Source organism: Cynocephalus volans, chromosome 2, assembly GCF_027409185.1.
Source record: "Cynocephalus volans isolate mCynVol1 chromosome 2, mCynVol1.pri, whole genome shotgun sequence".
Lineage (NCBI taxonomy): Eukaryota > Metazoa > Chordata > Mammalia > Dermoptera > Cynocephalidae > Cynocephalus > Cynocephalus volans.
The window spans coordinates 189,066,154-189,177,500 of record NC_084461.1 but is presented as its reverse complement, the minus strand read 5'-3'; the positions used below and the strand labels follow the sequence as shown (position 1 = coordinate 189,177,500).

The window sequence follows — 111,347 nt, the reverse complement described above, 5'->3', positions numbered from 1 at the left end:
ATTGCTGCTGCACCCCCTGAGGTCCGAGGATGACAATGACGATAATAATATGAGCAGAGTCACTGTTGTGTGGCTTCTATGTACTAAGCACCCCCCACACCAGGCACTGCTAAATGCTTTGTGTGTATTAAATTCAATCCCCATGATACCCTCAGAAGCAGGGGCGACACCTCTCCTTATTTAAAAACATAAAAGCTGAGGCTCAGAGTGGTCAAGTCACTTCCTCAAAGTCACACAGCTGGTAAATGTGTGATTAGAATTCACACTTGGGCGGCAGTCCAATTCCAGCACCAGTTCAAACCTGCTATCCGGCCTCTTTCCCATGGTGTCTTGGGTGTTGTCCCCCGGCACACTGCGTGCTCTGTGAAGGCAAGCACAGGGTGCTTCCAACCTCCGTATTCCCAGAGTCTGGCACAAGCCATGCCTGTACTTGTTTGTTGAATGGACACATGTATCCCCGTCAGAAAACCACCCCCTCTGTGAGATTCTCAACATTGCCTCAGCCTTAAGTGAGGCAGTGACTCAGCAAAGCAACCTGACCACGTTATCGTGGCCACAGCTGTGTCCTTCCCAGACCGGCCATCACCACATGCAGACAATGCCTGAAGTTGGCTTCATCACACCCAGGTGGAACTGTTTGAAGATCACATTCATTATGCTATTTAGTGTTCCTTCTCAGAAGTCATGCAATGAAGCCTTCTGAGATTTCAGGGTGTTGGGAAAATATAGGAAAATGGTCAGGGCCCCTCAGATGTTCAGAATCTTGCTGAGCATTTGATGTAAATATGCACGTGTACTCAGGTGTTCCTTGGTTATCATCTAATGTAATTGTGCATGTGCACTCAAGTGTCCTGGGTTATGGACTTAAGTATAAAGGATGAGTGGCTCTGATCCACAGTGCCCTCCACTCCCGGGATGCCCCTGGGGGAGGGGGCATGGGGAAGCTACTACTGCAGCTGGAGGCTGTTGCTGCCAGTGTCCCCGGGACTCTCTAAGAGGCCGCCACTGTGCTGCTGCTGCTGCTGAAGACTGAACTTGCATCACCTGCCAACAGCTCCCAGGATCTTTCCCAATTACCTAGCATGGACCTGCATGTGAGGGGTCTAGGAACCCAGCCTTGAGTGTGAGGGGTCTGGGGACCCAGCCTGGCATGTGAGGGGTCTGGGGACCCAGCCTGGCATGTGAGGGGTCTGGGGACCCAGTCTGTACAATGGGCTTGAAGGGTCTAAGCCCTAGCTCTGACAATATAAATGGAAACTTAGTATAACTAAAATAACGAAACATTTTGGCTTTAGTTATGATTTGCCTTACTCTACACAGGGACAGGAAAAAGTTTACCACCTTAGAGGGAATTTTATCCCTGCTTTCAAGGAGATTATGTTTAAGGAATCACCTAATTGGTCTTTGTCTCTCCAGTGTCTGGCATGGGACAGCATCATTAACACCCCTCACTCATTCATTCACTTATCTGGCACTTACTCTGGGCTAAACACATCACAAGCTTTATCTCAGCCTCACTCCAATCCAGTGAGGTAGGTATGGTTATTAGCCCCATTTTACAGATGGGGAAACAGAGGCCACAGGAGGCTAAGTGATTTGCCCAAGGTTGCACAGCTAGTAAGTGCTACTTTGTAAGTTTGACTTCAAAGCCCATTATCTCCCCACTACACTGTCTATACTATCTCTACCGCATAGACATTGCCATCATCATTTTATAGAAAATGGAGAGCACCTCAAAGACATTCTGTAAATCACCCCATGTCATCTTGGAAAGGCCAGGATTGGAACGCATGTCTTTCTGAAGGCTGCAGTCTTCAACCGCAGTGGCAGTGCTAGTCGAGGAGCCTGACATGACCTTGACTTTGGGCAGGCAGTTGGCTCTGGGCTTTATGAAGTCTAGCCAGTCCCGGCCTCCTTATTCTACGTGGGATGCTGGCCCCTCCCCACAGCAGCTAGAGTGGCGACCAAATCACAAAGCACTCAAGCCTGCTGCTACAGGTTAAATGTGTTCCCCAAAAGTTCACGTACTGGAAACCTAACTTCCACTGTAACAGTGTTAAGAGGATGGGAAATCCCATCATGGTATTTGAAAGGTAGGACCTTTAAGAGGTGATTAGATTGTGAGGACTGTACCCTCATGAATGGATTAATCCAGTAATAGTTTAATGGGTGGCTGTGGGCATGGTTCAGATGGCTTCATAAGGAGAGTGAGTGAGGACGTTAGCTCTCTTGCTCAGCCCATTCTCACCATGTGACATCCTATGTTGCTGTGGAGAGTCACCACCAAAAAGAAGGCCCTCATCAGATACGTTCCCTGAACTTCGGACTTCCAGTCTCCGAAACAAAATAAACTTCATTTCTTTATTAATTAGCCAGTTTCAGGTATTCTGTTATAAGCAACAGAAATAGACTAATATACCAGCTCCCTCACTCCTGGCACATACGGGGCCCCTTACTTGAGCTATTCAGAGACAAGTCCTGGCGTACAGACCCTGCATGATACCCAGGAGCTCATCTTGAATGCATCACCCTTTGAGGACAGTGAGAGCTTGAGCCAAACAAGCCACAAGCTGGAGGGCACAGGGACACCTTACCTCAGTGGAACCTGTGAATGCCACTTTGTCCACATCCTCATGTGAGGCGATGGCAGCCCCGGCCGTGGGGCCGAATCCAGGAATAATATTGACCACGCCTGGGGGAAAGCCAGCCTGTGGACAAATAGCAGGGACACTGGGAGTCAGCCTCCTACTCCAAGGGCCTGGGCAGGAGGAAACACATCTGTTCCCAGAGAGGCTATGACAGTTTGCTAAGATACATGAGCAGGAGCCAGGTTTATGTGGTACTGCACAGGAATTCTAATGGTACGGACAAGGGGTCTGTTCCCTTGGGTGCCCTGTGGCAGCTGACCACTCCCCCCACACTGCCACCACATTCACTCAGAACAATGGTTTCCATTCTTCAAAGGGCACCTTGCAATGAAGCCCAATGTAGAGAATAGGTAAGAGGGATAAGAACAGGTAAGCCTCTCTGGTTCAAGTACGGTGATGGTGGGGCTCTACAAACCCTTTTTGGGTCTCCTTTTCAGAACTCCTTCAGAGCAAGCCTAGATAAGGGCACTTAGAGATCAAAATGGAAACAAGCCATGCACCTCCTTGATCAAGTTGGCCACATAGAGGGCAGTGAGTGGCGTCTGCTCAGCTACCTTCATCACAACCACATTTCCAGTTGCCAAGGCTGGGCCTAGTTTCCACGCTTGCATCAGGAGTGGGAAGTTCCACTGCAATAAACAACAGCAACCTCTGAAATCCAAGCTACACCGAACAGCAGGAAGAGCCACACTGGAGAACAGAAGCAGCACCAAGTTCTCTGAACCCTGTGTGTCCCCCCAGCTTGATCGTAGGTTTAAGACAGATGCACGAGACAGGTGGCAGATGGTAATGACACGACTCACATTTACCAGTGCTTTATGTACCAGGCACTGTGCCAAACCCTAACCATTACCTTCCGAAGACAGGCACTATGTTCATTTCCACTGTTCAGATGAGTAAACTGAGGCTTAGGGGGATGAGCAATTTGCTCAAGGTCACAGAGCCACAGGGCTCAAACTCAAACTGAGGCTGGCTTTGTTAACGCCCATGTTCTCAGGCACCTCCCAACACCACCCGTAAAACCTCCACCTTTGCCATGAGTCTGGCTGAGACTGCCAAGTCTCAGCCCTCCGGATGACCCTTCGGAGAGGCTAGCACTCACCGGAATGATCTGCCCACACACCCCCACGGGTTCATGGCGGGTGTAGCTGAAGAAGTCCCCATCGATGGGAATGGTTTTCCCATGATACTTATCGGCCCAGCCGGCATAATACCTTTAAAAAAAAGAAAATTCCAAGCTTTAATCAGTGATTGTTAGGAACCCCAGAAACAATGGCAGAAAGACAAGACAAACTGATCCAGTTGGGTCTTTCTGATAACTACCTTTGCTTTTGGCTTATTCCCAGAAAGACCTAAATGAATGCTAGGGTGACAATAATCGACCCTCGGTCACTAACCTCTAAGCATCAGAATCACCTGGGGTTCTTCTTAGAAATCACCAAATTCCAGGGGCCCACCTACAACCTATTCAATCTGGCTCTCTGGGAATGATGTCCAGAAATTATCATTATTATTATTATTATTTTTTTTTTTATGACCGGTAAGGGGATCTTAACCTTGACTTGGTGTTGTCAGCACCACGTTCTCCCAAGTGAGCCATAGGCTGGCCCCGAAATTAGTCTTTTTAATAAACACCCAGATTTACTAAAATATGACTGTTGTACCAGGCCAGTACCACAGTCTAGCATCTGAGAGCCATGGACTGAATCTGGTAGGAAAGTGTGGCCTCATCAAATGGCTAGCACTTTCTGGGTGCAGAGCACTGTACTTAGACAGTACAGAGAGACAGCAATCACCAACTGGGCACCTCCCACCTGGGAAGCTCATTATTTAGACCATAAGGGACACCAGTGACAGAAAGCACAGCAAATTCAAGCTGGGGAGGAAACCAGCAGTGTGCATGTGGTATGTAATGGTTATGTTTTTCAGGGAAGGAGGAAAATGAAAGATGGGGGAAAAGATAAAGCATAGGGCAAAAGAGACATTTCTGAAATGAGTGGTGTCTAGCACGATTAGCCTGAGACTGCAGTTGATCTGGGTTTGAACACAGGTTTGTGACCCTGGAGAGAGAAATACCTAGGTAGTTAATCTCTGCAAGTCCAGGCATGGCTGCTTCCTTCCTCCCAGATCTATGTAAATATGGTCTACGTAGCTCGGTTGGTTACAACGTGGCGTTTTTTTTTTTTTTTTTTTTTGGGGGGGTTTGTTTTTCTTTAATAGGATCTGAACCCATGGCCTTGCTGTTATCAGCACCGCACTCTCCTGAGTGAGCCACGGGCCGGCCCAACAGCACGGTGTTATAACAACATGGTCAAGGGCTCAGATCCCAGACTGGCCAGCCACCAAAAAAAAAACACAAAAAAACAAAAAAAACTCCACGGTTTATATTACATGAGTTTTGCAGGCTTAGAAACACTATTTGATCAGTGCAAAATTATAATACTAAAACCCAGGAAGACATGTGGCTCTGCCTGAGATTCACGAAGCTGCCCTCTCTGGTACATCCTTGCACAGAGGGTTGCTCAATCTCGGAACTACTGACACTTGGGGCTGGAAAATTCTTTGCTGTGGGGGCTCTATCCTGTGTGTAGGATGTTTAGCAGCATACCTGACCTTTATCCATTCGATGCCAGCAGCACCCCTCCCTTGCAGTCATTGACAACCAAAAATGTCTCTGGACATTGCTCACTGTACCCTGGGAGACGTGCTCACCCTTGTTGAGCATCCTTGTTATGAAGGATAACTACTATTTTGTTGTTCAAAATAGTAGTTATCCTGGCACTTTCCTGGCACTGCTTCCGCCCCACCCTCTCTGTCCACATGTCACAGGACAGCAGCCAATATTTGCACAACGGTCTGTCTACCCTAACCACAGCTGATCAGACTCAAGACCAGCCGATCAGGGTCCCTCCCACAGGAATGTGGCATTAGGACTAGAAGATGGCATCTTAGTTTGGGTGGAATCACGAGTACAGAAACAAGCCCAGGCAGGAGAGGGAGCCAGGTCCCAACACAGAGTGGCTCCGAAGGAGGCCATGTATGGCCAAAAGAATGAAGCAAGGGAGCAGGATGAGTGAGATTCGATGGCCTTCTAGATTTGAGACCACTGACTTTGTATTGCATAAACTGGGCTGAATGAGTTTCTGTTAACTACAACCCAAAAAGCTCTAACAAAGCTCTAATTCCATGGTCATTAATCATTAGTATGATTAAACTAAGCGCAAAGCTAGCAAAAAGAGGGAAAGAATAAAGATTAGAGTAAAAACAGATGATGTGGCAAATGGAAAAACAATAGAATCAACAAAACCAAAACTTTGGTTCTTTGAAAACATTCACAAAACTGACAAACCTTTAGCTAGACTAAAACTGAGAGAAGACTCAAATAACTAAAATCAGAAATGAAAGTGGAGACATTACTACAGGCCCTACAGAGATAAAAATGACTACAGAAGAATACTATGAACAGTTGTATACCAACAAGTTAGAAAGCCTAGATAAAACAGACAAGTTCCAAGTAACATAGAAATGACCAAAAGTGACTCAAGAAGAAAGAGAAAATGTTTACAGCTAAGTTACGATTTTTGATACTGAGGGATTTTCCCCACGAAATGAAGTCTAAATGGAGCAGGTTTCTCCCACTCCTGTGATCCTTTTGCATTTTTGAAATTTGATTTCTACCTCCTGACCACAATGCTCCCTCCCCGTTGACACCTCCAGAACAAAGAAGGACAGGAAACCCAAGCCCGTACCGGAGACATTTGAGGACCATGTCCAAATCCACCAGGTAGGAGATGACGTATGGCTTGCCATTGTCCAGAGTCTCCAAGGCCTGAGCAAAGAGAATAAGGTTAGCAGAGACATGCTGTTGCAGGAGTGAAATGAAGCAAGTGGGCTGAAGGACAACATTTGACGCCTGGGCTGGGAAGGGCTGGTGGAAAACAAGGGCGAGAGTCCCCTTTGTGCCACTGAATGTCAGGGGCTTTTCTGGGCCACTGTCCTGGGTTCTCCACAGGCAGGGAGAAGAAGGGGCATGGGAGAGATGAGGCATCAATTTCTCACTCAATCACTTCACAAACACATTGTGTGAGCTTCTGCTTTCTGCCAGAACTAGATGCTGGGAATACAGAGACAACAAGGAGTTTACAGAGCAAAGAGACAGTGAATAATGACACAAATCATTAATCACACATGTGATGAGTACTAGAAAGTAGGAGGCCAGACTGCCCAACCCAGTCTGAGGAATACCAACCCGAGACCAGCCCTTTAGGCTAAAACCTTAAGCATGAGTAGGAGGCAACTAGGCCAAAAAGACATTACAAATGGCGATGGAGCTCAGAGCACCCCGGGCAGAGGGAGCAGCATGTGTCAAGGCCCTGATGCTCTAAGAAACTTGGTCAAAAATATGAGGAAAGGCTGGTAGCTGGGCTGCATGTCTGAGGGGCACAGTCCAGCATGACTTGGACGGAGCCAGACAAGGCAGGGTCTCACAGACTATGTTGAGGACGTTATCTTACAGTTACGGGATGCCAGGCAAGGCTTTAAGGCATAGTACCATGGGATAATTTGCCTTCTCGAAGGTTCACTTTATTTTATTTTATTTTTTTTGACCGGTAAGGGGATCGCAACCCTCGGCATGGTGTGGTCCGCACCGCACTCAGCCAGTGAGCGCCCCGGCCATCCCTATATAGGATCTAAACCCATGGCCTCGGCGCTACCAGCGTCGCACTCTCCTGAGTGAGCCACAGGGCTGGCCTTCAAAGGTTCACTTTAGCTGCTGTGTGATGAATGTATTGGGGGAGGGGAGGAGATTGCCTCCTGTTTTCTTCTGCCTCTCACGTATGGAGAGAAGGCCCACTATGCAGAGGGCCCTGGGGAGACCCCTTCCTGGGGGTCTCTCTCCAAGGAAGGCCTCCCCATCATAGCTTTTCTCCCTACACTCTCCAGTCTCCTCCTTTCTTAGCCAAACCCACTGCATCAAAGGAGACAGAGAGAGGGCTGACCAGTTAGTTCAGTTGGTTAGAGCGCAGCCTTTTAACATCAAGCTCACAGGTTTGGATCCCCACAACAGCCAGCCACCAAAAATCAAAACAAAACAAAACAAAGGAGACAGGAAAGCTCGTCTGGCTGATGCAGGGGCATCCCCCAAAGGTGTCTTTCCTATGTCATTCTGATCATTTACATTGTCACATCGTAGCCCCTGTCTGTTCATAGGATGCTATGAGCCCATTCCCCACGTGGGATGCAAGGGGAGAAGGCTGAGGACTCACTGCCAGGTAGGTCCGGTCCCGCTCAATCAGGTCGGCCAGGCGGTGCAGCAGGCGGCCCCTCTCAGACGCATCCATGCGGCGCCAGGGTGAGCCCAGCTGGAAGGCAGCCCGGGCAGCCTTCACTGCCCTGTCCACATCTTGCTGGAAGAGACCCACAGAGGCAACTCAGGCCTTTGCAGCAACAACCGCCTCCAGATACCACCTGCCCTGTTGCCAAGCACACCCCCGGGGCATCAGCACATGCCTGCATGGAAACTTGTCCCCAAACAGCCCTTCCTCGCCCCACATGGCTCCATCTAATAAGCTCAGTGACAGGGCTAAATAACAGCCTTCTCTCTCCTTCCCAGGAGTCACAGTGGGAATGAGGAACTTTACAGTTTCTTTTCTGGTATATTCATTTCAAAACCCTCCAAAGAGTTTTGGAGGGAGAGGCACACAGGAGTCAATGCTTAGAATTTGAGCACTTTTTACTGCTTCGTAAGCAGCAAGCCCAGCAAAATGGATCATGCCTTCTAAGACAACTAGCAATCTCCAACAAATGCAGGTTTAACCAACTTCCCTCTCCTTGGAGAAGCGGTAAAATCAACACAGCTAGTAGCATTTTTCATAGAGGGATATGAATCAGGAATCAGGGAACAGGGTTTTCATTTATATTGAACACATTTACCATTGGACTGTCTGATGAACCAAAAAGATTCACATTTGCTTTTAGCAAAGGAGGCAAGGCCTTACGTATGAGTGTAAAGGACTGTATTAAAGCAGAGGGCAGGAAGCATTCTTGAGTTATTTTTAATGTCTTTTATATTTAAAAAAATAAAATACTTTTACCAAGAATCTAATTTAAAAATTCTTAAGATATTATTGATTTTTTTCAGTTCCTACCAGCATATGTAATTCAAACCAACAATAGAGCTAGATCTTAGGAAGCCCAAATTCTAACTAATAAGATTTCCATCTAGCTGTGCATCTCCTTTCTCTGATCTTCAACTTCCAGGTCTGGAAAGGACAGAACGGATTAGATGGTCCCTGAATTCACAAGTCTATAAACGCACACTATATGAATTTTCCAACCCAGATACCTTTGTTTTCAGAGAAGAGCTCCTTTTGATTCATTTACTCAAAAGTTTTTTTGTTTTTTGTTTTTTTTTAAAAGATGACCGGTAAGGGGATCTTAACCCTTGACTTGGTGTTGTCAGCACCACGCTTAGCCAGTGAGCAACCGGCCATCCCTATATGGGATCCGAACCCGTGGCCTTGGTGTTATCAGCACCACACTCTCCCGAGTGAGCCACGGGCCGGCCCCCTACTCAAAAGTTTTAATTAGCATGTTTCAGTTATGAAAGTAATACACATATATGGTAAAGTTTCAACAGTACAAAAATACATAAAAAAACAAAAACATTCCTGTCCAAAGGCAAGTCACCAGTTCTCACCTTGTCTCCTTCAGCTACCTGACAGATGACCTCTCCTGTGGACGGATTGACTGTGGGGAATGTTTTCTTGCTGGCGGCATCATGCCATTCATTGTCTATGAAAATCTACAATAAGAAGGAAAAAGTTCTCAGAACCAGCTTTCAACTGAACACTGACCACCTGCAATGTAAGAAAAAAAAAATCAGAACAAATATGGATATATATGAATTAGCTTCAGAGAGGTATAGCCTGGAGGTTAAAAGCACAGGCCTTGGAGAAAATCTAAGCTGGAATGCCCTCTGCCAAGTGACCTTGAGTAAGTCATTTGACCTTTCAGAGCCTTGGTTTCTTTGAAAAATGAGGAGAATGTTCCTACCTGTTCCAGTTATTGACTGCTGTAACAAATCACCCTAAAACTCAGTGGCTTGAAATGATTTATTATCTGTCACAGTTGTGTCCCCTGATTGGGCTCAGCTGGGCAGGGCTCACGTGGGCTCACTCATGTGGTGACAGTCCAAGGGCAGCTGGGCTGGATCATCTGAACTCCATGGTGCTGGATGTGCAAGATGTGTGCTTGTCACTCACTTGTCTGGCACCAAGCAGCTGCTTGGGCTTCCTGACTACATGGCGGGCTCAGCCCACTCACACGGCAGCTGGTTTCCCCAGAAAAAGAGTGTTCCAAGAGACCCAGGTGCAAGCTGAAAGGCTTCCTAAGATCTAGCTTCAGGAATCATGTGGCCTCATTTCTGCCACCAAATTCTGTTGGTCAAAGTGAGTCAGAGGCCCAGTCCAGATTCACAGGTAGGAGAGACAGCTTCCCCTCTCCTCGGGAGGAGCAGCAAAGAATGTGCAACCACCTTTACCTACTACACTTTCACCCAAGGTTGTCATGAGAATGGAATTAGATTATTCTTTCACCCATTCAGCAAATATTTAGTGAATCCCTGTGATGGGCCAGGCACTATTCCAGGGCTGAGGACATAGTGGAGACAAAAAAACAACAAAGATGTTGCTCTCAGGGTGCTGTCATTGTCACGGGCACAGAAAACCAGAGACACAATCAAATATACAAGATCACCTCAGAGTGTAGTGATAAGTGCGAAAAAGAAAAATGGGATCCAGAGAAAGTGACTAAGGGAGGGGGTATGCAGAATGTTAGCCAGGATGGCTGGGGGGTCCTCCCCGAGGATCAGACGCATGACTTGAGTCCTGACTGATGAAAAGGAACCACTCACAGGAAGAGAGAGAGGACAAGCAGTCCAGGCAGTGGGAACAGCAAGTGCAAAGGCCCAGGGGCAGGAACAAGTCTGATGGATCTGAGAAAGAACAAAGGTGGCCAGAGTTACTGGTGAACTAGGAAGTGAAAGGGACGGAATAAGAGAGGAAGGTGGGTCCCGTGAAGCCCTCAGTTCAGCACCTGGCTCATAATTAAAACTAGGCCATCGCTGTTGTTGCCAGTGTATTAACAGCGACCAAGCCATGTCTAGGGAAAGATCTCATTCTTCATCAGGCCACAGCAGGGAGGTGGAAGCCTCTTCATTTGCTCAGAGAGAGAGTCCTTATCAAAGCTGCTTGATAAAGTGCCAAAGTTTGCTCTCTGTTCCCCAAAAGCCAGGCGATGGTCTCAGGGGAGCACAGAGAAGATCTCCCAGTAAGCTGTTCCCTTCAGGCTCAGGGAGGCGCCCACAGTGGTCACTTCCCCAGGGCTCAGGGAAAGGCCACAGGTGAGGTGAAGGCAAGGATGTCCAGCTCTCTGCCTGCCTTCCTCAAGGGGTCTCTTTGGCCCCAGCATCCCAGCATGGCTTAGCACCTCAGGCCTGAGTCTACGATCCCACACAAGACCAAACCACCATGCAAAGCCTGGAGCTTGTTTCATACCAGGGCCCAAGATCTGAGGATCAGCAGGACCCAGGGAGCGGTAGCCAGGGTTAGTGGTCAAGAGCCAAGGTTTGGGACAAGAATCTAGATGAATCTGGACTCTCCTGCTTCCAGTTTTGTCACACAGGACAAGGCCTTTACCTCTCTGCGCCTTTGTTTCCTCACCGACAGAGTGGGACTCATTATAGTAGCCCTTCATAAAGTGGCATGTGAGAGTTCAGAGAGTTTGTGCCTCACCTAAGCATGCAGCAAGTGCCCGGTGCTGTGATAATGATAGGGCGACTGGGCACCCCAGGAAGGAGCCAGTCAGGTAAGGACCTAGTGGGGTCACTTTTCCAGGCTGAAACTTGATATTTCTGCACAATCCATATACCACCATCACGGCAGAATCTGCAGCTGTGCATACACAGTAAAGACTCTCGGCATTAGGCAGGAGAACGTGGGTAAACATTAACCAGATTTTTGAAAATATATTTGTGTGGTTTCCTGATAACCAGGTGATCATTAATCTTTAGGGAAATGAATTAGAGCACAGCCTTATAACACCAAGGTCATGGGTTCGGATCCCCGTACAGGCCAGATGCAAAAGAAAAAAGAAAAAAAAAAAAAATCTTTAGGGAAATAACATTCTTGTTTCTTCCGGCAGGAGGGCTGCCCGGGCGTGGTAAAAAGAGCCCAGGCACAGAGCCGGAGTTCAATTTCAACTCTGCCATGCCTGGGTGGAAGGCCCTGGATACATGCTCCTCCTCTCTGAGAATCAGCCTCCTCTCTATTTAATGTGGAGGAGGGGCAAGCTCCTGGGGCCTCTCTAACTAACATGAGGAGGAGGGACAGGCACACGCAGGCGGGCAGCCTGCGACTGTGTGCTGAGCTCTGCTGCTGTCTTCACCTGCAGTGCGGGCTCGGGGTTCACAGCCTCACACCCCACCACATTGGTGTTGGAGTGAGCAGGACTGAAGCCATGTTGGGACCTAAAGCTGCCTGGGCTGCACAGGTGGGGGAGGATATTAAAAAGGACAGTTTTTTCCTCTCCACTCTTGCTTCACATCCCCTGACTTTCTTATCTCACTCGCTAAGTAGGAAAACAAGGCTGTGAAGCTAATTAGTACTTTGCAAAGCTAACAGTTCTTTCTTTGAGACTTGTAGAGTTTTGAGAAATAATCAAGGCCAAACGACTGGCAGCTGACCTTGGGCACTAGCCAAGTACACTGGCGCAAATCAAAATCTTGCAGAATCCTGAGATAACAGCGAAGATGAGAACAGAAACCGGATGAGGCCTTGGCGAGACCTTGTACCTGACACATAGACACGGACCCCTCGTAACTCCCATCTCCTGCTCTCCTGCTTTTCACCTCCCACATTCCATTCCCTCAACCCATCCTTTAAAAACCCCTCAGTAAATGTAAATCTTTGAGATGGGGTAGCCTGCCATCTCCTTCAGGTGAATACATCTGCTTTTCTAACACCAACCATTTGACTTCTGAGCTTTTTTTCTTTCCTTTTCAAAAGGGAGGGCAGCCTGACCTGAGTCCAGTAAAATTGGCAGCTACATGCTTGAGGCAGCGAGGGAGGCTGGCTGGAGTGGGTGGGGTGAGCTGGGCTGGTCTTGTACTGTCCCCTCCAACCTCTCATCCCCCCCACCCCCAGGAGGACATCCACCTGGTCTCCTGAATGTCATGGAAACAGCTAACATTTACTAGCTTCTCACTATGAGGCAGCCCCTGCAGCAAGAGTTCTCTGCACTTGAACTGTTCCCATTCAAATCTCATGGCAAACCTAGAAGATGAACTCCATGTTCTCCACTTCACAGAGAAGGACAATGAGGCACAGAAGAGATCAAGCCACTTGCTCAAGGTCACATGGTAGCGAGGGCAGAGCCAGGATTTTGATGTGCTCTTTACCCAGTTCTTCCAACTCCAACCTCTGGTCACAGGCCAGTTCTGCTTTCAAGGAGGTTCAAACTCTCCTATTCATGAACTTTCATCTTCATGGTTTACTTACTGCCCCGACACAGGCTGACTTCGCATTTTTAGTACCAAACTCAAAGTCAGACAGATCTGGGTTCAATTCCTGACTCCACCCCTCGCAGATGGTGAGCCTGGGCAAATGCCTTCACTTCCCAGATGCTTTAAGGAATACCTTTGGGGGCTAATATGGGGATTAAATGACAGCAGGTGTGGTTTCCTGAGCTGGGCCCACAGCAGGTGACTACAGTATTGCTCTAAATCCTGGAACTCTCTCAGGTCAAAGATTCTGAGCAGCAATGGACATCACCCTTTTCTGTGTGTTCTGTGCTCAACTGCATAATAAACTAGCCTGTCCTGAAAAAGCTTTCATTGTGATTTTGCAAAGACCAGGAAGTATGCAGGGGAGAAGTGGGCCAGCTGGGTAATCTCCCACAGGCCCCACTCCTTTCTTCCCGGGCAAAGACCAGGCTTCCCCATCTGATTTAGATTAGGTCCCTGGAAGGATCACTTGTTTGCCTTTGGAAACCCTGAATTTGCTGAGTCATGCTTCACTGGAGAATTAGGTGAATCGATTTTCAACAATCTATCCAATCTTCTCCACCGATAAGATAAACCTGGGTTTGCTTAGCAGTAACCTGGAAACTTCTCCGGTTTAGATTTCTCATTTCTCTTCTTCTGGAGCCAGACTCAGTGGTCTCCCCTCCCTGGGCTGAGGAGCTAGGGTAGGAATTTCTGTGACACTGAGTCTCTGCCAAAGTTCTGCTTCAAGTGAGGAGAGTTTCACAGCAACTTCTCTTGAATAAACAAAAGGACAAACTCCAGGACAAATGCTTTATAACCTTCTGGCCCCAAACCCAATGCTTGACTTACATAACATGTCTAATTTAGTCACCCTGGGGGGAGGGGAGTCCTCCAAACCCACGCTTCCTTTTTTCTTCTTTTGTTTTGGTGGCTAGCTGATCAGTACAGGGATCAAACCCTGGACCTTGCTGTTATCAGCACCACACTCTAACCAACCGAGCTAACCGGCCAGCCCCTGCTTCCTCTTTACAGTTTCTAGAGGCAGAGGGACATTAAAAGCTGATATTTTGGATCTGGACTGCTGGCAAGATGCATAAACTTTTTCCATCAAAATTCTCTAATTTCTATACATTTTCATAAGTACTTCTCACTTTGTTTTGTAAAAGTTGCATTCACCCATGCATTACATAAGCTTTAACTGACAGCCATCACCACGCACCAGGGAGGGGTCAGACGGCGCTATTGAGGGGGACCTTAAGGGCAAGATCAAGGAAGAGCTTGGGGACAGGGGGACTGAAAGGTCCCGTGTGGCTGCAGAGTGCAGGTGAGAGGAGAACCGAGGCTCTCAATCCCACTTACTGTGTACCAGGAACCGCACTTGGTGCTGGGGGCATTGGAGGGACCGGGACAGACAGGGCAGCGCCCATTCTAAGTGGGGATAATAATAGTAGACTTCCTATTTCATAACCTGCTTTTCTCAGTAACAGTTTATCTTGGACATTATTCCATAGGAAGATCTGCCTCATTATTTTACAGACAGACCACAGTTTATTTAACCATTTCCTACCAATGCACTTTTAGGACACGTGTTCACTGTTCTGACAATGCTGCTGCAGCAAACATTGTTTTACATGTGTTTTTGCAAACTTGGGGCATATTACTGTGTACAAATTAGATTTCTGAGTTGGAGGATAACACAGATATCTTGTTTTCCAGGCCTGGCAAAATATAAACTGCAAACACAGACTTGGTGGTAGCGGTGGCAGCAGGGGACGGGGAGGAGAACCTGGGGCGGAGTTGCATGAGCAGGACAGCTAGACTCTGGGGGCGGAGGCCTGACCAAGGCAAGAAGAGAAAGATATTCCGGCTACCACCCCCACACCCCATGACAATGGGCAGTCATAATCTGCCCAAAGTCTCCAATAAAAGGTTAAATTATGTTCAGTAGCACCAATTTAAGGAGGCAGAACACATTCTAGAAAAATTTCGGTTCACGCTTTGATGCATGAAAGAACTAGGGAATACCTGGGAAATACACGTCCCTGGAATACCTTATTTTCACAAATACTGAGTGAGTGAGCAAATGCTGTGGTTTTCCAGCCTGGGATGATTCCTGATGGCATTTATAAGCGCCAGTTGGGTAACTGTGTCCAATGGAAAGCAGATGCTATCTTTTGTATACAAGATCCCAAGGCATAAAGCTCAAAGTAAACATGGAATGCCACACTCTTTCACACTTCACACATCATCCAGAACCTTGGGGCTAGTCTGCAGTTAAGGCCAAGAGCAGCCGGTCTCCCCAGACTCACTGGAAACATTCTGGCACTTGACCTCAGCCTTCCTCTCCCCACTTCGGTTCTGCAGTCTTAGATTTGCACCACTTCTAAGATGGGAGGGTTGATTCTACTGTGGACTATTTGCCAGGCAGGCGCAGTTTCAATTTGTCAACGTGCTATGGTTTGGCAACCTCTGCCTTGCTGAGATCGCTTTCCCCTAGACAATTTCACCACCCCCTGTGCCTCCCCACAGTCCCGTTCAGGTAAACTCCCAAATACTTTGCAATAAGACCCTTCTGAGTGGATATATACTGGGTTCTCATTAAATAACCCTTTCCCTTGCTCCTGGAGCATGAAATTGTAAACATAGTTTCATAAATAGTAAGCAATAATGCATTCAATAAATATTTACTGAACAGCGATTCTATGCCAAGTTCAGTGCTAGGTGCCGAGAACACAAATGTGAACAACACAAACACAGCTCCTCCTTCCTGATTTCAAATATTTGATTCAATTGTCCCTTAAATATTTACCTGCTTGTCTGATCAGGAGGTCAGGAGGCAGGATAGCATGTGGCTAGGAGCACATGGTGTGTTAGAGCTGGACAGAACTGATTTGGAAGCCTGGTTTCAAACTTATAACTTAATGTGAACTTGACTTCCCTGAGCCTCAGTTTCCTTACCTGTAAGATGGGACAGAAACTATACCTGCCTTATAGAGTTGCTGGTAGAATGAAAGATGAAAATTTAGGCAAAAGTCCTCAGTATGGGGCCTGATTAAAAAAAAAAAGTGATTGATAATCATGATTATTGGATCAGGGAATACATATGCATGTCCACAACACATACATTCTGCACTCAACTTGACCTCAATACCACAAACATTACACAGTCCCCGCCTTCCACAGGGAATACATTCCAAGACCCCCATGGATGCCTGAAACCACAAATAATATTGAATCCTATACATACTACTTTTTTTGTATACATTCGTACCTAGGATAAAGTTTAATTTATAAATTAGGCACAGTAAGAGATTAACAACAATAGCTAATAAAATAGAACAATTGTAACAATATACTGTAATAAAAGTTATATGAATATGGTCTCTCTCTCTCTCTAAAAATCTCAATTGTACTGTATTCACCCTTCTTGTTGACCAAGGTTAACTGAAACCACAGAAAGCGAAAGAGTGGATAAGGGGGGACCGCTGTATTGTAGCCCAGTCACCTGTAACTGAAGTGTGTCCTACGCACTCTGGGAGGGCAGGAGGTGTTGAACACCACTTGCATTCCCTGATAAAAAACTGTTATTAGAATCAGAATTAACCATGATGGCCTTCAGTGAAACTCCCCAGATTCTCCGGGTTGCCTGTCAAACAAGCAGTTAACTAGTGTGATCAACAGGGTGACAGTTCACTTGACTCATTCAGTACAAAATTACTCCAAACCACTGTATGGCCCAACACGGATTTTGGCTCATTCTGTAAGAATCTCCCAGGAAGACAAGAAAAATCAAGTTCCACTTCATATATACTGTGTTAACAGGGATTTTCTGCAGGGGTGGGGTATCAGAGGACCACTATTTTCTCTCCTTTTTCTTTTAATATTTGTTCACAAGGTATTCAGCTTTAAAGAAATAAAACATTTAAATAAAATCAAAGTCCCCTTTCACCACTACTCAGAAGCATGTTCCCTATCTGGCCCCATCAGCTCAGGTAATCATCACCCTCACAGCGTGCAGTACATTCTTACACATTTCATATGGAGATATGTCTATCCACATTCAATATAAAGTTTTACTTAGTTTAATTTTAATTGGCTTCATATTGTGTAAAGTGCTGGACATTTTTTCCCTCTATGAAACATGTTTTTAAGATTCATTGTTCACACAGATCAAGCTAATTCTTCGTAACTGCTGCATGCATAGAATTATTCCTTCCTGTAACTGTAAAAGAGGTTGTTCATCTATTTCCCTATGAAACCCAAACTGGCTTATTTCCTAAATTTTTGCTAATATAAACTATGTTGCAATGAACATGTGAGCAGTGCATATGTATATTTCCAGTGAGTGTCTACCTTGTAGATTCCTGTAATGCTTTACTTTTCCTACTGAGGATGTATTACTGTTGTAATCAGAAAATTCCACATAGGAAGATCCTTTCATAATTCCCTTTTGGTCAGTTCTCTAGTTCCTGAGTGTTGGGGTCAAGGGGCTAAAAATAAAGATGCAAGTTTAATTCACCCCAAACTCCCACTCAGCTTCACCACAACCTAGTTCACCCCCTCAGGAAACAAACTGCAAATACAAGAGCACCATATTAAATGGAGTTTTATCACTGTTAGATCATAAGCTCAACAGCATCACTGTCATCCCAGTTTTTACTTAAGGCTGTGATAAATATGGAGGCACCAGCAGCCATGAGCCTGGCACTGCTAAGGGCTGTATAAGGATGACCCTGTTTCATCCTCACAGCAACCCTCTGATACAGATGGGATTTTCACCCCATTTTTCAGATGTGGCAGCTGAGGTACAGAGCACCCCCACTTGCACATGCTCCCCTCTTCCCTGTTTTATTTCTCTTCATAGCATGGATCACCTTGTGCCGTACTATGCATTTCACTAATTTATTTGTCTCTCTCCACCTTCCAGGATGCAAGCCTCCCATGGGCAGGGATTCTTGTCTGTTTTGTTCCTTGCAACTGGGGGTGCTTAGGAAAATGCCTATCAAATGAATGAACCTCCCCAAGGTCTCATCAACTAGTGAGTGGCAGGCAGTCTGAGTCCAGAGTGCAAAACAATGTCTCACAATATTCTCTCATTCATTATTACTACCAACAAACATGGATTGTTAATGTTGAAGATGAAATTATTAGCCTGTGGAGTATACATAAAGCAAGTATATGTCACAGGGCCTAGTTTCAGGTTTAGCCTAACTTCTCAAAAGTGCATATAAAATGTTAACCTTACAAAAGACAGGAAATTTTTCCCCAGGCTAGTCTCTGTTGTAAGATAAAGAATTGTAGCACAGCAAGGTTGCTGGCTCAGAGGACAGACAAGTTACTGATTGATATGTAAAGATACTGGGAAATTTCTGTAAGGAGAGAGAATGTTTGCTAAGATCAAGCTTTTGTTGGTGGATTGGATTTAACCTCTTGCAAATTGCATTATGGAATGTCACCTTGCTTGTTTTGCTGAATGTTACCAGCCTATATTGTTAAACTATAACCCCACCTATGTTCTTTTCTTGTAACTTCCTAGTCTGGAGAATAAATGCAAGGGGAGAACTCCAGTTCTTGGTTAATTTCCCAAAAGGAAGGAATGCCTCTCTCTTGAGGGTTCCAGGAGATTAACCTCTTTGGGGCTTCTCACTGCTCAGAAGAGATGGGCTTTGAGTAATCCTTTGAGGCTCCATCACCCAGGGGAAGAGGGGTGACAAATCCATGGGAAGCAAAGCAACATTAGCCATGCTCCAGCCAGGGGGATTACTTTGCTGAAACCACAGTCCCTTGGGTTTTCCTTTGAGTTGTCTTTCCAGATCTTAAACACTCTCCAAGGAAGGGATAAAAAAAGAATGAAAAATGAATATCCATTTCATACACAGAGGTGTATGTCTCTGAAACCTGTCAAGGAAGAGAAATGTTGCTCTTCAGGAAGCCTGGCCACAACAGCTCTCCCTACCAGTCCCTGCTGGGGAAAGGAGAACTCACCCTAAAATCTGCCTAACCCAGCCAAGTTTACCCACCCCGAGGCCCCACCCAAGACAAGGAGAGGCAAGAGGACACCAAGAAGGTGGACCAAACCACCCCACTCAACCCCTTTTGGGTAGAGAAAGAGGTGGAAAGGAGAAGACCTATTGCCTGGACCCCCTTCCAGGAGAGACCCAACAAGTTTGAACAGCAACTTTCTCCCCAGTGCCCTTAACCCTCCAAATACCCTTGAGAGAGAAAACCCAGTGCCTGCAGAAGCAACTACAGACCAACCTAGTAGCTCCTCTTTGGGAAACTGACTCAAGAACAGTTCATTGAACTTCAAGGAACTAATAACCCTCCCTCCCCTCCCCGTCCGGACATGTCCAGGTATATGAGCTAGTTTGTACCCAGAGCCCCTGGTAAGAAGCCTTGGCATTCTTGCCAGCAGGGTTTGCAACAAGACAACACTGGAAACAGCCCAAGGAGCTTTGGGAGTGGCCAGTTCCAGCAAGGTGCTGCCACAGAGTGGAATGCTTGGCAGTTCTTGGGAAGAATTAAATAAGACCTGAATGTACTCAGATAATCCAGACACACTGTTCAATGAGACAGAGAGCTTCAGAACCTAAGTTGGAGCATCTCATTCATTAAAAAAAAAATTCTAGTTCTTTCTCTTTTTCTCACACACACACACGCACACGCACACGCACACGCACATGTTTGTAAATGCAAAGAAAATATATCAAGATCACACAACCACCAGTTAACAGTGCTCTTGCGGAGAGTGCAATGGGGTATCTGGTATCCCAGACTTTTAAGTCAGTACTCTTTGCATTTTTTATAGTGAGCATGTGTTGCTTTTATGATCTCAAAAAATCTGATAAAGAAAAGCAGCCGCAGGGAGAATTTACTCCACTCCCCCAACCTACACCCCCAGGCTAAATCTGGAGAACAGGACCCGTGTTATCTACGAGGCCTGGGTGCACATTTGCAGCCATGATCTGGGCCAGACAAGCAGGTGCACTCTTGAAAGCAGTCAGCTAGGAGCCGGCTCCACAGCATCCTAAATCAGCAGTAATCCCAGAGGACTAGTGGTCTCTTTATTCCCACCCAAAGCTACAACATACCATGGAATGTTCTGATTAGGGATTTACTCCTGGGAGTCCAGATGTGAACTCCAACTTACCCACTGACTTCAGTCTTTAGGCAAGTCACTAAACCTCTTTGTGACTCAGTCTCCTCATCGGTAAAATGGAGATAATTACAGCACCTCCCTCACCGGGCTGTTGAAAGGATCAAATTAAACGACGAAACAAGTAAATGCTTAGAACAATGCCAGGCGCAAAGGCTGTGCAGAGACAAGAGCTGTTATTAACTGTGAAGTTCCCACCAAGCGAACGAGGCGCTGTGCTCACTGTACACGTTATCCTCTGACTCCCTTCCCATTTACAGAAGAAACAAATTCAGAGAAGGGCAGCCAATTTGCACTTGTTGCACAAACAAAACGAACTCTTTCATAACCGATTTCCTTCTCTGAATTCCTGCACTTTACCCGAACTCAAATATCAAAAGAAAAAAATATCCAAAGTCTTGTCTGAGCAAGAAATCGGCCACTGGGAATCAGTTTTATCCTGCAAAGTCCCTCCTTAGTTTGGTCAAAGAGAGCCAGCCAGCTCCATTTGGGAACCCAGCCCTGCAGGCGAAGGTCCCACGCCCTTTTCCCATTCCTGGCCGTGGAAGCAGCGGGAGTGCCGACTGGCCTTGGCTTCTCCCTCGGTGAACTGGTGAATTGCAGCTAAAAACTACCTCTTCCTCCTAGTTTTTCCTTTTGAACTTCCTTGGACGAGGGTATGAGTCAAGGAGTAAGAGACGACCAAAAAAAAAAAAAAAAAGAAAAGAAAAAGAAAAGAAAAGTTCCTGCAAAGAGGGTCTTAGACTGAAACGTGTTCTGGGTGAGAGACGGTGGAGACCCTGCGCAGACACTGCGGCAACTAAGGGGCCCGAAAGCCGAGGACCACGGGCGATGGGAGGGAGTACGAACCCCAAGAGTTGGCGCTGGAGAACCGGATAAGGGGCTCAAATCACAGCGGGATCATGGCACGGGGACTGTAGGGCGGCGAAGGGGTCAAAATGCTCGCAGGACGGGAAGGAGAACGTGTGCGTAAAGATCAACCACAGCAAACTGCTCGAGCCCCAAATGGGTAAACTGAGGTCCTCCACGGCCCCCCATCCTTTCTACCTGGCAGGCTCGGTTCTCCTGCCGAGGGGCCTGCAGAGAGAGACTCGGGCCCGAGGACAAAGCGAGGGACTCACCTGGTTGTAGAAGACCTCGGGCTGCTGGTTGGGGGCCGGGACGGCCTGGGTGGCGGCGGCCGACAGGAGACGGCGGCCCAGGCGGGGCCCGAGGCCGGCAGCGGCGAGCGCGGCGGCGCGCAACATGCTGCAGGGGCGTTGGGGCGTGCGGACCGACCGGAGTGCGCGGCGCGGAACGCGGAGTCACCGCGCTCGCCGCCTGTCCCCGCCCCCCCCCCCCGCCGCGCGGCCGCCAATGGGCAGGCGCAGGGCGGGGCGCGGGGCGGGGGCGCGCCCGTCACCTCCCCAGCCTCCTGCCAGTGCAGCGGCCACCCGCTGTTCTCGGCCGATGCCCCCCACCGCCTGTCCCCGCCCCCCGCGTGGCGCGCCGCGTGTGCGGAAGGGCCCCAGTTCGCTAGTGCACCGCGCATTGGTTGAACCCCTACTGTGTACAGGCCCGAAGCAGAGCGACCCTGACTTCCCGCGCTGACACTGTAGAGGGAGAGACCCACCTTAAACCCAAACACGAGGTCATTTCAGACGATGATGAGCGCCATGAAGGAGATGAATAAGGTGAAGAGATGTTCGGGGCAGGGACTGCTTTTAAATACCGTGGTCAGGAAGTGACGAGTGAGACCTGAATGATGGAAAGAGCTGGTCTTGTACAGGTCTAAGGAAGAGCATTGGGGGGAGGGGGGGTTGTGGACAACAAGTGCAGAGGCCTCGAGGTGGGGACACCCCCCACCCCGCACGTGTCAGGAAAATGGAAAGAAGGGAGCCCCGTGAACAAGGGGGAGAGCGATGGCAGGGGAGGGGACAGCGGAGGGCAGGGCCATGGCCGGGAGGGTCTTCCAGGCAGTGGAGTTTAGTGCAGGATGACCTGCTTGATTTGCTTCTGCCTCTGATGGTTTCTGACTGTGGAGGATGGACAACGAGAGAGCGGGAGCAAAAGGAAAGGTTTCACAAATACTTTTATTCCAGAGACATCCGGGAGCTGGGCATGGGGATGCAGGAAGGAGTGAGAGGACATTGGCTAGGAAGGGGACGGATATCACCTAATGTGCGCATTTCAACGATAAATGTCAGTGGAAGCCCAGAAAGGAGAAGAGCCCAGCGGGAGGAGCTGAGCTGTGCAAAAAGTATGTTTTGACACAGAGAAGCACAGGAAAGGGACACATCTTGGTAACAAGTGTCCGGGGAGCTGATTGTGGCCGGAGCTCCAGGAGCTGAAGCCAGAGAACTTGGCCAAGGCCCACTTATGAAGCAGCAGGCAAACATGGTGATCCAAGGGCTGAAGGAGACCAGGTGTGTGTTTTATGAGTTTTGTTTTGCTTTGCTTTGAAGGGCTAATATGATATCAAAAGGATATTGTAATAGAGCCTCTGTATGAGATATGCCCCCAAATTCCAGGGACTAATAAAGTCCCTGCTCACGTTGCTCCTCACAGGCTGGAACTACTGGAGTTCTCCTCTAGCAGGAACTCAGGGACCCAGGTTCCTTTCTTTGTGTAACTCTAATTTCAACACCAGATTGCAAAGTCACCCCGGGTCTCAGCACCATTTTTCACCAACCAGAGGAGAAAAACGCAGTAAGGATGGTACATGGGAGGTTTCTATGAGCTGAGCCGCTTTTCACTGGCTAGATGTCAGTCACATGACCCCTCCTCCATGCAAAGGCGTCTGGGAAATAAGTGCCCAGGAAGAAGGGGAAATAGGTTTGGAGATCAGCAGCAGAGATCATCTGAAAAGTGAGTCTCCCTCACTTCTCTGTATGCAGCCAACAGTCCCCACTTCCACTTCCCAAAGGCATCTCGCTTTTTTTTACTTGATAATGAGGAGGTAGATCATTTCATCACAGCAAGCAAGGAAAGTGTCCCCATTATGCTTAACAGCTACGTGGTATTTCACTGGCTATGTGCACCATTTTTATTTCATGAATTTCCTGTGGATGGACATTTAGGTTGTTGCCAATCTTTTGCCATTACAAACAATGCAACAAGGTATATCCTTGATTTACTTGAGAAATTAATACAAATGGAACAGCTAAGTCAAAGGATATTAACAATTTAAATAGAGATATTGCCATATTATCCTCCATAGAGGTTTGATTAATTAACGCCCCACCCCTGTCATGTCTGAATTTCCTTACATTCTTACCAGTACAATTATCAGATCTTTTTTAGCTTTGCTATTCTGATAGGTGAAAATAGCATTTCTTTTTCTTTTTTTTTTGGAGGGTTGTCTAGCTGGTACAGGGGTCGAAGCCTTGTCCTTGGTGTTATCAGCACCACACACTAACCCACCGAGCTAACCGGCCAGCCCAAATAGCATTTCACTATCATATTAATTTGCATTTCTCTTCCCCTGAGTGAGCTTGAGCATCTTTGCCTATGTGAAGTTATCTGTTTTTTTCTCTGCTACAAACTAACTGTTCATGTCCCTCGCTCATTTTCCTGTCAGATTTGTTGGCCTCTTTAAAATTGATTTGTAGGTGGTGTGTGTGTGTGTATCTGTGTATCAAGGCAGTTGACATTTTGTCTATCATATGTGGTCCAAATACTTTCTGCCAATCACCAGTTATCTTTTTACTACTAAATGCCTTAAGTAGCTGAGTGTTTCTGAACTATGTTCTGTTTCATTGATCTGTCTATTTGTGTGCCAGTATAACGCTGTTTTGATCACTGAAGCTTTCTCATAAGTCTTAATCTCTCATACTGTCATTACTCTTAATCAGGAATTTTAACCTGGAAGTGATGAGGTTGCATCTGTGCTATTCCCTTTGGGAACAGCATGGAAAGTTGGTTGTAAAAGGGGAGACAGGCTGGAGGCAGAGAGCTGCAGCGAGAGACACTGAGGGCCTGGTTAGAAGCAATGGGGGTGGCTGGGAAAGAGCGTGGAGGTAGAATTGGCAGGTAGCTGTGAGGGGATGAGGGGCGGGAGGATGGTGCTGAGGTTCCTACCATCTGCTGTTCACCAAGACAGAGAAGCCAGGAGAAGCAGTAAATTCAGTTGTGGGAGGGGAGGGAGAAAATGAGTTAGCTTAATGACTTTCGGATATGTCGATACAGTGTGCAGCGATGTGTTTGGCCTGTGGGTGTGCATGGTGTGTCCCAGTGTGGCACACGTGTTGGCTCACAGGTTCATGTATTCCAGTTTGTTCAGCTGTGGTATTCACCGCCCCACCCCCAGCAGCTTTCTCATCCCTGGCCCCCGAGTTTTGGCTCACATCTTCACACACCCAACCTGCCTCTTCTGCTTAAGGACCTCTTACCTATCAAGATTCAGCGCAAATCCCTTCTTCTGGGGAAGTCTTCCATGAAAACACTTGCCTTCCTTAGCTGTTGTCACACAGTCTTCAGTTCAAGGACAACAAAGCACTTCAGACCAAGATCAACTGGATGTGGTGAAATCCTGATATATATGGCTCCATGTGGCTCAGCCTCAATGAAGCATTAACTGAAATCTAACTCTCCACCTAGATTTCTGCCTGACAGGCTGTATGCACTCTTTTCTCTCTTCCACGTTTCTTTCCATCTGTTTCCTCTCTCTTACATACGTCTTTCTTCTGATAAAAGCCTCCTTTTCAGGGCCCGGCCCATGGCTCGCTCGGGAGAGTGTGGTGCTCATAATAGTAAGGCCATGGGTTTGGATCCCATATAGGGATGGCGGGTTAGCTCACTTGGGAGAGTGTGGTGCTGACAACACCAAGTCAAGGGTTAAGATCCCCTTACCGGTCATCTTTAAAAAAAAAAAAAAAAAAAAAAAGCCTCCATTTCTCTGGGCCCAACTTTCTGTCTTGTTCTCCATTGCCCCTTGTCTATGAATTCATTGCCAGGATCGGAGCTAGCAAGAGCAAAGTATCCTTAGAAAGCAGAAGACTGAAGCAGGGGGAGAAACTAAGCAAGCAAAATATGTAACTTCTGTCTAGCATGCTGCAGAGAGAGGGACATGAACACTTTGGCATGAATAAATGTCCTCTCACAGTGCTGAGACCACCCCGAGTCACTTCAATTCCTCTAAGAAGATATTCAAATTCATAGCTTCAAAATATTCTCAAAGATTTCATTGTTAGGACCCAATTATATGTTTTCAGTTTGAAAAAAATCTAAAAAAAAAAAAAAAAAAAAAAAAAATGAAAAAAATCTAGCTTCACCTGCTTTCTTAAAAAGGTGGTAACTGAGGTCTCCTTCAGGGTCACTGAGTGGTGAGATTTTAGATATTTGGTTGTTTAATTCCATTCTGGGACACTGACTCTATCCAATGGCAGAGTTTTTCTTTTGTCTGTTTTTTGTTTGCAAACAATGGAGCTAGGTAGAGAATTCAAAGTGTCATTTAAACGGGAAAACATTCTCTATCACAGGTAGGAGGAAAAATGTGGTCAGCCCTGTGCCCAGCCGCCCTCCTTGTTTGCACACACAGAGACCTGTGACACGAAGCTGGCTCAACATACCCCACATGCAGCCAGGCCCACATGGCCGACATTGCACATGGGGCCTGACCCTCTGAGAGGCAGTTGGGGTTATTCCCGAAATTAGTCATCTTCTGAAATAGAATCATCAGGGGAAATTCATGTCCTTTCTTCAGAGCAGAGCAAACTCTCCTTGGTTGGGTGGGGCTCCATTCTCCTCCTTTTCCAGCACCTCTCAGGAAGCCCCTTAGAGATCCTAAAACATCTATGCCTCAGAGTAGAAAGAGCTCTGGAGCCTTCCGAATTTAGGTTTGAATTCACACTGACTAGCTGTGTCATTATAGGAAAGTCATGTAACCTCTTTGAACCTCAGTCTCCTCATCTCTAAAATGGGCAGGAAAAAAGTATCTGCCAATTGTTATAAAGATTCAAAATAATGTACGAACAGTTCCTGGCACTTAGTATGTATGAAATATCCAGTAGCTCTTATTGTTCCATCCAGGTGGTGTCCCCTCAGCCCTGCTGATGGGGTGAGGGAAGTCTAGCCATTCTCCTCACCCTCCCTTCTCAAAGTGGGGATCCCAGAACAAGCAGCATCACCTGCAGTTGTGTTGGAAAGGCAGACCTACCCAATAACACTCTGCATTTTAACCAGATCCCCAGAGTAATTCCTTTGCACATTAAAGAAGCACAGCAGTCTTAGCTGGTCCAAGCTGGCCCTCGGCCCCGATGAGGCCCCCACAGGCCTGTACCCCAATTTAAGCATAGTTTCCTCCCCTTTAGTTGGCCCTCACCTGTCTCCAGCCCCATATGAATAACTGGCAGGCGCTGCAGGTTTATTATACACCATGCGTCATCTCATTTAATCCTCAATCAACTCTGGGAGAAAGTACTGTTCTCTCCATTTTTCAAATGAGAAAACCAAGGCTAAGAGATGGACGATCACTTCCCAAGGTGGCTCAGCTAGTCTGTAATGAAGCCAGGATTCAAACCCATTTGAATCTGGGCCATTTGAATCCAAACCACAGCTCTGCTGAGGATTCTCTCCTTGGCCACCCCAGCCAGGTTCCTCTGAGCCCTGTCCACAACTAGGCCTCAGCCTTGGCCTGCAAAAGCTGGAGACTCTCAGCATAAATGATTTAGATCACACCACAACCCCACCACTTGAAAAGACTTGAACAAACACTAACATAGTTTCTAACAGCTCAAGGCCACCTCCCTAGGGTGACCCTAGGCCCCCTTAAAGTGCCTGCCTGAGAAAGTTCAGAGCTGCCAAAAGAAGTTACTGTTTTTTCCAGACAACACCTAAGATACGGCCCCTGTCTTCCTGCCTCTGGGAGGGCAGGAGCCTAACTTCAGCAAGCGCCAGTTAGCAAACCAAGATGGGTTTCACATGGACAAAGCCCCCTTCCTGCTTTTTACAAATTTCCACATCCCTGACTCTGTCAAGCCCCCATCCCTGCCACCCACCCCGTTCTCCTTGAAAATGCCCAGTCACCTCCGCACAAATCAAAGTTGAGTTCAATGTATTACTGATTAACACCTGTCCTTACCACTTCCACTAGTGTCTGCCTTTATTTTCGAAAACTCTTAAGCACTGTGTTATCCATCTAATGCTGATGTGATAGAAAATTCCCAGAAGCCATTTCTCTGCTCAGTCAACTTGATTAAAACAAACTCTGTGCCAGACTACTTGTCCAACAGATTATCACTTAGGTTTGGGCCCCAGGTTGCTGGAGTCTGGGACTCTGTCCACTCTGACGCTCACACATATTGGTGATGTCTGTACCCCTGTGGCAGCACGGAGGGCTGGGTGGGTATAAATGCTGATCTGGATGGTCTGGGAGACACTCGGGCAGTGCTGCAGCCCTGGACTCGGTGACTGCAAAGAGGCAAGCACCGCCACAACCTGGCACCCCCTCAGCAGCCCTGGGGAACTCTAAAACCCTGTGTGTTGACCATCCCTAGACAACCACTCCAAGACTGGGAACATGTGGCAGAGAACTCTGGAGCCTGATCTTTTGGCGTCACTCCCAACTGCAGCCTTGAAGGGGGCCCACCCAGGCAAGTTGCCTGGAATTCAGCCTCTGTAGGATTATTCTGGAATTATCTGACAGTATTAGAAATCAGGGTTTGGGATGCACAGGCAGCCTGTGGAAGCCAAGACCACACGTGGCTGTAGGGAGAATGAAGAGGGAGAACTTGGAGCAGGAGGAAGCCCCCTCCCGAGATGGCGTCCTTGGTGGCACCCTGTGAAGTTTTGATAGTCACATGATTGCTGGGGAGGGCTTGACCATGCAGAAACCCAGCCCGAGGCTTGCCAAGAGGGGAGTAGGGGAACATGCGTTCAGGTGCTTTGGGACACATAGTACTGTGAGAAATAAAATGGTAGTATGTATGATTATGTTTAGTTCCCTTTCCCAAGACGGGTCCAGTCATGTAGGGATGGCGATCCACAAATAAAACTGGTCAGGCACAATCATCACCAGACCAAGCTTGTTCACACTTGATCGTGCGCCCACAGCCCACAGCGATTTACATGCTGCAGAAGCACAATGCTGGGGTCGCCATGTTAGTCACCGCGTTTGGCCAACCAGAAAGGCCACCTGTTTGCTGAAGAAGGAGAAAAAAAAGATTAGGACCAGGTTAGATTTCCTTTTTTTATTTTTGGCAGCTGGCCTATATGAGGATCTGAATCCTTCACTTTGGTGTTATCAGTACCACGCTCCCCCAAGTGAGCTCACCAGCCAGCCATAGATTTCCTTTTATTCTTTGGATCTTTTGCTCATATCTTCTTAAGCCCCTGCCTCCCTTCCTTTTTTTATTTTGCAGGTGGTTCATTTGGAGTGCCCTGTAATGTTAGGGAACTTTAAAATGGCTCTAATCCTCCTTTGTCCTGGTGAACTTTGGAGAGTGGAAGGATCTTTTTAAAACAAAGCATGTAGCGTCACACCCTACTCAAACTCACCACTTTGCCACACTGAGAATCAACACCAATAGGCCCCACGTGACACAGCACCTGCCCAGCCTTCCCAGATGCACCTCCTACCCTCTCTCCTGCTCCCTCACCCACTGGGCTGCTCCCCAGGGCCTTGGCATTTGCAGCTCCTTCTTCTAGAAGCAATCTTGCCCTTTCCTCTCGTCATTCAGGTCTTGGCTCAAATGCCTCTTCCAGAATGAGTCCTCCTCTGTGCTCCCAGTCCCCCAAGCCCCAGCAGTGTCTGCCATATCACCTACCATGGTCTTCGGGACACTTACTGCTCTCCCCACTTGAGATACAAACTCCACAGGACAGCAATTTGACCTTTTCTGTTCACCTGCACATTCCCGAAGGCCTAGACAAGTGCCAGGCCCAGAGCTGGGGCTCATCAGTAGTGACAAGCAGAATTATTTAACCGAGTTGGAGACCCTGACTGAGGGGCTGCTGGAGGCCTCATCTCAGCTGTGCGCCATTCTGCAGGCAGCGTGCTGGCCAGCGCATGCAGCAGAGCATGTGAGGGAGACACAGGCTGCCCCACGGCTTCTATTTTCATCTCTGCAGCTGCACTGACCAAGCAAGATTAACCTCAGAGGCCATGAAAGACATTATTAGGGTCATGTGATCTGCCAGGCCACGACCACTTCCTTTTTTAAAAACCTCTCCTCCCAAGAAAAAAAAACAAAAAAACCCTCCTCCTTCCTGAGGCCCAAAGCAGAAGCAAGAACTCTGGTCACTAGAATCCTGCCAGAGTTTGCAAAAGGTTGCCTGCGTGGCTGGCCTTGTGGTGGCAATGAGTTTGGGCTTTTGAATTTTGCTTCCTTGAGCAATGGGCAGCCTCTCAAGTGTGGTGGAGCAGGCTGCCTCCCGAGACCACTGGGCAAGTGAACCTGAGGAGCCCTTTTGCAAGCTCCCTGTCCGTAACCTGCAGAGGTAGGCTCCTGGATGCTGCAGGTGGGCTCTCTCAGGGACAAGTCTGCAAAGCAGCAGGCCAGGGGGATAGGCCCTGCCTCTGTGGTCTGAACTGAAATGGGCTTGAGCCACATTACTGCAAATTATGAGATTAGCAGGCTGACTCCTAATGGCCACCGATGGCTTATCTCCACGAGCCGCCTGGGCTCAGGGGACACCCACTTCTCAAGGAACTCATATCTCAAGAAAGTAAATGTTTCCACCTCCCTCAGAGAATACTGCCCTCCAAACCACAGAGGCTACTGCCCACTGTCTCCCCTCCCACACCATTCTGTGAATGCAGAGCAGAAGGGGGGTGGGAGTTGTAGGGGGCCTCGCACACCACAATGCCATGGTGCCTTTGGTGACGTTTATATGAGTGATGACTAGGGCCTACCAGAAGTCGTGCCATGCATGCCCCAGGCATATAGAACCCTGTGGGGACAGCAGTGTGAGGAGAGAACCGACTCCTGAGATTCACGGGCTGAGGGGAGCCTTCGTTCTCCATTCCTTCTGTATCACAGAAAGAAAGTCCACAAAATCTCTGAGAAGTATTTTTTTATTCTTTTGTATTCCCAAAGCCCTTTTCCAAAACAACATTTAAATTAGTGTTCTGTGTTGACATTCAAAATAAGAAAATCAGATGCAGTGGCTTCAGCGTTTTGGTTTCTTTCCATTGTCCCAGGAGCTCTCTGGCCCTGTTCTCCAGGCTGCAGGGAGCAGCAGGCCCCGTCTCTGCTGCAAGCACAGCACACTGCCTCAGCAGGGCTCCTTAAATGTGTCCAGATTCCCACAGCTAGGGAGAGGGGGACAAGAGGGGCCCAGTGGCACCGAGAGACTGAAGACCAGCTTCAGGGTTCTGTACCGAAACCCGCTCCGCTCCTTTCTTTGCCTGAAACAGAAACTCAAGGCTTCTTGGGAAAATGTCTTCTGTGGGTACCCAAAAAGGTTAAATTCGCCATGATTGTCCTAGGATAGGGCTGCTGTGCAGGGTGCAAGAACACACATCCCAGACCTTCCAAAGTGCATCATTTACAGTTCTGGGTGTGGTTGGCCCAACAGGGACATCCAGCTCTTACAGTCTTGCAGGTCTAAGCGCGATGCTTCAGCTCCATCTTGGCCACTGTTGCCCGGTGCACCTCATCGGGGCCATCAGCAAAGCGCAGTGCTCGGGCCGAGGCAAAGAACTGAGCCAGGGGGTAATCGCTGCTCAGGCCTGCTGCTCCGAAGGCCTGGCAGACACAGGACGGGAAGGAGAGGAGGCCCTGGGTAAGTCTCTGAGAGCCCCAAAATATGAGCCTGCTCATAACAGCTATCTTTCTGGGGATATCCCCTACTGACACCTATGCGGTATGAGAACTAACGTTCCAGGATGCCAGATTCACCAAGCCCACTCTGCAAGGTGGCTTCTGCCACTGGGAAAGCACTACGTTAGGGTCAGCTGTTAGGATTTGAGAAGGAGATGTCCCTGCATGGTTAGGAGGCTGGGCTCTGGTGTTATGAAGACCCAGTTTCATGTAAATTTGAGGTCAGCTACTTGCAAGCTGAGTGACTGACAAGTCACTTCAGTTTTCTGTGCCTCTGTCTCCTCAAATTCAAAATGGGGATAGGATGGGCCCCTCCTTGGGCTGTTCTAAAAAGGAAAGGAAAATGGCTGCACAGGGCATGGGCAACAAGGGGTGGCTGGCAGGGCTGACCGGAGGCTGGGCAGCTGAAGTTGAGGCATTTCGCATCTGGTGTCTGCTAGTAGCCTGCTCTGTACTCACCTGAATAGCACGATCAACCACTCGGCAGGCCATGGTAGGGGCTACCATTTTAATCATGGCAATATCTAAAGCTGCAGCCTGCAAGGAAGAGGAGAAAACGTGGTTATGAAGACCCGAGGGCAGAATGCCTGGAAGAACCATCAGTTCATGGGGAGGAGTAAAAAGCAAAGGCTCAAAACAATGACCTTGAGGTGATGCTGGATGTCAGCTCGGGGAGGCAGCCCCTGCCTGGAGCACGCTGTGTGCCCAGCACCTAGGGGGCGGAGGGCATAGTGTTGGTATCTACAAGGGTGACTCAAGATGTCAGAAAATGTGAAGCAAAGGCCTGGTAAAGGACAGACTCAGAAACATGGATGTCTGCCCAGATGACAGGGGATATCGCCAGCACTCAGAGGAGATGGCGGTGGGGGGGACTGTGCATTTTCAGGATCACCGCCAACTGTCTCCAAGTGACTGGACCAGCCAGGGCTCCAGGAAACCGAGCTACCAGGATCTGCCCTGGGTCAGGGCGTTCAAGTGGGGCACCCGAGCACCTCCACCATATCCAGCACCAACTGTCAAAGAGTTGTGAGACTGGGTCATCCCCGCAGTGCTGAGGCTCCTGGCTAGATGGTGGACACACACAGAAAGCTGCAGAAAGCCAGACACAGCAAGGGTCAACATGGGCATCGTGCCTGGCCATTACCAGCACTTAATACGAGCCTTAATTAATGAATAATGTCACACTTGGAAATAAGCTTCTATTTTGACTAATTCTATATCTGATCCTTTCTTCTTTATTTTTGGCAGTACAGGAATCTGAACCCATGACCTTAGTGTTACAAGGCTGCACACTAACCAGCTGAGCTAATTGGCCAGACCTTAACTCTATATCTGAATTAAGGCCAGTGGCAGGTCCTTTATCACTTGCTTACTCTTTGTTAGCCTGACCCTTGCACCAGAGTGCCCTGCGAGTCCAGGCTGACCAGGGGGCCATGTGGCCCCATCAGACCCACTGTCTTGGACTAAGAAGTTCGCCAGGTCAGTAAAACAGAACGCTCAGTCTTCTTTTATTGTGCATTTTCTATTTTTGAAAAGCTGCCCAAATTGTTCCAAATAGAGTTGAAATAAAGTTTTTAATGTCAAGAGGCCCAGCTCTTTCTCTCTAGCTTGCTGAATGAGAGAAGACTCAAAGTGCTTACCACAATCTTGGACCTCTATCACCTGAGTGGCCCCTCCGAGGTGCCCCTTGGCCTCCTACCTTATTTCCTGCCATGTCCATGAGGTGGGCAGCTCTCAGCACCAGCAGCCGAGCCTGCTCAATCTCCACACGTGACTGGGCAATGTCGGCCAGGACCGTGCCCTGCTCCACCAGGGGTTTCCCGAAGGCCACGCGGGACCTCACCTGTCCATACAGGAGACAAAGGGCTAAGGATGTGCTGGGCTAAGGGTGGCCATGAGAGGCGTGGGGCTGGTGGCCTCCAGAGGTGTGTGGAGGCAGAGATGAAAGGGCAGGAGAAGACAGTGAAGACGGGAGTGTGCAGCTTGTCTGCCAGGTTGCCAGTTTTCTGGCCACTGACAGTTTCCAGGGAGATCTGGATGCTAACAACATTCATGTGAGCCACACCGAGCCACAGTCAACATGGTGGCTGCACAAACCACTTCCGAGAACCCTTTACTTGGGCATTTCAGCCACTGCTGGGCAGCAGTAGCAGTTCTCTTGGATCTGAGCCTGCATCTGTGCAATGCTACTCCTGGGAATTAGGGAGTGGCTGTGGCAGGGCGAGGGCGCCCTCTGCTGACTGTGGCCCAGCATCACGCCCCGTAGCTCCACCGAGTTGCCAGGGTCCCCTTGTGGGCAATCTGATCTGCAACGCATTTTAGTCTTTCTTAAAGCCACCAGCCATCAGAAAAGGTTGTAGGTATTCTTTTTTCTCCCTGTTTTATTTACTTATTTTTCCTAAAAACAATTTTTACACAAATAATATATCTCATGGCACAAAAATTATCAATTTTCAGGCCAAAAAAAAAAAAAAAAAAGAATACCTAGTATCCTACCACCTAGTTGCCTATAGTTTATATTTGATAGATATCCTTCTAGACTTTTTGTATATGTATATATGTATATATATACACACATACATATACACACATATATATACATATCTACTTCAAAAAGTTCATGGAAAAATATAATTAAAAGATAAAATGAATCCATGAACTTTTTGAAGAACCTCATATATGTATGTATATACTTTTTTTTTTTAACAAAATAGTTATATTCTACATATTGCTTTGTAGCCTGCTTTTTTAAATTTAAGCGTATATAGTGAACATCTCTCTACGTTAAGAAATAGATTTCCACGGCGTCATTTTGGATTCTACTGCATGTCCATGCACCATGGTTTATCTGACCCACTGTTAGCCTTGTTGGGTGTTCCCAACACTTTGCTATTAGAATCAGTAGTGTGGGGAGCCTCCTAGTAGCAGATCTTTTACAGATTCCTAATTACTCCCTTGCAACCAAGTCCTGAGTGCAGTTGCAATGTTACTGCTGTGCACTTTCTGGATACTTTGACACACAGTCAAACTGCTCTACCAGAAGGTTGGTCTGAGTTTTAATGCTGTATGGCGTTGAAGTACCATACCCAACTCCATGTTATTTTCAAAGAAATAAAGAGGAGCATTTTATTTTCAAAGAAAAAACTGATCAGTCTCAACTCAAAAGGTTGTAAATCACAGAGGGTCTGCTCAGTAATCAAAACTCATTGACTGCCTCTGTTCTTTATGGTGTCTCTTGTGAACACTTGTTTTGGTTTCAAGGATTTGCCCTCTTTGTGAAAGCAATACAACTGATTTGGATTCCTGTTCCTGACAGGAGCTCTCTTTTACGTAGGTTTCCAACCTTTGAGGAAGTCACAGCAGAAAAAAGTTTTCTGGACATGCTGGGGGAGTTGCATGGTATAGGATGCTGGAACTCAAGAGACAAAAACAAGCAACATGAGTTCTCCCCGGTGTCTGATTTTGAACCATGTGGTAGGAACACAAATCGCTCTTGGCAACCCATGACCCTTTGGACCTTGGAACATCGCCCTCTGCTGCCTAGCCTTTTGCTTTTGGTCACCTCAACAGAGCAGGGCCCATTCTGTTCTGAATTTCAGACTGCAGCAAAGTAGCAGATGCAAAGCCCAGTCAGGGACACAACTTCTGGGCAGGTGCATTGCCTTGCTTCCCCTGCTAGGTCTGCTCGCAGACAGCAGGTAGGATTTGTAGTCTGACGGCAAAGCAGCCAGTGGTTTGGGGCCAGTGCTGGGGGCACGGGGAAGCACTCACACGGGCCTTCAGGAGCGCCAGGGCCCTCTCTGAGGACCCAATTAGCCTCATGCAGTGATGGATTCTGCCAGGACCCAACCTGCCCTGTGCGATCTCAAAGCCTCGGCCAGGGCCCAGGACCATGTTCTCCTTGGGCACACGCACATGCTCAAATCGGACTTCTCCGTGGCCACCTGAAAGACCCAAATGATTACCTTGAGCCACCTGTCAAACCCATTTTCCTTGGATGTGTTTAGTCCTTGCCTCCGTTTCAGTTATCGGCTGGTAATATTCCTGCCCCTTGGTTAGCTTTCTAACTGGGACATGGTTAAAGGGCAGGAAGGAGTCTATTAAAGATGGAAAATGAATCCTGATTTATAATGGCATGAATATCGTGCCATTCCTTTTATATAACATAATGACATTACCTTAAGCTGAAACTCCCTAGTAGTTTGTGACTGATTTAACAATGTAGTGATCTCATGGAATACCAAAAGTAAAAATGTGAACATTGTTATCCAGGAACCCCATGAGAAGACCAAAGTGGGGCTGTGGGCTGGAGGTCAGCTGTCCACATAGGGACCTAGAAGAGAAGGTCTGGGGTACACTTCCTGCCTCCTGCCTCTGCCCTGTGCAGCTTCCTTGTGTCACAGACTCCTGCTTATCTTCTGAGTTTAGAAGAGTAAAAAAAAAAAAAAAAAAAAATGCGTAAATGCCTGTCTGAAATCTGCCTGTGTGGTTGATATTCACATATGGAAATGAAATGCAGGAGCATGTGGCCCTCCAAATGTCATCGTACCCTCAGGTGTGGGATGTGGTGTGACCTGAACTAGAGCAAGGGCTGCCCAAAGCCATTTCCCGGGAGGCCTGACCTGGAGCGTCCTCCAGTCCATATACCGTCAGAGGCCGTATGATTTTTATCCCCGGGGTATCCATGGGAACCAGGAGCACAGACTGCTGCCGGTGCCTCGGGGCATGTGGATCTGTTTTTCCCATAAACACACAGAGTTGGCAGCGAGGATCCAGGATGCCTGCCAGGAAAGGAGAGAGACAGACCCCCGTGATCTGACACCAGGGCCATCACATGTCCTTACACACATGGTCCTGGCCCAGGAGAGGGAAAGCCAGTAGCAGGGAGAGCTTTTAAGACTTCACATAATGAGATGAATATCTGCAGGCTCTTGACCAGAAATAAGAGCAAACTGGTTTTGGTCCCAGTGAGGAATGAATACATCTTAAGAGGAATTTTTTTTAAAAAGCATTGTATAGAGTTGAAAATATATTTAGAGACAAGAGGCTGAAAACTGCCACTTTATCACTGCCAGCTTGTTTTGCTCTGTTCCCACAGGTGATGTAAACAAAATGGCTTTGGGCGTGGACCTCAGCATTAAGCAAATCTTTAACTCTGGGTTCCCTACTTGCCAGCTGGGGGCTAGTACCTTAGGCAAGTGACTTTGATCGCTTCTCTGAGTGCTAGTTTCCACCTCTGCAAAATGGATATGATAATACCTAGCTTCTGGAGAAGTGCAGGGACTCCGTGAGTACTTACAGAGGGCCCTGCAGAGGTGACGTCCCGTCCCGTCCCGTAAACAGCAAGATTATCATTAGCCCCTAGGATGCAACACACCTGACCTAGGAGCAAGGGGAAGCCACCCACGAAGTGACTTCCGCCTTTCTAAAGGGAGCGGCCTGAGGTGGAATGGAGAAGGGGGAGTAAAGAGATTCCCAGAGTCACGTGTGCATGGGGGAGCCTGTCACGTGTGGTCATCTGGCCACGTCTCCACCCCCGTGAAAAAGCCCTGGAGAACAGCGTGCTCCATGCAGCACTCTCTTGCTCTACTAGGGTTTGCCGCCTCTGCTGCAGCACAGAGAGACAGAACTCCTCTGTGTCAATTGGAAAAGAAGCCAGCCCCTCCCAGCATCGAGAGACATGCTTATCAACACAGACTCACTGCTGTGTGCTTGCAAAGTGAATTTCAAACCAAATACCTGTGATCCACCACTTGTGACCATTTATGACATAGAAGCCATCCTCCTCTCTAATGGAAGACTCAATGTTGGTGGCATCGGATGAGGCAACCTGAGTGAGAGCACATTCAGTTAGAGCTGCCAACAGTCTGAGTTCCCTGTGGGGCAGAGACCAGATGGAGCGCAGCAAGTGGGTGCCCAAGTGAGGTACCTGGGGCTCGGTCATAGCAAAACAGGAGCGGGCCTTGCCCTCCAGCAAAGGGAGCAGCCAGCGGGCCTTCTGCTCCTCAGTGCCATACCGCACCAGAAGCTCCATGTTGCCTGTGTCAGGAGCAGAGCAGTTAAATATCTGAAAAAGGAGAAAAAGCACAACAGTGACTCACTCCTGTGTCCATATTTAAAACTTCAAATACCTTGGAAGCAATGGAGCAGGACCCCTTCCAAGAGTCACAGACCCTCTGACAAGCTCACGAAAGTTATTCCTTTCCCCTAAGAAATGCCCAGACACACATTTTGAATACAGAATCTTAGACTCTCTAGGTCTAGTCATGGTTCCCCTCTTTGTTTGAGAGGAGAGTGGAGCCAGGGGCTGGGGCCTCATATGGCTCCCATCTTCTGGAGTGACTCCCACCCCTGAGCTGCTTTCTGGCTCCAGCTCCAGCCACCTGCCTGCAGTTGTCCTCTTTCTGAATCCAGTCTTTCTATTTGTGCAGAAGAGTGACTGGGCCGGACCCATGGCTCACTCGGGAGAGTGCGGCGCTAGGAGCGCTGAGGCCGCAAGTTCGGATCCTATATAGGGATGGCCGGTGCGCTCCCTGGCTGAGCGTGGTGCGGACCACACCGTGCCGAGGGTTGCAATCCCCTTGCTGGTCAAAAAAAAAAAAAAAAGAAGAAGAGTGACTGGCAGAGTGTGGGGGAGATGTTCTTATGGAGGAGTAGGACATTCTCGCTCGCTGAGGAAAACTTTAAAGAAGGTACCTCGGGAGCGTGAAGAGACGTGCCCATGAGTTCACACAGATGTGCATACTCCATGTTGGTCAGTCCTGCTCCGTATTTTCTCTCAGGATCAGACTCCAAGGGTAGAAAAAGGTTCCAAAGTCCTTCAGCCTTGGCTTTCTCCTATCATAGGAAAAATAAGTCCAGAAACCACAATGAATGATTTAACTTTATTTTGACCCGTGGAAAACAATGAAAGGGATTGGAGGGAAGAAGACAGACAGCCAAAGATGCACAATATGCCAAAAACAATGCCACGAGTCCGTGCCATTGGGCTGGATATAAACCTGCAGATCTGTATATGGAACAACATGAGAAGGCCCCAGAGAACAACAAAGTCCTAACAGTGAAGGTGGCAATCAGTCTGTCCCCTGAGGTCTCCATATCCCAGACACCCCCACGTATCTGTATTACACCATTATTGTCATTACTATTGTTATAATCATGCTCAGTGAACACAGCAGACTGAAGGATCCTTTAGACACATGATAGGAACCAGGCCCAATACCTTTGGTGGTGGTCTCATCTGCTTTTATACAGTAAATAAGGAGATCCCCTGAACAAGCTTCATTTATGAGGTAAAACTTTGTTCTTGGGACTAGGAATCCAGATTCCTAAATGTAGGTCCAGGCTGGGTAGCTAGGAAGTCTACCCTGGGGGTTAGGAGCTCAGGCTTTCAGTCAGATTGTCTGGGTCAGACCCAGACCCACAGTGCTTGGCTGGGAGACTGGGCAAGATACTCGATCTCTGTTTCAGCTTCCTCATCTGTGAAATGGGGATGTGACCACCCACTCTATCAGTCAGGGATACTGAGTTGCAGCCACAGAAACAGATGTGATTAACTATAGGAAAAAAGGAATTGAATGGGAAGGTTTTCAGGAGCTTCCAAACTGGACAGGGAGATTAGAGAATGAGACTCAGAAATGGACAAGAACCGGGCAGCCTAAACGATCGCAATAGGACAGGATACTCGGCAGTTCTGTTGGGGCCCTACTGATGTGGAAATGAGTGAGCACCGACTGTTTCCCATCTTGAAACCATTGCTCATTCTTCCAATTCCAGGAAGGGAAAGTATAGCTGGCCTAGTTTGGCTCACATGCCCACTTCTTGGCCAGGGAGGGCTGGGCCAGTACCTTGACTGACAATTCTGCCAAACTATATCCAAAGGTACAGGGAGGGAATGCCCTTAAGTAACTGGGGTGCAGCTACCAAGAGAACAGAAGGGGGACTGGACACTAGACAGTCCAAACCCAACTAATGTCTACCACCCCCACCTCACTGGGTTGTTGTGAAGATTAAATGAGATAGCACATAGAATATTAAGAACCTGTGACAGAAGCTGCCAAGTTGCAATGAATATCAGTGATTATGGATAAAATCATTATCATTGCTGCTTCTCACTGGGAGGACACCAGCTGGCCTGGTCTCAATGTCATGTGCTTCCAAGCTCAGTAAACATACTTGTCTCACTATTTGCATTGAGCTAATTAGCTCAGAGTGCAGTGGCCAAGGATAAGAAGGGAAGATTAACTGGAATGAATAAAGAAGGATGGGAAGGAAGAAGTAGGAAGTGAAGGAGTTCTGAGAAGAGGAAGAATGAGGAAATGAATACAACCATCTGCTTGTAGGAGGGGGGAAAAACAAAACCACAGAATCCGAGCCTGGAGATCTGGATTTGAATCCAGGTGCTGTTATTTCTTTTTTTTGACTGGTAAGGGGATCACAAATCTCGGCACGGTGTGGTCTGCACCATGCTCAGCCAGTGAGCGCACCAGCCATCCCCATGTAGGATGTGAACCCGCGGCCTTGGCACTACCAGTGCCGCCGCACTCTCCTGAGTGAGCCACCGGGCCGGCCCAGGTGCTGTTATTTCTTACTGTGTACCCTGCACAAATCTGTTTCCTTACCTTTAAATTGAGAATAATAATGCTTACTTCCCAGGATTTGTGAAATGCATGGTAAATAGCCAAACACTTCTCATTTATGGGTAATAATCACACTTTGGATAAAAGTTGTGAACTATGATGTCATCACTCTACCCAAAAATCTTAGTTATCATGATTCCACTCAGGCATAACTGAAGTAGAATGTTCACCAAGATGGACTTTTCTTAGGCATTTACATTCGAGTCGGGAGGTGTTTGCTGCATGAGTATTTGCTTCTCCAGTGCTTCTGTGCAGCTGATGCCTGGCTTCTATTAGGTGGGCAGGAATTAAGTGTGCCAGCCAACATGAGAGTGAAGGGGCATTTCTCACATTTTTCTTTTCTTTTTTTAAGATGACCAGTAAGGGGATCTTAACCCCTGACTTGGTGTTGTCAGCACCACGCTCTTCCAAGTGAGCTAACCGGCCATCCCTATAAGGGATCTGAACCTGTGGCCTTGGTGTTATCTGCACCGCACTCTCCCGAGTGAGCCACGGGCCGGCCCTGGCATTTCACACATTAATGATGGGAGTCTACCCTGTTAAACACCTTTTGGATGACAATTTGATAATATTTATTTAACCTCTAAAAGGTCTCATTCTTGGACCACTGTTTTTACTTCAAAGAATTTATCCTGTAGAAACGGTAAATGTGCAAAGAAACACGTAAAAGAACATTCAATGCTCCTTGCTTTCCCAGGATCCAAACTCCCTTCCTATTTCGGGGACTCCCTCACTACTTAAGTTGTGGTGTGGTCAGGGCTGGGTCTCCCACTGTGGAAGCTGAAGAGAGCCAGACGCTCCCCCTTCTCCCTGGCAGTGAAGGTGCTGGCATGGAAAGTGCTACCCTGGGGCCAGCTGAAAATCCCCACCTTAAATCCTGAGTCCTTAGAAAGGGTCCAGGGAAGACATCCGAGCTGGCTGCTCTTGGGACACGCCCCGGCCATGCTCCCTGTGGCCTGCCTTCCCTTCACTTCTAGACTTCTAAAACCAACTCTTCAGTGTCCCTGTCAATGTTATCAGGTACCTAATGTTCTTTGCTGTTTAAGTGACCCTGAGTTAGCTTCAATGGCTTACACCCAGATTGCCAACTGAGACACCCCACAATGTCCTTCAGTCAAGGGTGGGCTAGACATATTATGGTGCACCCTGACTGAAGGACCCCTTGGAAGTCCATCTCCACGTGCTACACGTAAAGGTGATACATCATTAAATTAAAAAAGCAAGCAGGAGATTAGAACACATAGAACAATTCCATTACAACATAGGAATAATAATACATGTTAGTATATAATAGAAAAACAAAGCTTGGAGCATAATACACCAAATTGTTGACAGTGATTACCTCAGAGACAGAGAACGTTGGAGAACTCTTACTCTATATTACATAATTTTGTTGTATCTGAGCTTGTTTAATTTTGCAATAGGTTTGTAACTAAAAAAAAACCTAATAACGCTATTTTTTTAGAAAAGTAGATAATGGTTGCATTTGTTCCTGAAGATATCAAATAACTTAAAAATTAACACAATCCAAGATTAACACTGACAAAGAACGGCACCTTTTTCTGTTTATCGGATAAAGTGGCATCACTGCAAGACAGCACGTAACACACAAATGCAGTTTACGATCGATTTGGCCCTCTAGCTTTGACATTATAGATTCTCTACAGAAAGATTTATTAGTTGATATATCACACTGTTTCAAATGTATATAATTCAAATAGGCATAAATAAGCCCACCTGTCCCGGCTATCTAAGCCACAGACACAGCATTCCTCTGCCTGGGCTGTGCATTCACAACTGCACTACCTTGCCATGACATGTTCAAGCAGCAAGACCAATGAGATGAAAACTAGGAATCGAGAGCTGGCTCTTTCTGATGACAATGGGAAGCCAAGATCATTTGCTTCGGTTCTTCTGTACCTTCACTGCCTGGGAAGAGAACGCAATAGCCCAGGAGGACGTGCGGAGGGTCTACTGTGTTAACAAGGTCTTACCAACCCTCAACATGCTGCTTTACCTTGAGATCTTCTATTAGCGGGGAAGGGCTCCACCTGTCCCCTGAGGCCTGGTGCCTCTGCAGCTCTTGTTCCACGGGGTACACACGCTGCTCCATAAACCGCCTCAGCCGGTGATATAGCTCTCTGGCAGGTGGGGAAAGGCCCTCTGGAGAAATGACCAGAGCTCCCTTTGAGGCATGAGCTGGGAAACCTTCTGGAATGGAGCTGTAACTCCTCGTACCTGTGGGGCTCAGCAGGGACTGTGGAGTGGCCCATGTGTGGTAGGACCTTTTTAACAGTTTTGGGGCTGGCATCTTTTTGAAAACCTGGAACCCTTCTTTGACTGCAAAATCCCATGCCAGGTTGGACATAAATTCAGTCAGATTTCCACTTTGTTCTGCAGTTGCAGAGCTTGCTTGCCCTAAACAGAATCAAAGGAAAATAGTGATTACTCCCAAACAACCCTTCACAATAATGTTAACATATGATATTATTATTGTATCAGCAGCTACTACCATTTGCTGAGCACTTGCTACCTTCTGGACACTGTGCTAAGAGCTATTATTACAGCTCATTGAATTCCCAAAGCAATATAACTGTTTAAATCTGCACTTTGCAGACAAGGAAACTGAGTCCTAGAAAGGGAAGTGACTTGCTCGAGTTGTCAGGTAGTGGGCTGGGAACCAGTAATCAAGCTCAGGCCTGTCTACTCCCTGCTCTTTAGCTCTTCTTTTCCTAAAGAAACTAAATTAAATCAGAAACACCCCAAATGACTTCTCCTGTCACTAGTGGGCTATAAGAAGTCCTGCATTACACAAGCCCTGCTCTGAAACTGGTAATAGCAGTATCACAACTGATTGAATGAATGGCCAGTTTCTAGGCACCATTTTGTCTGGACCAACAATCAACACCTACATTGCAGAGCTCACTCTAGTTTTACACTCACTGTCTATCTTTAATTTTTTAATATGTGCATCAAGACTTTTTTTAAAAAAGGATTTTTTCCCAAATTAAAAAAAAATTAAGGTATAGTGTACCACCTCCTTGTGTACAACTCTGCAAGTTAACAAACCCATAGTCGGGTAACCACCATTGCCATAAAGCTACAGAATATTTCCATCACCCCTAAACTTCACTCGTGTTGCTCTGTACTCAGCCCAGCCGCCGACACCCACTGATCTCTGTTGCTACAGTTTGTCTTTTCTAGGATGTCACATAAATACATATATCATACAGCATGTGGTCTTTTTAGCATGGCTCTTTCTCCCAGAGTACTGCATTTGAGGTCTACCCACACTGTTGTGTGTATGTTGTCTATTTATTTATTTATTTTCAAGTTTTGGTGGCTGGCTGGTAAGGGGATCCGAAGCCCTGACCTTGGTGTTATCAGCACCATGCTCTAACCAAGTGAACTAACCAGCCAGCCCAAGAGCCATTTTCATTCAGCTTTGGTGTTAAAGGTAGTTTACACTATTCCTTACTGCGTCAGGAACCAAATTCTTTGCTACCCAGCACAGAACCTATTGAGGTCCAGTGGGCTGTGCGCCTTCTGGGTGTTGGGTATGGATGTAGGCTCTGAGGGATCAGTTGGGAACCAGACAGCCCCTTCCCTGTGTTGTGGACACACAGTGAGGGCTGATGGGTACAAATGGGCTGCAAATCCCCTCATTACTCAGACTGCATAAGCCACATCATAAGGAAAGATACTCTCCCTAAATTCATTGTTATTCATAATGATTTTCTTTTCCTAACAGAATATGAAGTGAATTCTTAATTGTCTTGTTTAGTTGGATCTCGCTCTCAGAGTGCTGCTTTGTCCCTGATAAAGTCACTTGGATGAGATTGGGTTCATTTAAAGCTATCACTTCCAGTATATTTTCCCAAATGTAGTCTCAGCAGAAGAGACAACATCACTGGCGTTCACCTAAGATCCAGTTATAATCACTTTTTCCTTTCTAGAATTTCAAAAGCCATCTATAAGAATGCAAAACTTCCATACCCACTCCTTAAGGGAGGAAAGTGACACATGGGATGGGCTGGTACAGACTATGAATCTCTGGTCACTCTCCTCCCCAATTTAATGATGATCTGAAGTCTCCTATGAATGACACCACAGAGAAAACACCTTTAAGACAAATACTCCTTCTCTAAACCCCATGTTTCCAGGGCAGTACCAAGTATCTCATCTGTTCAAACCAAAAAATATATAATTTTAACAGCTAATTGTAGAGGACAAATGTAGAAAAATAATATTTGTTTTCATATAGTTGGATTTTCTGCCCCCCCATCTGAATGTTTTTATACTACTCATATTCTTTGACACAACAGATTTCCCTGTTTTTATGTGTGAAAACTAAGCCACTTCCTCAGTATGTCTGGCTGGCCTCCCGGGTGGGAGTGCACAATTCGGATCAGAGGAATAAAAGCCTGAATGGAAAGCATGTCTGTTTTTCTCTGTGGTGGCAAACACATGGGGTGTTTTACCTCCAAGCCAAGAAAAGCCAGAAGTCAAGCCAAGGCTCACAGGATCTTAGAAACATGTCAAAGGGCTTCCTGATAGACACGTTGAGGACAATCCAGTAGGGAGATTCTAAAATGGGTAATTCTTAATGGGCAAAACTATTTGGTTATCCCCAGAGCACTAGAGCAGAGCACAGAGGGAACTCGTGCTCTAGGAAACTCGTGTTCTAGCCTGATAGGAAATGTCGACAATCCATCAAGCTTGTTCATCACCTAAGGACTTAGCAGCCATTCTGTTTAATTAAATGTTTCTGGTTAGCTTTTATCGCAAAGACATAATAAAAATGGGAAATGGTGGCTTACAGATGATGCTTTCCAAAGGACGGAAAAATTTCCAGGAATTCCTGCTTATTGAGACCCCTACTTCTTAGATCAGGTAGGGTTAAACTAGAAATTCTGCAGACACTAATTTTTCTCTGGACACTGTTTAGCTCATGATTTTGTATCTCTAGTCCACCTGGCACAGTGCTGGCACTTAGTAGAGGCTCAGATACTTGTGAATGAATGATCAATTCTCCTGCATCTGCTTCTCTCAGAAGAATTTGGCAACCTGGCTGAGAGCACATGCTGACAGCAAGTCGCTGACGGTGAAGCCAAGAACGCCCCACAGTACTAGCAAACCTGCTGCTCTGTTACTTTCTTCCTACCTTTTGTTTTTAACTTTTAATTTTGGAGAACTCCAAAGATACACAAGAGTAGAGAGGTGAGTATAATGAACCTGCAGTTGTCTGACACCGTCAGCAGTTATCAATGCCTGGCTAATCCTACTTCATCCCCACTCCTGCTGCCCTGGATTTCTCTGAAGTAAATCCTAAACATCAGATCATTTCATCTATGAATATTGCTTTTATCTCTAAAGACAAAAACTTTAAAAAATCCACAATACCATTATCTCACTGAAAAATAGTTAACTATAACTCCTTAATATGATCGGCTATCCAGTCCGAATTCAGTTTTCAGTATATTATAAAAATATTTTTAAATATAACGTTGTTGGGCCGAGCCCGTGGCGCCGTCGGTAGAGTGCGGCGCTGGGAGCACAGCAACGCTCCCGCCACGGGTTCGGATCCTATATAGGAATGACCGGTGTACTCACTGGCTGAGTGCCCGTCACGAAAACGACACACACACACAAAAATAATAAAATAAAATTAAATAAATAAATAAATAAATATAATGTTGTTAAAATAATTTGTTATTTGTTATAAAAATAACAACATTTTTATAATTTGTTGTAAAAATAATTTGTTATTTGGACCTTACCCAAATAAGGTCCAAACACTGTAACTGGCTGATATGTTTAAGTCTTTCTTAATCTACAGGCTCCTTTTTCTCTCCTTTTTCCCCCTTAAAATGTATTTATTGAAGAAACTGAGTTGTCTGGAAAACCGTAAAGTTTTCCAGAATCTGAATTTTGTGAGTGGCTGTGCCTAGTGGTTCTTTGAAAGTGTTTCCTGTGAACTGCTACAGTTAGCACTAGAGGCTTCGGCAGATGCTGAGAAGGAAAGAAAATAATTTTAGATTCTTCTATATGACCAAATTTTTATCATGTGCATGTATGCTTTTACTGAAAAAAAAAATTTTTTTGTGCATTATTTTAATCATTAAAAACCAAGTTTAAATATTTTAAACAATATATATATGACAAATGCTTGAATTAACTGAATCTTATAGAATTCTGGCCAAATCAGTCCCTCCAAAGCCTCGGAGGCATGCCAGGGCTTCCAGGTGGAGGAGCCATCTTGACTGTGTGTGACTCATACAGTCAGGTGGCCATCCCATTACCTGTGAGTGATCGCTTGTAGACTCCCTGTAGGATCGCAGCCATGCGGAAAAAGGAGAAAGCCATATAGAAGTTCCAGTTCTCAATGGGAGGGATGCCCATGTGAAGACAGTACATCCTGAAATACTCCTCTGCAGTCGGGATTCCCAGATGAGTCAAATCGCAATCACCAAAACCTGAGGGGAAAGACAGAGCCATTCCTCGGCAGTCAACAACTACCTCCCCTGTGGCTGGCAAGTATTTTAAATGTGAAAATCACTATGTCTCTTGGAAACTAGTTTCACAACTAGTTCAAGGGTTACTCATTATTTCAATGGCTTTTTCTCCCTCAGATGGCTGGGGATCCAGGCTTGAAGCTATTATTCACAAATTGGCTCTTAAAGGTTTCAGACTAAATTGGCAGTAAAGGAAGGAATGAGGCCTCCAATTCCATTTGGACCACAGTTCAGGGTGGATATGTATTTGATAAAAAAACAGTCGTTTGATAAAAAAACAGCATTGAAAGAGAGATCCCACCAAATTATAAAAAACATAATTACAACAAAAAATTTCACTGATTTGCTTCATTTGTGACATTTGCATGATTTGGAAGCATGTAATATATTCCATTCCTAAGAATTGATCCTAGGAGTATACCTTATTATTGAAAGTCAAAGATATGACTACAAAGATGTCCACTGTCCACTACCTTGCCTTTTTTTGTGGGGGTGAAAGGGGAGGTAATATAAAAAAATCAGAATCAAGTTAAATATCCAAATAGGAATTAAACCAAATGTCTTAAATTAATTCTGTACAATAAAATCCTATGCTGTCATTAAAAATTATGCTTAGGGCTGGCAGGTTTGCTCAGTTGGTTAGAGCGTGGTGCTGATAACACCAGGGTCCAGGATTCAATCTCTATATTGGACAGCCACAAAAATAATAATAAATAATAAAAATTATGCTGTAGAACAAATAATGACATGAAAACACCTCCAAAGTATACAATTTCATGGGGGGAAAAAAGCAGATCATAAAATCATAAAATCACATTTTTGTTTAAAAAAGTGAACATATATGAGGGTACTTCAAAAAGTTCATGGAAAGATTTGTATTCTCTTTTCCTTCGACTTTTCCACGAACTTTTTGTACCATCATACACACAGAAGAAAAGATGACAAGGACAGATACCAGAATGTCAGCAAAAGACTACCAATGATAATGTTTTTGGTTTGTTTTTGTTTTTTGCTATCTGTTGGCTCTAATATTTTTACCATAAACTTGTATGCTTTTTTTTTTGGCAGCTGGCTGGTAAAGGATCTGAACCCTTGACCTAACCTGAGCTAACTGGCCAGCCTTAAACTTGTATTTTCAATTTTAAAAAATGAAATACGTAGATGTTACCTGTGTGAAAGCATAAGAGGTGCCCATACAGACATGCTCTTCACTTAACATACACCCATTTTCCTCCAAATGTGATAGGAATGCATTCCAATGACATCTTCTACCCAGACCACCAGGACCTCACTTTCACAACCCAGCCCAATCACAAGCTACTTCAGATAAGTTTGCTCCTAAACGCTCTGGGAATGAGCTGGCTTGATCCTCTCTGCCCCCAGAAGCAGCTCCTACCTCTCAGCATGGGAAAACTGGACGGCAGGTAGTGAGCGAGGCAGCTGTAGGCCACGTCAGCCAGGGGGTCGCCCAGGGTAGAAAGTTCCCAGTCAAGGACAGCAAGTACCTCAGTCTTTTCTGGATGAAATAGCAGGTTGTCCAGCCTGAAAAGCCAAAGGGAATGGAGAGACAGCACTAAGAAAACCAACTGATCGTTTGTATTCTGTGCCTGGTGTGGCCCCTTTTTCCCTCTAGGCTTGCTCCCACCCTAACCACCCTCTCTGTGCCTGGGAGCCTGAGCTGCGCTGTGCCCTCCGAGGGCCCATGCCCTCTGGCTTCCAGATGGATGAAGCCAACCAGAGCTACTTATTCCCCCAGCTCCCTCTGTGCAGATAGCTGAGGGGTGGCTGGATCCCTTTACTGAGGGCCACAGCTTTGGCCAGGCAGCCTCCCCACATCACTACCCTCTCTGGGTTCTGGTAATTACTCCCTCCCTATGATGGTTTTAAAACAGGTCTGTACATTCTTTGTCACTCCTCCCATAAAAGGTAGAGACTAATTCTTCACCCCTTGAAGCACTTTGCTTCTAACAAATATAATGCAGATGGAAGTGATGCTGAGGGACTCCTGAGACTAGACTAGGTCCGATAAGGTGACACAGCTTCCGCTGGCCCTCCTTCTCTTGGAACTAACATCTTTGGAGCCCTGATCATCCAGATAAGTCCAGCTACCCAGAAGCCACTATGCTGAAGACACCATTTGAGAAACCACAAAGAGACAGACAGGGAGACCTGAAGAGCCCAGCTGTTCGTGTCTGCTCTGCCCCAGGGCCAGCATGCAAGCCAGCCTTCCGATGATTCCAGCCCCAGCCTGAGAGCCACCTCAATTGAAATAGCTGTCCTGTCCCCAGACTGCAGATTTGTGAACAAAACAATCCCTGTCATTGTTTATAGCCACTCAGTTTTGGAGCAGTCTGTTATAAAGTAGTAATAGCCAGAGCACACACTTGCCTCTTCAGATCTAGGGGTGGTAATAACTCTCCACTGTTGCTAACCCCAAGATTCCAGGATGTTCTTCAGTGGTTCCTCTAAACCATGCTACACCCCTGTGTTAAACTCTCCTCAAATGGCCTCTGAGTCATTCTGTTTCCTGCCAGGGCTCTAAGGCATGCTTTATTTAAAAGAAAAAGTAATTACCAAACTTGCAGAAAAATACAGAGAATGATATAACAGAAACCCATGTGCCCATCTTTCAGACTTAAGAGATGTTATAGCTGCTGCTTTGTTATGATTGCTTTGGATCTTTAAAAAATAAAACATTATAGATTTAACTAATGGCCTCCATCCTCCTTCCCTTTCCTCTCTCTCCTTCCACAAAGATAACTATCCTGAAGCTGGTATGTATCAGTCTTGGTCATTTTGATATGACTCTACCTATGCATGTACCTATAAACCATATATAGTGTTCTTTCAATTATTTTTAATTTTATATAAATGATATTATACTGTATATATCCTTTTGGAACTTACTTTTTTCCTACTCAGCATTATCTTTTTGAGATTTATTTATGATGATTTATGTACAGCAAATTTGTTTATTTTATCTGCTCAACAGAATTCCAATGGATGACCAAACCACAATTTATCATGTATGACAATTACAAGAATGACCCCAAAATGAACAACTTAGCACAAGTTTCCTGGTGTGCAGGTGCAAATGCTTCTCTAGAAGAGGAATTATGAGTTGTAGTTTGTTCCCATGTTCTACGTTACTGTTACTTTTCAAAGTGGTTGTCCCAGTTTACACTCCCACCATCACTGATTCATTCTATGAGCAAGAAGTGTTCTTCCATCTACTAACAGTTGGAAATAGCTTTGACTGTAATTGTTGATCAATAAGCAGCAGCATGCTCTCTACAATGAGAGGATGCTTTTTCTGAAAGCATCATCATAAATGATCATCATACCTCATTATAGCTAAGGGAGGAGGTGCTCAGACCACCGCTGGACATCTCATGCCTTAACCACAATTGTGGACATTTGAAGTGCAAAGAAAGGCAAAGATAAGTTCCACAGAGCAGCTGTTGTGGGCTGGTGACACAAAAGCCACCTGCAAGTCTTCCCCACCAAAGGAAATAGGCTGCAATGATTGGCAAGGAGGGCACTTTCAGGTGAGGTCCTCCAGAGTCCCAAGTGGAGAAGATGGAAGAGAGTCAGCTGTAGCCCAGCTGTGTGCCAAGCTCAAGCAGTGTGGGAAAATCACGTGGTCCAGTCAGAGACTGACACAAGAGCAGATAGATCTTTCTCCTGTGGACGACCACATGATACAGAGAAAGTCCAGCCTTTCAATCTCGGTCTCAGGAGGTCACCAAAGGTGAATAAGGAGATGGGAGTGAGAGAAACTGGTCAAACCAGTGAAGAAATGTCTTTGAAATTACCCTTTACTGTCTAGCCTTGTTTAACAAAAGGTGCAGCTCCCCAGGATAGACAAGAAAACAACCAAGTGCGTCAGGGCCCAAATAAGGTATGCATGTATCAAAAGCAGGCCTCCAGGTACTTCTGGGGAAAAGAATACACTACAAAAGCTACCCAAGTGCCTAACAGGCAGTTTTTACAGCAAGAGATGATAAGATAAAGCCAAACTCTCAAGCCTAAAGCAAGGCACACTGAAGTTCGTTTTAGCCATGCTATAGACTCACCATGTACCTCCAGAAAACCATGTCCGCTCTCTTTCATTCCTCTCACTCCAAACCTAATGAAAATGTCCATCGCCTGACCACATGGGTGGTAAGAGGCACCCTCACTCATCCTAACCTTCAGACAGTGACTCTCAACTGAGAGTGATGCTGCCCTTCCAGGGGATACAGGACAATGTCTACAGACATTTCAGACATTTTTGGCTGTCACAACAAGGGGGGTGGTACTAATGGCATCTAGTGGGTAGACGCCAGGGATGATGTTTGACATCCTACAATGTGCAGCAGACCCCCCATAATAAAGAATTCTCTGGCCCAAAATGTCATAGTGCCAAGGCTGAGAAACCCTGCCTTAAAAGGCCACACACAGGAGATACTTTGTGGTGGGAAGAATACACAACTGTATGTTGGGCCAAGACCAACTGCTTGATTTCCCCCTTTGAATGCCTTTCCCTCATTTTTCATATCTAAATATTCAGCTCTCCTTGCAGCTGGGTCTACCTGAAGTCCCCATGCACCACCGTGGTCCTCTGTTGACTGGGAAGATGGAGCGGCAGCCATTCGATGAGCCTTTCCATCGCTGGGATGATGCTGGTTTCTGAGGCTCGATACTGCTTAATCCAGGTTTGTACCTGGCGTGGAATATAGTCCCCTGAGGGAAAGAGGATTAGGACATAGTGTGCCAATTCAACAACCTCCAAAGGTTTTGAAAATTAACCAGTGCGGTGAAACCCTTTGAAATGCTCTGCAGTGATGCCACATCTTTGAACATGTTCCTAGGACTGGAAAATTCCCACATGATGCTCCTGCCACCCCAAGATGGAAGCCACTGGCTATTCTGCCTTGGCCAGATCAGTGTGATCTGGGCACTGTTCCCAGCCACACATACTCCAAAACTGATCGATCCGTGGCCCTCTCACAGATCTCGTGAGCTTCCTAATAACCTTTAATAAATCCCTGTTTGGCTAAACAACAATGGTTGACTAAAAGCATGAACTCTGGAGCCAGACTTCCAGCATTTAAATTCCAGCTCTGCCATTTTCTAGCTGTGTGATTTCAGATGGGTTACTTAACCTCTCTGTGCCTTCATTTCCTCATCTTGAAATGCTCCTTATAGAGATGTTGGGAGGATAAAATATGTAAAGCCCTTGGAACTGTCCCCGGCATGTAGTAAGTACTACCTAAGTGTTTGCTATTATTATTCAGTTCCTTGCTAAGAAACCCAAGAGATGCCACAGTCGAGAGACTCGCAAGTTCCATCTGGGAACATAAACTGGAAGAAATTCTAGAGTCAGCTGGGCTCACAGTCAAGCTCTTCAATTGATGTAAGCTCTCCGAGTCTCCAGTGCTTCATCGGTATAATGAAAGTATTGATACCTATATTCTGCAGGGTTGTTGTGAAGACTAAATGGAATCCATATACAATGTGTCAAGTACAGTGCTGGCACAGAAGGCTGCTCAATGAGTGGTGGCCATTATTATCGTCACCCTTATCTGTTGTCAAGTGACAATTATTAGTTGCCATAATTATTGATGTAATTAATAAACATGTCAGGTCCCTGGCTCTAAGCCAAGCCCTCATCCCTCATCTGAAAAGAAAAACGGACCCCTGGGGATAAAGGAAGACAGGAATAGAGAGATCAAGCTCCTTCTGTGGAATCCACTGCATTCTCAGAGAATGCAGACACTTGCCCTTCAGAGGATCCATCTGGACTGTGAGATGTGGAGATCAAAATCCATAGAAATTTAACTCAAAACAAATCAAGCCTTTAGAACCAACTTCCAGTTTTCAAGAATTACAAGAGGAGATAGCAGTAAAGGAAACTACCCAGCCAGCCCCTACAAGTTCACATGTGTTCTCTTGAATAGCTAACACATTCACATGGCTCAAAATTAGAAAGTGACAAAAGGAAATGCAGTGAAGTCTTTCTCCCACTGCTCTGCCCAGCCACTCAGCTCTTTTCCCCAAAGGCAGCCCATGTGGCCAGTTTCTTAGGTAGCCTTTTGGAGATAGTCTATGTTTATGCAAGCAAACATTTGAGTTTATTTCAATATTTAAACCTATTTACATATGTCCCCCTTTTAAACAAACAATGGCATCTATGTAACTCTTCTGTGTATAGACAATGCCCTGCCCAGCAACTGTGGTTCTAACACAACCTGATAAATTGCAGGTTTCTTGAATGTGTAGCTGGACCTGTGAACCTGAAATACAATGAAGATGCTTTATGTTGTCATGCTCAAAACACAGCCAGGGGCCCAGAAGGCTGGCCCTGGGTCACATGAAATCAGATCAGATTTCTTCTTTGTCTCTTTGTGCTAACGGGTCAGTGGAAGGAGCATCAAAATAGTCCACTTTAAAAATAAAGGCAGGCTAAGGACAGAACAGCATGTGGAGAGGCTTCCATAAGGTGTTCTTTCTCCACAGCGGGACGCCGCACTGCCTGCTACACCTGCAGCCTTCCTCCTCACTCAAAGCACTGCATCAGCTGCCGCCACATCTGCTTCTCATCTCACCCTGGGAGGCAGGCAGGGCGGGGTTTTATAACACAACATTTACTGTTGAGAAAACTCTGACAAAGTAACGTGGGTCACTCAGGGTTACCTGACAAATGAGCATCTGATTTCTGGTCCCTGCTCTTTCCACTTTAAAACAATGCAACAACATATGGGACATCTGTAGTCCTGGCCTGTCTAGCTTCTGTTGTCCCTTTTACTGGTGATTATGGCTGTCAGATAAAGTACAGGATGCCCAATTAAATTTGAATTTCAGATAAACAACAAATACACTTGTAGTATAAGTATTTCCCAATGGGACCACCAAGGTGGAGGGGAACCCCACTCAGTTGGTATCTCTGGCCAACAGGTTAGAGTTGGGGGGGGTGGATGTGGTTGTACTAGGAAGGGGTGCAGGCAGTGAGGACCCCCTCAATTTGGGCTGGAATGTTGGCAAATCTGCTAAGTTGTATGTGGCAGTAAAGTGCCTGAAATTGTTGGTTTTGGGTCTTCAATCATATGTCCAAAAAAAAGTATTCATTGTCTATTGGAAATTCAAATTTAATTGTGCATCCTGTATTTCTGTTTGGTAAATGTGGCAACCTTACTGGTACACAGTCATATTTCCTTTGGAGAAACTGATCCACCTCCACTGTCAGTCCATATCGTCTAGAGGTGGCTGACCTCCACCTCAATTTTAGGGAAGGATGGCCCAGGACCAGCCAATCAGATCACTGTATCCCTCTGGTCAATGAATGGCTCAGAGCTAGTTCCCTAACCCAAGCTGGGCCAGGACTTTCTCTTTGCCCTGGTTTGATAATCTGGTTAAGCTATAATAATGGAGCAACTTGTGGCCATTCTGTCACCAAAAGAGAAGAATTTCGGAATGAAATTAAAAGAAAACAAACAAACAACAACAACAACAACAACAAAACAGAGCTGAGAGAAGGGGAGACACTGATTCCTGAAGTCCGTGGACCCTGTTGTGCCCAACAAAGGCTCAATACCTGGACTTTTTAGTTATGGGAGTCAATAGATTTCTTTTCAAAATTCAAACTCAGCCAGTTTGGATTGGATTTCTGAAATCTGCAACTTTAAGAGGCCTAACTAACACAACAATTGGCTTCAGGTATAGAGAGCTACAAATGTCAGATCTTAGAATATGGAACTACTGACGGGCTGACTGGTTAGTTCAGTTGGTTAGAGCATGGTGTTGATAACACCAAGGTCCAGGGCTCAATCCCTGTACAGGCCAGCTGCCAAAAAAAGAAAAGAAAAGAAAATGGAACTGGCTGTGCAAAGAGGAAGTGGAGATAGTGAGGACTACCTTAGTTTTGCTGGGAAATTGGCAATCCTGCTCTGGTATAACAAAGTGTTTCACACTGTTAGTTTTTAGAACTCAGACCACGTGCCTGTAGAGTGGAGGAACTTTTGGTAACTCAGCAGAAATATCTTAGGAAGTGATGTACATTGACACATATTGTGGCCTTTGATAAAGTGCTAGAGAAAACAAGCATGTTTTGGTCAAAAGCAGAGGAAGAAGAAAATACAGCTTAGCTCACACTCTCCCAAGTGAGCTAACCAGCCATCCCTATAAAGGGATCCGAACCCGTGGCCTTGGTGTTATAAGCACCACACTCTCCCAAGTGAGCCACAGGCCGGCCCTGAAAGAATCTTTTTGACTATAACCAAGAAGCTATACTTGTCAAGAGTCAGATAATCTTGAACTCCGCAGGACAGAAAAAGTGAAATTCTTTGGCTCATGCTAAAATTTCTCTATGCAAGAGCACAGAGACAATTGTGGTGGTGGTTGTAAAACTGTGTGCATTTGACAAAATTCATAGAATGGTCCAACTCAATAAACCTGGCTTTAAAAAAAAGAAAAAGAAAAAAACTGCTAATATCAAATGCTGACAAGGATGAGGAACAACTGGAATTTTCACACACACACAAAAAAGGCAAAACCAAAATATACAAATAAAACAATTTGGTATAATGGCATCTAAAAAATACATCCCTGTTGAAAAGAATATTTAGGGGGAAGAATATATCTTAATAATCCTTGGCCAATATCAGAAAAAAGAAAAATTTAAATGGGAAAGTGAAATAAAAGTTGCAGAGAAGAGAGATTTTGTAGTTCATGAGTGGATTTATCCAAGGATAAAATGTCCCAGTAAGCAAGATGTCTGTTAAAATTTAACTGGACTTCCAAGGAGAAGGCTAAACCCACCTTACATTTAGCAAACACTTGGTGTGTTAATACCCCCAAACCATTCAGATTCTAAAAGCAGAGCCACTAGTGATGGAAAGACCAGTTCTCACCTTGCTTCCCGTAGTCCTCCAGGCCTGCAGCCTTGAAATCCACACTGTGAATTTTGCACAGGACTCTGTTCATGGCAGTGTATATGGCTTGCCTCCGGCTGGGCTCTATGCCTGGCAGAGAGGGGTCTTTGTAGGTGAGGCCTGGGCAGTACTCCATCAAATAGAAGGGGGTGCCGATGACCCTGGGAGGTATACAGACAGGGTGTTCTAGGGGTGCAACTCATAATGTGGTGGGCTGTTCATCACAGCACTGCTCTTTCTGTTTCAGTGTACACTCTGAATGCTGGTGAGGAGTTCAGACCCAGAGTACTGGATGTACATAAGTGCAGGGCATTAGAAGAACCCCTCCTCGTCTCTCTCTCTCTCCCTTTCTTTCTCTTTCACACACACACACACACACACACACACACACACACACACACACACACACACACACACACACACACACACACACACACACACACACACACACACACACACACACACACACACACACACACACACACACACACACACACACACACACACACACACACACACCCCCCCCCCCGTCTATACTTCTTACTTCTGGATGTACATAAGTGCAGGGCATTAGAAGAACCCCTCCTCGTCTCTCTCTCTCTCCCTTTCTTTCTCTTTCACACACACACACACACACACACACACACACACACACACACACACACACACACACACACACACACACACACACACACACACACACACACACACACACACACACACACACACACACACACACACACACACACACACACACACACACACACACACACACACACACACACACACACACACACACACACACACACACACACACACACACACACACACACACACACACACACACCCCCCCCGTCTATACTTCTTACTTCTTTGCCAGCATGCCTCTCTTTTTTCCCTTTGGTCCATTTACAAAAGCCATTGGAATAGGTTTAAGTGTTGTCACGTAGAAAGCAGCATGGTTGAAAGAGGAGCTTTAGAGTCATACAGAACCAAGTTTAAATCCCACCTCTGCACTTTACTAGCAGGGTGACCCTGAGAGACTTACTTACTAAACTTCTCTGAGCTTTGGTTTTTTTTAAATCTGTAAACCATACCTACTTCAAAAGGTAGATATAAGAATTAAGGGAGCAAATATATACAGTGTCTGGCATGGTGTCTGGTTCCGATGAGGGTTCAATAAATATCCCTTCTTGTCACTGATGTTATTTTTAGCATTACTGGTGGTATGAATGGCATATATACCACCTACAGTATTAAGATGACCTACTAATATGTCACTAACCCATCTTTTAGTCATTACTAGAAATTAGTTTACTACTCTAAGAAGTTGTCTTGAAAATTCTACCATTATAAATGTTTGTCCTGACTTGAAAAACAGTTGTAAAAGACATGCTTAGGATAACTGGGGAATTTTTGTGTGTGTGTGGTAACTGGCCAGTATGGGGATCCGAACACTTGACAAGGCTGTGCTTTTTTTTATTTTTATTTTTTAATTTTTATTTATTTATTTATTTAATTTATAACTTTTATTTTGTCGATATACATTGTGGTTATTAGGCTGTGCTTTAACCAACTGAGTCAATCAGCAAGCCCAACAGGGGAAATTTGAACATGGGCTAGATATTAAGTAATATCATTAAATTACTGTTAATTACCTTAGGTGTAATAATGTGCCGTGGTTATGAAAGAAAATGTTTTCATTCTTAAAAGATGCAGGCTATCTGCAACTTACTTCAAAAGGTTCAGCCAAAAAAGTTATTTTATATATATATTATCTACATACACATACAATGGTACTTCAAAAAGTTCACAGTAAATAGAATTAAAAGATAATATGAGGGCTGGCTGGTTAGCTCAGTTAGTCAGAGCTCGGTGTTGTAACACCAAGGTCAAGCATTCAGATCTCTATACTGGCCAGCCGCCAGTAAAAAAGAAACAAAAAAGGTGTTTAAAACAGTTTAGAAAGACCATGATAAAAATTAACAAAAATAAGCAACATGGAACCAGATGAATATATATTTTTGGGATATGTAAAAAAAGATATAAAAAGAAAAAAAGATTAAAAAAAGAAAACAAAAACAAGTTTAAAAAAAAAGATATGTTTTTTTTTTTTTTGTCGTTTTTTCGTGACCGGCACTCAGCCAGTGAGTGTACCGGTCATTCCTATATAGGATCCAAACCCGCGGCGGGAGCGTTGCCGCGCTACCAGCGCAGCACTCTACCGAGTGCGCCACGGGCTCGGCCCCAAAAGAAAGATATGTTTTATCAAGGGTTCAGATCCCTATACTGACCAGACACCAAAAAATAAAATAAATAAATAAATAAAAAGATATGTTCTACCAATTCTCACAAAAGCAGGCATGTCTTTATCTTTCAGGATAACTTAAAGATCTGAGAACTTCTGGTCTATAAAGTCTTTTTCCTCTCTCACCCAAATTTAATTTGTCTTTAACAAACTGGAATTAGAGTTAGTATATGAGCTTTTCTCTCCTGTAGCTTGATTACGCAATGGCAAAAAATCTGAACTTTACCTTGTATCTTCACAGAGGTCAAGAACATTGGGGACAGGTACTCCAGTATTTGCAAGGGCTTTCATTATCCTGCCAGAATAAATAAAAATGGGGATAACCGCTGGCTGAACTGATGAAAAAAAATTTTTAAGTTAGTACATGCATCAACTAAGATGGAATTCTAAAAAATATTCAATTGACCCAAAAGTAGATAAGAATGAAAAGCAGATGGGACAAGCAAAAAAGAAATGGTGAAATTATAGACTTAAATCAAACATATTAATAATGACATTAAATTTAATAGATTAAACATTCTAATTAAAAGAGAGAAATTATCAGATTGGTAGGAAAACACTATAAGAGACATGCTTTAAATATTAAAACATAGATAGGTTGAAAATGATAGGATGGAAAAGGAAGTACTATGTAATTGGTAAGCATAAGAAAGCTGGTGTGGTTACTTTAATATCTGATGAAGTAAACTTTAAGACCATATATTACCAGAGACAAATAAGTGGGACATTTCAAAACAATAAAACAGTTAATTCATCAGAAAGATATTACAATGATAAATGCATATGTACCTAACAACAAAGCCTCAAAATACATGAAGTAAAAATGATCACAGTTAAAGATAGAAAAGGACAAATCACAATCATAGTTGAGATTTTAACACCTCTTTCACAGTACTGATAGAACTAGACAAAGATAGATTTATCCAAATATATAGATCTGAACAACACTACCAATCAAGTTGGCCTGATTGGCATTTCTAGAACACTCGCTCAGCAGTTGCAGAATGCTCGTTATTTTCAAGTGCACACAATACATTCACCAAGATTAATCATGTGCTGGTCCATAAAGTAAGTCTTAATAAAAATTCAATAAATATTGAAATATTAGAGTATTTCTCAGACCTCAATGGAATTAAACTAGAAATCATTAATATATGATATCTAGAAAAAAGACAAATATTTGGAAATTATTTCTGTAAGATAGATCCCCATAATTAGAATTATTAGGTCTAAAAGTATGACTATTCTGCAGTTTTTAATAAATGTGTCATATTGTTTATTAGAATAGTTCAAATCTACATTTGGCATTTCATACATAGGTACTGTATTACATTTCATCTTCAAATGTATGTTTTATTTTTTACTACAGTGAAAATTCTGTGCATTCCTGAACTTTTTGAATGTCATTCTAGCACTCTAGAATTCCTCGGTACCTCTGAGAATGGTTAGAGAGAGTTCAAAAGCAGGCTGCAGAGAAAACAGAGTGGTGGTTTTATAATTTCAGGGTCTCTTTTCCACAAATACAGACCTGCTAGTATGTGGACACATATATAAATGCTCAGAAATAACTAAGTGTTCTCCTGTGAGGAACCCCCCTCCAGGCTCCGTGATCGTCAATCAGCAGTCCCTGCAACACTCGGAGAAGTCAGATTCCAAGAACCAAAAAGTAAAGAGGAGAGACAGTAAGCAATAAGAACAAGAAAGGACAGGAGCTGAAATCAGATTTTTCTTACTACTCTCTGCAACTTTTCTTCTGTAGAGTGTAAGTGGAAAGAAGGAAGAAGAGGAAGAGAAAATCTTCTAGCTTTGCCACTCACTCTTCAAGAGATTTGGTTTTTCTTCAACCTTCTATGTTTAAATTTTTCTGTTTGTAAAACACACTATTTTATTGGGGATGGGTTGTAATGCATTTATTCTTCTAAACACTTTATTATAAAAGCAGAGAGATTCGTATAATGAACCCCATGTACCCATCATCCAGCTTCAACAACTATCAACTCATGGCCATGTTATTTTGGCTATAGCTCTAGTAATATATTGATTTTAAGACTAAAGTCCTTAAAAGCTTTAATCTTTTTAAAAATTAATTATTTTTAACTGAAACTAATTGATTATATATATTTATATGATACAGAGTTGACTATCAGTATTTGTGTACAATATGTGATGATCAAATCAGTATTAGCATGTTCATCATTACAAATTGTAATTATTCTTTGCATCCATTACCCGGTTTCTCCCTTAACACCCCCCTCCCCCCGTTTCCCACCTGTAGTAACCATAGGTCTGTTCTCTCCTTCTGAAAGTTCAACGTATTATTGTGGTTGTTCTTTCTCTTTTCTTTCCTTTCCTTCCCTTCGTTTCGTTCCCTCTTTCCTTCTTTCTTTCTCTCTTTCTCCCCCTCTCCCCCCTTCCTCTCTTCTTCCCCCTCTCTCCCTCTCCCCACTTCTTTCCTTTCTTTCTTGTGGTTTTTTGTTCCCTCCTTCCATCCCTCCCTTCCTTCCTTAGCTCCCCACTTATGAGTAAGGACACACGGTATTTCTCCTTCTGTGCAAGGATTTAATCTTTACTAAAAAGTCTTTAATACTAAAGGACAAGACTAAAGAATATCTCACTAATGCCTTTTTTTGCCTAGAAGTTTCAAAAAAATCTAGTCTACAGATATAGGTATAGAAAAGAGAAGACAAGCTTCTAAATAAAAGTAGGTTACATGTTATTATTTGAAATAACGTGGAGATTCATGATTGTGGTTTTAAACATCTTGGGGCACTTTTAAGGAGTGCTGGCTCATCAGCTTAGGGGCTAAGCTCATGTGCTGGGAGGCTCGGTGGGCAAGTGCACCCCTGGGTGCTGAGAATTTACCTGAACTCTCTCTCTACTGCATGGGCAGATGGAAGGAGTGTCCCGGGGGGTTTCTTCCTCAGAACCAGCTGATGATTAGCCAGCCTGATGTAGTAAGTTGGATTTGACTGTCCGTGATCAAACTGAAGGAGTTCCAATGGGCCTGCAAGTTTAGAACCAAAGAAAACTCAAACTAGATATGGAGGACAGATCTGGACAGACATTCTTTCTTTCTAATCAGTTCTGCATTTGGGATGCAGAATATCCTCATTTGGCATGCAGTGCAAAAAAAGCACCTACTCCCTGGTCCCAGGCACACCCCACCAGCCAGGGTCCAGAATCACATGTCACTAAAGTGTGACAAAAGCCACTCACTTTATACCACAATAATTTTCTCACTTTGTATGGGTGTCCAATTTTGTCCTTCTTGCCAACTCCTGCTCCATGAACCAAAACATTTTAGTTCTGTTTATCAACCACAAGCACAGTCATGGCAACCCATCTTGCCAGATGGAATGCTTTAAGCCTGAGGATGAAAAGTGCCCTTGTGCATCCCTTAGCCCAAATTCAGCCAAACCACGCCTGACACTGTCATGACAGCTGAAAGGAGCTATGCAGAGGCCTCCAGCTAGAGCCAGCACTGCTCTCATGAGATGTAATTTCCCACTCCACTAAGCTGAATTCTGTGGCTCCCCCACAGGCTACTGGCTGAGATGAACCTAATTAACCCATGGCTTCATAACAAGACTAAACTCTGGATGTAGATTCGTTTCACTTTGGCAGAAAAGCAGGAAAGCAATGGAGTTAGTCAGCCTCATCAGAAGGGGCCCCTCCGCTTTGTAGAGGCAATACCAAGAATCCAGTTGCTGGAAACATCATAATGAGAAACTCCATAAATAAGTCTTTTCAAGGATCAAGTGGGTGAGGAAAAACTTTATCACCAGGTGAAATTTCTTCAAAAGCTCACAAGGCAGCTGGTTTTTCTGAGGGTAGATGTGAAGAATGAGAGAGGGACCTTTGAAGAGATGGAGACAACTTATCACATTTTAAAACGATGCAACTTTAGGGCCGACCCCGTGGCGCACTCGGGAGAGTGTGGCTCTGGGAGCGCAGCAGTGCTCCCGCCGCGGGTTCGGACCCTATATAGGGATGGCCGGTGTGCTCACTGGCTGAGCGCGGTGCGGCCGGTCACAAAAAGACAAAAATAAATAAATAAATAAAAAATAAAATAAAACGATGCAACTTTCAAGTCACCTTCAAAAAACAGGCTGCCATCTCAAAAAATGATAAACACTCAAATGCCCCTGAGCACATACAGTAGTCCCCAAGTTCCCTTCTTCCTTGACAGCCTTTGCAGGCAACTGCTGCCATACCACCCTCTGAGGTAGAAGAGAGGGATGACAAATACACTTTTGCAAATCTGTAAAAAAGGAGGTTAATGCTTCTTCCCAAGCAAAACTGAAAGCAGCACTCACACCCATGAGGCCCAACAGGTATCTCCCTCACCACTTTGCCTCTGTGTTTCTGGCATATTCCATTAGAGTTTGAAAGTAAGAAACAGACTGAAAGCCTGGCCCTGGAGAGAGAGTTATCAAAATAAAAAATGGGGCCGACCCCGTGGTTCACTTGGGAGAGTGCAGCGCTGGGAGCGCAGCGGCGCTCCCGCCACGGGTTCGGATCCTATATAAGGATGGCCGGTTTGCTCACTGGCTGAGCGCAGTGCGAGCGACACCAAGCCAAGGGTTACAATCCCCTTACCGATCACAAAAAAAAAAAAAAAGAAAGAAAATGTACATACCTGTGGTTTGGATCCCCAGTAAGTCTTTGAGGTATTTCTCCAATGCATCTTTTGCAATTTCCATTGTCTTTCTCACTGGACGAGTGTTTGGAATACCCACTCTCAATGTAAAACCCAGAAGAGATTCTAATTCCTTCACTGCAGTCTCTGGGTCATTAACCTAGTTTCAGAGAGAATACTGAACATGTACCACCAGTCAGCCCTGACCTCTCTGTTCTCCCCCTAGTCTGTTCTACAGGAGGGTAGTTCTTTAGAGGGCAATATCCAAGAAGTCAGTTCTCTGAGGAAGGACTTTGGAGCCAGGATATTCAGCAACTGAGGAAGCAGTAGCACGGAGTTTCCTCTTCCCATTTAATTTCTAACCACACTGCTCTACTTGCACAGAAGGGTGCCAGTTAAGAGTTCACAATACTCTCTCGTGCCAAGAGGGAAGAAGATTGAATGGCAGTGTTTGCTCTGTCCCTATGGGCCCATCAGCTTAAGAATGAAAACAAAATACAGAAAGCTGACCCAAGACTCCCTCTCATGTGGCTCCTCGTGCTTCACAGCCAAGACCTAGGGTGGCCTGTGTGGCCAGTAGCTGCTGGCTCCTCACCTGGAACAGTTTCACTAGGACAGTCTGAATGCCACCTCAATTGTCTTTTTTTTTTTTTTTTTGTCTTTTTTGTGACCGGCACTCAGCCAGTGAGCGCACTGGCCATTCCTATATAGGATCCGAACCCGTGGCGGGAGCGTCGCCGCACTCCCAGCTCCGCACTCTCCGAGTGCGCCACAGGCTCGGCCCTGCCACCTCAATTGTCTTAAGCATGCTATTCACCCTGGGTATCTCTTTTCTCAAACTGCCTTCTTTGTACATGTTTGCCTCGCTTCCCATTGAAAATACAAGCAGCTAGTCCATAGATTTAATAATTAGTAAAAGATAATGACTGTGGAAACGTGAGGGAAACCCACTAAGGAAAGCTACAACTACCTGTAAAAAGGCTGCATAGAAATGCTTGCACCAGTGCCTGGTGCATAGCAGGGGTTCAAAAATAATGACTATTACCTTAATGGTGTGAATACCAAGGCTGGCAGCTGTTTTTAGGTTTGGTCCAAGATCATCCAGAAAGATGGACTCGGAGGGCTGCAGACCAAGCTGCTCCAAGCACAGCTTGTATATCCTAGGGTCTGGCTTACAGATACCTTCCAGGCAGGATTCCACAACCTAAGGGAGGGACAGGAATGAGATGAAGGTCTGTAAAGGTAGAGCTCCCACATGTACAATGGTGTACTTTTTGAAAAGAAGAGCAGAAAGAAGACACTTGAGATTTATTAGAAGTAACTAAAGAGTGTTATGATATAAAATGATGTTGCCTTCTTAAATTGAATGATTTGAAAATACTGGCTTACAACCTGGGGCAAACTCAGGGAACCAAAGTTCTGGCTCAGACACCATGACCTTGTGCAAATAGCGAAGCCACAATGGGCCTCAGTTTCATCATCAGTAAAATGGGAATAATAATAGCCATCTTACTGATGATCTTAGTAGTTGTGGTAAAATATAAATGAAACTTGAGTGAATTCCAGAACAACAAAGCATTTTGCTAATTCACATATTGTGGTTACACAGAGCAGAAGAAAAGCTGTACATTTCAGCTTTATGGAAAGTATTTCACCTTTTTTTTTCCCCAGAGAGAAGGCATTGTTTACTGCTACAAAATAAATATGACCTTAATGTTTATTTTAGAAGTTAAAAAAAAAACCCACCCATACTCAATTTAGACAAATAAATCTCATGGGATGGCTGACACCAAAGAGAACATCAGTGGCAAAAACACTGTCCCTTTCACGCTAAGGTGATCCCGTACCCTGACAGCCTTGCTTCAGCCATGTATCTGATCTGGAACCAGGGGGGCTAATGAGGGTTCAGGAGGACTCTGAAAAAGCTGTCTCAGGGCCGGCCCGTGGCTCACTTGGGAGAGTGTGGTGCTGATAACACCAAGGCCCCGGGTTCTGATCCCATATACGGATGGCCAGTTCGCTCACTGGCTGAGCGTGGTGCTCACAACACCAAGTCAAGGGTTAAGATCCCCTTACCGGTCATCTATGGGGAAAAAAAAAAAAAAAAAAAAAAGCTGTCTCAGTGTCAGGCCATCTCTGATCCAGTGGTGACTCCCGGGAAGTGCTCTTACTATCCCTAGGGCTTAATCTCCTATAAAGTGGGCCCAAGGTGGCCATATATGCCTATAACCAATACCCTCTGGTCTGCCCTAAGAATAGAACTAAATCCCTGACTCACTGCTGGAATGACTCAAGCTCTCCAAGGCTAAGGACAAACCTGAGAACTCCTCCTTTCACTCCATACTTGCATGCTGGGTTGAGTGAGAACTGCCCTTTCAGGTAAATAAATGTCCTGAATAAATTGGACCTCTCTACTTACTCTTCCTTATCTCCTAAGGATGTGAATGAGCTAAGAGTGGACAAAGAAACTCCCCCTAAAGAAAATACCAGGGCTGGTTGGTTAGCTCAGTTGGTTAGAGTGTGGTATTATTATTATTATTATTTATTTATTTTTTTAAAAAAGACCGGTAAGGGGATTTTAATCCTTGACTTGGTGTTGTCAGCACCACACTATCCCGAGTGAGCCACAGGCCGGCCCTAGAGTGTGGTATTATAACAAGGTCAAGGGTTCAGATCCCCATACAGGCCAGCCATTAAAAAAAAAGAAAGAAAAAGAAAGAAAACACCAACAGAGGGCAGCAGAGAAGCAGGGTGTTTCAGACACCAACAATGCACCCCAATGAGGAAAGCAGCACAGCTGTACCAGTTAAGACAAGAGATAAGAGGGGAAGGGAACTTGAGGGAAGGGGGCGAAGTTCCAGACAGCAGACAGTTCCTCTCACTAGGTGAAATGTGTCTTGGGGAAGTGAAAAAAGTTCTTAAGATTTGTTTGATAAGCCCTTCTCTTTCTGTTCTATTTTGCACGTGATGGCACGAACCTGTTCCAGGTTTTCATTCCTTCTTGGCAAACCAGGAACCATGGGAACAAGGTCAGTGTCCAAATGTTGATTAGATAAAAATGGTTTTACTTTATCAAAGATCTGTTACAGGAGGATGGAGGGGAAGCCTCCTTCTCAAGATAAGCATGATGGAGGCCATGTGACAGGAGAAAATCATGGCCAGAATCTGAAATCCCTCACTGAATCTGAGGTTCTCACCCCAACTGCAGAATCATCTGTGGAGCTTTTCATAAATATACATGCCCAGGTCCCAGCCAGATACACTCAATGAAAACCGCCAGGGAAAGGGACCTGGCATCTTTATCAGCACCGCACTCTCCCGAGTGAGCCACGGGCCGGCCCGACCTGGCATCTTTAAAAACTCCCTTGTCATGCTGATATGTGGGCAGAGTTGAAAACCATTATTTAATTTATTTTTTTGGCAGCTAGCCAGTATAAGGATCAAACTCTGGACACTGGTGTTATCAGCACCACACTCTAACCAACTGAGCTAACCAGCCAGCCCGAAAACCTTTACTTCAATCTCACTGGTCAAATTAAGGGCACAAATATACATAGTAACTAACAGGACTAAGGGGAGGGAACATGCCACTTTCTGGAGTCAAACCGAAGTACCTCTTCCAAGCATGGAAAGAAATAGAAAGGGGCTCTGTTAATAAAATGTACAATATTCAAGGGCTGGCCCATTTGCTCCCTTGGGAGAGCGTGCTGACAACACCAAGTCAAGGGTTAATATCCCCTTACCGGCCATCTTTAAAAAAAAAAAAAGTACAATATTCAAGTTAGAGAAATTTCCCCCAACGTGTTCCAGAGGATACCTGACTCTCACTATATTTGGTGAGATGTTTCTCATTTGTACTGACTCAGGCTATCCATGGAGAAATAGGCCAGAGGGAAGGGTCCTTCAGATCTATCACAACTCACGAAAGCTCTCGAAGCCCTAATGCCAATCTAGGCTGCCTCTAAAGGGAATTATCACTGCTGTTGGTTATAAGAAATAAACATTTTAAAAGTACCCAAATATAGCCAAGCATGTTAACACTATATCATAAGCATTAAAGGTTGGGATATACACATGGAGCAATCGTGTACAATTTAGTAGGGACGTAAATAGAGCCAGGGAAGGGAGTAAGTTTTATTGGACAGTGCTAGTCCAGGAATTAATGTCACAGAAACAAAGGGCAACACAATTGTCTTAGAAAACCCATTATGACATGAGCTGTGATGGAGATTCTTGTGTTATGTGAAGACAAATGTTCGAATTCAGAATGTAAGGGAGTTTCTAAAGCTTAGGTTTCAACCAGTTATCAAATCCCATAAATGTTGGACCTTGCTAAGGGCACAGTGATATTTTATTGTTTGTTCAGTTTTTTTTTTTTTGGCAGCTGGCCAGTATGGGGATCTGAGCCCTTGACCTTAGTGTTATGATACCATGCTCTAAACACAGTGATATTTCAAAAGGCCTGTTTTTAACTGATTACATCTAAACCTAACTTAGTCAAGTGTCTGAATAAAAAAACCCATTCGTTCAGGACCTGCTAAAGGGCAGCACTTATTTTTGCATCCTGAAGCTAGGACAAAGACCCTGTTTCGATTGTTTTGGATCACTTCAAGCTTACCACATCAAACTGCTTCCGGTCCAAGGGGAAAAAGCTTTTCCCACTGGGAAGACAAAAATTATTGCTCAAGACTGCAGTCTGAAGGCCTTTTGCCCGAATTTGAGTTATGGCCTCAGTCATTACTGGGAACTGCTTTGCAACTCGGTCACTGGTCAGCAGGGAGAAAAATGAGTCCACAGGCACGGAGGTCTTTGACTAAGAATGGGGGAGAGGAGAAGAGCAATCATTAAGAGTAAGAACCACTCAGGACTAACAGAAAAAAATCCTCATTCTTGGCCTCCTCCTGCTATCTGGTTGTAAGAGCCAGGCCACTGGCTTGCTGCCTAAAGGGACTGTCTCCCTCAGTCCCTGTGCTAAACTCTGCATAGAAGGTTTTAAGGAGCAACTCTGAAGTAGAGTTACAATGATTAGGAACTGGAGCTATTTATGTCAATATTGCAATCAAATGAGTTCCTTATTCCACTCATGTATTGCCAATTGAAAAAAAAAATTCAGAACATCAGAAGAGAATACATTAAACTCTAAAAGTGTATTAAGAAGATGTAATTTAATTTCTAATGATCCAGAAGGCATTTAATGATTTTATATTGCTTCAGCATCACCATCACAAACTTAGTTTCTGATAAATTTTTTTGTTTTTAAATTTAATCTGTGTGGGTTTTGAAAGCTCTTTTTTTTTTATCACGTTTCAAAATCTGCAAAGGCAGGTCTGCCATTTTATATATACATATATACACACACACATATTGTATAACAGCTTTATTGAAATATATAATTCACATACCATACCATTCACCTATTTGAAGTGTATAATTCAATGGCGTTTAATGTATTCACAAAGTTTAGCAACCATCACCACAATTAATTTTAGGACATTTTCACTACCCTACAGAGAAATCCATATCAATTAGCAGTCACTGCCCATTTCCTCCCAACACCTCTAGTCCTACAAAATTATTAATCTACTTTCTGCCTCTGTAGATTTGCCAATTCTGGACATTTCATATAAATGGAATCATATAATATGTGGTCTTTTTTGACAGGCTTCTTTCACTTAGCATAATGCTCTCAAGGTTTCCTACTTTTTATTTATATATGCATATTTTTAAATTGTGGAAAATATACATAACATAATTTGCCATTTTAACCATTTTTAATGTACAGTTCAATGACATTAAGTACAGCTATATTGTTGTACAACTGTCCATCCACAGAACTTTTCTTACTATTATATTTTCAATTATATTTTAGTAGAGCTATTGCAAAGGTTAATATAAAGAGTTTAGAACAATGCATAGTATAGAGAAAATGCTCAATAAAGTATTATTATTGCTTTAAAAAAGCTTTTTGATCAAAGCCATTATGCAGATGGCTTCTGTTTCAATATCTGCTGATGGGTTTAGCAAAGAATATTTTTATCTATTCATATATGAAGTTAAAGCTGAGTATCTAGGGATGGAAGAAACAACTTAAAAACATATAATGGGTTATTAGTTTTTCACTTTATTTTCAGTTTAACCATCTATGGATGAATGTAACAACCACTACTCAAGGCAAAAAGAATAAAATGGAAATGCAGGTATGTTCACCACTCACTATTTCAGAGCAAAGTCTCCCAAATTCTTTTAAGAAATCCTCTGTTGTTATCTCTCCTCTTATAAATCTCATCCAGGGCCCATTTTCACCAGCTTCGATGAAGGCCTTCAATATAGTTCCAGAAGGGATATGATTCTGTAACTCCCACTCTACGGGAAGTAAAATATGCAAAAGGGAAATACATTGACAAATGGCTAGGGTTTGGGGAGCTCAGAGGAATTACCATACCAGCTCCTATGGTATCACTGTGGTGCCAAAGTGGATGCTATCAGGAATTCGGAGAAAATCACAAAATGCAAAATCTCAATCTTAGACCACCTCCAAAGGAACAGCGATAGTAATTTGTATGAAGGAGCGCACACTGTTGTTAAACATCAGGTTCTTAACGCTTGCTTGAGATAACTCTGGACACTGCATGAGTTTTCTTCCTTGGTCTCTCATTAGCTGGACCATATATATTAGGTCACTTACACGGTGCTGGCACATACTAAAGAAGTATATGAAGGAATATGCCAGATTCTTTTTTTTTTTTTTAAAGATGACTGGTAAGGGATCTTAACCCTTGACTTGTTGTCAGAACCATGCTCACCCAGTGAGCTAACCAATCATCTCTATATGGGATCTGAACCTGTGGCCTTGGTGTTATTAGCACCACACTCTCCCGAGTGAGCCACAGGCCGGCCCCAGAATACGCCAGATTCTGACAGCACCCCAAAACAAGCCCTTCATTTTGGAAGTGATAGTAATTCTTTGTGGCACTGTAGCTGGTATACTGAAACATTCACTTGGGAGATCTGTCTTTGTAGACTAAAGAACATTTCTATCCACGAAGAGCTAAGGCAGTAGATGAATCAGCATTTGTATAATACTAGGAACATTTGGACAAGGGTTGTTTTTTCTTGTACAAGCTTATTCTTTCTTTCTGCAGTACAGCTACCAAGGGCAAATATAATTCATAATTATATATCTAAGACATAATCCATTTTAGACATTTAGACATTTTTTTGTCTTGAAATGAAAATACCTTTATGGTTTCTTCTGATAAAGTAGTGCCAGTGCACTGAAAATATTTCAGACAATATAGAAACGTATAAAAAAAAAAGTAAAATGACAAGCAATCCCATTCTTCAGAAATAACTAACATTAACAATTTGGTGTATGTCTTTTGAGAATAGCAAGACTTCTAAATTCAAGACTTCTAAAACTCAACCCAAAAATTAATTTTAGAGCTAATTTAAAGTGTAGAGCATTTTTTTTCTTTCTTTTTTTTTTTAAAGATGATCAGTAAGGGGATCTTAACGGTGTTTTCAGCACCACGCTCTCTGAAGTGAGCCAATCGGTCATCCCTATTTAGGGATCTGAACCCGTGGCCTTGGTGTTATCAGCACCACACTCTCCCAAGTGAGCCACAGGCCAGCCCATGTATATAGCATTTTTTATAGTCCCAGAGCCGGCACTCTCATATACTGTTGATGGGATCATAAACAAGTACAACTTCTATGGAGAGTAATTTGGCAATTTCTGTCAAAATTTTAAATGCACATACTTTTGATGTAGTAATTCCACTTCCAGGAATTTCTTCCACAGATATTTTTACAAAAGTAAAGATTATATACAAGGCTGTCTGTGCAGAATTGTTCATAATAAAAACAACCAGAATGTTAAATGTACATTAATAAAGGACTTGTTAAATCAATTATGGTATATCCATATAATGGAATACCACACAGATGTTAAAATATGTAAACTAGAACAAAGATCAGCAAAACAGGGCTTGGGGGCCAAGTCTTTCTCTGTTTTTGTATATAAAGTTTTATTGGAACACAACCACATCTACTCATATCTATCAGTGCTTCTGGCTACATGGGTAAAGGTGAATAGTTGTGACAGAGACCATATGCCTCAAAAAGCCTATCTAGCCTTTTATAGAAAAAGTTTGCTAACTCCTGAACTAGACCTATGCCTACTGATATAAAAAAGTTGGCAAGATATCCTACTGAGTCAAAAAAACAAAGGTACAGAACAGTGTGTAGAGTATGACTCAATTTGTGTACACATGTTTTATACACATACACACACACACACACACACACGCATGCACAATTTTTTGAAGGATAAACTTTTCACAGTGATAACCACTGAAGGCTAGAAGCAACTGGGGAAGGGTGAAGGTGGCAGCAGGAAATTTCCTTTGCACTTTATACTCTTTTAGTACTGACTAGTCAATAAATGAGGTTGGCATATCTAGGTTTCAATATGGAGAAAAATTAAATCCCTATTTCATGCCATCAGAAAAATAAATTCCCAGTGGATTAAATACCCAAATCCAAAAAACAAAACTCTAAAACTTAGAAAACAATACAGAACATCTTTATGAACTATAGGAAGGAATGAGTTTCTTAACCAAGATTCAAAAAGCTCAAGCCATAAGGAAAAAATACAGATGATTTTGATGACAACAAAAATGAAAACTTTGGAAGGGCCAGCCTGTGGCTCACTTGGGAGAGTGTGGTGCTGATAACACCAAGGCCATGGGTTTGGATTCCTATATAGGGATGGCCGGTTGGCTCACTTGGGAGAGCGTGGTGCTGACAACACTAAGTCAAGGGTTAAGATCCCCTTAACAGTCATCTTTAAAAAAAAAAAAATGAAAACTTTAGTATGACAAAAAACATTACAAATAAAATCAAAAGATAAGCCATAGAAGGGAGAAAAGATCTGCAAGCAAACAAAAGGTTATTATTGCAAATCAACAAGAAAAATGAGCAATTCACAGAAAAAGAAAGCTAAATAACCAATAAACACACACACAAACATACACGAAAAAAGGCTCAACATCACTGGCAATCAGGGAAATGAATATTAAAATAACGTGGAGAGTGGCTGGCTGGTTAGCTCATTTGGTTAGAGCACAGCCTTTTAACCCCAAGGTCACGGGTTTGGATCCCCAGACTGGCCAGCCAACAAAAACGAAAATATTTAATTAATTTTTAAAATTTAAAAATAAATAACAGGGAGAGAACAACAACAAAAAAAACACAGAGATAGAATATTCATCCATCACACTAACAAAAATTATAAAGTCTGATCATATCATTATACTCCCTGAATACAATGCTAAAGTGCTTTGGCTGTACTCTGAATGTTTTGTCATGTGTGTACTAATTTTATAGTAAACGAACAGCTTAAATCATGGGTTGGAAAACTTTCCTGAAAAGGGCCAAGAAGTATAGATTTTAGGCTTTGAGGACCATTGGTCCCTGTTGAAACTACTCAACTCTGCTGTTACAGGGCTAAAGCAGCCATGGACAATATGTAAATAAATTGGCATGGCTGTTTTGCAAAATAATCTTTATTTTTATGGTCACTGAAATTAAATTTCATATAACTTCCACATGTCACAAAAAATATGATATTTTTCAACTATTTCAAAAGGTAAAAATCACTCTTGCTGATTGGCCAACCAAAAACTGACAGCAGGCTATATTTGGCTCACAGGCCATAGCTCACTGACCCCTGGCTTAAATGTAAAAAAATAAGAGTATGGTATTCGAGATGATTTGAATTCTGGTATTTTCTTATCAAATGATCCTTGATATGGTTCATTTGAAATAAATAACATTAGAAACTTCAGTCAAGAAAAAGAACACAGAGAAAGTAGAAGGTATCACTACTTTGTTCATTCATCTATTCATCAAATGTTTCCTGAATAACTGAGCCAGTGCTGAGTTGGCAGTAGAAAGGGAAAGTGAATAAATCCCAAGCCCAGTGTGATGGAATCTAACAGCCCCACAGAGGAGAATGGAACACATCCCACTGCTAACTAAAACATACCACGGTAAAGGTTAAACTGGCATGGGAATGTGCTATCCAGGAACATTCTGCCCAGGGATGAGGTCAAAAGAGTCTTTACAGAAGAGAAGTCTTAGGCCCAGCCCATGGCTCATTTCGGAGAGTGTGGTGCTGATAGCACCAAGGCCGCGGGTTCAGATCCCTGTATAGGGATGGCTGGTTCACTCACTTGGAAGAGCGTGGTGCTGACAACACCAAGTCAAGGGTTAAGATCCCTTTACTGGCTATCTTTTAAAAAAAAAAAAAGAGAGAGAAGACTTGAAGTTAAAAATAATAATAACCACAAGATCTACTGAACATTCCAGGCACTGTATTTCCTGAATAAAATCCCATTAAACTTGTCATTAAAAGTATAGGGCCGGCCCTGTGGCTCACTCGGGAGAGTGCGGCGCTGTTAGCGCTGAGGCCGCGGGTTTGGATCCTATATAGGGATGGCCAGTGGGCTCACTGGCTGAGCGTGGTACAGACAACACCAAGCCAAGGATTATGATCCCCTTACCAGTCAAAAAAAAAGTATAAATAGGGGCTGGCCATGGTGTTGGTAACACCAAGGTCAATGGTTTGGATCCCTGTACCGGCCAGCCACCAAAAGAAAAGAAAAAGTATAAATAGGATTTGAACAGGGTGAGGAAGGAGGGAAGGGTGGTTGACAGCAGATGGAAGAGAACTTGCAAAGGCACAGACGTGTAAATGTGTGTGGCCTGTTTGGAGAATATCAGGTAGTCACAGCAGCTGAAACATGAGGGTACAGTAAACATGGGCACAGACGAAAGTGAATTGTGAGAGCCCTGAATACCATGTGACAGCTTCTAGACTTAATCTAAGGGACAGTGTGCAGGCATTCAAGGCTTTGAAGTAGGGGAGAGAAGGAACAAGATCTGTGTTTTAGAAAGGTAATCTGTAGGCTGTGTGGGGGGTAGTGTAAAACCCAGAAGGCTAGAGGCAGGGAAAGTTAGGAGGCTGATGCAATCATTCAGGTGACAGAAGACAAGGTTCTTTTTTTTTTTTTTTTTTTTTTTTTGTCGTTTTTTCATGACCGGCACTCAGCCAGTGAGTGCACCGGTCAGTCCTATATAGGATCCGAACCCGCGGTGGGAGCGTCGCCGCGCTGCCAGCGCAGCACTCTACCAAGTGCGCCACGGGCTCGGCCCGAAGACAAGGTTCTAAACTTGGGTGAAGACACAGGGGAATGCAGAGAAGTTAGTAGGTTCTCAAGATTTTCTGGAGAAAGTTTAGAAACTTCCTGTCTAGTGATTTTTATAGTTTCTATAAAAGAGGATATTAGGTTGTCTGTCGAGTATGAAATTTTGGGTCGGGGTGAGGAACCTGGAGGAGCTGGTAATTTGGAGCAGTCCCTGAGAGGAATATGAGTGGAGAAATGGAGAAGCTTTAGCATGCTGCCGAGGGCCCAGCTGCGGTTGGAGCTCAAAAACTCACTCATTTAGCCAGTTTGCACAGCTGGGTAATTTTTTCAGTAGTTCTGGAAAGCCTAGACCCAGGGCCATAGAAAATCAGTACTTGGGTTGATTTAGGATGGAGAATTGGCCAACCAGACACCACAGAACCTCAAAAGGAGAAGGACATGGGTTCAGATCCCGATACCCACCAGCTACCAAAAAAAAAAAAAAGGAGAGAGACAGCTGTTTGGCTCTTTTTCCTTCCTGCTGGCTGGAATGAGAAGGTGATAGCAGGAGGTGAGGCAGCCAAGATAGACCATGAGGTGCAAGTGGAAATGAAGAGAACTCACAGCAGAGTAACATGATGGAAACAGCCCTTGTCCCTGATACCACAGAGCTGCATCCTGGCCCCAGACCACACACCCAGTCTTTTATGTGCAAGAGAAATAAACTTCCATCATGTTTCTGTGACTGTTTTAGTAGGTTTTCTAACACTTGAAGCCCAAACTAATCTTACTAATGTAAGTTGAACTGAGTAGGGAAAGAAATAAAACCAGAGAGGGGTTGATAAAGAGAAGATCAAATAGACTAGAGGCTTGACCTTGTAAGTCCAGAAGCAGGTTTAAGGGCAGTGAGGTAGAAGAGAGGAAGGTTATGATCAAAGGGGGAATTTCATTGAGCATTCAAGGTTTCAGAAGTAGGACAGTTTCCAGGGAAGGTAGTTCAATTCTGACAACCACCACCACAGCATCTCATCAATTATTGAGGATTTAGGAGGAGCTGAGCACTCACTGTACTAAGCAATGCTTCCTATAAATCTCAAGGAGGTAGTCACTATTATTAGCCCTAATTTAATGATGAGGAAACTAAGACTCAGAGACATTGCATAATTTGCCCAAGATACTCAGTCACTAAGTGGTGCTTGGATTTGATTCAAGAGCCAGAGCACCACGCACTGGGTACACTGCTGCCCAAATGTTCTCGTCTTCCTTACCACTCTCCACTGGCCCATCCCAGTCCCACAAAGTGAAATAGAATGGAGAGCTCACCTGCAGCCACTCTCCCTGGAGAAGGAATGAGAACTCCACCCATGTCAAAAATCACGGCTCTGTAGGTGCTGCCTCCAGAATGTGTCCATCGGTGGGTTCCCTGGTGCTTGTGCTGGATGTGTTTCAGGAAGGTGGCCCTCTGAGCCCACTGGAGGTGTGAGAACTGGAAAAGCCTCCTTATGCACATGTTGAGACCAAGGCTGTGAAAGAAGGCACAGGGCACAACTTGCCTTCACTGCCTCCAACCCAGGCCTCCATCCTGGAGCTCAGGGGAGCCAACTGTACATCTCCAAATGATCTCCAACAAACAATTCAAACCACATTCACAACTGACCTCAGCGTCTCCTCCTTTCCTGACTACTCAGGAAAGGGGTCCATCAACTACCCAGCTTCCTGAGCTGGAAAACAAGGATTTACCCTTGACTTTCTGCATCTCAACCTTAGCCACCTCAACTCCAGTTGCTCTGTGCGTCAATTTTTCCTCCTGAAAAATCTCCATTGACCTTTTGCCATTCTATGCCGTTTCCTCAAACACATGTTCTCTGCTGGCTACCGGCCTTTGCATATGCTGTTCCCATGACCTGGAATGCTCTCTTCCTCCTGTTGCCTGCCTAATTCCAAATGTCCTTTGGCTTGTAGTTTACCTGTCACTGTCTTCATGAAACTTCTGGCTACCACAAAAGACAGATTAAGAGTCTTTCCTGTATACTACCAAGATGTCCTGTACTTACCTCCTAGTACTTATGATGCCACCATCACAGCATCAAAACACATCATCTCTCTGATAGATCACTGCAATAACCTAACTGTTCCCCATTGCCTCACTTCTAAACTTACTTCTAAAAGGTTCAGGGGGGAAAATAACATACATACACAACACACAGACAGGCACATGTATACAGATATATACCCACATACACATGTAGAAATGACCAAACATGGCAAAATGTTACTAGTCAATCTAGATGGAAGGTATATGGGAGATCATTGCACTTTCAACTTTTCTATATGTTTGAAATAAAAAGCTGGGGCGGAAAAAGAATTAAGACAAATTCTACTTTCCTCATGAAAATCTTTAAGCTTTTTATGTGACTTCTATAGTGAAAAACTTAGTAAAAATCAGGTTAGGGCCGAGCCCGTGGCGCACTTGGTAGAGTGCTGTGCTGGGAGCGCGGCGACGCTCCCGCCGCGGGTTCGGATCCTATATAGGACTGACCAGTGCACTCACTGGCTGAGTGCCGGTCACGAAAAAACGACAAAAAAAAAAAAAAACGACACAAAAAAAAAAAAAAAAAAATCAGGTTAGAGCAAAACAGCTTGGTAAGGAAGTCTACAAGTTTGTGGGAGTCACTTTAGTGCTGTCATAAGGACTCAAAAAACTACACAAGTATCTAAAAGAAAGAAATCTGGGCTGAGCCCGTGGCGCACTTGGTAGAGTGTTGCACTGGCAGCGCGGCGACGCTCCCGCCGCGGGTTCGTATCCTATATAGGAATGGCCGGTGCGCTCACTGGCTGAGTGCCAGTCACGAAAAAACGACAAAAAAAAAAAAAAAAAAAAAGAAAGAAATCTGAAGCAGTAAATCCTGAAAATGACATAGAATTTCTCATATAGCTGGAAATTTGCTGAATTTGGGAGTAAATTTTGGAATTAAAATTTTGAGGTTGATTTGCATTTTCAATTTTACTTACTTCCCATGCCAAGGTAAAAGTTTATGATAGAAGGGCTGCTGGCCCCGTGGCTCACTCGGGAGAGTGCGGTGCTGATAACACCAAGGCCACGAGTTCGGATCCTATATAGGGATGGCCGGTACACTCGCTGGCTGAGCGTGGTGCAAACAACACCAAGCCAAGGGTTAAGATCCCCTTACCGGTCATCTTTAAAAAAAAAAAAAAAAAGTTTATGATAGAAAAGGAAACTTATTTATAGGCTGGTAAAAATGTCAACACATTTTGTGTGAGGGTTAACAGAGATGAAAAGTGTCTTTGTGGCCAGAAGGGTCAACTTTAATCCTTAATGAGGGTGCTGTCCCCTACATACTCCTGCTAATGGATATGTGGGCAATGCTCCCATGAGCTGCTTGCTTATTCCTTTAACTATAGTTGACTGTTTTCTTCTAGCCACTTCCCAATGCTCTCTTCACAGTGGGAAAATGCTGTAATTTTTCATAACTCCAAGCCTTGGTTACTGCTATACTCATTGATAGAACACCTTTCCTTGCTTTATCCGTATGGTGAATTTCCACTCATTTTTACATCACAGCCTTAGCTTTACCTCCTGTATGGAGGCTTTTCTTTCTTTTCCAGGCAGACTATGGTACTTTTTTCCCCCACTCCCACAGTTCCTTCTCCGTACCTTCATTAGAGCACTTACTCCACTACACAGTAACTGTTTTCATGTCTATCTACTCCTATACTTGTAAGCTTCTTAAGGCAAGGACTATCATAGTTTCTAGACACATAGCAGGTGCTCAGTATGAACTGGAAGGATGCATAAACTGGATGAATCAGAGAACAGGGAAAAACTGGGGACAAGCTTAGTGATGGGCAGCCACAAAGCACAGTAACATGTCCTATTTGCCCATCTCTGGTTAACAATTCTAGTTCTCTGGAAATGGCATCTTCCTTTTGTACTATAAAATTTGCTTTCTTCCTGCCACTCAGAATAATGAAATTACCATGATAATGTAGATTTGCTACCTAAATTATGCTGTCGTTAAGTATTCACACATGGTGCATACTGTAATACACAAAGGAGATGGTTTAGCAAAGAGATGAAGAATGTTGGCTCTGAAATCAGATTGCCTGGGTTCAAATTCTACCTCTGCCACTTACTAGGTGTGAGATCTTCAGCAAGTTTCTCTGAGCCTCAGTTTCCTCTGCTGTAAAATAAGGACAATTATAGTATCTGTCTCATAAAGTAGTTGTTACCACTGCATAAGATAAAGTACACAAAGCATTCAAGTTAGCACTGAGCACACCATTAAATGTTATTTATTACCATAATATACTAAAAAAGTTCACAGGTCTCATATGTTATATGCACATACTATGTGTGCATGGTTTAATGCATTTTCACATAAACCAATGATTCTCAACAGGAGGCGATTTTGGCCCCAAGGTGACACTTGGCAATATCTGGAGACATTTTTGGTGTCACCACTGGGAGAGAGGTGCTACTGGTGTCCAGTGGGTCAGGCTAGGAATGCTTGCAAACATCCTACAATGCACAGAACACACATACACAAAGAATCATCAGGACCCAAAATGTCAACAGCGCGGAGGTTGATATAAACAATGTATACTGGAACATATTTCATAGGATGCAGTCACAAGCTAAATACATGCATATAACATATGGTTATATTATACACATATATAGTCCATATACCTACACATGTCCAGGATGTACTGTGACACACCTTACATATCACTATGGCATATACCTAGAATAGTATCCTGTTATGTGTGTGCCATATATGCATTGATTGTGGCTGTCATTATCTTTTTTTTTTTTTTTTTTTTGGTAGTTGGCTGGTGGGGGGATCCGAACCCTTGACCTTGGTGTTATCAGCACCACACTCTAACCAAATGAGCTAACTGCCCGGCCAGGCTGTCATTATCTACATGCTAAGGGCAGTCTCACATACTGGAGAGAATACTAATGTACCTCTACACATATCATTTCATTTTATCCTCACAACCCTATGAAGATATTATCCCAACTTTATGCAATGACTAGCTCAAGATCGCACAACTGACGGCTGGCCGGTTAGCTCAGCTGGTTAGAGCACGGTGTTATAACACCAAGGTCAAAAGGTTCGGATCCCTGTACCAGCCAGCCACCATTAAAAAAAAAAAAAAAAAAAGATTGCACAACTGGTGATAAAGGTCGACTCCACAAGAGCAGGAACTGTGTTTAATGTTACTCACCAATGTATCCCAAGCACCCAACAATGACTAAGGCTCTCGGTAAACATATGTGAAGTGATAGATCTGGGGAGTGGGACCCATATCTATCTCCAGCACCATCGCCCTAATTGAGTCAGAAGCTCTGCAACCGAGTCCCCATGGGCCCACAGAGAAGCAACTTCACCTCTCAAAACCTCAGCGAAACCTATACGCAAAGTGGGGCTGACACAAAGCAACCCTTCCTAGGGTTAAAGCGATGGGTCAAAAACAACAAAAGAGGCAAAAGCTCTCTGTATAGCGCGCGTTCCTCGGACACTGTATTAGGAGATCTAGTGGAGCCGGAGAGTCCACGCCCCCAACCAAGGTGGGCTGAGGATGAGGCCTCTCGGGCAGGCAGAGGTTAACTCGGGCCTGGGCACAAACCCACCGCTCAGCCTCACGGAGTGGGGGCCAGAGCCTGAAATCCCAACGACGTCCTTCCTCCACGACCTCTTCGCCGTCCGGAAGGGTGCAGGATCACCTCCGCGCCGCACCACCCAATCGTAACGCGCGCGAGCGCGCGCATGCGTACCGCCACGGGTCAGCGACGGCGGCCGGGAGGCGGAAGTGGAGGTTGTTGTGGCTCCTCGGGTTGCGCGAGGAGCTACTGCTGCTGAGGCGGCAGCGTCGCTGAGGCCGTGGCGGCGCTGCCGGCCCCGGGCAGCTCCGCTTCTCTGCTAGCCACCCAGCCTCACCTGAGCCCGCCGGGGCCTGCACCGGCCAGCGCCTGCCCTATGAGTGTGTCACTGGTTGTCATCCGACTGGAGCTCGCCGAACATTCGCCCGTCCCCTCCGGCTTTGGCTTCAGCGCCACCGGTGAGTCCCGCGGCCTCGCCGCCTTCCCGGTAGGCACGCCTGGCGCTCACCCTCCCAGAGTACGGGCCCGGGGAAGGCCGCGGCGAGGGCTTTTGCCGGAGAGAGGAGCTAGGAGATGGTTGGGATCGCTCTCGGTTCCATTCATCTTTGAGAGGCCTTCCCAGGTGTCGTCTCTGGGAAGCCCTTGCCCGACCCTCGCTTCCTAAAAACGGGCATTCAGTTTTTACCCGGCGCGTCTCCTTCTCCGCCCTGCGTTAAGAGTCGAGTTGTGCGTTTGTCTCACTTGCTTTCCTCTAGGCTTTGTGAAGGCAGGGAATGGGTTCCCAGAGACACTGACAGTCCGTGGTTTCATTAAACTGTTCCTCTTTGGAAGGATATCCACTTAGGTGCCCTGTAATGATAGTAATAGTAACTGAAATTTGGATACTTTCCATATCCCAGCATTGTAGTAAACAACTTGTGTACGTTATCTTTGCAGTACCCCTATGAGGTAGATGGGTGGTATGTACCTTTTACAGATTGGGAAACTGAAGCCCAAACTGTATTAGTCCGTTTCTGTTCCTTCTAACAGAATACCGGAAACTGGGTAATTTATAAAGAAAATGAAATTTATTTCTTACAGTTTTGGAGGCTGGGAAGTCCACGGTCCAGGGAACCCATTTGGCAAGGGCCTTATTCCTGGTGATAAGCCTCTGTATCCACGCAGAGTATCATATGGTGAAAATGGACTGAACAAGAGAGAGAGAGCTGACTTTTTGACTTACCCTCCTTATAAAGCCATTAGAATCACACCCATTGCACCATGAATGAATCAATCCTTTCACAAGGGACTGTCCTCACAGTCTAATCACCTCTAAAGGCCCCACCTTTCAAATATCATTATTAGATTTCCCATCCCCATAACACTATTACAGTGGGGGTCAAGTTTCCAATACATAAATTTTGGGGAGACGTATTTAATCCGTAGCACCCAGTGATTCAATGATTTGCCCAAGGTTATCTGTAAGTGGTGAAACTGGGATTGTAACTCAGGGAGCTGGACTTGAAGGTCTGAGCACTATACCACCAGCTACACGTCTCGTTAGAGGGGCATCCAGCTATGACGCTGTTCCTTGGTCCTCAAATAATTACCCGAACATTCATTCAGGAAATATTTATTGGTTAGCTCAGTTGGTTAGAGCACAGCCTTGTAACACCAAGGTCAAAGGTTCAGATCCCCATACTGGCCAGCCATCAAAAAAAAAAAAAAAAAAAAAAGATTGAATGCTCATTATGTGCTGGAAGTTTTGTTGTATGCAGAATCAGACATGGTGTCTACTTTAATGGTGCCAGCAGTTCAGTGGGGGAGACAGAAGAATTGAATAAATACAAAAAAGACCAACCAAACAAACAAAACTATGACAAGTGCTGTGAAGGAAAGGAGAAACAGTTTGGGAATCTATTACAAGAGGATCTGTTTGGTTTGGCGGGCAGGGGCAGGTAGGGATGGTGTCACTGGAAACTTCCCTGAGTACATTAACTTTGGAGCTGCATATTAAAGACTGAATATGATTTAATTTAATTTTATTTTACTTAGAGAGCTTCCACTGCATGCTAGCCACTGTAGTATAAGTTCTAAGTGCTGGAAATACAATGGTGGGCAAAACAGGCTGTGCCCTAACAGAGCTTAAATTAAGGATATTTCTAGTCAAGCCTCCAAATTCCTTTTCCCTTTTTATGTGTTTCATTGATTTAAATCAATAATCTTAGATTTTCATGGCTTGAGCCATGGCATGAGGGTAACCTAGGATGTTTAAGAAGGCTACCCCTTAAGATTTTTGAAATTTTGTTTATTTATGGACTTGATACCTTCATTTTGGGCTTAACACATAGTTTCACTTTATCGGGTGTTACTAAAATGTTAGTTTATTTGGGCATAATCGCTGTCGAACCTTCCCTAAGGCTTTTACTCTTGTTGATTTGCTTTAAAGTGCATGATTTCACTAGAACAGCCCTGCATTTCTGAGTTTATTGTACTGGCTATTTATTAACTGTTTACTGGGTACTGCAGGAGTCTCAGAAATGAGTGAGGTGGATAATGCAAAGGCTGTCTTATCATCTTGGGGGAGGGCAGCAGAGGGAAAAGGGAAACCTACCAGTGGATACATTGAGAACGGAGAGGAGGTTGTTATTATCAGGTATTAATTATTCATGTGTTCTTTAGCTGGGGAAATGTCTGATGAGGAAATCAAAAAGAAGACATTAGCTTCAGCTGTAGCCTGTTTAGAAGGGAAGTCACCAGGGGAGAAAGCAGCAATCATCCATCAGCATCTTGGCCGTCGAGAAATGACAGATGTGATTATTGAGACCATGAAGTCCAACTCAGGTGTGCTTTCTAAAACCCTAAACTCTGTCTTGTAATGTGAGTCCCTGGTTGCCTGTTTTATACATGTTGTTTGATGAGCCTGTGATTTTGGCCTCTAGCATACTTTTATCTTTCACTGTCTATGTGCTTTACATATGGTCATTACACCACATTCGAATGTCTCCAAATATTTCTTTCTGGGTTATAACCTGGGTTGACAACTGGATTTTGGTGGGGGAGAGCTTCTAACCACCTAAGTCAGTGACAAATCACGAATGCATCCAGATAAACATGTTGTGACTTCCTTTGCTCTGCTAGCTCATTCCAGCCAGGGAGTGGATAATATACTGCATCTCCAGCATGGAGGTGGTCAGAGCTGGTACGTTTGGATTTCATATTTAATAGTTTGGAATGTTTGTTCCACTGAGGAGCATGTAATGGGAGACACCTGCTCATATCATGGTACTGCTTAATATAAGAGGCATCCTTGAGTTTCTGAGGGTGTTAATGAGATTTCTATGGGGCAGAGAGCTTTAAAGTTGAGATGCCCCCAAAACTCAGCTGTTCTGCAAGTATAGTTCTTAATGCAGTGCATTACAATTTCCCTATCAAAGTTTATTCTTCAGTAGTGAGTAGAATTATGGTTACTAGAAGCTGGGTGGGGGAGTAGGGAGGGGAAATAGTGAGCATTTAGTTAATGGACACGAAATTACAGCTAGGTAGGTAGTGGTGTACAGTAGTGCTAGATATCTATAATTAACATTTATTTTATGTTTTCAAATGGCTAGAGAGAGGAGCTCAAATGTTCTCATCACAAATGATAAATTTTTGCGATGGTAAATATGCTAACTACCCTGAGTTGATCATTATACATTGAATACATTTATTGAACTATAACTCTGTACACCCTAAATATGTACAATCCATATGATTCAGTCAAAGAATAAATTCCTTAGAAAGAAAAATTCGCTTCTCTGACTTGAAATTTTAATCTAGTTAGAATCCTTCAGCATATTTCTTATCCATTTATAATATACTAATTTTTGATTTGTGAAAGATGAGCTAAAAGCTACAATGGAAGAAAGGAAGTCTTCAGAAGCATCCCCTACTGCACAGAGAAGTAGAGATCAAAGTAAAGAATGCATAAACACTGCTCCCGATTCTCCATCCAAACAGCTTCCAGACCAGATTTCGTTCTTCAGTGGAAATCCATCAGTTGAAATAGTTCATGGTATTATGCATTTATACAAGACAAAGTAAGAAAAACCTTTTTCCTTTTGGGTTGGTCTATTTTCTGCCTTAGGGTAGAGAAAACTTCAAAAAGATAGTACTTTCATGTATTGTGTATTAAAGAATTCTCAGATATTTTACATTTGGCTAATCTTGTGGATTGGGTCAAAGCTTTTCCTTATTAAAAAAAACAAAAAACAAAAAACACATGTAGATACACTTAAGAAAATACCTGGGGGTTGGCCAGTTAGCTCAGTTGGTTAGAGCGCAGTGTTATAACACCAAGGCCAAGGGTTTGGACCCCTGTACCAGCCAGCCACCAAAAAAAAAAAAGAATATACCTGGAAAAACATTCCCTTAGCAGGTGACATGAAAGGTGATTGGAGAACTGAAAGGAAGAAAGATAAAAAAAAGAAAGTGATACACAACGTTATTATAGTCTCAAATCCCCACTAAATCTTTACCAAAGAAGCTGCCAAGAAGTCAGTGAACTAACTACAATTCTATCACTTTTTTTTTTTACCCTTTTCTGTGGTCCAAACACAGCTTGCTGGGGCCCAGTGAAAGGAAGCATTTGGTTAGATAATCCACAAGTTGGGCCATCAGCTCCTTAGATAATTGGTAGCTGATATCTTAAAGGCTGTTCTGTGCTAACTTGTTTGCCAGGTTCTTCCTGGGAAAACAGCAAGTACTCAGGTAGCCATTTTGGTTCACAGCTGTCCAGTGAGTTTACAGCATTTCAAAAACAAGTTGTATTGTAGGAGGCTTTTCTTGCCCCTCTATTTCAGCTATTCCAACCCAGCAATACATTATGTAATCTTTAATCACATCTTCATGGTTTAGAATTCTCTCTTATATTTAGAGCTCTTTTTTCTTCTAGACCTATGAGAGAAGTTCATAGCTAGAGCTGTGCTTCTAAGTTATCCAATGACAGATTATTATTCAAAATCTAAATGAGAATAAAATACAAACTGAGAATTTGCCTAATGCAGACTTATAACCTTAACAAGCCTTTAACTGAAGATTAAAAATTATGGTGAGAGGTGTAATGTAGAACATTTTAAAGTTTGCTTTAAATTCCACTGCAGGTGTGTTTTAAGGGATTCTACATTTACCCATCTAATGTGTATTTCCAAGTAAAATAAAACAAGCTGTTTAAATTGATTTGTGAAATATTACAGATTTCATTTTTTCTATTTTCTTGGATACAAAAGTTGTCAATTAGTGTTGTCTGAACTAACCATACTTCATCTATTCAAGACAGTCTAATTATTGTCTTGTTAGTAAGATGACCTCCTTAAAAGAAGATGTGAGGCGCAGTGCCATGCTGTGTATTCTCACAGTCCCCGCTACAATGACCAGTCATGACCTCATGAAGTTTGTCGCCCCATTTAACGAAGTAATTGAACAAATGAAAATCATCAGAGACTCTACTCCAAATCAATATATGGTGCTGATGAAGTTTAGTGCACAGGTAAAAGTTAAGATATTAAAAATCTCTTTGCCACAGAAACTGTATTGTTGAAACTGTATGTTACCAGCTGTGTGTGATTTCTGTTTTGCGCTTAAGGTTCTTGACGTATGTGTTCTAGGGTATTGTTGTAATTCTAGATTTATTTCTAAATTCACTAGCAGAAATACAATCTTAATTCATACCTATGTTTTTTTTTTTTTTCTGACTGGTAAGAGGATCACAACCCTTGGCTTGGTGTCATCTGCACCACACTTAGCCAGTGAGCAGACTGGCCATCCCTATATAGGATCCAAACCTGCAGCCTCGGCACTACCAGCACCGCACTCTCCTGAGTGAGCCACGGGGCCGGCCCATACATGTGATTTTTTATAGATCGTATTGGATATGAAATCTAGGATTCTGTTTGTTTATCCAGTTGTAACTATTCTAGTAAAATAGTAGTTCCCAAGCTTTTGAAGTTGATGCTGTCTTATTATTTTGCCATTACTACTGCTTTTTTTATTCTCTCTTTTTTTTTTTTTTTTTTTTTAAATGTTTTTGAGTGGTTGTTATTCTCTTTTTAAAGGTACTCTTTGGCACATTTTTGAAAATCTATTTTAATTTTTTAAACTTTTGGTGACAAGGGATTTTGTGACATTCCTTGAATTATTAAAGATGGTTTAGTGTTCTGATTGGAAATCACTGCACTATAGAGACAGAAACACTGAAAGAATGGTGATATTTTCAATTTTTAAAAGTGTTTATGGAGTATAACATACTTTTTGATGTGGGAAGGTTTTGCCATTTATTCCATTTCACTTACTGCTTCTAGCAGTACTTTGCATGCACCTCACTTCCAAAGATGTTAGAGAGGTATTCTCTTGGTTCTGCATACTCATTTTTATGAGTATGCATGTTTTTATATGAATATAAAAATGAGGTAAGCTTTAAGTATTATTCGGGTTACCAAAGAGCTACCCTATCCTTAGGTTTCATTCTATTTGTGTTTGTTCATTGAGGTTTCATTAGGTTTTGACATGCAGCTTTGTCAAAAGTTAACTTCCTGAATTTGCCCCAGGTAAACAATTCTAACTTACTATTAGACAAAGAAATGGGTGTGCCTGTAGGATCATTTGCCATTGTTTCTTTGACTGGTCACCGAGGTTTATGATGAAAGGAAGCCTATGACACAAGGCCTGTTTGCCATCTCCTCCTTCCTTGTTACAGAAATCCAGAGTTGATAGCAGTGGCAGCCATTCCATGGCCATGTGGAGGAAATTAGAGAAATGAGAGTTGGATCATATTTGTACCTGTTCTGTGGGCCCCAGAGAAAACCTTAATGTAGAGTCCTGTGTACAAGAGGGTACATGGTTATTTAACCTTTACAAGGTACTACACCATTGACAGACACAATTAAAACATGGGTTTCAATCATCCTATAGACTTGAACTTCACAAGTTGACATTAAGAACAGAAAAACACTTAACTCCTTTCACTGACCGACAAAAGAATTTCCTGGGGCACTGAGGAGCTTTGCAAACAATGGGAAAGTGGAGCCTTAAACCACTTAAATCTGGTACCACATGATAGTAAGCATAATGGTGTTAATATGTAACCTTTATAGATGGCTGCTTCTATACCACTCACTGCTAACTGCTGCACATGCGTTCTCATTTAATTCTCACTACAGTCTTTTCAAGTGGACAGATACTGTTGTTATTCTTGTTTAACAGATGAAGAAATTGAAAGCAGAGGGAGATTTGTGATTTACCCAGGGTTACATAGCTATAAATAAATGACCAAGCAGGGATTGAGCCCTCACTTTTAATCCCTAGGACATACTCGTCCTCTAGTAGGAGTGGGACAAAGGTATGAAGAAGAAGGGAGACCATCATTGTTAGCAAGACATTCTGTAACAGCAATATTTTATTTTTTTAAATTTTTATTTATTTATTTATGTATTTATTTTTGTGACCGGTAAGGGGATCGCAACCCTTGGCTTGGTGTCGCCCGCACCACGCTCAGCCAGTGAGCGCACTGGCCATCCCTATATAGGATCCAAACTGGCGGCCGCGGCGCTCCCAGCGCCGCACTCTCCCGAGTGAGCCACAGGTTCGGCCCAACAGCAATATTTTAGTTATAGTTTCTACTTAACAATTAAGGGTGACTGGCCAGTTAGCTCAGTTGGTTGGAGCACGGTATTTTAACACCATGGTCAAAGGTTCAGATCCCCATACCAGACAGCCGCAAAAACAAAAAACAAGGGCAATCAGCAAGTAATACAAAGGAAAAGTCACAGAAATAGATTGGGAAAAAATGTTTAAGAACTTGTTAGGTTTTTGAAACAATCTAAAGTCTGATAACCCCACAACACTAACCTGTTTAATAAACCACAAACTATCCTATAGCAAGTGCCGCCCTTCATAATGTGCAGAGAATACTGAGGGTATTTTCTGTTATTGTTAATGGATTTTCTTTGTATATCTGCACTATCCTTTCCACTTCTTTCTTTTGATCAAGTGCAGGTTGCTCAAGTTGACAGATGTTTTCTGAGACTATGAAACAGCTTGCTGTGTGTTCTTTCCCATGAGAATAGAGCCCTTGACTGTGGTATTATGAGTTGGATTATATATTGCTAACATTGGATCTTAGAGTCTGATCCCTAGCATGGCCCGTCCTATTAAGGAGTTTCTAAGACCTAATAACCCTCTTGGGGTAAGACTGGAAGTTGTTAATTGATATTGGGCTCTAACGAGAATAATAGACTTAATAGCTACCAATTATTGAGCACTTACTAGATTCTGAATACTGTGCTAAGTGCTTTTCATGCATTATCTCTTTGAATCCTCTCAATGGTGCCATGAGGTAGGTGTTGTTACTTTTATATTTGTAGTTGAGGAAACAGGCAGAGATAAGTTACTTGCCCAAAGTTAGACAGCTAATGAGTATCAGAGTTAGGGTTCTAACCCATGTAGCTTGACTACATAGCCTGGGCAGCTAACTACATTCTTATTTCTTTGTTTTTCTTACCAGAGAATTTTTAATAAGAAATCATGGGCTGGCCAGTTACATCAGTTGGTTAGAAGATGGTGTTAATAACACCAAGGTCAAGAGTTTGGCTCACTGGACAGCTGCACCTCCCCCCACAAAAAAAAAATCATAAGCCTTCTCTGTATCTTTTATAATCTCTTGAATTTCTGTTAGCCTTAGCTTTATGTTGGAGGTCTTATAAAGCGATGTACTTACAAACTTCATAGCATGACCTTTCGGAAACTTGGTCTTTCGATAAGGAATTTGTAATTCATCAGGACAAAGGAAAGCAGAAGGGGTTCAGTTTTGTTGTTTGGGGTACAAAAAAGGACAGATAATCTCTCAAGAGAATGTGTTCGTTCATTTTCACTTGCGTGCTTAGTTAGGACAGCCTGAAAGACCCCTCTTTTGAGAAGTGAAAATATGTTCTCGATGCTGTAGTTGATCACTGTGGCAGCGAAGGAACCTTGATTATAATGGATTTGACTTTTTCGGAGTTCATTCTCGGAAGAGAACAGTAAAAACAAAGGACTAAAAAGAACCCAGTAATGGCTGGGTTTCTTAAGTTTGGGGATCCATACAACGCAAACATTTTAAATAAAAGAGTTGTTTCTTCTATGTTTTTTGCGTTTAGCTTCAGGCTTTTGTTTCGTGCATTTTGACAGTGAGTTGAAGTAGGAACCATGTATATTTTGTTCCCCGCTCTATTCCTAGTGTACAGCACACTGTCTGACACATGCTAGGTGCTCAGTAAATATTCAAACAAATGAAGCTACATTTCTAATACCGAGATTTTAGAGAAGGAGATCAATGCGTTTAAATTGGAAAATAGTAACTGTTTACTGATATTGTCATTTCAAAAAGTATATTTCTTTGGTATAGATCAGCAGCTCCCCCAAGAAAGGAATAATTTGTCTGGTGTTGAGCGGGTTTGGTCGCACACCTTGCCACCTCCTCTGAAGACACTTGGTTGCTTAGCGAGCATTTACAGAGGTCTGAGTCGAAGGAGGGGTTGGCCTTCTTTGGCAGCCAGCTCCTGGTGGTGCCTGAGGCCCTGAAGAGCTGAGCAGAGGCCCTGACTTCCAGGCAGTCAGTTCCTTCAGTACATGAATTCTTGTGCTCACTGTGCTGCTTATACTTCCAAAAGCACTTCAGGAAAAAGCCATTGTTCCTGAAGAATGGGGGAAGCCATTTTAGGTTGGCTGTTCTCAGTATTAAAGAGGTTTATTATCCAACAACTGGTTTTAAACATTTTGAAGTTAAAATGCACTGTACCCGATACACAGATTATTTCCTTCAAGAATGCTCCCTCTGCCCCCTCAAAAGTAAAAGTACATTTGGAATTGATCATCCTAACTCAGCTGCTTAGCTCACTTGGTCATATTAAGAAAGCATAAATAATCAAGAATCCACAATTGAATTACGTCATTGGAATGGAATTAAAAGCTGCTGAGAAGCTTACGGTGGCTGTGAGATTCAGAGCCCTATGAGGGTAGACAGGCAAGACTATTTCTGCCTGGTACAGCCTGAATCTCTTCCTAGATGTTGACAATGCGTCATTTCCTTTTGCAGAATTCCCCCCAGAAGCAGCTAGTCTACTTTGGTAGGGCCAAAGCACACAACTTTCTATGTTTGGGCCACTGCCCATGTGGGAGTGAAATCCAGACAAGCTGTGGACTCTCTGTTGCCTCAAAAAATTGGCTGAGTTTAAATACTGGAATCATCTCTTTGTTGCTTTCTACTAAGCCTAGACTATAAGGCTTCATTTACCTGTGTCCATATTCACAAATGCACATGTGTCTTTGCATCTTTACCTACACGGGGCTGTTTCTCCTTTTTCCATCTGTCTTCCACTGCAGAGGAGTGAGACCATTAGTATTTTAAGGGCTGGTTCATCTTAGATCTCTTGTCCTTGACCAGAAATTTTGCTTTTGGTATTGGACACTAGGTTGTTTAAAAACTCCTGATGGGATCCTTATCTAACTATTGTGTGTTATTATTACTTGATTTATTGAAGAGGAGTTGGTTTTTTTTTTTTTTTTTTTTTGACCAGTAAGGGGATCACAACCCTTGGCACGGTGTGGTCTGCACCACACTCAGCCAGTGAGCATACCGGCCATCCCTATATAGGATCCGAACCCGCAGCCTCAGTGCTACCAGCGCCACACTCTTCCGAGTGAGACACGGGGCCAGCCCAGGAGTTGGTTTTTCATTTCATATAATTTCCAGTGGTCCTTAATTTTTTTCTAACATAAATGCTGACATTTTTAAAAAAGAATTCTTCCGTAACAGTTGTCAATTATGGTTTGGTTCCAAGCTTTGCAAAAATGAGTGTTTGCCATCAGTTGCTGCAAAAGTGAGGACTAGAGGGGGGAAAATTGTTATCAAGGGAAATGTTGACCGTTGTTGTTTGAATATTAAAATTGTGGGCCGGCCCGTGGCTCACTCGGGAGAGTGCGGTGCTGAATATTAAAATTGTACTAGCTATGAGTTTATTGCACTTCAGTAGCTTCTGCCAGTTCAAGTAAAAATTCTCAAGTAGCTCAGGAAACATTTTAGAGATGTAGGACATTGACCTGCAGAGTTCAAGCCCACCAGACTGCTTCAATAGATGTTACTTTTGGTGGTTGCTTTCTCTCCTAAGTATAAATTTTAAAAGCTGATGAGGAGAATAATTGAAGCCATGCATCTCGAATATAAAGCAAACTTTCACGATATCTATTTTAATCTTTTCCTTTTCCCCATTGGTGTACATAGGCTGATGCAGATAGTTTTTATATGGCATGCAATGGCCGCCAGTTCAACTCAATAGAAGATGATGTTTGCCAGCTGGTCTATGTGGAAAGGGCTGAAGTGCTAAAATCTGAAGATGTAAGTGTGAATAATTCTTATATTTGACTGTATCAGATTGGTATAAAATTAAGTGTTAAGATATCTGTGGAAATGTCCAGAATAGGCCAATCTATAGAGATGGAAAGTAGATTAATGCTTGCCAGGGGTTGGGGGAAGAGAGGAATGGCGAGTGACTTCTAACAGGTATGGAGTTACTTTTGGAGGTGATGGGAATATTCTAGAATTAGATAGTGGTGGTGGGTGTATAGCCTTGTGAATATAGTAAAAGCCACTAAATTGTATACTTTAAAATGGATAATTTTTATATTATTTCATGTTTTTAAATTGCAAAGAATATTAAAAACTGAGTAATTTATAATACTAAGGTCAAGGGTTTGGATACCCATACTGGCCAGCTGCCAAAAAAAAAAAAAAAAATTGAGTGTTCACCTATTACAGATTAATTAACAAAGCATTGTGTGGAGCTGAAAAGAAATGTTTTGTTTTAAATGTTAACCCTTACTCCCCTTCCTAATTCTTGATTACTTTGTTTTTAGTTTTGTTTTTTTAATTCTGTTTTGGTAGCAATTTGTAATTGCTCTGATCTGCCACCCTCTTTGGGAACCCTTCCGACAACATATGCTCACTTGAGTCATTTTATAAAGTAGCAGATTCAGCTCTGTGATTTATTTATTTATTTATTCATTTATTTTTAAAAGATGACCGGTAAGGGGATCTTAACCCTTGACTTGGTGTTGTCAGCACCATGCTCACCCATTGAGATAACCGGCCATCCCTATATTGGATCCGAACCAGTGGCCTTGGTGTTATCAGCACCACATTCTCTCGAGTGAGCCACAGGCTGGCCCCACCTCTGTGATATTTTTAAGATTTCCTTTCTTTTAAAGTAGACCTAAAGGTCTTTTTACCTTTATGGAAATAAGTTCTGATTGGGTTGTTCTATCATTAGATTCAGTAAAGTAAAATGTGATAAGTGATAAAATTGAGCTTCTGTTGGGCCAGGTGCTGCATGAGGCCTCAGTTTTAGAGATTCTTTTCTCTAAATGAACATGGCTTCTTGAGAGAGTTCCTGTAAATATGTGCTCTTCAGGGACTGCAGATGAATGTGCTTTTTCTCCGTTTGTGCTTTTGTGTATGATTCCCCACTTCTGCCTAAGTAATTCCTTCTCATCTTCAGGCTGGCAGGGCTCAAGTCGACATTGCTGTCTTGGGGTGCCTTTCCTGACCACCTAGACTGTTGTGCCCCCTATTTTACACCCAGTCATAGCTTCCTGTACTTTTTTCCCTAATTTGATTTTTGTCTCTCCCTCCACTAGGTTCAAAGCTATGTGAGGGCAGGAAGAAACTGCCCTATGAGAAACTGTTTTCTTGGACTTACTGTTTTTGTTCACCATTGTTCCACACCTGGAACAGTATCTGGTCCACATAGCAGGGATCCAATAAGTATTTGTTAAATGAGTGAATAAATGAAAATTAGTGTTGTCGATATTATTATTATTAATAAGTAGAAAGTGTTGAGTTATAATTTACTCTGTGGGAAAATCATTCAGATCCATTGCTAATCTGCTTATTTTATCCCTTTGTGTCCGGTTATTGTCCTAGACATTTAGAGCTAAAGCTAGGAGTCTGGTAACATTTTTGACTTACATATTAAGGTTTTGGCAGCAATCTTCCTCCCTTCCTAGAATGTCAGCTCCATGGGGGCAGGGATCTTTGCTTTGTTCACCACTGTATTCCCAGTGCCTAGCATAGCACTGGGAATATAGGAGATGCTCAATCAGTATTTGTTGAATGAATAAATAAATGAATGAAAGTCTTACCAATTTAAATTATTTGCATAGAACAATAATGTTGAGAACATCCTGCTAGGAATCAGAAAGCAACATGAAAACTACTGGTAAGAGAAAAAAAAATTGCTGGTGGATGAAGAGTGTGGCTTATGTGGTATGTTTCCCTGTAGGGTGCCAGCCTCCCAGTGATGGACCTGACAGAGCTCCCCAAATGCACGGTGTGTCTGGAGCGCATGGACGAGTCCGTGAATGGTATTCTCACCACGTTATGTAACCACAGCTTCCACAGCCAATGTCTGCAGCGCTGGGATGACACAACGTGAGTTCACCTCCACAGTATCAAAGTCCATTATAACCCTTTTCCAGAATTAAAAATAGCCACCACCAAAAATGGACCATTCCAAGTATCTGACTTTATAAACCTGGCACCATGATAGTAAAGAGGTTACACAGAAGGACCTTCCATTTTTTTCCTTCACTTTCCTCAGTTCACATGGGAATCAGCATTCTTAGACCAAGTCCTTTTTAGTATGCTGATTCTGAATGCTTGTGGAATTTCTCAAAGCAGCGTGCATTGTTCTTTCCTTCCCAGAGCTAGAGAATGGGGAAGAAAAAAAAAAAAAAAAAATGCAAAGCTTAGCTTTGAGGTTCTTATGCTAAAATGAAATCTATGTCTGGAATCTCATCTATCACCTGCACTTGGTGTCTACCATTCACTTTGGCTTTCTTATCAACTGGGCTACAGCACCCTAACATTTTAGCTTTATCAGGCTGCTGGTGGCTTGGTGGCTAGTAGTAATAGTGTCATTAAGCAAGAGGCATACACCTAGTGTCTTCTGATTCCCAGCACAACAGAGGCCTTAGATATAGGTGGCATTGCTGCAGACAAAGAACAGAGGTGTAGCCTGTGCCTCTCCGTCCCCCCACCGCCAAATCAAGAGTAGTTGCTCCCTTTGCAAACTATACTGTAGCACTTAGCTAGAAAGGTATATCAGATGCTGTCCTTGTGGGTTTCCTGATACAGAGGAGAAGAAAGAGAGTCTGACAATCATGCAGATAAATGTGAAATCACAGCCATAACAGATGTTGTAGAGGAGCAGAATGTGGCTTCACAACTGAAGAACTGGGGCCATGATGCAGCCAGGGACACCTGAGAAATGATGTCTTCAGGAGGATATGAGTTAGCTGAGAGAAGTTGGTGTGGGGTAGGGATGTGCTTTTGAAGAGGAAGATCACATTCCAAAGCCCAGAAGTTAGGAGAGGAGAAAGTCCACAGGAATCTCTTTCTCCACCCACAAGTGGCCTGGTGGCTAGAAGAATGCCAGCTTTCACAAAGCAGGGACTTTGCCTGTCTTGCTCACTGCTGTGCCCCTCTCACCAGGGAGACCTGGTGCACAGTAGGAGCTCATTAAATATTGGTGAGCAAATAAACTCTGGGTTTCTGTAGCTTATTTAGCTTCCCTACCTTATTTAGCTGGACAAGAATCTTGCCGCAATTCCATAAAGTCCTCAGGATGCTCTGGGGTATCATTCGGTAGTTCTTCAAAGAATTGTCCAGGTTTAAAGTTGCCTTGAACAAAGCCATACTGAGATGTGTGCATTCTGTAAAATGTTTATCTGTATCTTGTGTCCACCTGCTACACCATTTAAGTTCTGGGCACTTCTCTGTTCCCTGACACTCCAATTTTACTTTCTGCATCAGTTAATTGTCATAGATCCATTGCATTTTAAAGTTGAAAGTTGGGCCGGCCCGTGGCTCACTTGGGAGAGTGCGGTGCTGAGAACACCAAGGCCATGGGTTCGGATCCCATATAGGGATGGCCGGTTAGCTCACTGGGGGAGCATGGTGCCGACACCACCAAGTCAAGGGTTAAGATCCCCTTACCGGTCATCTTTTAAAAAAAAAAAAAGTTGAAAGTTTCCTTAGGCCGTCTTGTCCATCCTTCTCATTTTACAGAGGAGGAAACTAAGGCCCAGAGGTAAGAATTAGTATGCTCAAAGTGTCACAGCCAGAGAATGCCAGAACTGGGACTAGAATTCAACCCGTCTTATGGGATGTGAGCCATGGCACCTGCCCTTAAAAGCATGCAGTTGATTTAGTGAGTGGGTTTTTTTTGTTTGTTTTTTTTTTGTTTTTTTTTTTTTAAGAATTGCTTGTTCCCATGTTTAACTTTATTATTATTTTTTTTTGCAATCAATATTTATTTGTTATTTTTTTTTTCTTCTTCTTCCCTCCACCCACCCTTTATTTGTCTGTTTATTTATTTATTTATTTATTTATTTTTAGCTCCTACGAATAAGTGAGAACATGTGGTATTTCTCTTTCTGTGCCTGACTTGTTTCACTTAATATAATTTTCTCTAAGTCCATCCATGTTGTTGCAAATGGTAGTATCTCGTTCTTTTTTATAGCAGAGTAGTATCCTATTGTGTAGGTGTACCACAGTTTCCTTATCTACTTATCAGATGATGGACATTTGGCCTGGTTCCAGCTCTTGGCTATTGTAAATAGAGCTGCTAGTGAGTGGGTTTTGAACCTCAATGTTTGCATGGTACAGTGCTAGATGCTTGGGGGGAGGAACCAAACCCATATCTTCATTGGGGAAGCTCCATCTAAAGGAGTTTACACATGTACATAAATGTTTGTGATTCTAGGTATAGATTAGAGGAGGGAGAGATGGCATCCCTAACTGGGGGTGCTCAGGAAAGGCTGCCCTAGGAGGCAGCATTGGTACCAGGTCTTTTAGACACTTGGAGATGTCAGGGAAGACCATTCTGGGACTGTTGCCCCAAGATTTCATCAAGAAAATAATATAAAAACTTAAAATTTATTTTTGGAGGGGAAGGCAGTAAGAATTCTTAAAACTGTCACTAGACAGATGATATGATATATCACAGAGTGCTAATTGTATAATACAAGTACTTTTTTTTTTTTTTTTTGGTAGCTGGCTGGTATGGGGATCCAAATGCATGACCTTGGGGTTATAAGGCTGCACTCTAACCAATTGAGCTAACCAGCCAGCCTCCAAGTAACTTTATGTTTATAATTTTTTCCCTTTTCTATTCTCAGGATCAGATTTACATTTCAGAAAGATCATTTTGGCACAATGTACAGAGTTGGATTTCAGAATTAGTTTGTTGTTTTCTTATTCAGCCACTGCCACAGCCACTGCACAGACAGAAGGGATGACACAAAGCTAGTTTCTACCCCTGGCCAGACTGCTTGCCACTTACTAGCTGCCATTTCTGTTATTTCTTCAAGTTTGTCTTCTCTCTTCTCTTTTGATGCTAAACAAAGAGACAGACTGAGTTCTTTAGCTTTCTCTTAGGAAACACAGATAGAGCCTCCTTATCTGTGACAAGAACTAAGTGTTCTTCCTGCTTATTTCCTTTTCTTGGTTTTATTTACTCAGTTGGGTAACAAAGTGGTACAAGTTGTATGTTGAGCATTCTTTCTTCTTGGTGCCAATTCAGTCAGCCTCAACTGACTTTGATATTTTTCCATCCAACAAAAATATTCATGACTAGTACTTAGCATTACTTTGTTTTGAGTATAATAGAAAAGGATTAATGGATTTTTTTCAATGTCATTTTATTTGCTTTTTGTACATCTAAACTTGAAGACCCAATAAAGAGTTTTCAATCTGGTAAATTTACTACAGATTTTATTTTATTTTATTTTTTTGGCAGTTGACCAGTAGGGGGACCCGAACCCTTGACCTTGGTGTTATCAGCACCACAATCTCCCAAGTGAGCTAACTGGCCAGCTACCACAGATTTTAGATCCATCTTTTTTTTTTTTTTCGTGACCGGCACTCAGCCAGTGAGTGCACTGGTCAGTCCTATATAGGATCCGAACCCGCGGCGGGAGCGTTGCTGCGCTCCCAGCGCAGCACTCTACCAAGTGCGCCACGGGCTCGGCCCTTTAGATCCATCTTTTAGGAGCAACCTGGAGAGGACAGGGTATTCTGAATGATTAAAGTCTTTGGGAAATGGCGATAAGGTAGATTGTTTGGAGTAAAAATACATTATGGATAACCAGACATGAACAAAATTAATAACCTGCCTCAAGTCCTAATTCTAACCAATAAATATTTAGCTCTTTGATCATCTAAGCTTTAGACAGAAGAGTGGAAAAGGATATGAGACAGATCAAAATTTCTCCATTTTCCTCTGCTTTATCAAGATTTTTAATATTTTAATTTTGTTTGAGAACAGCCCAAAAATGTTTGTCTTTTAAGTGATATACTTAGTTATGGTAAACTTGAAAACAGCATATAAGAAGAGAGGGAGGATATAAAATCCAGTTTTTGACTTTTGGCTTCTGTAACATCCGTCTTTGATATTTAATCTGTACCATTGTCTTTTGGTGTCCTACATAGGTGTCCCGTTTGCCGGTACTGTCAAACACCAGAACCAGTAGAAGAAAATAAATGTTTTGAGTGTGGTGTTCAGGAAGTAAGTAATGGATGATAAAAAAGAATAATGAGGGCTGAGCCCGTGGTGTACTCAGGAGAGTGCGGTGCTGGGAGCGCAGCGAAGCTCCCGCCACGGGTTCAGATCCTATATAGGAATGGCCGGTGCACTCACTGGCTGAGTACCGGTCACGAAAAAGACAAAAAAAAAAAAAAAAAAAAAAAAGAATGAACACAGCTCTAATTGTCTAATTGTTTGGGGTTTTCTTCTGCTTCATGTGGCTTAAATTCTTTTAAATTCTTTTTAAGACTGATTTTTTTTTCTTTTTGTCTAGAGTTAGGCAAGATATATGAATATACAAATTATGTTACTCCTAAGCAAAATACTTTATGCTCTTATTCTTTGTTCTTTTAAAGCCTTAGATTTTTATTAATAAATTGTGAATCTTTTTCTTGCTATTTACATAGATCTCCGTAGAAATCAGATTAAGAAAATGACTGACCCATGAAAGCATTGTTGATTGCTGGGTTTTAAACATATATTTATTCAAAACTCCTGTAGAAACAACTCTGTGTCTCATTCTGTGTCAGGCCCCTTCCCACCCCAGATGGGCCAGGTCACGTATTTTGATTTAACTAATAAAGCTCTTACCTCCTTCTTGGCAGAACCTTTGGATTTGTCTGATATGTGGCCACATAGGATGTGGACGATATGTAAGTCGACATGCTTATAAGCACTTTGAGGAAACGCAGCACACATATGCCATGCAGCTCACCAACCATCGAGTCTGGGACTATGCTGGAGGTGAACACCACTCTCAAATTTTCTAATTTGGATTCATTCTGTATGGAAACTTTTCCATCAGAACCTCTTCACTGTCCCTCACAGCTTAAAATGTCATCTTCCTGACAGCTGTTGCAAACTCTCACTGTGCCCCTCAGGGCACTATCTCCGAGGAATATCTCCTTTATAAAGGCCTGAGTCGCACTTTATAAAGAGAGTAATAGGGCTGAGCCCGTGGCGCACTCGGTAGCGTGCTGCGCTAGCAGCGCGGCGACGCTCCCGCCGCCGCGGGTTCAGATCCTATATAAGGATGATCGGTGCACTCCCTGGCTGAGCGCCGGTCACCGGAAAAAAAAAAAAAAAAAAAAAAAAAATAAAGAGAGTAATACTTCCACTGTTGCCTTCTCACTGTCTTTAAAATTCAAATGATTCAACCCATTTTTAAAGAAATATTGCAAGGCATTTAATTTAGATTTACAAAAACAAAAATTTTGTCAGAGTTAAAAGCCTATGGAGACCCTTTTCATTCTGAAGAAACACACTTTGGTTGACACATTTTTTTTTCTTTAGATAATTATGTCCATCGACTCGTTGCAAGTAAAACAGATGGAAAAATAGTACAGTATGAATGTGAGGGTGATACTTGCCAGGAAGAGAAAATAGATGCCTTACAGTTAGAGGTAAGATATTTTATTCATTATCACTCAATACCTATTTCTACTGGGTTTTTGTTTTGTTTTTTTTTACTATTCTAACTGAAAGCTTGTTTGGGGTTTTAATTTTGTCATTTACCCTTCATGTAACCTTTTTTTTAAAGTTCTATCATTGCTGTGAAGGATTATTAAAATACTATTATTCTGTCTGTTCGTCTTCGAAAGTCTAAGTTTCACTCTGTCCTATTGTTTTTAATGTGGTGTTCCTGTTTGTCTCAAGTTCAGTATTAAGGTTGTCTTACATAGCTACAGTAAAACTAGAAGTTAAGAATGTTGGCATCATGGTAGCAGTTGGAAACTGAGCAGACTTGGTCTGAATGAGGAAAACTTAATAGCATCTTTCCATGTCCCAGAAGCTTTTTATTGGCTGGCAGTTTATGAATTAGAGGCTCATATATTCAAATGTGTCCTCAAAGTATATTTTATGAATAAAGCCATTGCTGGGTATTAATGTACTTGAAGAAACAACAAAATTAGCACAATCTGATTTTTCTCCATAGCAGTAAAATCTACTGTAAAGTTGATGTGGTATAAATTAGTTAAGGGTTTGGATCCCTGTATTGGCCAGCTGTTCCCCCCCCCCCCCCCAAAAAAAAAATTGATGTACTATAAATCTTATTTTAATGAAGGGGGAGTTTAACATGAGTTCTGTTTTATATAAATTTCAAAAAGATTGTTTTAAAAACAAATATCTTATCCTTGGGAGGAAATGGACATTTGAAAAGTTGCTCATCTCCAGACTCTTAAAGATCTGATAGATTCAGTAAAGTGGCGTAAAATAAGGCTAATGTTTTTACCATTAATAAATGATTGTATTGGTTTGAAAAAGATTAAACCCTTTACATTAAGTGTTTAGAATAAGTAACTCTTCCACATTAACTAAGTATGTACATGCATTTTATTTATTCAAGAAATATTTATTGAGGGCCACTATCTGTCAGCCACCATTCCTGATGCTGCAAATGCAGTATTGAACAACTTCTTCCCCTTGTGGAGCATACATTCTAGTGACACATTCTCCTAATTAACCTTTCTTTCTAGCCTACAAACATATTTAGATCTCTTCTAGTCTTCTAGAATGGTCTTTCCAAAATGGAAATGTAATCCTGCCAGTTCTTGGACTTAGATTCTCCTTTGCCCACATTTCTCAGTATAATACCCCAAAGCCTTCCATAGGCCCCCTCTCTCTGTACCCTGCAGCCCAGCCTCATTGGTGTTACTCGTTCATCTCTGAAGAGATCCTAAACGTCCACAACTCTGTCTTGGTTCAGTAGTTCTCTGGAATCAGATCTTGGTCTTAATCTGTCTTCTCCTGACTGTCAAGAGCCCTTTCAAATCTCTCTTCTCAGATGTCCTACCAGATCCTACTGTCTATATGCATCTGTCCCTTCTCTGTAGTTACACAGGACCGTTCATTCATTCATGCAGTGATGCAGCAAACATTTCTTGACATCCAGCATGTGTCGGGCACTGGATATAAAGAGATAAAGATATAATCTTCCCTCTCCAAGAGTTCACAGTCTAGTCAGGGAGACAGGCAGGTAAACCAGTGATTAAGTGCTAGTATCATAAGTGCTATTAATAATAGGCACAGCACCAAAGGAGTTGAGAAGGGGGCATTTAACTCAAGGGCTGGGAGGGACAGGACAGCTTCCTAGAGATTGGTAGATGGATGGGTTGGTTTGAGTTATACATAGATTTAAAACCACTGTGGCTCTTTTTTTTTTTTTTGGCAGCTGGCTGGTATGGGGATCTGAACCCTTGACATTGGTGTTACAACACTGTGCTCTAACCAACTGAGCTAACCAGCCAGCCCCTGTGGTTCTTCTTAAAGTCAGCTTGACCAGAGTAAGTTTTTTTAAATGTACATTTTTCCTGGGCTGGTCAGTTAGCTCACTTGGTTAGAGGGTAATACTGATAACGCCAAAGTCAAGGGTTCAGATCCCCATACCAACCAGCTCCGCTCCCCCAAAAGATAAATTAAAAATGTACATTTTTCCACTTCTCCCAACTAGATTGTAAGCCCCAGGAAGACAGAAGTGTAATTGTCATTTCTGTGTCCCCTGGCCCCGTGCTTGTTGAGTAGAGTAGAACCAAGGTTAAATATACATTCTTTTTTTTTTTTGGTGGCTGGCTGGTGCAGGGATCCAAACCCTTGACCTTGGTGTTATCAGCACCACACTCTAAACAAGTGAGCTAACCAGCCAGTCCTAAAGGTCAGGTTTTACACAAGAACTTAATGACACCTTCACACAGTTTGATTCTTACATATTGATGTTATTATCTGTTCTTTCTGTATCTATAGGTAAAATCTTAAGGGGTAAAATGTTATGTGTCAACATTGGGGGTCTTGAAAACCTATGCCCTGCTCAGAAGAGCAGTATGAAAAGAATCTCTTATGAGATTTAGGATATCTATTCTTTTGCTCATCTTAGAACACAGACCTATTTTGAAATTATGTTAAATGAAATATCAGTGAAAAATAAAGTTTACTATAAGTTATTAGAATTTAAAAAGGTCAGGTTTTAATTGGATTTCGGAGATGGACAACAGTGACTTACATTTTTGTTTTTATGCTCTATGTTTCTAGTATTCATATTTACTGACAAGCCAGTTGGAATCTCAGCGAATCTACTGGGAAAACAAGATAGTTCGGATAGAGAAGGACACAGCAGAGGAAGTAAGTCTCTGGTTTGGTGACTGCTGAAATGCCATGTGGCAGGGCAGTCTGAGGGTGGAGTGGGGGAAGACACAGTACAGGGAAAAAGGAATCTTAGAATCTTCCTTTGTTAGTCTGAAAACAGGTAGAAAACTGTTTTGCCTCTAAAAAGAAACCTTGGATTTAAAGGCTTGAATGTTTTGGTATTTGGGGATCTTAGGGGTGTGTGTGTGTGTGTGTGTGTGTGTGTGTGGGGTGTGTGTGTGTGTGTGTGTGTGTGTGTGTGTGTGTGTGTGTGTGTGTGTGTGTGTGTGTGTGTGTGTGTGTGTTAACATCAATCAGGTTTTCTAGGGCCTTGTACAAGTCCATTAAAAAAATAGAAGTGTGTACATGAGGGTTTGTAATTTGAGTCAGCCAGTCGGTTTGTCAACAGCTGCTTTTGGGAGCTGAGTGTGGACTTCTGAAGCAACAAGATGGTGCTGAGCCCTTCCAAATTGAAGGAAATAAAATAGGGCAGAGATGTTGGAGCTTCAGGATGTTGGAACTTCAGTGGTCATCCTTGTGCTTTACTGTCTACGGCAGTAGTTTTCAAATTTTAACAAAATAATCCTTTAAAGAAGATGCTATTCACTGCTGCCATATTTAAAAGAGTGAAGTGCTGTGATTTTGGTGGAAATCCGGATAGAGGGCCCAGAGCTCTACCTGCTTGGTTTTCCCCTTGTCTCCAACATGTACAAGGAACCCTGAAGGTTCCAAAGAAGGTAGCTTGAAAACCAGTGAGCACCTGAGGGTTTCTGTATAATTAGGGTTCTAGGAACTGTTCTTTGGATCTAGGGACAGTGTGTATAATTCGGTGATTCCCTTAGTGTTAAATAAAGACTTTTAAAGTTTCTAAATGATTGCTTTAGTAACTTTGGTGAGGTGGGGCCTGCAGAGCCAGGCCTGGGGCCCACCTCTGGTGGCTAGGATTATCCTGGAGCTTAGCATGCAGGCCCCAAGCTCTCACTTTATGCCAGGCCCATGGGCCCCAGCTTCTGGGTATGCCTATAAATGGAGGAAATCAGTTTTTGTTTTTAACTAATGCTTAACCCCTTAACCCCAGCTTTAAAATGATCTTTAATTAAAAGGTATTGATGAAATTCTCACAAGAACTTTCCAAGCAATGGAAGTGCCTTTCCAGAGGCACTGGAGGTCACTTGACTTAGTAGTTCTGAAAAGGGCTTGATTGGAGTACATGTGGGGAAGGATGTGCCTCCCAAAGCACTCAGTGGAGGCAGAGTATGGGTTGCTGCCACTTGGTGTCAGGTTATGGACTGTTGGGGAGGTGCATTGGCAGCTCTGCTGCAGCCTCACTAATGGGTTTTTCTACAGGATCTATCAGCGTGACCAACTGAACTGCTTCGTGCAGACCCTTGAGAGCTAAGCTCAGGATTCTCTCTGCCCTTTAAGATTCTTTTGGATTAACTGCATTACCTGAGATGTGCCAATGAAAAGCAAGTCAAGTGGCAGGGATATGAAAAACTGTGAAACTTGTGTTTACTTTTAAGATGGAGGCAAGGGCAGCTGTAAATAAAAAGCTGGAAGTGCTTGAAAGGATGCTTTGGTTTTCTAATAACAAATGTCATTTATCTATAAGTTAATGGATGATGCAAGCCTTTCGTCCTTCCACTGTTCTCCTTTAACCAATCCTCTGTCCATTGGCACCCCCAGCAATAGAACACATGCAGGGAGAAACTGTCACCTGACTGAGATTGTTTGTGGGCCTAATAGAAATTTCATGTGGAGGAAGGGAGGGTATCAAGGTTGAAGAAATTCATTGTGAACTTCAAATGTAAATACCATTTTTCCCCCAGTGCCTTAGGTACTACAAGTATTATAGCATGTGAGCGGAATCTGTTCTAGAAAATGAAGCTCATATGCATTTGAAGGTTCTTAGTTTTCATGGGGCCGTGTATGAAGAACCCCTAGTGGGCAGTCAATATAGGTGAATTCCCCTTAAAGATACCTCTTTTCTCTTTGGACCTCTAGCTCCATTTAAACCAGTATTTTTCCAGCTGTGGATTGTGCAGTTAGTTTGGTGGACCACAGCTGGCATTGTTTTGGGTTTTTTTTTGACCGGTAAGGGGATCACAACCCTCGGCATGGTGTGGTCCGCACTGCACTCAGCCAGTGAGTGCACCGGCCATCCCTATATAGGATCCAAACCCACGGCCTCGGCGCTCCCAGCGAGTGAGCCACAGGGCCGGCCTGGCATTGTTAATAGATTGAATAGGGTAGATGTAAAATATTATTGTATCACATTTAATACTGTCTTGTGAAACTCGTTTTAGTTGTGTATGTGTGTACTGGGTATTTCTTACTGTGGGTTAAAGGTCAGAATTTTTTTTTTTTCTTTTTAAAGATGACGGGTAAGGGGATCTTAACCCTTGACCTGATGTTGTCAGCACCACCCTCAGCCAGTGAGCAAACCGGCCATCCCTATATGGGATCCGAACCCGTGGCCTTGGTGTTATCAGCACTACACTCTCCCGAGTGAGCCATCGGCCAGCCCTCAGAAATGTTTTTTTTTTTTTTTTTTTTTTTGTCTTTTTCGTGACCGGTACTCAGCCAGTGAGTGCACCGGCCAGTCCTATATAGGATCCGAACCCGTGGCGGGAGCGTCGCTGCGCTCCCAGCGCCGCACTCTCCCGAGTGCGCCACAGGCTCGGCCCCCTCAGAAATGTTTTAAAAAGCACTTGTAACATTTACCTATAGCAACATTAAAAACCTTTTTAGGGTTACTTCATATTTTTCATCTTGATTTAAATGTGTTTACTGACCAAAACTTATACAGTTTGGTTCCTTTTGGTAGTAATTTCTGTCCTTCCCAACTTCCTTAAACTGGCATAAGTCAGTTTAGGAGAAAATGTCAAAAGGCTCTACTGATCTCTTATTTTAAAACAGTACTGAAGAGAAAATTAATACAACATTAGAATTAGAGCAATTTTAAAGCTCTTTTTTCTTTTTATGACATAGAAGACCTTTCAGGAATCTCCCTCTCATGTTCTTTCAACTTAATGAAGTTCTCTAAAAGTTAATCTCTACAAAAAAATTATTTTTTAAAAAGGCTATGCTATCAGAGACCTGCTAGGCAGGCTGTATGGAAAACGTGTGAAAAGAAAGGTTAAAGGTGATGACCCTGGGCTGGCTCAGTTAGCTCAGTTGGTTAGAGCATGGTGTTATAACACCAAGGTCAGGGGTTCAGATCCCCATACTGGTCAGCCATGAAAAAAAAAAATACAATGACCCTTTGTCTGGCTTGAGAGATGTTGCCATGCATTGCAAGCAGGATCTCTGCTGAGTGTTTAGATCTAGCCTGCAGGTCACTTTTCCTTTGCTATAGAGCTTTGGCCTCCAGTGGAGTATAGTGAGAGATTCAGAACTTGGCTTTGGACCCCATCTTAAGGCCCAGTCCTGGATCCACCACATTCTAGCTGGGCATATTGCCTCACTTTTCTCTAAGCCTCAGTTTCTATCAAAAGTTTAGGCCATAAGATTTAAATTCTTACTTTCAGTTCCTATTATGATTGCCTTATGATCCACCCAGCCTTCCCAGTGTCCTTAGACCAGCAGAGCTGAGGCAATTCCCAAGTTTGTAGCTCTTAACACTGGAGTCAATCCAATGTCTACCTAGTTAGATTCCAACATACTCTTGACTAGGATTGCTGCCATCTGAATATAATACACCAGAATTTTAAAATTCTCCTAAGTTTTGAAGACTATGTAATATGAATTAGTTATAGATATATATCCTTTATAAATAAACGAAAAAAAACTAGACTGTTTATATTTCATATGGTTTCATGGTACGTGAGAAAATTAATAGTGAGTTTGGGAGGGGAAAAAAACCCAAATAAATAGAATCGGCTAGTTTCTTAGATTACCAGTGGATAATAACTTCCAGAATGTAATCTCAGGAGGGAAAAAACAATGGTCAGTTAAGAATGGGAGGCTCTGGTCTGGCCTCTAACAAACCATCTCCTGCTCTGGTGCCTGAAGCTCTCTCTTTATTTTCTAGCAGTTTCACTTAACATTCAGCAGCTCCTGATCCCTTGTTCATCCTGGTATAGAGAAATAATAATAAAAAAAAAAAAGGATTCGTGAAAATGTTTATTCCTGTTACAGAAATTCTTTCAATGATTATCTCACCTTTTCTAAGTTTGGTTTGTCAAAGTTGTAAACAGATAATTGAAGGGAAAATTATGACAGCCACAAAGACCACACAATTTTGCCCTTGTGAAATGAGTCTGATCTCTATTTGCTCTTTCAGATAAACAACATGAAGACCAAATTTAAAGAAACAATTGAGAAATGTGATAATCTGGAGCACAGACTAAATGATCTCCTAAAAGAAAAGCAGTCTGTGGAAAGAAAGTAGGTATTATCGGTCTCTTCTTTAAATTAACTATTTTATTGCAAAAGGCTTTATAAACAGATAATTTCCTTCATTGCTGTGTAAACACACTCATTTTCAAGTGTGTGCATCACCAGGTTTTCAGGGGTCTCTCTATATATATGGAGCAAACTTACTGTGACTTCTTGCTTATTATTTAAAAATGTGGTATTTCATGCCAGATGGATGCTATGTGGAATGCAGTACTTTCTCCTGATATCTGTGTGCTTGCAGTGTGTACCAATATCTTCCATGTTTGCAAGTAGAAGGCAATTTCCTTGTGTCCAGAGCTGCAGCTTTTCTGAGCCATCATGGCTGAGAACTGGCAGTTAGGAAAGAGACTGTGTCCGAGCTGGAGATGTCATATGCTGTGGCCTTGGGCAGGAACTAAAAGCCAAAGATGTTGAATATGGAGCAAAAAACTCAGGAACAGCATAGCAAGAACATACTCTACTACTGTTATTTGGTAGGATAGTTGCTACTGATTGGAATTACCTCTCTGGTTTACGAAAACTCATACTCAGAAAAACAATTGGATTTTTACCTTCATACAAATGGATAAAAAATAGGGCTGGCCCGTGGCTCACTCGGGAGAGAGTGGTGCTGATAACACCAAGGCCCCGGGTTCGGATCCCATATAGGGATGGCCGGTTGCTCACTGGGTGAGCGTGGTGCTGACAACACCAAGTCAAGGGTTAAGATCCCCTTACCGGTCATCTTAAAAAAAAAAAAACAAAAAAAAAAACAAATGGATAAAAAATAGATTTAAGGGAGATAATTCCTCCTTAGAAAGTTTTGTGTGTTCCTTTTTTCTTTAATAAATCTTTTATTTTGGAACAAATTTAGATTTACAGAAAGATTGCAAAGTGCAAAAGAGTTCCCATATACTCTTTGCCCATCCCACCTCCCTTATTTTTTGGCTGCTGGCCAATATGGAGATCCAAATTCCCCTACTATTAAGTTGTTTTTTTTTTTTATAGTTTTTAAAATTATGCTTATATATGTATATCACAAAATTTGCCATTTTAACCATTTTTAAGCATACAATTCAGTGGCATTAAGTACATTCACAATGATGTATAACCATCACCACTATCTGTTTCCAAAATTTTTCATCACTCTGAACAGATACTCTGTCACCAAAAGTTTTTTTTTAACTGTTGTAAAAACAACACTACAACATTAATAGAAATCAAAACTTAAAATTCTCGTGCATTTTTAGCACCCTGACAAATTGAACTGTGTTAAAGAATTACAAATTAAAACTGGAATCTTCACCCCCTAAATCCTGCTATCTAGGGCTGCCCAGTTAGCTCAGTTAGTTAGAGTGCAGCCTTACAACACCAAGGTCACGGCTTCAGATCCTGGTACTGGCCAGCCACCAAAAAAATCTTACTTCTAGAGGTAACTTATTAACTGTACCAGTGAATATTTATTCCTTCTGATCTTTAGCACTACCTACATAAATTTCTCACGCACATAATATTTTTTTCCACAAAAATAGAATAGTAGGTATTTCTCTTTGGTAAAATATTCTGTTCTGGAGATTTTTTCATACTGGCACATCTAGGTATGTCCTGGGCTTTGTAACAGCTACATGGTATTCCACTGTATGGACGTACCATAATAATTTTAACTTGTAATCTATTGATAGACATTTAAGTGGTCTCAGGTCTTAACACTACTATAAACATCGTAATGAGCATCTTTCTCCATGTGTCTTTTTGCACAATCCTTAGTATATCTGTTCTATAGGATAAATTCCTAGAAATAGAACAGCTGTGTCAAAGAGCATGTGATACTTGATTTTTATGGGTTTTGCCAAATTGACTTCCAGGGAGTTTGTACCAATTCATGCTCCAGTGCCATTGTATAGGAATGCATCTTTTCCCATGTCTGAGCTCTTTGGCATCCTGATACATAAAAATGCTATCTCAAATGGTGTTTTAATTTGTAATTCTTTATTTATAAGTAAGATTGGGTATCAAGAATAGGGTGCTCCCAATTCTTAAAAACTCTTTGGTTAGAATAAGCACCTTTTTATCTTCTCCAGCAAATGCAGTGAGGTCAGAGCATTTGACTCTCTAAGAATGTCACTTTTCCTTATAACTTCCTTATCACAGCTGTCATCTCTAAGGCACCTGTTTAACCACTGACTGCAAAACAGAGAAGTAGTAGTTTTACCATGAGTCACAGAATCATTTCTGCTATTGAGAAATTTCTGATGCTTAAAAAAAGTGTCTTGAAGGTACATTTGGGTTAACTAGAGCAAAATTCTTGCTTTGTGTAGCTGATTGCAATGGTAGCAAACCAGTCTCCCTCACCATGGGAGGGAGGAATCTGCCTAAATGGATTCTGAGGTCATGGCTCCTCTGTTCCATCCCACAGAAGAAGGGACTGTGTCAGCAGATGAAAAATGTGCTTTTGTCTTCCTTTGTTTTGCAAAAGGTGCACTCAGCTAAACACAAAAGTGGCCAAACTCACCACCGAGCTCAAAGAGGAGCAGGAAATGAACAAGTGTTTGCGAGCCAACCAAGTCCTCCTGCAGAACAAGCTGAAAGAGGAGGAGAGGGTCTTGAAGGAGACCTGCGACCAAAAAGATCTGCAGATCACTGAGATCCAGGAGCAGCTACGCGATGTCATGTTCTACCTGGAAGCGCAGCAGAAGATCAACCACTTGCCTGCCGAGACCCGGCAGGAAATCCAGGAGGGACAGATCAACATCCCCATGGCCTCGGCCTCAAGCCCTCCCTCTTCAGGGAGTAGTGGGAAGCTGCCCTCCAGGAAGGGCCGCAGCAAGAGGGGCAAGTGACCTTCAAAGAAACAGACCTCTCTGAGACTGTTTTCCTGGCACTGCAAGGGTGTGCCAGGACCTTCAGCTAAATGTGAGGGTGGGCCCTAATAAGTACAAGTGAGGATCAAGCCGTAGTCGTTTGGCTCTTTCATTTGCTAGTGTGTGGTGTAATGAATTTAGAGGGTGCTGATTTGGAGAGCTGATGGAAATGGGCAGTATTCTAAAAGGTTATAGTTCGCTAACCTCAGACATTCTAATGACCATTTTGCCTTCCTGCTTGGTAGATGCCCCAACTCTGCTGTTCATTTCTCCATTGTATTTATTGAGTTGGTGTATTTGATATTCAGTTCTGTGGTAGGTTTAAGATATCAAGGTTTTGGGTTTTTTTGTAGCCACAGGTAACATTACCTAGCACTAGAGCAAGCACCTAACCTCCCTGAAGTCATAGCAGCTGCTTTAAAGAAAGGTTCCCGTTGGCTACTGAGGAGTTGTGAAATTCCTTAGTATTAGTCTCATATCATTGTCATCCCTCCCTTTCTCTGAGGAGTTGGATTGTTTGAATGTTATATGAAAAGAAGTTGGGTTGTAAACCAGGCACTAGCTTGTCACCAGCAGCCATCTCTTCTTGCTCTAGGGCTAGCCAGGAAAAACAAACAACCCAGAGCATACCGAGTAGGCCCAGTGTAGGAAAAATGGTGGCAGTTCCAGTTTGTTTATTTTCAGTGACTCCACACGTCATTATGAACCTCAAATAAGGCTTAATGGCTGCTCCAAGACTCCAATCTCAGAGTGGATTTCCTAGCTTCTAGCAAGAATAAGCAGGGAGATTTATCATCTATGAGAAATGCAGAGTGAGGCCTCTGACTAACTAATTGTGTATTTTGCTGGGATCAGTATTTTCTGAATGTTTAACAAAAGATTGGGCTGCACGTTCAGGTTGCAGCTAGAGGAAGCTTGGGCAGATTTTCAATTACGCTTTCAAGATATAACCAAAGGCTGTTTCTAAACCCTAAAATTAGAATTTCAACAGAGCCCCCTTTAAAACAGTAGTAATGCTTGTTGTGGGCCTGTAGAGGGCTGTGTACTTTCTCTAGAACCGTAAACGTCAAAACAATTTGTAACATGCAGTTATTGAGCAAAATTAAAGTAAGTTGGAATTTAGCTTCGGCAAGAGGTAGCTGGATAGGGCTGAGCCCGTGGCGCACTCGGTACCGTGCTGCGCTAGCAGCGCGGCGACGCTCCCGCCGCAGGTTCGGATCCTATATAAGGATGACCGGTGCACTCCCTGGCTGAGCGCCGGTCACGAAAAAAAAAAAAAAAGAGGTAGCTGGATAAGTTAATAAGACTACTGTCAAATGATGGGTTTTGTTTTCTGCTTTATAATTAGCCAAAGGTTTCAAGTTATTACATTTTGGAATTTTTAGCCTGTGATCAGGCCTTATCCCCTTTGACCTAAATGTCTTACATGTTACTTGTTTACACATCTATGGTATCATTAATCACCATCCATTTTTATGGGATGTGCTAAAGCCTTTCCCAAAAAACCTTACCTGTAACTTTGCGAAATGAATGTACTCAGACATTCTTAATTTTTACTTAGGGCAGACCAACTCTGTAAGTCCTTCTTGGACTTCTATATACAGATATCTTAAAGCAAGAGTGGGAATGTAAAGCATAACCTAATTCTCTTTCCTATAGAGATTCTATTTTATTTAAAATCTATTTTTACACTAGTTAGAATCCTGCTGTTTTGGCCAAGTACTTGTCTTGCATGTCTGACGTTGCAGAAGCTGGGGTGGATCAGAGCATACTAATGAAGAGAATTAGAAGTAGTTTACAAAGCTTGCTTGCTCCTCACTTCCCAATGGTCTTCCATCAAGCAGCCCTACCACCAGCTGGGAAGACAGAGATTATCAGCACAGGTAGGATAAATACTCTGAAAGGCTGTGCCCAGAGGAATGAGCAAATGGGCAAATGTTGCCAAACTACTTGAAGGTTTAAAAAAAGTTTCAGGAAAAAAAATCTTACCAAAATATGTAAAGAAAATGTTTTTAGAAAACAGTCAAAGAGTCATGTTTGAATTTAACAAATTTACATAAGGTAGAAGCTGTTAGTGTTTTCTTCAGGATGGAAATGACATCACTTAATATACGCATACTACCTTGAACAATGAAATTGCATTAAAACAGCCAAACTTTGAACTTATTCTGCCCCGTGTGAATTTGTCTCAGTGACATTTGCTTGGGAGCATGTACCTAGTCTAAGAAAATGTCGCAGCATAAAAATCACCCCCTCGACAATGTAGCGAGCAGCTAGATTATTCATCTTTTAGCCCCTTTCCTCCAGTTTCCCAAACTAATGAAAAGTAGTCGAGGCAGATACAGACTAGGGGAAATTATCTGAATTTGGAGGTAGGGTAACTCAAGCACACGACTCTTTTGCAAACTAAAAGAAATCAATTTATTTACCTTTTCCAGGCCCTACACCAAGCTGAGACTGGTTTTTTGTTTTTGGAAACTGTCACAAATGTGACTTGTTAGGATACATTGGGTAATAAAAAGCACTGAAGCACTACCCTTTCCCTGCTTGCACAGCAAACTTGTCCTCATCAGAAGGGCTGAGACACTGACTTCAACAGCCAGCCAGTAAGGTGTGTAGAATTTGGCAAATCAGAAATGAACAACTTTCTGTCATCATTTGAAAGCCTCTCTTCTACTGCAGGCAGGATACACAAGCTACAAATATCCATAAAATTTGGCTACTGTGCATGATGCCACGATGCTTGTATTGGTGGCATATATTGGTTCATGTGAAGTCCATGGGCTTACCTAAAAGAGGAAAAAGTCACTCTTAACATTTGAGTAAAGCTATTTTGTTTTCTCCAGCATAAAGCTGAATTAACTGCTGCACAGCGATTCTGTGGCATCGCTTCTCTTGGCAGCAGAAGGGAAATTGAGTCTCTTAAGAACCAGCTCCTGCTCCTTAATGATGCTGGGGGATATCTAAACAACCCAAAGACCCACCTTAAGTTTAGAAAGCCACAGCTGTTCTTTGGCAGGCATCTGCTGCTGGCTAGTCCTTTTCATTGTTGCCAGTGAAAATTCTTGAATATCTGTGTAGTGGCTACACCAACAAATGTAGAAAGTTCTGTGTGTGTGTCCGTGTGTGTGTGTGTCCGTGTGTCCGTGGCTCACTTGGGAGAGTGTTGTGCTGATAACACCAAGTCAAGGGTTTGGATCCCTATATAGAGATGGCCGGTTAGCTCACTTTGGGAGAGTGTGGTGCTGACAACACCAAGTCAAGGGTTAAGATCCCCTTACCGGTCATCTTTAAAAAAAAAAAAAGTTTAGTAACAGTCGAGTGAAGTGGTAAGAGGAAGAAAAACCTTTCCCTTCAGGAACCCCAAGTTATACCCTTGAATTAAGGCCTGTCTCCTTCCCCTGTGCTATGTGAAGTTGATTTTTTTCCCC

At 43.4% G+C, this 111,347-nt stretch overlaps 3 protein-coding genes across 13 annotated transcripts in view; 1 reads left to right on the top strand and 2 right to left on the bottom strand.

Moving 5' to 3' along the window:
- Window positions 1-21,659, bottom strand: part of ALDH2 (aldehyde dehydrogenase 2 family member) — a 33,202-nt gene extending 11,543 nt beyond the window's left edge. The window contains exons 1-7 of the mRNA XM_063085473.1: window positions 21,472-21,659; window positions 9,349-9,453; window positions 7,916-8,056; window positions 6,398-6,477; window positions 3,751-3,862; window positions 3,149-3,277; window positions 2,595-2,708 (exon numbers count right to left, since the gene is read on the bottom strand). Coding sequence (XP_062941543.1) covers window positions 2,595-2,708; window positions 3,149-3,277; window positions 3,751-3,862; window positions 6,398-6,477; window positions 7,916-8,056; window positions 9,349-9,453; window positions 21,472-21,597 — 807 coding nt within the window. The 5' untranslated portion in view covers window positions 21,598-21,659. The remainder of the gene's footprint in view (window positions 1-2,594; window positions 2,709-3,148; window positions 3,278-3,750; window positions 3,863-6,397; window positions 6,478-7,915; window positions 8,057-9,348; window positions 9,454-21,471) is intronic.
- An 8,669-nt stretch (window positions 21,660-30,328) lies between these two features.
- ACAD10 (acyl-CoA dehydrogenase family member 10) lies at window positions 30,329-79,027 on the bottom strand. Of its 7 annotated transcripts, none has more exons than XM_063085814.1 (22): window positions 78,954-79,027; window positions 77,450-77,496; window positions 74,618-74,817; window positions 68,320-68,468; window positions 66,724-66,918; window positions 63,151-63,309; window positions 62,106-62,265; window positions 60,329-60,470; window positions 57,693-57,761; window positions 55,138-55,319; window positions 50,821-50,971; window positions 47,643-47,788; window positions 46,034-46,207; window positions 41,749-42,149; window positions 37,789-37,929; window positions 37,022-37,159; window positions 36,832-36,922; window positions 35,715-35,873; window positions 34,864-35,036; window positions 32,792-32,935; window positions 31,552-31,629; window positions 30,329-31,017 (listed from the first exon to the last, which is right to left on the bottom strand). In XM_063085814.1, exons 3-22 carry the CDS (start codon window positions 74,802-74,804, stop codon window positions 30,877-30,879), a joined length of 3,180 nt encoding a protein of 1,059 aa, XP_062941884.1. In that variant the 5' UTR covers window positions 74,805-74,817; window positions 77,450-77,496; window positions 78,954-79,027; the 3' UTR covers window positions 30,329-30,876. The 7 variants fall into 7 exon arrangements, 6 of the variants coding, with proteins under 6 accessions (XP_062941884.1, XP_062941885.1, XP_062941883.1 ...); XM_063085815.1 differs by having other exon boundaries at window positions 77,450-77,493; window positions 78,954-78,976; XM_063085813.1 differs by lacking the exon at window positions 77,450-77,496 and having other exon boundaries at window positions 78,954-79,024.
- Window positions 79,028-79,128: 101 nt separating this feature from the next.
- Window positions 79,129-110,082, top strand: BRAP (BRCA1 associated protein). 5 transcript variants are annotated; one of them, XM_063087112.1, is made up of 12 exons: window positions 79,129-79,381; window positions 81,585-81,746; window positions 82,783-82,981; window positions 84,240-84,429; window positions 90,196-90,309; window positions 92,252-92,400; window positions 96,463-96,538; window positions 97,162-97,300; window positions 97,850-97,959; window positions 100,583-100,672; window positions 104,961-105,064; window positions 107,532-110,082. In XM_063087112.1, the coding sequence occupies exons 1-12, from the start codon at window positions 79,300-79,302 to the stop codon at window positions 107,893-107,895; spliced, it is 1,779 nt and encodes a 592-aa protein (XP_062943182.1). In that variant the 5' UTR covers window positions 79,129-79,299; the 3' UTR covers window positions 107,896-110,082. The 5 variants fall into 5 exon arrangements, with proteins under 5 accessions (XP_062943182.1, XP_062943183.1, XP_062943185.1 ...); XM_063087114.1 differs by lacking the exon at window positions 79,129-79,381 and adding an exon at window positions 82,044-82,104 and having other exon boundaries at window positions 81,671-81,746; XM_063087113.1 differs by lacking the exon at window positions 90,196-90,309.
- Window positions 110,083-111,347: the final 1,265 nt, after the last annotated feature.

Coding starts and splice junctions, on each gene's coding strand:
- ACAD10 (XM_063085814.1), bottom strand. CDS start 74,804: ATGTGCATAAGGAGGCTTTTCCAGTTCTCACACCTCCAGTGGGCTCAG. Junction 37,930..41,748: donor CGCTAATAGAAGATCTCAAG/GTAAAGCAGCAT, acceptor TTCCTATGATAG/GAGAAAGCCAAGGCTGAAGG. Junction 32,936..34,863: donor TGGCGCTCCTGAAGGCCCGT/GTGAGTGCTTCC, acceptor CTGTATGGACAG/GTGAGGTCCCGCGTGGCCTT.
- BRAP (XM_063087112.1), top strand. CDS start 79,300: ATGAGTGTGTCACTGGTTGTCATCCGACTGGAGCTCGCCGAACATTCG. Junction 81,747..82,782: donor GACCATGAAGTCCAACTCAG/GTGTGCTTTCTA, acceptor GATTTGTGAAAG/ATGAGCTAAAAGCTACAATG. Junction 100,673..104,960: donor AGAAGGACACAGCAGAGGAA/GTAAGTCTCTGG, acceptor TTGCTCTTTCAG/ATAAACAACATGAAGACCAA.